This window comes from Lepisma saccharinum, chromosome 3 (genome assembly GCF_977018435.1).
Source record: "Lepisma saccharinum chromosome 3, izLepSacc3.1, whole genome shotgun sequence".
Taxonomy (NCBI): Eukaryota; Metazoa; Arthropoda; class Insecta; order Zygentoma; family Lepismatidae; genus Lepisma; species Lepisma saccharinum.
Window position 1 is genome coordinate 68,205,767 of NC_139231.1, and position 129,663 is coordinate 68,335,429.

Genomic DNA, 129,663 nt, shown 5'->3' on the forward strand with positions numbered 1-129,663 from the left:
TGTATCTTTTTGGAGAGCTTATGAAACGAGGAAGTTTTTTCCGTAATTTTTACGCCAAGTGTGTTACCAATTTTTGAGTAATCCTCTTCGATTTAAACGATAATTTCCAAATTTCTTCATGACGTGTGCACCAATGACTGTTTCTTTCTGTGGATATAGGAATTTTGGGTATGAATTTTTTCCCCAGTAGTCACTCATTCGTCAGCTGTTAGCAACGTGTCGATTAAGTGTCCAGGGTGTGGTAGTGTTTTCACAATTAGTAGTTTTTTGGTCGCAAGTCGGAATATTTCACGAAAATCTACAAACTGCAATAACTCGAAACCCATTGATTTCCGACCCCCAGTGCATAGGGTCAAATTTGTTGCAAATGTGCTCTAGTATTACCCCTTTCCAGGAATAGGTCGAATTACCAATCACCCTGTATATTTCCTGTGAACTTGGAAGGCAAGGATTATTATATTGGAATCATGCTGCTTTGGATAATATGCATAAAATATTAATCAGAAACTTTACTTTTCGTCAATTGGATCTAACATCCTCTTTTATTATTCAATAAGTATTCAATTATTTATCTATTTGAGTCGGGCCTCGTGGCGAAGTGTTTAGCACATGACTCCAAGGGCCGCGGGTTCGAATCCCGGCCTGGGCATGGATGTTTGTGAGTGTCCATTCATCAATTTCATCATATCATCACTCATCCACATCTTTGCAAATTAGCCAAAAGTGGCACAAAAGCGAAGTAAAATAAAGCAAATCAATCAATCTTTATCTATTTGACATTCATTTCCTTGTTTTTATACACATTTTGGCGATATTAAGTACACGCAAGCTTAAATGTAAATATGTGCTGTTATATCTATATTTTTATACCATCTTTTAACGTATTTATGTAATAATAATATGCAATATGAATAGATTTAATTAACATATAATTAGCTTTAATTAAACATTTATATTATTATTATTATTAATAATAATAATAATATTTCTGACACTCCGACCCTTTTCGAAATATATTTCTAGATACGTGCCTTATGTGAGTGGTAAAACAGTTTGAAGGTGGTGTAAACAAGATTTTTGCAGACCAACGAGGCTCTGGCGTTTGGACCTACGGCCTGTATAAGAGTTGGGTGTTGTCCTATGTTTTGTCCATGCTGAGCGGCCCTTTACAGCCTCAGATTTTAACATGGGCAAGGAGATTTTAGTCCTCAGAAACAAGTTGTTGATTTTATGTATGATAAGGGGCTTGGCCCGTATAATGTGACGGGAACAAATAGCCTAAGTGTTGAAGAACCCACAATTTTAAATTCAATCAATCAATCACAATCACTCGGTACTTTGCACATCACATCATTATAAACAAATCATGGGGGGAATGGAATGAAGAGCTTGAGAAAGCCAAGTGTATTCAGCTCTAACAATAAGAATTATTTCTGTTTGAAAGCAATAAGTATGAACGTCATGTGGCTTTTACAGAAAGATTTGTATTGAGAGCGAAACGAGGAAGAATATTTTTACAACTACTACTGTATATCTTTGCAAACTGACAATAATATCAATTAAATATGACACCAATACTTTCAAAGTGCACTGCGACATTTACTCTTTACAAACTTTTCTTGTCCTGTCTGACTTGGCACCCGGGTCGATCTTTCCATAGACACAGTTCTGAATTGAAAAATTATGTTCTTCATTCAAAGAATGTGTGGCGAGAATACAAGAGGATCAAAATACAAAATTGTTGCCTACGACACAAGTTAATTGTAAATTGTTTTTCCAGTCCCAAGTAAAATTTCGAGAGGGAACCGGACCTAGTGCAGGCGCTAATCCACGTGGAGGGCGATAAAGGGGATCGCCCCTCCCAACTCTCAGGCTTTACAATGTGCTTAATATTTTTGAAGACCCAAGTGTTCTGTCTTTTATCACCGACAGTCTCTAGATTTTTTTTAGTTTGCTTAAAGGACGCTTTATGCTCATGATAGGCTGGTCGGAATTGGACATACAGTTTAAATTTGGATCCGATCCACTGTGAAATATGCCTCAAAAGAGGATCGAACCTGAGACCTCTTGAGAGAATAGGTTTTCGTCTCTTTATTTATTCATATTACTCCTCATCTTATCGTTAAGTTTACCAGCAATGGGAAGAATTATGATTACAACATAAAATAATAACCATCTTTTCCAGCCTTAGCCCCCTATTTTGTAAAACAATACGCTAATCTCTAGAACATGGAAGTCCGCTTGGTTCGTTTATATAAAACAGCGCAGGCCCGTAGCGAGGATTTTATTTCGAGGGGGGTGCTCATCCCTAATCAGCAAAGGCGTCGCCAGAAATATTTGTAGAGGGGGCAGGCCACTGATAAAACTTGATTAGTAGAAATAATAATGACAATAATAATTATTACCACGGTCATAATTGTCATTTTACAATAATAACTATTACAAGTTATTAAAAATAAATTATTAATCCAAATTTACTGTTGTTGTTATTATTATTATTATTTATAAATGGAGAGACTGCTACTCGATCTACCGTATGAGTCTATTATTTTTCTTACATTATGTACAGTTAGTGTACTGAAATTCATAGTTATTGTATTTTGTTATTAACTTTTACACATTCCGTTCAAAAAAGGCTTTAAAAGTTAGGGGCAAATTTTACTCATAAAGTTTATATTGTGCGATCTCTCACAAATAAAACTATACATTTTGAGAGCTGTGGATCCATTTATTATTTGGATACCTGGTAGAATATAAAATATAATCTGGTTCCTCTATTATTCACTAAACTTCCTTCGATCTAATGTTTAATCCTGCTAAGGAAGTAAAACTAATTACCACTATACACTACTTAAATTAGATTTTTGTAGGATTTGGGGGGGGGGGCTTCAGCCCCCTTTTAGCCTTTCCCCTTCTCGGTGAGGTGAGGTACCCCACTGTTTTTTTTTAATATACCAAACCAAACTTTGAAGATACACTGACCACGGTTGGCACGTGGATTTATTTCTCTTTTTCTTCCTACCTGATACTTTAGTTGTAGACATAAGCAGGTCACAGAAATTGCCTAGGGATTGAGTGATAACATGTTTCTATCAGTTGATTTTCTCTTAAGCTCCCCCATCCTATTGTTACTGCATAATTTATGAAGCTGTTTCGTTTTTTATTTTATTTTCCTCGTGTTTATGGTCCCTGGAATTCCATTCCAGCACTTCTCGAACGTGTGCATAAACGTTTTACGAATGCTCATATTTTCTTTCACTTCGAGCGTTTTTCTGCCCGTCCAGTTGAGCTGAGAAGTTTTGAGGAGCTCTGTGGGTGTTCCGATGCTCCGGGGGACATTCCATGACCGGTTCCTCGCCCCTCCCTGCTTTTTTCTTTCCTCCCACCTCCAGCACTGTCAGTTTCCCTCGTTAGGCCTGTCAGCCTCAACTCCACCTCACACCACCGCGCCTGCGTTCTAACAAGAAAACGCTTATCGTTGTTTCCTTGTCTTCAGTGTTGCAAGCTCTTATACTTTATTACTACGTGAGCAGTGTATCTTGCAAGTGTTTCCGACTGTGCAAATTTCATACTATATTCTAGTGTTTCCGCCGGCCATAGTGGCGGAGTGGTTATCGTATCGCGATATGAAGCCAGACAGTGGCGTTGTAGGACATTTAGACACATGAACCATTTATATAGACCCCATAATCAATCCAAATTGGCAGGCACTTCATTCAATAAGAAATTATTTTCCTTTATATGTGTAGCGGCTTCTTTCTTGTGACTTCAGTTCAGAATTCGCTCCTCAATTCTGATTGATAGTTGAATTGACTTGAAGATGGACGGTCTCTATTTTTTCTTACCTTAGGAAAGCTATCGCACGACTCTGAAGTAAGGTAGATGAACATTTAGCCTAAATTCAGGATTCCGCTATACAACGTCAACGTTCTGGGAATCTGTTGAGCGACGCCGAGAGAAGGGGAGAAAGCGAGTAGGGGAGCAAAGCAGTGTGCGCTGCTGCAAACAGCTGGTAGCTGTAGTCGCGTTGCCCCTACATGCAATCCCTTTCCCTCTCACGCATTCATTGGTCGAGCCCTCTCGAGACAGTACTTACGCAGAGGACTTGTTTTCGTTCGCTTACTCCACAGACTCCAGATACTGAGTATACATGTAACATACGAGCGACTGGCTCAAGGCCCGAGAAATCAGCTTTCTTCTATATTGAAATTTTTCAATTTCATGCCAACAGATGTTACATAAACCAGCTGACTGCATTGGGTTGCAACGAAAACTTTCTTAAACTTTAAACCCGGTCATGTACAAGGGTTGGATAAAAAGTAATGGCAACACTGCTGTCCCGTGAAAGGGGTGAGTCGTAGCGCCACAAGCGTTTCGTGGCTGATAAAGGAATGTCAGACGAGGGAGTATAGTGAGTGGGAGCGATTGTATGGTATTCAGTCAAAAACAGCAGTGCTCTGAAGCAGAGGACGAGAGTGCAAGCGCCCTAACAATATGTTTAGGCAAGAAGAACAACGTCTCTCAGGCAGACGGTCAACGCAGCCTACTTCTGCACCTTCTTGCAACACCACCTTCGTCTCGCATTAAGAAGGAAGCGACGGCACGTTCTGGCACGGTGTCCCATCATCCTGCTTGACAATGCAACGTGTCACACTGCGAACACTGTGACGGCTCTCCTGCAGAACTGGTAGTGGGAGGTACTGGAACATCCGCCGTATTCACCGGTATGAGACCGTGTGATTACGACCTTTTTGCCAAAATGAAGGAACCACTGGGCGGGAAGCACTACGACACGCGCGAAGCCATCATACGTGCTATATGGTGGTCACTGCGGGACATCGACAGAGATGGACGCGCTGACGGTGTACGACGCCTTCCATACGTGTGGCAGAAGGTCGTAGAGATGGGGGGGCGATTACATTGAAGGAATGTAACACGTGCTCCTCTGCCAATACAGTCAAGTAGCAATTATACCAGTGTTGCCATTACTTTTTATCCAACCCTTGTAATAAAAAATATAACTCGCAAAAGGTCAACAGTTCTTCGGCAAGTGTCCGAGTAAGTATATTTACACATTTTAACATTTTTCAGATCACAATTGATGTGCGAATCCCGCAGGGAAAGAAATTGCAGCCACAATTCCGATTTAACGCAATCATTTGGGAATTGGCAATTGGGAATTTCTTAGAAATCAGCAATTTACATTGCGAAAAATTCGAAAACAATCACTTCATGGAGAAATATTGTGTTGAATTGGAGATTTTCACACTGACTAACTCTATACACGGATGTGATGCAGTGATTGAACAATTAGTAACACCCATGAGAGTCCGTAGAATTTCTATGGAGAGCCAAGCAAGGTAAGCATCATTTTATTTCTTCGCCATGGCGATGTTCTTTATTATTATTTTTTATCATTACATGTTGATGTTATAAACAATTATTTTTTAAAAATATAATCTTTCTGCATTGAAAATACGTCATCCGTTCCCAGCATTTGAATTGAAGAATATGTGTATTATGATAATATTTTATTTTATAAATAGTTTTGAGTAGTGATGATTGCAATATTACCGTTTGAATATTTGTGAGAAGCCCGAGAATTCTGTTTGTTTGAATTCTTGCTTCAAGTCCACTTAATGCACAGGCAGGTAGGTATATTGGGACTGGACCTACAGTTTAAAGTTGCATCCGATCCACTGTGCAATGTACCGCCACTTGATATCGAACATTGGGACCTTTGATTACAATATGACTATACACTATACTACACGAAAATTATGGGAATGGAAGTTATACTTATGCAATATTTTATTTTTTTAATAAAACCAAATAGAGATGTTAAAAAATAATACTTTATAGCACATTTTATTGCTATTGTAATTGTAATAACGCAATTTGAATTTCATTGCACTGAATCGATTAATTTGACTTTGCTTTTTTGCAACTATTGGCTAATTGCGAATATGAGGTGAAAAGATGAAATGAATGAAAGGACAATCACAAACAAAAGGGCAAGACACAACCCAGTCCTACAGAGGATTAGACTAAGTGTTAGAAAAGTGTCATATTAAAAGTTACTAAATTACTTCACCTAAGACGTAACTAAGTTACTTTATTCCAGATAACATAAATATGTTTCGTCCATGAATTACAAGTGAGTTGTTTATTTTTTAAATGACTGTCGCCGACCTCTGTAGCGGAGTGGTTAGCAGAGCGCGCTACGACGCCAAGGGTCCTCCTGGGTTCAGTCTCTGGGTTCTCGGCCAACCCACCATCTTGAGGAAATTGGGGAGCTACGAGTGAGTAGCGTAACCCGGTCTCGGAAATCTTCTACAACGGCTGAGGATTCGACGTGCTGACCCCACGTCACCCCATTACTGGTTGATGATCTCTAGGTAGAATTATTGTGGGGGGAGGACTGGCAGTCAGGAGACAGGCCAAGGCCCTTCATGGGTTATTATTATAACTAACCTCACATATTTTTAAATATTAAAATACGGGTGGAATAAAATTCCAAGTAATCCCTTACGTTTGAAAATAAAGGTTAACATTCTATTAATTTTTTTTGTTGTTGTTGTTTAGCAAAGAGAAATCTTGTTAATAGCTGTTGAACCAAGAAGCTGTGGCATGTCTAGAATGATTGATTGATTTAGTTTATTTTACTTCACGTTTTGTGCCTCTTAGCTAATTTGTGAAGATGGGGATGAGTGATAAAATGATGAAATTGATGAATGGACATTCACAAACAACCAAGCCCGAGCGGGATTCGAACCAGGGACCCTTGGCGTCGCAGCGCGATGTGCTAACCATTTTTTTAAATTTTTTTATATATATAAAGGAAAGCCCCTATGCGGAAGCTTCTCCCATCACACTTCATTCACTCATATCATTTCATTCATATTTCAATTGCAGCACTTTTCAGGACATACAATCACAAACATCCATGACCGAGCCGGGATTCGAACCCGGGACCCTTGGCGTCGTAGCGCGATGTGCTAACCACTCCGCTACAGGGGCCGACAACCACTCGGCCACAGGGTCCGGCGTCTAGAATGATTTTCGGAGGTTATATGGGCTACTCTTATTGTCTATGTGTTTTAAAATAAATGCGCTTATGTAAACATGTTGTGCTCACAAATTTTATAATCATTCTAATTTTTTCAGGCGGACGTTTGGTTTAAAGATGTTGCAAAAGATTGGCTGAATAAAGTTTATTTCCATGCGGCAACGTAAAAACAACTAAGATTACAGTTAATTTTTTTTAAAAAAATAAGTCAGTTACAGTTGCTCAAGAAAAGTAAATGTTACTTTGTAACTGAGAGCAAAAACTAAAGGGGGGGGGGGGCAAAGACATTTTATTCCCTTTGTAGATAAGGTTTAGCATAGTGCGGGGGCAAAAGTGGTGAAAAGTCGGGGGCAACTTCCCCCCTCGCCCCCCTAATCGCCACCACTGTGTGTAAACATTTAAATGTCCTTATTACTGTATGACAAGTAACCATAACGGTAACGCCACTAACGTGTTACTTTTGGAAGCAAAGTAACGGTAACTGTAACGAGTTTCTCTTTTTGAGAAACTCACCCAAGTCTGCTCGTAACTTCGAAAGACTGATTATAACTGGAATACCCCATCTTATGTACACAAAATTTCCTAGCGTTTAGACCCTTTTCTGAAGTCTGAGTTAGCAACACTTTTCGCTCGATCCTCATCATTCTGCTGTTCAATGTTCAGCCAGTACGCCAGCTCGCTGTTGTGAGACGGTAGTGATGTCAGCTGTTCAACCGTTGCAGCAGACATGCCTACACTTCTCCGTGTATCTGGCCTTTGCGTTCTGGTGTCTATTTATGTAATCCTCTTCATTTTAGCAAGTGTGATTCTGGTAGGTTCGTTTCTCGATATCCGCGGAAAGAGAACATTCCAGCAATATCCAATCGAGCAAGACTCTGGCCCAGAATATGGCCGTTACAGCACAAAATATTATTACGATTTCAGCCAAAAGTTGGAGAAGGAACTGTTGAACACAAGTGAGAAGTTTAGCAAAGTGAAATTGAACCCAAATGTCGTGTTGTATTCGCAGCAATACAGTGCTTCCGTCGTTCGTTGGCCTTACAGCAATGCTGGACTGGTCAATTGTTCTTCACTTCATAACGTGACCGATTTGGAGTTTGTAGCAGGAGGCTGGACGAAGGCTGTTTACAAAGGCAGATTTGGATCGCAGGACGTAGCCATAAAGACAGTTAATCTCAATGGACACGACATACAGGAGTGTCAGAAGAAGGGAGGTTCTTTGCCCTTGTGTTACCGTCGAGCAGCAGCCAAAATTATGAAGGAAATCATCTTGTTGAATGAACTAACCCATGACAACATTGTGAAGGTAAGTTCTCTCGATCAATACTTTCGAAGCAGCACTGTCCTGTTTTGGATGTCTGAGAGCATGTCCAGCACTAAAGCGACAGCTTTGCATGAATTCAAAATTCAATAAACCTAACATTTTATTTAACACCCATGTAAACAAAAAGAGAGTCACGACTCCCATCATCCTAAAATTATATATTTCACACTCGCATATATAATTTCACTTCAGTCACAGTAAAAGGAAACACAACAAAATGACAACTTCAAACTGGAGTGTTTCTTTTTTTTTTTTATGGCCCCACAATTACGTGGAAAAAAAATACCTTGCTTATCACTCCCTATAATTTCACTTCAATTACAGTAATTTGTCTCTCGCCTTGTAATCAAGGGGTCCCAGGTTCGATACCCGGTGGAGGCACGTAGTGGTTCGGATCCCAATTTAAACTATAGGTCCAGTCCCGATTAGCCTTACTGTGCATAAAGTGGACTTAAAACACCAAATCAATTAATCAAGTAATTTGTGTCAATTATTAAAAGTAGGCCCAGGATAGACGTAACTTCAAACTGAAGGAGTGTTTTTTGGGAGGCAACACAATTGACGTGAGAAAATATATATGAATCTTTGGGGCCCCCCTACAAAAAATACCTTGCTTGTTTCAGAAAAATTCTGCGAACGTCCGTAAGTAGATAAAACTTACTTCAACTTGTGATATTAAGTTTGCCAGACATCCCTCGTTTTTTTTACAGGATTGTCCTGCATTCGGCTACTATCAGTTTACAAATAAATTTTCCATTAGGGACCCGAAATTACAAAAGCACGGTAATGAAATTTCGACGATTCGGTTGTTCTTCCTTTAGAGGAATATTGTGAAGAGCACTCGCTTGAATCCATTTGAAATTTGTCATAATTATTAGCTTGCTTCGATTGCTTGAGTACAAAGAAATTGCACACTTTTCGTGGATATATCTTTCTGCTATTCCGACATGGAAACAAGGGCCAAAGATGCATATTTTCCCACGTAATTGTGTTGTCCCCCCCCCCCCAACACTCCTTCAGTTTGAAGTTATCACTTTCCTGGCGTCGCCCTTATAATAATTAACACAAATTGCTATAATTGAAGTGAAATTATATATAGGGAGTGGCAAGCAAGGTATTTTATTCGAGAGGGTCAAAGGATGCATATTTTCCCAGGTAATTGTGTTGTCATTAAAAGAACAAAAAGAAAAAACACTTCTTCAGTTTGAAGTTGTCATTTTCTTACTTACGACGCCCTTTTACGGTGACAAATGAAATTATATATGTGAATGCGAAATCATGGGGTCGTGTCCCCTCTGCCTCCGTTATCCGAACGTACTCGAAAGATAAATTAATGTTCAATCAGTGGATGAAGTAAACAAGAATTCTAGAGGAACTTAAATATGATTAACTTGATTGGAACAAACCATGTCATAAAAATTCAATTAATATCATTGGCATTAGTGTTGCGTGAGAAAGTGGTGTTATCAAATTTATTGTTATTGTATTCTCGGGAATACTTTATTTTCTTGATTCACCAGGTGAGTGAATATTCAACACAACTGTTTTTCATTATCCTTTTAAATTTCATACAGTTATGGGGAACTTGTAGTCATAAAGTACGTGTTGTTTGACCTCTCACATGAAACTATTTCTTTTGGAATTTTGATACCTGTGCAACCATTTATTCTTTGGATGAAATTGATATGAAAGAGTAAACGGTTTCTGCATTTACTCATTTTTTTCGATCTACAACTTTTTTTTACTATTTTTACTCTATCCGAAAACCAACTACCCCCTCCCCTCCTGACGCCCATGAATATGCTTTGTAAAGAAACTAGATTGCAATAAGAATGTAACAGCTTTTCAGATGCTGAAAATAATAATATAACATTAGAAACCAAGTTACAGATAAGAAGTGGCTTTCAAATTTATCATCATAGTGGGAGTATACACTGGCAATATATCTTTTCCCCTTCACTTTCAAACCTTTTCAACCTACAGAAAACAGGAGTGTTGTATGTGAGAAATAATAATATGAATGGGAACATAATTGTCTTTAAAAGTCGATCAGGTTTTTGTTTCTCATATATTTGACCCCATATCGGAATTTATTTATTTCTAATTGGAATTTGCACCCTTGTCTCCCTTACAAGGGGAATTTAGTGAAGGAACACGGATGTATAAATATGCTAAAGGACATAGATCTGCAGGAATTTTTATAGACGAATTGACGATTTCGTGTTTCAGGAATATTGCCTTTTTAGATGTCAAATGAAGAATATATACAATCATTTAGTGTGAAGTTAATTGGTGACTAATGCCCTGGCGGATCGCCCACCCTTCCTACCTCCCGGACTTGCAACATCTGATTTCTATCTGTTCACCCAGATGAATGTGTGGGTTGTTGGGGGCGGGGGACAATTCGAGACTGACGATCAGCTGAAAGCCTATGTACACCCAACGGCAAAAGAAACAGTAGGCGAATTGTCCATCACCATTTTCATTCGGTCTGTATTACACAATGTGATGACAATGAATAGAAATAAAGACGACAATAAGCACGAACCAACACAGTTTCATTCCTCAAAACAACACAGGATCTAGAAAAAAGTAATGAAAATAGCGGTGGACAATTTGCCTACCATTTTCTTTGACGTTGACTGTACAGGGATGGATGCGCACCCAAGCGTCAACATTTTTTGATCAGGGGATACCAAAGTACCTTTCCTGAAAGGAAATGATGTATGTACCTTTTGTGTGTGTCTTCTAGCGTATTATTAATTTTATAGTTCAGTGGATGTTGGGGAAAATGTAGCTTTCGTAGCACCGATCGGCCCGACTTGCAATATTGCCTTATATTTTCCCACAACAAGGAAATGGTTTCTTTTACCGAGTGCGAGGAGGCAGAGGAAGGAGATATAAGAAGACTGGTGTGGAACGGAAGGTGGAATTTGACATGGGCTGTTACGGAAGAACCACTTTTTTTCTATTTGAATTTGAATTTAAAATTGTGGGTGCGTCAGCACTAAGGCTATTTTGCACCCGTCACATTATACGGGGTCCAGCCCCTTATCGTTACAAATAGCAACTCTATCGTTGCAGAACTAAAATCATAAAATATTAAAATGTTCTGACTTTCATTAAAAGCTGAGGCTGTAAAGGAGCACTCAGCACACATAAGGACAAAACAACAGGACAATACAAACAAAATTATACTGGCCATGGGGCCAGTCGCCAGAGCCTCGTTAGTCTTCAGTCCAGGGTGCACTAACGTGGAAGTGAGGTTGACATTAGGGTGTACTACGTGGAAGGTCACCCCTTACACCCCACTTTTTTTCTATTTAATCTAGGAACATGTTACATATTTAATCTAGGAACATGTTACATGTAAGGGCATGCAACACATGGACAGAAAGAAGAAAGGCTGTAGATCCTGACCTGCACGAAAACTGCCAAAACATTTCTCTGATAGTGAAAACTTTAAGTTGAACAGTAAGCGTTTTAATTTTCCATAAGAAATACATGGGAGTCCATAACCTAGACCTCTCTGTTCTCTTTTTGTAATACTCTCTACCATTTTGACATGATAGAAATAAACGTACACCTTGTGCAAACTGTACCTCATCCCCTATAGATGTAATGACATAGCTGAAAGAATTATGCAGATGTTGGTACATTATACAGCACGTCGCTCACTTCAAAGACTCAATATTAGCGACGTTTATGACTATTGAAATTCATGAAATTAGTTTGGACGAGTGATCTCTGCCCAGGATTTTTCTCAATTGCTCAATATGGTCTCGTTTTCTATGTAGGAAAAAAGTAATAATTGAAAGTGACGGGGTGTGAATTCAAGACTTTTTGTAATCCCAAACAGCCGAGAAATTCCAAAGGATCTTATTTAAAACAGGCTAATTCTTGATATTTTCTGCACTGTACGTGTCTGAAATTCATTCAAATTAACAGTTTTTATTCCAGAAGTGCAAAAACAATCACTTGAAGAGGAAATAGTGTGTACAATTTAAGATGTAATGCGCATCGGGAAATTTCAAACATTTCCCGTCCACAAAATTTTCTGACCTGATCGGAAAATTGAGAATTGTTTCAGTCCCGAACGTCAGAATTAATAATATTTCCTTCCCAATCCCATCCCGACGGAAATATTTCCGTCCTGCATATCCCTAGTTACGTCAGTCAACATGATTCTAATGTCTCTTGTGTCAACGTTCTATCGTTATTTTGATGGTCATGGCAGTGAATTGCTGTAACCAGGGCTGGCGGAAGGGAGCGAGCCGTGCCACTGCGCAGAGCTGCAAATTTCTAGGGCGGCAAAATTGGAAGAGAACAAAAAATAAGTCTATTGAAAACTTGGAAGTCTGGTAATAAAATTAAATTGTGTACAGATACAGAAAAGTTATTTATTGCACAAAATTCTACAACTCTTAAACTACTTTTCCACATAACTGCCGAAATTTTGCAGGCATTTGTCATAGCGTGGCACAAGTTTTTGTATACCTTCTTCATAGAAATTTGCCGCCTGTGTCTTCAACCAGTTGGAAACAGTTTCTTTCAGCTCCGTACAGCCCTGACCTCGCTGCTAGCGACTTTCATCTGTTCTTACATCTCAAGTCTTTCCTTGGCGGTCAACACTTCAACAATGACGACGAGCTGAAAGAAACTGTTTCCAACTGGTTGAAGACACAGGCGGCAAATTTCTATGAAGAAGGTATACAAAAACTTGTGCCACGCTATGACAAATGCCTGCAAAATTTCGCCAGTTATGTGGAAAAGTAGTTTAAGAGTTGTAGAATTTTGTGCAATAAATAACTTTTCTGTATCTGTACACAATTTAATTTTATTACCAAACGGAACTTACTTTCTGGACGTGCCTTGTATTACTGATAAAATTTGTTCGAAATAGGCTCAATTTTATTCCACATAAATGTAGTGAGCAAATGTCTACTAAACATTAATGTCGATGTGATAGATGCTGTTAGATTTCTTGCAAATATATCAGTGCAGTTTGAAAAAAGCAGGAGTGATGAAAAGTTTCAAAGTCACTTAGTTGATGCGAATGAATTTGCATCAAATTTAGATATAGACGATCCAAAGATAGGCAATACTGTACAGGTCCGAAATCGAAAGAAGAAGAAACAGTTTGAGTATGTCGAAACTGTTGAAGATCCACAAGCACGGTACAAAGTTAATTTTTATTACAATGTCTTAGGCGTGGTTATTTTAGCTCTAAGAGATTTGAGCAGCTTGAACATCGTAGTGAATTTTTCGATTTCTTGTATGGCATTAGTAAGCTTAAAGATGCCATCTGAACATGGGCGTCGGGAGGGGGTTCAAATCGGTCCGTCGATCACCCCTAGAAATTGTCATGGTTTATTTCAAGTTGGAAAAGAGGTTTGTCAGATCTGTAGCTCGTTATTTTTATTGTTAATTAAAGAAACAACGACCAGTTAATATTCCAACAGAATAACCAAATTAAAAACTGCGTTAGATCGAAAACAATGAGTGTAAAATACATTAACAAGGTTATGTTTTCATATTTTACCATTTAAACCAAAATAATAAATGGTTCTGCAGTTTTCAAAAATTCCAAAAAAATGAGTTCCATCAGTTCTATGGGGGTGAGGCCAAACAACAAAACTATTTTTTCTTTTTTTTTCTTGGACAAGTTATACAAAAGTTAACAACAAAATAATATAGCTATGCATTTCAGTACACTGACTGTATGAAGTGTAAAAATACAATGAAAGAGTTACGCTGGACATTCACTAATCCGGTGGATCGATTAGAAGTCTCTCCCCAAGGATATAATAATACATTTGGAATAAAGTGCGTTTATTTTCATTGGATTATAATAGTTATTATATCATAATAATCAACTCAATAACAATAATAATTATTAATGATTTCTACCATTCAAGTTTTATCAATGGCCTTGCGACGCCCAGGCATCTGATCTTTTGTCTGAAAAGTGTACAAAACTTTCATGTATAATTAACACGTGGCTCTGAATATATTTACCCTACTGATTTAAAATACGAGTTGAAAGTACTTTAGGCTATAATAAAACACAATAGTGCACGTGCACCAAAGGAGACCTTAAAACTGATGCAGGGTCATGATTTTGCGCCTGATGTGAGTGTCGCACTTCGAATGTTGTTATTTTTTGCCGGTAACCGTGGCAAGTGTCGAAGAAAGCTTTTCGGTCAACCATGTCTGAAACGCGATTGAATGGTCTAGCGATGTTATCCATAGAGCTCCAGTTGGCTAACGTTTCCTTCAATTAATTAAGGTATATTTATATTATATACTCAGCGTCGTATAAAGTGGGTACCTGGAGGAAACTCGGGGGGGGGGGGGGGTAAAGGCGGCCAGGGGCGTGGTGCTGATCACATCAACCCCCGCTCGGCCGAGATCAAGGAAGTGTGGGGCCCTTCAAGGCGTGGTGCAAAGCACAGGGGAGCACTTTAGTTCTTTTTTTTTTACTTTTTATTGAACAACTATAATTATTTATCACTATATTTTAGTGTAGGGGTCTAAGTACACATTAGAAGAGGATATTTTGTTACGCTCTGGTTACACTTAAAACCTACGTATTTATAGTTTTATTATTTTAAGGACTGTATTAACAATCAAAATTGTTTCCATTTTATGCAAGATAAGATAGCATTATACGAAAAATAACATCACGTGTATTTTTAAAAAAATCGAATTATATCATAGGCCTTCAACGGTAAAAATATGAGGTCAACTCTTGAAAGCATTTCTTTTCTAATACTTGTTACATTTAAGATACGTTTAATGGCATAAAATGTAATTTAGTGTCGCATTTTGTAAAGTTTTGCTGTGGTCGAGACATATGATTAGCGCCGGTCCTGGCTGTAACTGATAGCCTGAAAATCGCAGAAAGTAATATTCTTTGTAATAAAATACCACTACAATTTTACCATTCGAATTACGTGAACTTTTTCCAGATATCTCACCTGCTGGCGCCGTTGGCCCACTCAGTGGCGTATTTTCGTTTTCATTTTGGGAAGTAGGTTTTTTGGGTGTGCAAATTTGTATATATGTTACCACTCAGTAAACTAAACTATTGCGTTTCGGTCCCAAGTACCTTAGAACATTGGTTATAACCGAGGTCATTAAATCTAACGTAATACATTTATGACGTAATTTAGAAACAGTGTATTTACATTCTAAAAAAAACAAACTCGTACACAAAAGAGCTATCGAACTAGTAACACCGACAAGTTATCCAAATTTCTATTGCCAGGTTCAAATTTAATGTCCATTTAACCTACACAAATTTCTTCTTGACACTTGAATGCATATTAGGTGAGGTTGGTCAATTGCAAAATAGTCCTCCTCTAATCCACAAGGCTGCATACTTTTCGGCATGGACATCTTTGATGACTAGACAATTAATGGACATGAATGATTTTTCAGATGTGTTTGTTACAATTAAGAAATGCTATACTGTATGCTTTGAATTCAAATTTCTTTGAGAGGGATAAAATGTCTTGTGGTGGGGGGGGGATCCCGGCATCCCCCCGTTAATTCGCACACTGCCGTAAACTACAGGATAAATAATCTGATACTTTGTACTGAAATTGTGTTTTCAGTGGTTAAATGTAAATTTATTATTTTAATGCTGTTTCGAATGTCAAGTGCTATAGAATTGAGACAGTCAAGTTTAATGTTACTTCCATGAAAGTAAATATTTTTGATGTGGATATGCACTTCATTTCAAAGTAAACATAAAAATATCATTTAGACATCACGCAAGTCTTTGAACACAACTATATTACAACTCTTCAGTTCATTCCAAACTGTATGTAATCTCGCTTCTTGAGTGTTACTAGTGCCTCTCAATTTTCTTTAGAAATATTTTTCTGCCAGTTTTGGCTAACCGCGACGATGAGGGTGAGTGATGATATGATGAAAGTATCACCCATGAGCATGACCCATATTTTCAAAGTATTAACTGTAAAAGATATATTAAGAAACTAGCTTTTCAGGAAAGTGATCTCTCCAGTTGATAATGCATTTTTACAGTACTTTTGTCGTAGATGTGTAAAATTCGATTTTCTCAGAAAACTGTTCTTTGGGCTTTGAAACCACCGAAAACTTGGCATTCTTTCCTTTGTCTTCTTAAATTTAAACACGTTACTTTGTTCAAATTTTGAGCATTATAATATTATCATTAAAACTAAAATTTCACAACCTTCATATGTGAATTGAAATTAAGGGCAGTGTCGCAAGTGGTGTGTTCGGAAAATTCATGAAGGAGTAACTTCTTTATCTGCGAAATGATGAATTTCAAAGCTATGATATTGTATCATTTTCCCGCGAATAAAGAAAAACAAAACTTTTTGTATGTATTGGGTGACCTTCATTTTAACATAATATGATTGAAAGTGTGATTGCAACCTACTCAAATGTCAATAGTTCTTCCTGGTAGTACACTCTGGAAACAGCATTCTTGTAGAGAACGAGGCTCTTTGATCCCATGGTGTGTGTCATCAACTCGTTGAGCACTTCCCTGACGTCTACGATGAAAACTTATGAAAGGAGCAGATTTTCAGTGTTAACAGTCTGGAAATACTGGAAAAGTTGTGGAAATTTACTCTTTTTTTCTGGAAAAAGTCGTAGGCGATCACTTACAACATTGCGTGATTAAAATTCAGTAGCAAAAATGGATAAATTTGCTATAGGGTGTTAACTCGTTTAATGAGGAATGAGACCATTGCTCCTGGGATGTCCACTTTAAACTAAGATATCTGTCCACAGCAGCTACGTGTCGTACTGGATTTGAATGTTTTGAAACGTTTCTGCTTTATTCCAAATTGTTTGGTAATTTTAACTACACATATTTCATCCTATTTGCGTGCCAGTTTTACTTTCTCTTCGTATTCTGTAAGGTAACAGAATTGTTTTCGTAATTGTTGTTCATGTTCATTTCTATTTTGCATAGTGGTATGCATATTTTACTAGTCATTAGTACACCTCACCTCACTTGGTACTCCGGCAGTTTGTTTCTTTCAGAATATTTGCATAAGATACAATTCAACCCACAAGTATATCAATGTAGGCTGTATAAAACACACCTTATTACTAACTTCGTTGTCCTTACCATATGGATCTCCAGAGTGACCCTTGTGTTAATTAAAGATTTGTCAAGATTGAGACATCTCGGGGTGGGTGATCGTTTAATTAGATGTCAAGGGGATTACTGCGATCGCCATTTATCTCTTCTATTGATAATTGACAACTTGTTAGTTAGATGTTGAGGGGTCATTGCCCCTTTATTTCTCCCCTGTAACTCCTGGTGCAGTAACTACCTCAGGAACAAATTAAAACTTGAGGATACTTTGTGAAGTGAATACAATGCCCTAGTTAGTTTGTGAATTTCCAATGTTTTATTTTTACCGCAGGGTTTCTTGAGTTTTCCCTTCCCTTCAGTATTTTCTTACAACACTCAGCAGTTCATCGTTTTACAAGTCCCTGTTCAGCCCACGCACCTCTGGGAGCTTGTGTGAACTTCACCTTCTAAGGCTACACAAGTTTCTTGAACAGTTTTTCCACCGGGTGTAGCGAGACAGTGATATATAGCCCCGTTTTGTTATTCCACATCTGCAGAGGGAAAGCCTGCAGCATATAGCATGCAGACTCGCTCTTCTTGTGGGCGTGCCGTGAATATTAAGACGGCGAGATATGTTTGTCATACGTATGCAAAAGGAATGAAAACGGATGCTGCCCGTTTGAAGGTGAAAGCAAGCGGCCACTTACTGGAATTACATGAAGGCCAGACTGTTCTTTTGCCTGGGACAATTTGCATTATGTCCACTCACCTTATGGCGACAGTCTTCCCACTAATAAAGCAGACGTCTCTGTAGAGTGGCTGGAACATATTGGATGCGATGTTGTGCCTAACTATTTGGGATTTGTTGCTACCTTTTATGGCATCATCTGACTGTGAGAGTTTTTTTGGGAACTATCCGAATGTTTTGGCACATGGGCAAACTTGGTCGAATGTAGGAGAAGTACATTGAACAAGTATTTGTTGCTAGGAGGCTTAATACAAACAAAATTAGGGATGGTTTTAAGAGGTAGGGTCGTCTCAAGTATAAATGCTTTGCCTATCTCGCCTCGAGTTGCTCAAGGAATCCCGGGTTCGATACCCGGTGGAGGCACATAGTGGTTCGGATCCCACTTTAAACTGTAGGTCCAGTTCGGATTAGCCTATCTATGCATAAAGTGGGCTTAAAACAAAATCTCAACAAAACTCGAAAAAACTCAATTTTATCCTGAATGTATGCAACCACGTAGCACATGCTAATTATTGTCGCTAGTGGGGTGGCTTCACAATTACTATAAACAAAATATGACTTATCTATAAATAATGAAGTTTATATCCGTTTGGTATGTGTGAAGAAGTCGCATTGTAGACGAAGTTGGTTTATTTCAATATTTCAAATATACGTATCAGTCTCGAACGAGACAACATTTAGGTGGCAACAAGAGTTTCCCTTGTATTTATGTTATAATTACCATCAATAACTTCCTCCCCAGGCATTTTGCTATAACCTACCTGGCCACAACATCCGAATTTCAAATTTTCCTAATAATAAGGATAATCCGTATATCCGGATTGCTTATTTATTTTTTCAAGTTCAGTAAGTTTTTCTAGCAAGAATTATCTCTGAAATTACGGAAATAATTACCAAATAAAAGGTTCAAGAATATCTTTACACTAATTGCCCGCGTTAAAAATTAAGCAAACCCACATAAACGTCATTGTTTGCGTGCTTTGATGTAAAATCCTATGCTTGTTCCCTTGGACACACTAAACCATGTCTTCCGGAATGCTGAGAGAGGAAGATGTGTGGGAGGGGCGACAAGACGGTTGTCAGGTGAAGTGATGAAGAACATATGTTCCTTCAGCATTCTTTCCCCCATGTCCATGGGTACCGCAGCACCCAACTGACAATATCTCATTTCCGTTTTTTTGGTACGATGGTAAACTTTGTGGATCTATGCTGAACTGAGCAACGCAGTGATATGTTTGAGACTAACGCACTCTCTGGCCTTCTTAAACCCGAAGGTTTATGGCTGCAGCAACACAAGCCTGTCATCTGTCTCTATGCTGGGCAAGATCAATCCAATCTTTTCCATACTTACCTATTTCCTTCAGGTCCATCTCAACGTTATCCCTCCCATTTTCGTCTTGGCCTTCCTATAGGTCTCTTACTATCAGGTTTCCCAACAAGAATCCTGTGAACTCTTCTTTCCTCTCCCATTCGTGCCACATGGCCTGCCCACCTAAGTATTCTTGATTTAATTTTTCTAATAATATCTGGACAGGAATACAAATTGTGCACTGATCTGTCTCCTAATCCCTTTTAGGCCCAAATATTTTTCTAAAGATTTTATTTTCAGATACTCTTAATTTATGTTCCTCTTTTAATGTAAGGGACCAAGTTTCACATCATATAATACTACAGGCAAACTTACTGTTATGTATAATTTAACTTTTAGTTTCTTAGATATGTTTTAGACAAAAAATATAAACATGTAAAGAATATGCGGAGAATCCGTACGATAGAAATACAGAGATGATGAATATAGAATATGTAAAAAGTTCGTAAAACTGATAAACTACGACTATCCGCATTATGCAGCATATTAGGATATTCAGATACACAGATAATTCTTATATCCGGATAGAAAATTATCCTATATCTGGGGGGGGGGATATCAGGATTTGACCATCCCTATACGGAGGTCGTCAAATTTATAAACATCCTTGGAAGTTGAATCATTTCCCTGGCAACCAGCTAGGCAAGACGGCGTTCATTTTTCCTCAACAATAGACAATCTATTTCACGCGTATCGTCGCTCTAACTTGCTTCCCACACTGTCTCGCTTGCTTTAAATGTCAACGCTGTAAGTTGGAAACGCTTGCACACGCATTCCTGTCGTTTATTTTAGGCCTAACGCCAGTGGAACTCTCTGGCCATGTCGAGAAACTACGCAGGAACTGCTGAGAACCAGCTGATTCGGGTTGTCAGTGTTATGCCTATTTATACATAACTTCATTTTTATATACATTATCATTGGACAGGTGAGTTTATCACACTGAGTTCATTAGCACTCATCCCCCCCTTCAGAAATCAACACGAGTCATACAAAGAACGAAAATTCTTTATTTGTAAAGTCGCTATTTTACGAGATGAAACATGTGAGCATGAACTTAGACGTTTTGCTGTACACATCCAACTTTATTTTTTCTCATGAAATCTACAACTGTAACTTCCATGTGGAATGTGCAAATTCAGCCAACCAGCTCGTTCATGAAAAATTAAAATTCGAGTCAAGAAAGGTGATATTTTGAAGTCGTTTGCATAAATGCCCTTCGCTTCTCCCAGCACATGATGTGAGGAAAAATTAATTCAATCTCTTAATCTCAAGTGTAGAGTTACATTCCCTGCTGACAGCTACACATGATATCCTGTGTTAAATTTGCTGAGTTATATGATTCGCATGGCTTAATTGAGCTCATAAGAGGAAGGTAGGCTCGTCTGTCCTGTTGAAAAGACAAAGTATGTGCGTATTTTAAAAATCCGCAGACAACGCGTATATCAAATGAAGGATTGCATTGAAAATTATATTACAAATAACCAGTGTTAAGTGTCAATATTAAGTGAAACTTTGGTCATTTATTAAAATGTTGATTTTAAAAATGAAGTTCTGTCAGCGCTACAGCCCATAAAAATTGGCTCATTTCGAAAATCTAAGAGGGGACAATTGCCCCCCTTGCCCCACCCTATGGGCGTTCATAAGTGCCGTGATTATTTTAGTTCTTCAAGGCATTTTAATTTGTTCATGATAAGATGGTCGTATTTTATAAGTGACGTAGTGATTTTTCTTCATTTCCAACAATAAAACGTTGTAGTTAAAAAATATTGGTCCTTTTAATTCCCTGACTTAAATTAGGTTTGTTATTCCGAGAGTCTTGTGCCCTCAGCCCTCATGTTAAAAGGATGCGAATAGCCTCAGGGCCGACGAGCCCATTTTAATTGATTTAATGAACCGTCTCTATTTTCCAGACAATACAATACAACTTCAGAGTCAAAATGAAACAAATTTATTTAATTGTATTAAGGTCACATAAAGCCCTATTTACGTATTATGAAATGTTATTGAGTGTAAGTGCTGTGATGTGGGTAGATACGTCATCATTTTTAAAAAGAAAATCTATGTGCATTATGTAGTTCATGCATGTCCACATAAGTTGTATAGCTGAGGAAAATCGACATTGTAATTGTTTTTAGCAATTAGAAATGCTACCTGGTCTTGTTGAATGACTTATGGTTCGCCATGTGCTAGAGTGAACACACACAGCTAGTTGCATAAAATTAAGTTTCATGGTTTTTTTTTGGTGCATAAATTGGCGTAGTTAATCATAAATTTTTTATTTCTTTGAAAAATCGTGGCTGATCTGTTGAATTCATGCATTCTAGTGTATCACACGAAACCGCAGTTAAAAACGTAGCCCAGGGGTTTATCCAGAATTTTTCATCAAGGGGGGAGGGTGTAAGGGTACATTTAAAGCCAAAACGACCATCAATTGGGCCTTTGTAAAACTTTGGGGGGGGGGGTGGTTGAGGGTGTGTGGATAAATTTCTGAAGCACCCTTGGATGCATTTCTCGGCTTAATTTCAACAGGCAGTCGAAACCAGTATACTTATTTGTGCGAATTTTAATGGAACTTTGTTTACTAAAGTTGCAGACAAAAATTCAGAGTTCCTAAGATTGGTTTATTTTACTTCGCATTTGTACTACTTTTGGCAAATCGCGAAGGTAAGGATGAGTGAACACTCACAAAGAACACCGATGCCCAGGCCGGGATTCGAACCCGTGATCCGACGTCGTAGCATGATGTGCGGAGGTCGGCCAGAGTTTCTAGAAAATAAATGTGACTATTAAAATTTCGACGCCTGTCACCTTCACCATTTTTTTGATATTTTTAAATAGAATTGTTGTTAAATCTGGCGTGGGACAGCCAAGTTGTTTAACTTTTAATTTAATATCGTTTCGTACAGTACCTTGGAAAACGGTGTATGTAATAATGCTCTAATCTGACTCATCTTTACTAACTCCCCTTCCTTTCACACACCATCGGACACTTTCACTTCAGTAAAAAGAAAAACACTGAACAATTAGATACACCGAGTCGAACACGGTATTCTCGCCTTGCTTTGTTTATAATTTGCAACCCCAGCACGGCAGACGGTACATCACAATCGATGTTACTAACAACTGAAATATGATTATCTGCTAAATGAACTGTAGATCTACAATTTTTAAAATTCAATACAAGAAATTGAATTATATCTCCAAGTGAAATTCTTATACTGATAGATTTTCCTTGTGATTTTTTACGAATATTAAAGTAAAAAATCGCTTGGTGATGCGAATTCCCTTTGATATTTAAGCAATTCTTTTGTACAGAAAATGTCTTCAATATTGTCAACGTCAGTTGCAACACGAGAGTGTCTGTGTGCAAGAGATATAATAATAATCCGTTGCGCAACAGCCCATGAAGGGCCTAGGCATACCTACCGACTGCCGATCTCCCTCCCACGCTTTCCTTCGTCACCTCTAAGCGTGGAGATCTTCAACCAGTATTGGAATTGTCGGGGGGGTCAGCCCGACGTATCCCCAGCCGTTATAGTAGGTCTTCTCGACCGGATTACGCTCACTCGGAGCTCCCCAATTTCCTCACGATGGTGGGTTGCCACCGGCCCTATACGTAGGCCGAATAAATTCGGACCAGAGCCGGATTCGAACCTACGCCGTCCCGCAGCGAACGATCTCAAGACGAGTGAACGCCTTAACCCGCTCGACTACGGAGGAGGACGCAAGAGATATATCTTTTCTTAAGAAAGAAATCGTTAACAAAAAAGTCTGGATGGCTCTTTAGACGCATCTATCTAAATGGTTATATAAATTTGGGGAAGATATTACGTTCGTTCTTGCCAAGTATGCAGGAAAGTACCTTTCTCGCGAATTACTTCTCCAACGAGTATTACAAATCGGTCAGGATTAGTCACTTCTCTGTGAAGTTTGCAACTATATCAACACAATTCGAAAGCTCTCGCGTCGTGCCAGCCGAAAAGTGGCACGGCTGGTTGTCTTATGGCTACCACCCCACTTCCTCGCTCGTTTACTGCGGAGACTTTTTCATGCCTCCGCGCATGCCTCTGCGCACAGGCCAGACTACGCGGGCCCAGAGCATGTGAGAGAACCTGGGGATGTGGCGCAGGAATTGAGGCGGCCGTAAGCTCGAACGCTTACGAGATTCGAATCTCCTCATTCGTAAATGTATTAATTTAACAATATTTTGAAAAAGCACGTGCTTTTTCTTTTTCTGAGGGTACATGGCACGGTGGCTCTCCCCTTAGAGCCGGCGCTGCCTGGGAATAAGCCTACTCGTTAGTAAAGATGTATTTAAGAATATCTGCGGCGTGGCGTGCAAGCCTTTTTCCCCTTTCAGAAAGAAAATACAGTGCAGAAGGTCATCACGATTTTCTAAATTTTAGGAAATTATTTAGTCATCTAGAAATAATCGTAACCATTCACTTTTGGAGACGATAACATTGTAATTTTTTTCTTTTACCTAACTTTTCTAACCGAAACAGATTCACTTCGTTCTTTGTACTGTATCGTGTCACGAAAATGTCATGTAGGATTTCTTCCGTGCTTTTCCCATGTTATTTGTTCAGTGTTGACAAGTAAATTGCCTGCTTCTGGAAGGTAGCTGAGTATATAGATAAGTCGTTCAAGAGGAAGATTACAGCAGTAAAACAAACCGAGAACAAGGAAACCGTGTGAACAAGCAGCGGCTTGCAGGTGGCTGTTTGATAAGGAGAAATGGATAAGTGATTGTAGATACGGCTGTTTGAAGGTCGTCAGAACTGCAAAAAATTACGAGCTGCGACAACACTACTACATTCATATTCAAGGCCAATTTTCTTGCTTCGGTTGCAATACAACCGTTTCTGTGATTGTTTAAAAGCAATATTGACGATAAAATTTATTCCTACACGAATTTAGGTGAACCTGCCAAATAGAAAAAGTTGTAAAAAGGCACAATATAATGTTAACGCTGGGGTAATCGGTTATGCACTGGATGAAAATGGAAGTTGTTTAGTCTAAGGTGAGCAGCTCATTGTTTTAGGATATGCGTATACAAAACAGTCTGAACTGAAGAGTGTAATAAGTTGGAGGTGTGCTGATATACTAATTCATTCTCTCCGCATTGCAAGTGCCAGAACTTCTATTGTCATAATTCCCCAGCGATTGTTTGTGTCTGACTTTGAAGTATAGCAGTAAGTTTAGACGATGGTATTGCTATAAATGGGCGTTTTCCAGGAAAATACCAAAATTTGGGCGCTCGGGTCTGGACTATGTGCAAGGAGGACAAGTGAGTTCTTTTATTTTGTGGTGAAATCGATTCTCTGACATTTTTGCCACGTCAAACAGAAACAGAAAATTTATACCGATATGCAACGTAGGCTTTGAAATTTGTGCATTGATTTCAGTGGTAGTAAAGACAACGCAGGATTTCATGCGTGCAGTAGCACATAACTTAAAGTTGCAGTGCACGTAAATAAAAATGAGATTCAGTGCTCATTGTAGATGGTGCGTTGCACTCACTGACACAACACCAAGTGAGTAAGTGTCTTGGTTAATGTACTGTTTTATTTTCACCACTGAATTTATAAGCTGAAGCCTTTGATAGTAGGCTAAGCTTATGTGAATAATAATCACTTATTATTTACTCGTGCCTGCTTGTCCGTTTGTCATTTTTTTTTCCTTTTCCTTGTTTACCAGACACACAGGCATTGCGAGTAATAGGGGGAGCCAGCCAGTTAGTATAGCTCCACAGGATTATACACTGTTTGAGAGTCCAGACGCCAGAGCCTCGGTGGTCTGCAAATTGCAGTCCAGGGGCGTGGAAGAAACGACATTTGGGTGTCTACAGAATGTCTCTCCCCAAATTGAAAATACAAATAATAGTTTATTATTAGTTTCTAATGACCTCCTCCGTAGCCGAGCGGGTTAAGGCGTTCACTCGTCTTGAGATCGTTCGCTGCGGTACGGCGTAGGTTCGAATCCGGCTCTGGTCGGAATTTATTCGGCCTACGTATAGGACCGGTGAGGAAATTGGGGAGCCCCGAGTGAGTGAGCGTAATTCGGTCACGGAGACCTACTATAACGGCTGGGGATACGTCGGGCTGACCCCCCGACTACTCCAATACTGGTTGAAGATCTCCACGCTTAGAGGTGACGAAGGAAAGCGTGGGAGGGAGATCGGCAGTCGGTAGGTATGCCTAGGCCCTTCATGGGCTGTTGCGCAACGGATTATTATTATTATTAGTTTCTAATAATATTAAATTTTATGGCAACACCCTCATCCCATAATAAAGCAAACAAAAACAATTTTGTCGATGCCAATGATTATACATTGTGTTCCCAAATAATCGAAAGGTATAGTCCACGCCACGCGTTTACTTCGTTAACGTCTAAGATTAAAGAAACCCGCCGCCACAAACGTGGGTGGGGATAAATAGCGGGCGAGTTGTTTTCGTCCAATCACACTCAACCTTCAGTCAATGGGCGCAGCTGTCATTCTGCTCGTCTACTCGACGTGGAGTCTCAGTCACATGACTGCGGATACGCTGTTGCCGTACTTTCAAACTTGAATGTGGAGACCGTGGGAAGGTGCTTGTGCGCGGAGGGACAAGGTGGCGTAGAGTAGTTGTGGCGAGTAGATGTGTGGCAACACTTTGCGTTGAATGTGATTGTTGGAGCTGGTAGGCGCGCTCCGTGGACTTCAAAGCCAGTCGGTCGTTAACGTAGCTAGCGCGTCGACTATGCCTATGCTTAATATTGACGAAAAGCACGTACAGACACTGATAAAGCAATTTCTTCAGTGAAAATTGTGCTGTCAAGAACAAAAATTGCAGTCCACTACCCCGGCGCAACGATTCCTACGGTACCCATCTTATCGAAAAGAAATTTAGCAATGGAATATTTTTTCATTGTTTTATACCCCAAGTCTTCTAAGCGTCAACAGTTCGGCATCTTTGACATAATCCTAGAGGAAGCCGACCAGAATCGTATCTGGTTTCGAGCCACTACCTGTTTTTCAGCAAAGCGCTGTTGTCACTTTTACCTGCAGTGTTTAGACATCCATTCATTCACTGTGACGTTTTACTCCCAATATCTTTACATTGCATAAAAAAATAGCAAAACACAATAACACAACCTAGCAAAGATAGAGAACCGCAACCTCGCGTTTAGAAATCTCTAAAGAAACTGAATTAGCAACATCTCATTTAGTCCACGTGGACTTGACGAGAGCTGTCATTTCTTGGACGGACGCTTTGGTGGGAAAGGTTTCAGGGGACTATTTATTGCACTCCACGTGGACCTGGCATGTGGTTGTTAGGAGGAAAACTGATCTTTCGGAACTTTCGTTGAAGTGAAGTTGCTTTGGAGACCAGCACTATACTAGCTTCGAACTAGGCACAACTCGAAATCAAACCTAACCGCAGCCATGTGAAGGAAAGGAATACGTAAAATGGCTTTCAACACAGCTGCCAGCCTGCGAAGCTGGGTTCGCCTAGCCTGGGGAGGAATGGTAAACACGTCCAGTCCCATAAATCACTTCTTCCCTTCCCCCGCCCGTCACTGGCTTAAACCGAGAAAATTTATGACACGCGCTCCCCCTTCCCTGCCCCCTTTTGTTCGCAACTCATACGTGATCCTCACCTCAATTCTGCTCCTACCATTTCACCCCCTTCCTGCCCCCCCACCCTCCTCCCAACTTCCAACCAAGCAGTTTATTATCGTAAGCCAGTGATGGTACTTTGAGGGAAATTTTGAAGCAATTTTTAGTGAAAGGGGAAAATGGGAAATTTTCTCAAAAGTTGACAAAATGCAGCAAAGGAAAAGCAGCGGGAACATCATGCAAAAGCTATTTGTTGCAGTTTCCTCTTCTTTACTTCTGTTTTAAAGATAAAGATTTCCCATTGATTTCTTTCTAATACTACAGTGCACACATACGTTTAAACAAATTTACAAAGCTATATTTTTGGTTAGAATTTTGGGACTTTTTTTTGCACATTTCTATTTCTTGTATGTAAACATTTATGTGCTGTAAACTACAGGATGGGCCAAAAGTCCCGCATCAGTGGGAATGTCTGTTATTTGCTGGATGAAAACTCTCCAAAACACTGGATTGGTAGGAGAGGATTAGTGGAATGGGCTCCACTTCGGTGGATTTTGTGGTATCGGGCAAACTGTAATATAGTGCACACTGCGAAGATCAGGAACAGGCATTTTGTGCGGAACATGGATAAACGCCTACAACTATGTTTTTTTGTATTATTGGTGGAGATCACATTGAAAATATATCGTAAATAGTAATATCATAATTTGACCACGATGCCAGATTTTGGGTCACCCTGTATGCGTTTACCGCGTACGCCGATATGTGGTTACACAATAATTTGCATAATCTTCACAGACTATAAATTACACAAAAGTAATCCATATTCCATAATGCTGTTTTAAAGAATGGTGCCATTTTCAACATTGTCGGCCTGTGTAGTGACGACACCAATAATGAAGTAAGGAGATGTACAGTGCATACATAATTTAGTATACATCTAAACATCGGCCCCGCCCTGGGCATGGGTGTTATTTGTGAGTATGCCCTCATCAATTTCATATCACCACCACACACATCATCGTCGTGATTAGCTAAGAGTGGCAGAAGTGCGACGCGAAATAAAAATCAAATCAAATTATAAAACCTAAACACCGGCCGACCTCCGTGGCGCAGTGGTTATCACAGCATGCTACGATGCTAGGGGTTCCGGCTTTGAATCCCGACGTGGGCATGAGTTTTGTTTGTGAGTATCCCTTCATCAATTCATCATATCATCACTCATCCTCATCATCGCAATTAGCCAAAAGTGCTAGAAAAGCGACGTAAAATAACCAAATGTAATCAATCAAAACCTAACATACAAAAATGCATAATTAAGCTCCCCCCCTAGTTTATTGTTTGCAGAGGGTTGGACTGTTCGGCCGAGGGCGTTCCCCAATGCCCCATGACGCTGTCACTGCCCTTATACGCGCATTACAAGAAAAGTTCACGCATTCTGTTTCAGACGCCAACTTTACAAAACTCGTAGCGAAACTTGTGACTACCATGAAGCGACGATAACCTATTAACAAATACCGCGGTTCGAGACGCCAACGAGAATACCGATGTTGAGTATCGTAGTTTACTTGTAAACGAACCATCATTGTGTTGTATAGTGGGATCCATTAGCATTACCGTGCAAATTGTCCATCACCATGTTCCTGCACTTTATTAGGCCCAAGAATGAAAAGAAAACTCAAAACAAGCTGCAGACAACTTCTGCACCAGCATACATAAAAATCCATCGCTTAAAAACTCATAGGATACAAGAGAAAAATTAGAACACATAGGATACAAGAGAAAAAATAATGAAAATAGTCATGGACAATGTTCACGGTGATACACATTGATCCCACTGTACGTACACCCAACGGCAAAAGAAAGAGTAAGCGAATTGTCCATGACCATTTTAATTCTGTCTGTTTTTTCGCAATATAATGATAATGAATTGAAATGAAGACGTCATCATGACGTCATTTAGCAGACGACAATACCTGCTTCTAATCAACATAATTTCATTCCTTAAAACAACATAGGATGCAGAATAATAAAAAAATTAAAAAGGGCCTCCCCGGTGGCGCAGTGGTAGCGTCGTTGACTTGTAATCAAGGGGTCCCGGTGGAGGCACATACATAGTGGTTCGGATCCCACTTTAAACTGTAGGTCCAGTTCCGATTAGCCTTACTGTGCACAAAGTGGACTTATAACACCAAATCAAACCAAAACCAAACCAATAAGAAATTAAAATAACGATGGACAATTTGCCTACTATTATCTTTGCCGTTCAAAGTAACATCATATAATTTCACACAGGTGTCTGCTCAGTGTGTCAATTTCTCTACGTAGGGATTATCATGCGAGTCAAAGTTGGCGACATGACATGTAGCGGATCTGAAAACTATGGAGTTTTTGTGAAGGGGAAATATTTGTTTTGCGGAAGGGAATTTCTTCGAAAATGAGTTACGAACACTGCTCTCAAGTTGAATACAACCCGCGAGTCATGCTGCCAGATACCCGTGTAAAACTCGTTCGCTCTGCCAAATAAACTGGCTGCAGAAAATCGAGTGCTTTTACGCAGTCACGCTTCCACAAGGCAGGAGCACGTACTGGTTTTATGCCTCGGTCCACCACGGTAGCTGAAAACGGTAATTGATCAGGTGTACACGTATGCTTAGCTATTCTGTTTCAAATGTGTGTTTGGACAAGAGTCAAGCATTTCCTGGCTCGTTTACGATCACATCATTTCATGAATAAGAATATTTCTTACATGAAAAGGAAATATTGTTTTCGCTGTATACCAAGTTTAAAGACGCGTATACTCAAAATTCTCCCATCACCGCATTTAACGGATTCGTTTTCCTAAATCTTGAGGTTGAAAAACTGAAACAAATCGATTACGAGTCCGCTAACAGGGACGTAGCCAGGAAACGCTCCCGAGTCCCAAATTATGCAAAGAACTCCGACCATGCTATCTCCCGGCCCCATGCACAACGCAGAACGGTTATTTTGACAAAATCCTGTTTTCCTGTTCCTGCTGGCCGCTTGGAGGAGGAGGGATTCTAAGATTGGTGATTGGTGCCCAAACAGGGCAACCTAAGTAACCATTTTACTGATGTCGATGCCTACGATCTCCGTTCAACACAAACTTACACAGTGGACATTTTTCGATCACATTTCGCACAAAGCAAGTTTTCATCCCCGCCAGAGATAGATAATATAATCTTGTTCCCCTTGGACCGCTTAATATATCTTATTTTATTTTCGTTTTAGATGCTTTCAAAAAACTCCTCTTTCTTATTAACCGTGAGTTTGGTTTGTTCAACTTTTTTTTTTCCAAAAAAAAAAAAATACTATCCCTCTCCCATGATTTCCCTGGCTACTTCACATTTCTTACCTCTCTTCTTGCCGCCCCCTGTGGCGGAGTGGTTAGCATATCGCGCTACGACGCCAGGGGTCCCGGGTTCGAATCCTGGCCTAGGCATGGATGTTTGCGAGTGTCCATTCATCAATTTCATCATATCATCATCTTCGCAAATTAGCCAAAAGTGGCACAAAAAGCGAAGTAAAATAAAGCAAATCAATCAATCAATTACCTCTTTCCTTACTTTTTGTTTCCCGGCCTTCATTAGCCAATGGGGCTAACTTTCTTATCTTAGTTTGTCGGTTTCTCCAATTGTTTGTCTTGTGCTATTGTTTGAATTTCTCTGTAGCATTTTGCTTGAATTGCTCTATCCTGCTTCTGTCAACGTGCTTTTTACCTTCTATTCTTCTTTCATGTACAGTTTTCATTAATCCTTCATGGTTCAGGATATAGTCCGTCTGCTTTATTCGCGACCATCGACACAAGTGTGCATGCGCTGACTGGACAAGTCTAGCATGAAAATAAGAGGCGAAAGGGAAAGCAAGATTCCGTGAAAATCGTTGGTGCCGAAACAACATTGAAGCTTCACACATAGAAATGTGTAAAGAGCCATAAAATGCAAGATAATAAACACAACAACCGAACGCAAATAAACGAAATTCTGATCTGAAGCCTACAACGTTTTTCCGTGCATGTCTCTTCATACTTCCCCTGTCGCGCTTAGATTCGTCCTCTCGAGCCCATCTTGTCTGCCGCGGGCGGAGAGTATGACTTACCATCCTGCATCTTCTCTGGACGATTGTTTTCTAACCTGTTTAAATCACACGAGTAACCATATCCATACCCCCCCCCCCCACACACTTTGGCGGTTTGGCCTCAACGTTGTTAATTGATAAGAATACTTGGTGATTCCCACTCCCCTTGAAATATAAAATTCAGCAACAGTCTCCGCGATATTTCTGAAGACATCTCTTCATTGAATATAGTGAGCTTACAGCTAAATCCTGCTTCATCGAATTGTTAGCGCTCTCCCATTGGGTGCAAGTGGTCCCGAATTCGATCCCCGGTAGAAAAAAACATGTTGGTGTTGGCCAGCACCGTGTGGATAATTGGGGAGCTCCTTGAAAGCAATTGCAGTGGACTTGTTCCAAAATCCTGGAAAATCCTGGGCATGCAACTGGAAGGTTGTATCACCCTCTGTGTCTACAACTGTTTTCATGTTTTTAAAACGATTGTTCAGTTGTGAGCAAATTGTGTCTATCAGTGGGTAAAATATTGATACGTTGAACCAGCTCTCTTTGTTGGCAAGTCTTTGGACAGAGTTCGTCAAAGTGGTTCTTTTATCTTTTTGATTCTTTTGTCAGAGAATTCACTTGAAATCCCCCATCATTTCAACATGTGAGAACGTTCCGTAAGAGAACCTTTAAATTTCATTAAATTGTTGACTGTTCAATGTAAAGTCTTGGTGCAGATGAATATCACTTCTAAGTCATTACAAGGAGACTCTCTTATGAACTGGAAATGACAAGAGCCAAAAAATCAAGTGTAACAATGTAATCAGTGCTATTGTGTACATGATAATTAATTAATCTATAATGCAAGCATTGTAATAAATTATTAATCCTAATTTGTTAGAGTAAATAATGTATTTGACAGTATCTATTTTATTAGTTATTTTCAACTATTTGTCTGTAGCATTTACCAAAATCAAACACATATTTCAACCCATCTTTAATTATAATAAAGAGAACTATATTTGCTAAAATTATGCATGTTTTGTATTCGTAGATCCAGTCACCTAATAGGCAGTAAGTGGAGGGGGGAGGGGCGCTAGAATAGTCTGCCCGGGAGCCCCCAATGAGTCTCCTTATGCCCCTGCTGTCGCAATGAATTTGTAGCATGACTAAACAAAGCATGTTCAGGCAAACAGCAAAGAATACAATAACAGACTGTGAATTGTATTCTTCATCCAATAAACAAATGCACATGCCTTGTGAGAAATTCTGTGGGTTAATTCCAATCAGCACAGGAATTTTGCACCTAGGAAATTGTGAGACTGTATTTTATGAGCTGAGTTATGGATTGATTAACCAATAGGCAATCAACTGCAAGTCACATGCTTCGTTTTTGTTCATTTCATTCTTACGATAGAGCACAAATAGTTACATAATTTAATTATTGGTGTCTCATTGATTGAATCACAACCCCGTTTCCGAACGTTCAGGGTTCGAAGCCTAGTCTGGACATCGGTGCTCTGTTTTGAATCACCCTTTATCAGTTTCATCTAATGACCAATTGTCCTCATCTCGTTTAATGTAACGTGTCATAAAACAACTTAAAATAACAAAAATACAAAGTAGATAAAGTTGTTACTTGTGAATAGAATAGTGTATATATATGTGATTTTTCTGTGAATTAGATAGTGGGGGAAATATACTCCTTCCAAAACCACGAAAAAGAAAAGAAAAAAACAACATGTCGAGCAAAGAAAGCTTCAAATAATTGTATTTTAGAACAATAGTTTACATGCGACCACTTCTGAGAAATCATTGAAATTGTCTTGCAGGTGCTTGGATCTTGTGTACCTGACGCCGTGGGACCAGTGGCTTTGGTGACCGAACTGGGGAATTCATTGGATACTGTTGGATTGTTGCAGCTTTCCTGGGAAGACAGACTGCGAGTAAGTTGGAGATTGTCAAAAGGCACATGTGTAGAAATATATTTTGGAGAGGTACTTGTACGCTCTCACATTTAATAACAATACATTTTATTAAAAATAATAAGCATAACATAATAACAATTTAAGAATAGGCCTATATGTAGTTAATAATAATGTGTGTTATTATTAGAGGAGTCATCAGAACCAACATACTATTTTGTTTTTTTACCCTTAACTCTGAGTAGAGGAGGAATTTTTCCAAAGTGGATTCCAGAATAAAGTTCTTCACAAAAAAATACATTCAGCATCTAGGACATCTTCTCTTCATCTGGTGCAATGGCTTAGGGATCCCAATTCTTGAAGTATGTCGGTTTAGGGAACGATGCCATCAATAACAAAAAACTCAAAAATCTACAAACACCGCATCATCACACAACTAAAAGAAATACATGTTCAGAATCATTTTATCCTACAATAACATGATAAAACTAAAAATTTACCCATTCTTCCAGTGTGAATAATATAGTACTATTTGCAGGCAAACAAAAGTATTGAAATCACCCAAAAACAAATATCTCGCCCTGCACCCCTCACCAAAGTTCGTTTCACTGGTCACACAAAGTATCTTGGGAGCATAAAGAATAGTTACCCTGTTACCCAAAGTGGCAGCACTTCTTGTCTGTGAAATAGGGGTGTGTCGATTATAGAGTGCTATTTCAGTTCTGGTGACTTTCCTCTATAGTTAATTACATGCAAAAGCAACAAGATGGTGTAAAAATATTAGAGATATAACCAGTATTGAGTTGGTGTTGGGTGTTTTAAGTTCACTTTATGCACAGTAAGGCTAACTGTGACTGGACCTCAGCGGCGGCTGGTAGGTCCGAATTAGATGAAGGGCTAGTAGGAAAAAATGAGATAATAGACAAAATTAGATCAATAGTTACACATACTTATTAGGAAATGGTGTTTCTAATAACTATCAGTAACTATTGATCTAATATTCTCTATTGCTCTATTTTCTTCCTACTAGCCCTTCACCAAATTCGGACCCACCAGCCTCCACTGCTGGACCTACAGTTTAAAGTGGGATCCGAACCACTATGTGCCTCCACCGGGTATCGAACCCGGGATCCCTTGATTAAAAGACAACAATGCTACCACTGTGCCATCGGAGAGGCCTTAGATATAACCAATATAAATTCTTGCTCTACGGTATTTCAAGTTAAGATGAAATTTTTATATAAAAAAAATGTTACAAAGAAAAATAATGTCAGAATAAATAGAAAAATGCAGATTTAAAAAATAACAAGAAGATTGTTTCCAGCTATTGGAAGAACTAATACTCCCTGAAGCATATTATTAAAAAAGATATTTATCCATTAATTTTCATAAACATCGTTAATAGTTCTAATTGTATGTAGAGTTTCCCCCTGCCCCTGCCCCATGTTGGCTACAGAATGCTCAGAATACATTAACATGCAGAACAAAGCATCTCATCCAAACAAAAATGCTTTAACACATCTAAAAAAAATGCATGGTGTTTTAAGAACTTTTCTTTTAAAATGCCAATTAGATTTAGGACAGTTTAATTCCTCATGTATTGCTTGAGTCTTAAGATTGTTCTTGTTGATATAAATCAGAGTATACTGAATTATTATTTTTTTTTTCAGTTGGCGCTCGGAATGGCTCAGATTCTTCACCATTTGGCACATTCATCCCTTGGTTCCCTCTCAATGAACGATTTCAGACGACAACAGTTTGTGCTGGTTGATGGGACCTTGAAACTCTCTGATGTTGACGACATCGGAGTGACAGAACCAAAATGTGAAGTCCACAGAGACTGTTCAATACAGCTTACTGGTTCACCGGATGTGAATCTTACAGTTCATGTTCATTGTGTTGATGGTCAGTGTAAAGGACACAATGAGAAGCTGAACATCTGGCATGCCGGAAAACACTTTATAAGACTTTTCCTACCTATCAACGCACCATCGTCTTTGGAACCGCACATACAGGAACTGCTGCATGCATATCGGACCCTTCGCTGGGATACATCGCAGATACTTGCTGGAACCCAAAGACTGTTGGCGAGTTTTGTTTCGGGAGATTATTTACAATCATCTTCACATGAAATTCGTAATTTAGGTAAGGTACTTTTTAACTTATCGACAGGGGTTTATCCAGGATTTTTCCTTTGGGGGGTGTTGGAAACTTTTGGGGGGGGTGTAAGTTTGGGGATATTAAGTGCATATTTTGGACAGTTTTGGATGGTCGCCCTAATTCAATTTGTTCGTAGATGTTCCAGAGATTACCCCCTCCCCTCCCTCCCTTCCCTTCATTTAACATTTCAGAAGAAAGATGATGTCAAATGCTGGCAAAAATGGAAAATATATTTTTGTGATAATGTTAACATTTCAGTCTACAGTTCAGTACTTGATTTAATCAATCATTAGACAAACACAAGAGATGACATTGAAAAACACAAAACATATTATTACCATGGATCATTTCATACAATTCTTAAGCTAGTTATAAAGAAATTAGGAACACTTGTGCAATATTTTTTTTACTGTATTTGTATGGTTGTTATCGTAGGTGTAACTCAGATATTATCTTTGGGGGGGTGCCCAATTCATTGATGAAATATCGGCGAGAATGCATTGCATGAGTGCGTGCCCTCTTGCCTTAAATAAATGAACAAACTGCGAGCGAAGCGAGCAAGAAAGTTTTTTTAACTATTTATTTGCAAACTGATAATGCATATTATTAATTAAACACAGCGACAATACTTTCATTTCACAGTATTCCTCGATGTGTACTCTCTACAATCTTGCTTTGCTCTTTCGGTGTCCTCTTTACTAGGAGTCATGTGCCTCTTTGCCTTAAAAGATAACAAAATAACATGTGCAAATAAACGCATGGCATGTTAACTGCAAAGGGAAGGCAAGGAATTTTTACTTCTAATTTGAGGTAATGCTTTATTTTAAATTATTTAAAAATTGAATAGCATTTATTTCATTTTCCAACACAAAGAGCACAATGAAACAAGCAAATTTTTTCTCTACACTTTTTCCAGCAGGCAGTGAGTGGCAAGCACTGTCGTATCGCCACTGGTACGCCTATGGTCAGATATAAATTTGAGACTTAATGTAAATAACATTTCTTTTTATGTTTAATTCCTTATACTTCCTTTGCTTCCTCTGAAAAGTTGGAAAATAATTAAATATGTCATTATGTCAGGGAAAAGACTACATAAAAAGAGGAAGACAATTTTTACTAAATCAATATCTTTGAAACTGACAATAACTTTAATAGGGTGCCAGTCATTTCACAGTATATAGATCTTGCACAAGATAGGGACAGATGGAAGGCCTGTATTGCTGCAGCCATGAACCTTCGGGTTTAAGAAGGCTAGAGAGTTAGTTAGTTAGTCATTTCACAGGGCACTACAACATTAAGTTAACGCTTTTCTATTTATATCTGTTTTGATTGTACGGCAGCTCATTTGTCCTTTGTGCCCAGACAAACCCTGCATGACCTGCCCCCTTTTACAACTCTCTTTCTAATATATAATTTATTTTACAAAGGTAAGATCTCTTAGAGCCACAAAAATGGTCACACACATCAACTATAGATGTGAATGAATCACTTAGGTTCTTCATGAAATACTTGCCGTTTTATATCGAATACTTGGCCAGTAAATTTTATATTGGTACAGTCAGCCGTAAAGATAATGGTAGACAAATTTTCCACCGCTATTTTAATTACTTTTTTATTCTACATCCTGTGTTGTTTTAAGGAATGAAACTATGTTGGTTCAAAGCAGGCATTGTTCTCTGCTTATTGACGTCACTATTTCAATTCATTGTCATCATTCATCACAATGTGTAATACAGACCAAATTCGCCTATTGTTTCTTTCGCCGTTGGATGTACTTTTGAATATCCATCCGTTGGAAGAAATTGTACCTAATTATGTTGTCACTGCTTTTTACTCACCACTTTTGGATTCTTTCTGTCTGGTTTCATTTTTTCTATCTTCTTCAGCCAATTTTGCAGTAAAGTTTCAGACATTGTTACACTAAGCAGAACGCCAACACACGAACGGAGATGCTACACTGCTGAGACTAACCTAAGGCATTTGACAGTTTTCTTCTCTACCACTCCAAAATCACCCATCTCGCCCAAGGTACAGAAAATAGTGTTGCTAACCATAGTAACACAATTCACTACAAGAGTTAAACCTGTATTGTTGAATTTCTTCCCTTACTTTTATCCTACATTTTTCACATGAAAGAATCGAAAGGAAATGCAACGAAATGTAAATTTCATTGACTCAGGGGTTGAATTTACAAACTGTACATATTTAAGAAATATTTATTTAGGTATTCAAACTCTGAACTGTCAACACTGTGTGCGGTATGTGCTCCCTGGAAAAAGGGCTAGAGGTCAGTTTGACATTTTCCATATGGCAGTGTCGCTTCTCTAGGGAAGCATTGTCAACGAGCTGGTGTTTCCAGGAAATGACCATGCTGAACATTCCACCCTCCTTCTTTGACACTTTGGTTGTAGTTGATCAAAAGGTCCATTGGACTTTGCTTCTTGTAGACCTACAAATGGTTCCTCTATGTTGAAGTATAGCAATTCTATATTGTTGATATAAAAATCCATATTTACACCCCCCTGCAGGGGTGTTCCACTTTTCTACTGGGAGGGGGGGTGTGTTAGGGGTGTGTGGATAAATCACTGCTTATCAAAATGTTGTGAAAATTGTGGCCCAATCTGGGAGAGAATCTGTCCACATGCTCTGCCAACCAAGTTGCCAATTATACCCTCTGAATTGAATACAGTTTCCACTAAGTTCCCTGTCTCTCTTCATATGTTAGGTCCATACTGTTTTGTTGTAAATGTATTGTTCTCTTGACCTTTTAATTTACATGTTTTAAAACACTTTTTACAATTTCATTTCTAAGATTTTCTAAGGCCTATATGTACAGTTTCTGTCTTCACAGAGAGACGAAGAGTTTCATGAAAATAATTTGTCAAATTGCTCTTATTGAGAATATGTCTTAACATGGGTGTCATGAGAAATGTTTAAAAGGGCTTTTGATATAAAAACAACAATAATTATTGTAAACTATTGGTTATAAACTTACTTATAAACTATTTTATTGTGGATCGATTATTATTACCTTTTCGAGGAGGTAATTCTATTTGTTACACACAGATGCCACATTTTGTTTTGGTTGTTTACTTTTCATATTTCACACAGTATACTGAAGTGCATAATTTTTGGTATTAACTTCTACATGCCTTGTTCAAGAAAAATCTTCCAAAGTAAGGGAGAAATCTTGGTTATGAAGTTGACATAAGTCTAATTTTTTGAAGTTTTGAAATGTCATGGAACCATTTATTCCTTGGATTAAGTGGTATTGAAATTTTGACCTGATTTGTGAATTTCACACTCCCTTTGGATATTCTGCTGTTATACTAATCAATTAAACTCTATTTCTGTTATTGACTATCAAAAGTGTTCTCCTAACTTGAAATGAACTATACCAACTTTCAGGGTGGAAAGGGGGGGAGGGGGTCAACTGACAAGTTCCACTATCCATGTCGTCTGGTCTTTTGAGAATGTGTCTAGAGAACTTCCACATAGCTGAATAGTTAGTGTTCTTACTTTTGGTGTAGTCATGTGCATCGGGAGGGTGGTGGGGGTCGAACTCCTCCCATGGAATTTGGGAATTCTTTTCTTGACCATATGAATTCAGTTAACAATAGTCCGTTGCATGTAAGTAGAGATATCATTTTCTGTTATGAAAATAATTCTTTCTGACAGACAGCTATCTATGAATGTCGAAAACTAAAAACAGAAGAAAAGAAAAATAACACCTAGTGGTTCTGTGCAATCAAGACAACAAAGGAAAGTAGAAATGATATTTCCATGTTGATTTTAACTTTTTGAATGAAATTATAGACGAGTCATTCCATGCCAAATCAACATAGATATGTGCAATTTTCAACCTGACCATCTCTGGTAAAAGTCGTAAGGTGTTAGATCTGAGGAACGTACAGGCCTTTCAACAGGTCCTCTGGGTCCTCTGCTTCCAATCCATCTACAGGGAAATTTACTGTGAAGAAGCTATCACAGTGTTCCCATAGTGGTCGCAATCTTTTCTATTAAATAATTCTGGAAAAAGTACCGTATTCCATAAGCAAAGATGAAGAACCTGTTCACTTAACAAATCCAAGTGCCCCTCATTATTTAAGGTTCCATCATTGAAAACAAACCAACCAATCCCGTTCTCCATACACCACACCACACACCATTAGCTTACCAGCACGAACCATTCGGCTGGGATCTGTCTACTGTAGATTTTCAGATCACAGGTATTATTTTCATTAATTTCACCATGAACATAAAATTAACCTTGTCACTGTGAAGGAGTTTTCATTCCAAAGGAAGAGTCACATTGTAATTGTTTGAGACACCATTCACAATATTCAACTCTCTGATGAAAATCATGTGCAATGACATGTAAACGTCTCTCCTGATAGATACATCAGTGTGATCTTGATGCATTCCTAACATGTTAGAGTCATTCTAATGCTTTTTTTTCTAACACATCGAAAATGTTTAAAAGCATGCAATCATAACTTTTTACTGGTTAAAGTAAAATTATGTTGGGAAAACCTTCCCCACTGCATTTCTCGTGAAATTCTAGCATGATCTGATACATCACAAGTGTCTCAGAAGTAATAATAAAAATTCCTGGTTATTATGCTTATGCATATTACTATTAGTAGTAGTAATCAGGCACTGCCAATACAAAGCTGTATAATCCCAATAATGATAAACAAGAATTTTGCTTCTTTAATCCAGGGAAGGAAATCTAAACCCCTGTCAACATGTCTTTGCAAATACTTTCTTAAAATTTGCCTCGTTTTTATTATGTAATTAATTTAAATGGTTTACTAAATTGATGCCTACCTAAATATGGTCATGCTGAAGTCAATCTCTTCATGTACCAAACCTGCATATTCTATGCGACAACCAGTAGTTCTGCCACTTTCACTCATAATATTAAATATGAAAAAAGAACGAAATGCAAAATTTATCATGTTCTGACGTGATAATTCATGTCCCTTTGTTTGCAGGCTTTGAGAAGATTCTGGACAGTGACCTACCTGGCATGTTTGACTACCGGTGCCATCACTCGATCTCCTCTGTCGGGTGCGTGAAGTCAGTATTCAATGAAGTGGAGGCAGCCGAGGAGTGTTACAGAGACCCAGATTGCAAGGCTGTTGTGTTGGGGCAGGATCATTCGTGGACTGGTGAGTGGCTGTTGTGAACTTTTTTGAACCATGAGTAGCTTAAACTCTAAATGTTAGATGGAACACATTTCCCAGTGCATGTAAACTCTTCCTGTCAGCCGAGATATATGTACATATCCCATGACCATGTGACTAATATTCATGCTATTTCTTCTCCAAAACCACATTTGATATTACACTGCTGCTTTGGTTTTTAATTTGTACTTGTGTAGAAGATATGACATACTTGAATTTCAACCAGTGGCGAAGCGTGGTGTCGCTGGAAGGGTAGGCACAGGGGCACAGGATGTGAGTTTGTGTTGTTATGGGTGCGACTTTTTTAAAATAAGAAAAATATAACCTTTAGTGTTATTTTTGAAAGTGTAACAAGATATTCTTGCATCTATCTACGTACCTGAATAGTAACTCTTGATGTGTGCTAACTCGTAAATTGTATTTCTTGATTTTATTGTAAATTGATGCTTTAGATGTCATTCGAGTGGCAGTCCTCAATGTTCCAAAGCCCCTTTGTTCCAATGTTCCTCTCTTCCTATGCCCGGTAATAGGCTTTTATGCTTCTTTTTGTAGTATTCCAGAGTAATACAAGTCATTATTCCCCTTGCTCACCTCGCGCCCACAACAATGAAAGCTGCCCCCCGTGGTGGAGTGGTTAGCACATCGCGCTACGATGCCAGCCAGGGGTCCTGAGTTCGAATCTCGACCTGGGCATGGATGTTTCTGAGTGTCCATTTCAATTTCATCATATCAACACTCTTCCCCATCTTCGTAAATTAGCCAAAGTGGCACAAAAAGTGAAGTAAAAAAATCAATTGAAGAACAATAAAAAAATAAATGAACGAAATTAAAAAAAAACAAGATAAAATATAACAATTAAACTACAACACAATAGGAGTAAATCGAGAAACTAACGAAAACTCAGAACACTGTGATAGAAACATTTTTTCCGCCCTCGGAACAAGTTGTCTTTCTTTTGCCTTTCTACACTCACCTTCCCTTTCCCCTCTTTGGACACCTCGCGCTGGAAACAGATGTGAAGCCCAGTTTGTACAGTGTGTCCAGCGTTGCCAACCTCCCAATCAGGAAAAGTGTGCTGATTAAACTCTTAAATTTTGCTAAATGGAACTAAATTGTGCTTGGATGACTTAGGTCTTAAGTTCATTTTATGCATCTATTTTTTTTTGGGGGGGGGGGAGTTGTGATGTGAACATGCGTTGTTGATTAGTTAAACACTATTGGTAATTTCCTCCATTAAATTAATTACAATGGTTTAACCAATATAATTGGTTCAATATAAAACTTGAAAAAGTTTGAGAAAATTCGACGACTACAAAAGGCGGCAGCTTGTTTTATCTGTGTCTGTGACCCCAACTTTCTAGCAATTTCCTTCAATAAAATGTTCCTCGCGAGATAAGTAAGGAAAGATAAAGAAAAGATGAAAAGAAGACGGTAGACTAGATGTGGCTGGATTGGCATGCTACCTTTTGTTTGAAAGAAATGAGATCCGTGATTTTTTCAAAATGTATTCCTCTGAATTCAATTTATCCGTCTCCTAGGGGCGCATGCTTATAGAGATGCCATATTTTACCATTATGCCAGACACAGGGTACTAAGTCCCGCGACAGGTTAAGTTTGCAGCAACTTTTCACATATACAGACCGATACGTGCATGCAGAATTTAGTTCAGCTGCAATACTGCAGATTTTTCTCACTGTCTTTGATATGAACAGCTCGGCGGTTGAGGCAAGACTCGCACGGAAGATGCTGAGTGCCGTTCTCACGTGGATTAATACATAACCTGCTGTTAACTTAACCTGTCACTGGGCTTAGGTGCCAACAAAGTTCAAATTGTACTACGTTTAGCACAATTGTGCTAGGGTTGGCATCACTGCATGAGGCTGGACTCACTGTGTCCATTTTGGGCGAATGTGCCACTGAAATTATGCTTTCCCGCACGAATCACATAGTGTTATGGGACCAGCTGAGGCCCTCGGAGAAATGGCTCGATATGTGAGGATAGAACCCCTGGCAGGGATGGAAATTTGTGGAATTATCGTAAGGCCTAGAATTTCAGTTTTCTTGTATTAAGGTGTTGTTTGATGAAATTATAAGTAATAAAATAATCCGTAAGAGCCAAGGCCTCCTGGCCTCTTATGAGGCTTCGCCACTGATTGCAACACAATATGAATATTGTATGCTTCTGAAAATGCTTGTTTTTTTTTTTAATTATTTGAAATTTAAAATGTAGGCTTTTCAAGTCTGTAGATATGTAGAAAAAAATGTAGCAGGAGAACTATTTGTTATAGGGAATTAACATTTGTTTTATTTTGGATTGGGGGTGGGGGAGTTGGGCTTTCACAGAAAGTGTAAGTTTTACATTCCACCTAAGAATTGGTGCAGTTGGAAGAAAAGGGGAGAAAATCTTTCACCTACAGAAAAACTCTCTCTGGTAAGCATTATGTAGCATTATTATACATACACAATCATGGGAAATCTAGTTAAATATTATTTCATACACCATGTTAAAAATAATTAGAAATGTATTATGCAGTACCTAAAAAAAAGCAGTGTTGTAACTTATTCTCAAACATTGGTTCTAGCAACAAATTTCTGTAAGATAAGTACTTGAAAGTAAGTACAACAAAGAGCTATAATTGGAAGATATATTAATGCTGTGGAATTTTTTGAAAACGACATGGACATGGACATGGACATACATAATTTCCCAGAAAATTGTATATTTTCTTTGATCTGCCCCTGCAAGCCCCAAAATTAATAAAAGAGGAGGCAAAATGTGTCCGCCTGTAGGAAAAAATATATATACACACTATGTTGCCATTCGTCACCGGACACCCCATATCAGTGAGTTAATCCGGTCGCAGCACCACATCAGTATCGTGTAGGGCCACCTTTCGCGGCAATGACGTCCACAACCCTTCGAGGAAGACTTTCCACCAATTTGCGATACGTATCGACTGGAATCTTGCCCCATTCCTCCTGCAAAGCGGCAAACAGCTCAGTGGTGTTTTTTGGGCAGCATGGCCTGGCTCTCAAGCAGCGCTCCAACTCGTCCCAAAGGTGTTCAATGGAGTTGATATCTGGACTTTGGGCTGGCCAATCAAGTTTTTGCACACCCATGTCCTGGAACTACGTGTTGATAATGCCTGCCCTATGACATGGAGCATTGTCGTGCTGAAACAGGTATGGGCCAATACCGAATTGTTCCCACAATGTCGGTAGAGCAGAATTGTCCAGAACTTTTTGGTATGCATCGGCATTCTTATTTCCCAGAACTAAAACAAAAGGACCAAGACCATACCACGAAAAGCAGGACCACACCATAATTCCACCTCCGCCAAATTTCACTTTGGGTACGATACAGTCCTGTAAATAGCGTTCACCGGGCATACGCCATACCCACACACGTCCATCGGACCGCCACATCTGGTAGCGCGATTCATCACTCCATAGGATGGATTTCCATCGTTCGAGAGTCCAATGGCGGCGTTCCTTGCACCACTAACCGATGGGTCGCATTGCGGGCTGTAATATGCAGCTTGTAAACTGCTGCGCATCCATGAAAACCAAGTGCGACGATCTACTGGTGGACAGTACGATCACTTGCAGCACTATTGGAAGCTGATCAAAACTCCCGTGCCACCATCTGTAACGACGCCTTCCGGTTTGACTCACCATACGTTTCAAGCATCGACGGACACGATCTGTTAATATTTTTAGTTTACTGGGTCTGGGCGGCATGTCATAACCCCCTCTCACTTCCACTTCATGATAACATCACGCACTGTCGACCGGGGTATCAGAAATTTGTTGGAAATCTCACGGGTCAAATGCCCAAACCTGTGGGCTCCAATGATCATCCCTCGTTCTGCCTCACTCAGTTTGCGTTGTCTGTCCATATCGACTACTGTAGCTGGTATGAGTGTATTCTCAACCGGCGATGCCTTTTATAGGTTGTATGACGTGTACAGCCTATCCCGAGAAATTTTTGAGGGGTGTCCGGTGACGAATGGCAAAAAAATTGTATATATATGTGATATATATATATAATAACTGTATTAATTTAACAATACTTTGGCGAGGTATGAGTATCACACTACTGTGCCACTACCTTCAGAAGAAACTCATACCTCGCCAAAGTATTGTTAAATTAATACATTTACAATTTACATACAAGGAGATTTGAATTGCAATTGCTCAAGCTAACTATAACCCCAACCTCCACGCGGCATCGCCAACTGTTTCGTACCCTCTCAAGGCAAGGGTCAGAGCTGTCAAAGAAATGGCATAACAAAGTTGACATGAGTGCAGAGGATTGAAGAAGTCTCAGTGGGGAACAAGATGATGGGAGAGGAAGGGGAGTAGCCGAGGGACATAGCTGCCACCTTTAAAATCACTAGATATGACTGATTTGTAAGACCCTTTGGGAAGTAATTCGTGAGAAAGGTACTATGTACTTTTCTGCCTACTTTTGAAAAAACTAACTTAGTATTTATCCAAAGTTAAATGAACATGTAGATATAAGATAGATGCGTCCGAAGGGTCATCCAGACTTTTATATTTTTTATAAAGTAAAAAATCCTATGGTGATGCAAGTTTCCTCTGACATTTCTTTTACAACAAATGTCTAGGATATTTTCGATGTCCAGTTGGAAAACTTGTGCCTGGGGGGAGAAGGTGAGAGGATTTGTTTTCCCCTTTGTCCTGTAATTGTTGGGTTTTAGGAAAGTGTCCTGTACAGTATAAAAGATAGGTTAGTGAGTGAAGATTAGTCGGATTAGTGCATTGTTACTTATTACACACACTGTTTTCCATGTTACCAAACGAGGATACATCTTGGCTAGTGCTGCATGCGAGGGTTTTTTTCCTTCCATTTCTTCATCACATTGGCACTACCCATCATAGCTGCCAGCCACTACTGTATATATATATATGTGAACAAATCGTGGCATATTTAGGCCTAGGCAGAATAGGTAGCTGTTTTTAGGTCATGGGTGTAACTTGTAAGGGGCAGATAAAACAGAGAAACAAAACTTACCACTTGACAAATACAATGCTCAGTATTTGTTAATACAGTTTTCTAATCCATTCCACAAAAGAAATTGATTATTTTTATTATTATTAAATGTGACTTCTAATTTGCAATAGTTTAATAAGAAATTTAGATAAATACATGTGTGATGCATGCATACACAATGACAATCATTGAATGTAGTAAAAAAAAGTAAAGTGTTCCCCTGTGCTTTGCACCATGCCATGAAGACGTAGTGGGTGTGGAGTTAGGGCCCCACACTTTCTTGATCACAGCCGAAGATGGGGGTGATGTGATCAGCACCATGCCCCTGGCTGCCTTTACCCCCAGAGTTTCATCCAGGTACCCAATTTGTAGGATGCTGGGTGGGCACTGGGGTCGCTTGAACAGATGGAAAAAATCCCAGTTCTCCCCCTTCGGGATTCGAACTTGGGTCTCTCGCATGGTAGTCAGATGCCCTAACAACTGAGCTACCGTGGCACCTTTATTTTAATTTATATAGAAAAATTCAAATGTGTCAGTGTAACCAGTTTTGAACAGTTTTTCTCAACTAGCAGCTTGTAAACTTAATTAGAAAGTTCAGTCACCAAAAATGTAGATCTATTATTATTATTGAATGAGATGTTAAAAATTTGTAAAATGTGATGATCTCACAATGATCAAAGTTTATAGAATTTTACGCATAGTAATTTTAATTTTTCTCAACTTTTGTCATTTTCCTTATAACTGTAGAGAACTGTTGCTTTATAACTACATTTTCGTTGCTTTAATTTTTTATAGGAAGGACACTAGCGATCTTCAAGAATGGTTATGGGCCTCCAACAGTGAAACTTGGTTACAGTTTGCTTTTAAGAAAAACATAATGTAGACTGTTAGTTGTTTTTTATAATATAAATCTAGTCAAGGCAGGTCAACCTGCATGCCATATATTGTACTGTGATACTCCTGTGCGTCTGTGATGTGAATGTGCGAGTCTAAAACATTATTGCATATGATCTTGTATACCTGAGTAGATGTGGATCTGCAATAGTCATTTTTTATTCCTTGTAAACTTTCTCAACTTATTTGAGGCAGAGCTGCACAGTAACTTGCAATGTTTTACTTTCTAAAGTTCCTGACACGTCATATTCCAATTTTATCCTTTTTACCCTTGTATTACCATGTAATTTTACCTATCTGAGGAATTTTCTACTTTCCTGAAGAGGACCAGTGTTAATTGGTTGAAGCGTTGAGTTGAGTTTTTGCGTTAAGTCCACTTCATGCACAAACAGGCTAATCAGGAATGGACCTCCAGTTTAAAGTGGGTTCTGAACCATTATGAGACTCCAAACTGGTATTGAACCCAGTACCTGGTTGAAAGTACAAGACTCGCCACTCTAAAGTACATTGTTTAAATTTAATTTTACAAATTTATACTGCAGATCCACACTTGCTAGGCTTGTTTTTTTTATTATAATTATCATTAAGAAGTGTTGACCTTTTGTTGTTTGTGTTTTAAATGGATTGTAAAATGCATTGTGCCTCATGGAGAATAAATATTTGTAAATTATGAATTCCTAAAAAAAAATATATTTTTTTTTTACCTTTCAGTATAACATATTTTGCTGGCCAAAGATGATAAGTGGTATACTTCTTACCTCACCACCAAAGTTCCCCTGTTTGAGTCCCAATCAGCCATGAGTGTCCATTCTTCCATTTTCATGTAATCGTCATTAGAAGAAATTAGCAGAAAAACAATCAAGCCAAGCAAAAGTACAAAATAAGTTTAATATGAGGTGCTTCAGAAAGATGTAGAAATCCAATTTATTAACATTGGACTGATGGTAGTGAAAGCCAATTTCCATTAACTACATGCATTTCGGTGTTGACCCAACATCATGAAGACAGTTGCGAAGTTACATACTTTAAATGCCCTTAAATATAATTCTAATGAAAATTTGCAAACATGAATTCAATATATAGCAATCTGTTATGCATTTGTAAATTGAAAAAAAAAAATTGATTTAAAACAGATGGAAGTATGTAAATTTCAAATTTAGTTTCCTAATCAAATTGTGTTAAAGAGTATTTAAGCTCTCTAGCCTTGTAATGTGTATACGAGGGTCACTATTTATATTTTGAGCCTTGGCAACACTGATTGAAGTTAGGCGCGATTTGACGTTTGCACGGAATCGTCTGGCATTATTGACCATAACGTACTTCAAACGATTTTCGACGTGGATTATCAAGACAAGACTGCATCGATCAACTTACTTCCACATTTGGCGATGAAGCCCCATCCTTTGCCACTGTGAAACGCTGGTATAACGAATTTAATCGTGGCCGCCATTCGCTCACCGACGAGATTCGCGAAGGTCGTCCAAAATCAGTTGTTGTTCAAGAAAACATTGATGCTGTGCATAACCTAATACTGCAAGATCGTCATGTGACATACTGCGAGATTGAGGCAACCATAGGCATTAGTTCCACCAGCATATATAAAATATTACATGATCATTTAGCTGTGAGAAAGGTATGTTCTCGTTAGATCCCACACAATTTGACAAAAACTCAAAAAGACGCTCGCGTCAATTGGTGCAAACAAATGCTCAATAAATACAATCGTGGTGCTTCAAAAGACGTATATAAGATTGTAACAGGTGACGAATCATGGATATATGCATATGAGCCGGAACGTAAACAGCAGTCGACTGTATGGGTGTTTCAAGATGAACCCAATCCAACAAAAGTTGTTCGCGCTCGAAGCACATCGAAACAAATGGTCGCCTTTTTTTTTTCGGGAAAACTGGTCATGTGGCAACTGTGCCTTTAGAGGAACGTAGAACGGTCAACTCTGAATGGTACACAACAATTTGTTTGCCAGAGGTCTTCGGTCAAATACGGAAAACAAACAAACGCCGTCGGATCATTCTTCATCAAGACAATGCCAGCTGTCACACATCTCGTCTAACAACCGACTTTATGAACAGTCAAAAAATCGAATTGATGGGTCATCCGCCGTACAGTCCTGATTTGGCACCCAATGACTACTTCTTGTTCCCGAATGTCAAGAATAAATTGCGTGGACAACGATTTTCGTCGGCAGAAGATGCCGTTGATGCGTTCAAAAACCATATTATGGAGGTGTCTCAAGAAGATTGGAAAAACTGCTTTGACAAATGGTTCGAACGAATGCAAAAGTGTATTGACCATAAAGGAGAATACTTCGAAAAACAATAAAGCAGTTTTCAATGCCAAATTCCTGTTTTTTCATTGTTAGGCTCAAAATATAGTGACCCTCGTATCTGTATGGCCATATACACACCCATACACTTAAATCTTTAAAAAAGTGATGCATGGTCAGTTCATGAATTCCATCACTGTTATCTGGCTTTCTACACTAAAGTTGTCAACCTCCATGGTGGAGTGGTTAATGTGACATGCTCCTATTGTTTCCACTTTAGGGCCAGCCCTGATACCAAATCAGAGCAAGACAGATTTCATTTGTCAAACTGAGAAAGATAAGTAAAACTAAACTGCTAAAACGTGTCCCAACAGACAAAATGAAATAGTTGCTCAATTATCCTCAAAAACATAAAACTATACATTGCATCTAAAGATATCAGTTTGGCGGTTACGCAGAGATAGGTAATTAACTGATACACTTACTATTCAATTTTCTGCAAAAGTTTTTTTCAGCGATCAATTTTGCCACTCATCTGGGGAAAAAAACTTTTGCGGAAAAATGAATAGTAAGTGTATCAGAGTTAAAACTATACCTTTAACCGTATCCTAACACAGATGATCTCATGAACATTTTCTTTACCTTGAGGCCCATGCAAGTAAAACTTGGAAGAAGGAAGTTACGCAACAAAGACATGAATTAATAATGAAAGAAAATATTAATGTTTGAAATTAATATATTTCATATATTTCAACATATTATTGCAATAGCTTTACCAGGACAACATATAAGAATCCAACAGCTTGGAATTTAACATTTATTGCACTGAATATAAAAAAAATGGAATACGGAGCTTGGATATAACATCTACAATGAATAAAATCATGAGCTTTGGAAATACGCATTGCTGAAGTGCAAGTAACATTTATCTATCTTGCACCTAAGATCTCTAACAATTTCCAACCTTTGGTAATTATTTGGTAAATTACGTTCAACATGGCTCTAAAAAATATAGTGGGAAATACAAAGGTCAGACCTAACAACACTTCTTTTTCATTTCACAAGCACATTGACATTTAGAACTTGCTTTCAACATTGTCGGCCAAAGAACAGCTGAGCCCTGTGCCATCTGGTTCTACATGCAAGCCTTTGATTATGTTATTTTCAACCAGCATTGAGTACCGTTTTGATCGTATTCCTCCTAGTGGGGGCAGATCCATAGCTAAACCAAGAGATTTTGTATACGATGCATCAGGATCAGCCAACAGACGTACCTGAGAAATAAAACAATGGATAAGCAACAACTAACAATCTTACTATTATCTGTATTCTTGCTTATTGAAGGCAAGGAGAAAAAAATAGAAACTTCAATATCCAAAAATACAATTAAATCATAAATAAGGATGAAATAAGGAAAGTTGAATCCTGGTGGAAATTCATATACATATCCACTTTAAAAAAACCAAAGGTCGACCTGGCAATACTGTGAGTTTACAACATGGATTTTGATACAGGAAAGCAGCTATGGTAAGTAATGTAAGAAAGTTTATATTATTTTACAGAACAGGAACTTCTAAGTGAAAAATGCACAGTGCCAATTCGAAGCATGAATTAAGTACTATGATGTGTTTTTTTTACGCCGAAAAGTTAAAACACAAAGGTCGCTTGTGCAGTATAGATGTGTGTACACACACACATTTAAAATTGTCTACCCAACAACATTCCCCTGTGCCAATGTCACTGCAAAGCCCTGTTTTTAGAATCCCTAGGAGGATCCTATTTTCTCTTCCCCTCTTTTTAAATCCTGTTAATAATGTCTTAACTTCTGGCTATCTGTGAAGAAGAAATCAGAAACTGTTTCAAAACATCAAAGATATAATAGAATCCAACAACCTGTATGTATGCTCTATCCAGGTATGAGTTGTATTAGTAGCATCAATCATTTTCCTTTATCCAAGATTCCTTGCACCTGAAGTTGCCATACAGTGACTAATGTGCTAAATTTTGTAACAAACTTTATATTTACATAATCACATACTTAACAGTTCTGAATAATTGCAGTTATGTTTCTAAGGAGTACAATCATCGAATTGAATATTTTTCATGATTTTTCTAAAAATAATGGCAAGCCTTTGAAAGATGTTTTAGTAGAATCTTAGAATCATTGGCATAATGAAAATTTCTTCCCAGCCATCACCTTGCTTCTCACCTTACTGAACAAATACGACACCTCTAGAGTGGCAGTAGACATCTGGTTTTCTCAGCAGGTTGTGAAATGCAAGATCTTGTTCTGTTAGAAAACCACTGACAATGAACATCACTTTGAATGGTATCACCACCAACATGCTTGTTTCACTTGGGAATATTTTTTTCGATTACAGATAACCAGAGAAATGGGAAGAAGAGGCCTTAGCTCATCACTTCCATATCATCAACAGTCAAGATATAACAATAAATCCAACATGGTTTGATTTCATGTAACAGTGCAAGCAATCTCCTCAATTGAATTTTAAGAATAAGATTTTTATTGCCATAAATAGCTTCCATATTTTTTATCGTAAATGCCGTTCACAATCACATATACTCAAATAGGAATAAAATGCAATACTCACCTTACCCTCTGCTTTCTGGGCAATTCCCCATGCCTCCATAACAAATGGATCATTGACAGATATGCAGATGATCTCACCTATCCCTTTCTGTTTAAAGGCATCAGCCTTTGAAACATACCCTGGGAGGTGGCTCTGAAATATATCATTTGTGTTTTTATTATTTTACATTTATTCTGATGTCGCTTTTTACAAGGATGCAATTGATAAAGTGCATGCACAAAGGAACACTCGTGCCTAGACCAGTACTCAAATACAGAACATTTGGTGGGCCTCCTGTGGGATCCACAGTCTCTCTCCCTTCCTCCATGTGCATAATCCAGGTTCGCTTCCAATGCACTGAACAAACTTTCCAACTTTCTCTTCCCAATTATCTTCACTAGGACACTATAAAAATGCAGCAACTGCAAAGTGTGATGTTTTAGTTTTCACTAGGTCTTTCCCAGATGCCCTGTATTTGATCCATTTTAAGTAGCTTTACTACCACTTCTGGCTAACTATAATGATGATAAATGATGGTATGAAACTGATGAGAGGGCCAACACACATGGACAAGCCACAAAATATGAAACCCCACAATCATTGAAAAAAAAAAAAAAAATTATTATTACACCTTAATCTGTGTACATTTTCAATACCTATAATAACAATAAAGAACTCCAGCTGCATAGGGATACAAAGCACACATCAGTTGTACTTACCTTGGAGCAGCCTGGGGTAAATGCACCAGGAACTGCAAAGATAATGCATTTCTTTCCCTCACATAGTTTTCTCAATTCAACTTTATTGGCTGGACTATTTTCATACAAACTGACGTTTGGAAGTTCATCTCCTTCCTGCAACATACATAACTTCATTAAATTTCACAATCACAATGAGGAACAAGAGATAACAAACCAACTGTATTATTATTTTTTATTGAATGTTCTTAGTTTTTGCTCCTGTGTAGGAAACAACAAAAAAAAAATTCATGCTTCCGACCAAGTCATGATTTTTAAAACTTGTACAGAAAGAAGAGGGAATAAGATTAGAATACTGTGAATGATTGTGGAAGTGTGAAGTTCAAAGAAACTAATTTAAGTTTTAAGGATGCAGAAATATTAATTTGCATGGAATTATGTAATGGAATGTAGCTTTTGCAAGTGACCATGAATCATAAGTCGCCTCACTGCCTGGTGAGTTTTTTCACATTGTGGAAATACTAAGGAAACCAAACCTAACCTACCTAATATGCATACATACTAAGTAAGCATGCAGAAGCAAGCCAAGTGCACCAAACCTGAGCCCTAAACCTACTTTTGTAAGCACATATGGAATGGAAAAATTGTTCTGCACAAAAGTAAAAAATAATCAGAAAAACTTCAGTATGTGCTTGTATGTAGGATTTTATTCATATGTAGACAATGCATGTGTACAATGATTAAATCAGAATCACACACTTGTAACTTTGGCCTTTCTACTATCTCTTGGGCTAATGGCAACAATGATGAAAGATTAAATAATGAAATGGATGAAGGAACAAACACATGCTTTACCATTCACAAAGAGGTGTGTGTATATGAAACCAACAAAACATGTGAGGTAAGGGGGAAGGGATAGAAGTGATGAAGGGATAAACAAGCACATCTCAAGTTTATATTTATGAAGACCCTACTGTTGAAAGGTTGAAACCCTAACTTCTCTTATCATTTTGGTAACGGTTCAGAATGTTAATGATTTTTTCAAAGTTTCATTGGACAAAGTATGTCAAAGAATAAGTATTGAATAATTGTACAAATGATTGTTACAGTAAAATTGAACCTTGTTGAAATCAATCACCACAGTTTGGAGTCCCGATAAGTACAATTAATTATTAAAAAAAAAAAAAAAAAAAGTTGTAAAAGGTACACTTCTGTTCACAAAAAGTGTCACACTCGTTTGAGTTGAAGTCCAACTTCGTGGCCGGAAGTACAGCTGAAGTAAGTGTTCGGAAAGCAGCAGTGTTGCTTACTATCAATCAATTTAACCATATGCAGGGAATTTTGTGTCTTTAAGACTCAAAGAAAAGGGCTAACGGAAAGATTGCAGCATAAGTATTAATTAACTGGATTTTCCACGTTTACAATCAAAGTAATGTAAATGTGAAACTAACTAACTCTCTAGCCTTCTTAAACCTGAAGGTTCATGGCTGCAGCAACGCAGGCCTTCCATCTGTCCCTATCCTGAGCAAGATCTATATACTCTTTTCCATCCCTATATACATTTCATGTAAAACACATGCTTTACCATTCATAAAGAGGTGTATATACGAAACCAACAAAACATGTGAGGTAAGGGGGAAGGGATAGGAGTGATGAAGGGATAAACAAGCACATCTCAAGTTTATATTTATGAAGACCCTACTGTTGAAAGGTTGAAGGTGTTTGCATTTCATGTAAATGTGAAAAATTCCTGAAATTTATTTTAAAAATAAACTTTTTTTTTACATTCGTGACGAAGTAGTTATCACAATTAGTTACAATGCGAGGGCCCCGGGTTCGAATTTGGCCTGAGTTTGGGTGTTCTTTTTAAGTCTCTCTTCATCATTGCGAGTAGCCAAAAATGGAAGAAAAGCAACACTAAATAACGAAAAGGAAAAATGCAATAAGAATAAGCGAGACAAAAATAGTGCTGTTGCCATTCCTGAAAATGAATGCAATTTTTTTTTTTTTTCGGAAATAGTGTTATTCTAGTCCAGGAGAAGGCTTGAAGAATAAATAAACCCCTTCCCCATACACTTTGGCAAACAGAATCGCAAAGTTGGCACTGAATATGCGATGGGAAAAATAATGGAAATCCTAAAGGAAGAAGAGTTTATGTCACAGCCAGGGGGGCACATGAGAGGAGGTACCCCCCCCCCCAACATCAGTCATCCAGGCTATAAAAATTACTTGAATAGTTTGTTTTCTTCACCTTGGCTTGTGGCCATGTTGGTTAAAGGCCAGCTTTGTAGGCTGAAATTCTAGGTTCGAGTCACCGTGTCTCCAAAATATTTTTTCTTACCAAATGGGTGCTACATAATGTATTTTAATCTCATGACACCAATTGCAGCCTGAAACTTTGTTACTGTTTGCATGCCAATAAGAAAATATGTATTGAAACTATTACTCGTTCAGAGAATGTCACTGTTACTCGAAACTACTTGAAATTGTGATTTTTTAGTTGCTGCTAAGCCTCGATATTTAAAACAAGTGCTAAAATTGAAAATTGTTGTGTGATAAAACACACCGTTAATATTCTGAAAAAGAAAACCGCTCAAATCAAATGAGTAAGTTGTGAGGAACATCAGCAGATGTATTTTAAGATGTTCCGTCATTCACGTGTCACTCTCCTCGTTTTATACATAGATAGATATTTACAAGTGACCCACTCGATGAATGCTCACACCTTAAGAGTACTTTTCAGAGGGGAAAGAAAGAAAGCCTGGTCCAAATTGTAAAGTCAAGACGTGCGCAGATTGTAGTTGTTATTATCAGAAACAAACAGAATTAATCAGTAACTGCAATTATTTACCTAAACATAACTATATGGCACTTAGAATAAAGCTGTAAAATATGTCTTTTGGATCATTAGCTGTTTGAGTTATTTCATAGTGCAAGAGTAAGTGTTTGGATCAACCCTCTCTTCTAAATCTGTAATTTTGTAAACGTCAAGGAATATCATTTGATCCGGTTGCAAGAGTTATTACTAAGAATTAAAAAAAAACTACTTTTAACTAAAATTATCGACCAAAATTGCTTTCTAGTAGTTTGTTTAAAAAGAAAGCACTATTTTCGGCAACTGGATAATTCATAAACATGGTGGAAAGTTTGCCTGCCTCTTTTTTTATCTAGAAATGTGTTGCACTTGTTTTAAATATCGAGGCTTAGCAGCAACTAAAAAATCACAATTTCAAGTAGTCTCGAGTAACAATCACATTCTCTGAACGAGTAATAGTTTCAATACATATTTTCTTATTGGCACGCAAACAATAACAAAGTTTCAGGCTGCAATTGGTGTGACGAGAATAAAATACATTATGTAGCACCCATTTGGCAAGAAAAAATATTTTGGAGACAAGGGGATTCGAACCTTGGATTTCAGCTTACAAAGCTGGCCTTTAACCGACATGGCCACAAGCCACGGTGAAGAAACCAAGCTATTCGAGTAATTTATCCATAAGATTGCATCTTTTCCTATCCAGCTTGAAATTTTGATGTCACTTCTCGCTAATTACATAAATTTGAAAGCAATACGCTTCATCAGGTAGGGTTCATATGCTGTACACATTGAGACAAAATACAAGTGAAGCTTGTGCATGAAAATTAATGAAGACTTTGGAAATTGTGCTTTTATGGAACGTCAGTGTTTGCAACCCTAAATGATAACAGTTCTCTAGTTTCCGTCAATATAGCGGATTCTGCTATGTGACGACTAATCTCATTAATCAACGGCACATAATGTTTTTTTTATTTTATACTATTTATTTCAAAATGAAGGGTCATTATTCTGGAATCTACGGAGACATTCATTCATTCATTCAGTAAGAATTTTACGAGATTTACGAGAGTCACAATTCTAATTTTGTGCTCCATTACGAAACCAACATGCACGTGTAAAACAAGTAAAGTCCGACAATTTTTATTTTACAAAAATTCTATTTACTGTTCAAGTTAAATGAGAGGACAAACATAGACTTCTTTTTAATAGCCTGGATGACTGATGTGGGTGGGGGGGGATACCTCCTCTCATATGCCCCCCTGGCTGTGACAAAAACTCTTCTTCTAATCGCATACTCAGTGCCAACTTTGCAACTGTTTGCCAAAGTGTGTGGGGAAGGGGTTTATTTATTCTACAAGCCTTCTACTGGACTAGGATAACACTATTTCCGAAATATTTTTTTTGCATTCATTTTCAGGAATGGCAATACCACTATTTCTGTCTCGCTTATTCTTATTGCATTTTTTCCTTTTCGTTATTTAGTATTGCTTTTCTTCCATTTTCGGCTACTCGCAACAATGAAGAACACCCAAGCTCAGGCCAAATTCGAACCCAGGGCCCTCGCATTCTAACGAATTGTGATAACTACTTCGTCACGAACATAAAAAAAGTGTTTCTTTTTAAAATAAATTTCAGGAATATTTCACATTTACATTACTTTGATTGTAAACGTGGAAAATCTAGTTAATTAATACTTATGCTGCAATCTTTCCATTAGTCCTTTTCTTTGAGTCTGAAAGACACAAAATTCCCTGCATATGGTTAAATTGATTGATGGTAAGCAACACTGCTGCTTTCCGAACACGAAGCTGCACTTCAACTCAAACGAGTGTGCCATTTTCTGTGAACAGAAGTGTACCTTATGCAAGCATCCACACTTTCCATTGACATGGCATTCTTCATTCATAGAAGAAAGTATCGCAGAATAGTGGTAATGATTGCGAAAGTAAATTTGAAGCTCTGAAAGTAATTACACAGTTTGCAGTTCCAAAAAGTCCTATTTACTGGCGTAAAGAACATTAAAGGTTAACTTATGCAAATATCCCCACTTCCCATCGACAATGCATTCATCAGACTCCTGTCCACACGAGGTTTGAAGGGTTGTCTTGCTCGAGACCAGCTCCAACATGAGATGTTGAAAGCATTTACGTAAATTATTATGCTAACAGCCCTAAACCTGACCTAACCACAAAACCCCTTTGCATCTCATACATGTGACCTACATGGAAAGAGCAGTCCATAACCAAGACAACGGTAAACTGAATGGCAGGTGGCAAGAGAAGAATCAATTTGTATATTATATGTGGCAATTTTCGTGTGCCACTTACAAAGTGTCAGCATGGCATGGGTTGGCCACCCCTATTCTATGCCATCCTTACAACTTTTCCAGCATTTACATACAGTATCTAACATTCTTATTCACACACATGGATTTAAAACAAAATGCTTTAATATATGAAAGGAAATACACTCTATTGAAATGTTTCTTTACAATTCAATAACTAATATTATTAAGAACATAAAATCTTACCCAAATTCTGTATAACCAATGACAATAATAAATTAAATGAAACTGAAAGAGAAACATGCCATTTCTTGTACAACTTTTCTATTCGTACACTTAATAATATAAAAGAAAAAGTGTATTCAGAACAAATTGACTAACAGCTCTAATACTTTGATGTGTATCCTTTGGCTTTAATTACTGCTTGACACCTGTTCTTCATAGAATTAACCAGTTTCCGAAATGTTTCAGAGCTTATTTTATTCCACTCGGCTTGCACAACAGTTTTCAACTCTTGTTTGGACTTGACGCCTGTTTCTCACACGTTATGCTTACTGTCATTGTCTTGTTAGAATCTGTCGATACGCGGCATGTCCATTTTTTGGGCACTCTGCTTTACATTGTTCTTCAATATGTCCAAATAGACATATGCACAGTGCTCAAAATTTTTCTTCAAAGCTAGGTGCCAGGTCTGAAAATCAGGCGCCAGGAAACTACCTACTAGCAATTGTGCATACTACAGTGTGTTTCAAAATTTGCACAACCCAAACTTTGAAAATGAATATCATGAAAACAGTAAGAGGTATTTACACCAGGTTTTCTGCACTAAACTAATCATGTACGCTATCACTGGGTTAATAAATTTATGTTAGCATGTATTCAAATAAAAGCAATTAGATTATTTTTAAAAAATATTGTTAATTTGCTGAAAACATCTGAGAATTGATTTTCAACAATATATACCAACGTAGAAATTTTCAGCAAAAAATGCAGGTTCGACCAGGACTCGAACACGGATCTCTGCCATTGTTATAACCACTGAGCTACTGAGCCAGCCAGGCCTCACCTAATTTTTCGCTGTCGCTGTTTTACCTGCGTGGAATCTTCTCTGCCAGTGCTACCGCAACGGGATCTGTTGTATTTTAAATACAGTAGACTTCGACGTTGCCTGGTTCCTCCCAGCGGAGATGTTAATTATTGAATATCAGGTACACACAGGAAATGTACAACGTAGAAATTTTCAGCGAAAAATGCATTAATATCTGTACGCTGGGAGGATCCAGGCAATGTCGAAGTCTACTGTGTTTCAAAGGCAACAGATCCCGTTGCGGCAGCACTGGCAGAGACTATTGCACACATGCAAAACAGCAACAGCGAGAAATCAGACGAGGCCAGGCTGGCTCAGTGGTTATAGAAATTGTATGGTATGCCAGAGACCCAGGTTCGAGTCCTGGTCGGGCCTGTATTTTTCACTGAAAATTTCTATGTAGTACATCTGTGTGTGCCTAATCTTCAATAATAATACCAACTCTTAACAATTTGTGGGATCATTTGTTGGTGTTTGACTAGTCGTAAAACAGTTGCTTTGTGAGGTACAGCAGAAGCAGGAATTTTTTCTTGGAAAACCTCTTTCACATGAGTGTAAGAATGAGTAGTAAAATACTCTTCAGCAATGCACACGTGCTGCTCCAAGGAATACGCCATGCTGAATCAATTAAAAGAACAGGCATAATAGCGTCGAAAGTGAGCGAAGAGAATTCAGTGTAACCAGAGGCAGACTAGGATTCTCTCAAGAGTCCAATTTTGGCACAAAATCTTGGTTTGTGATTTTTCACGTAAATGTATAGCCAATACTTAGGCACATGTGGCGTGCGTCTGATGACAATACTTCGACTTGCTAGCATTGCCATTTATGTCCCAAAAATCGCCAATAAAAAATCCATCAAATGTTGCACATGACCAATATTGGTCCCAAATGAATCATCAGACATCTAATTATGACAACTCTATAATTTCTTACGTATTTTTCTCATTCAAAAGTGCATTTCTGGAAAAATTGTAACGCTGCTATCCGCTAGTTATTAATTTATCTAAATTTTCTGTATGGAGAAAACATTGAAAAAGCATTAAGCATTGAAAAATGTCTCAATGGATGAGACTTTATAATGCAGAAAACCCGGTGTAAATATCTCGTACGGTTTTCATGATCTACATTTTCAAAGTTTGGGTTGTGCAACTTTTGAAACACACTGTATAAGAAGCTGAGCATCACGGTATTCAAAACATCGCTAAATCATTTGAGAAAACAGGAAATGGGGTGTTGGGGGACAAAGAGTAAGAAATTATTACTGTCACACTGGAATGTTCACAACGTTGATTAAAAAAAAAAATCATTTGCTAACTTACACTGTACTGCAATTTGAACTTAGAATCATCAAAATTTCGTACATATTACAGCAAAAGATCACAGTCGCCATGCTGAAATTTTTAGTCGCCATGGCGACTGGCATTTTTCGAGCCCTGCATATGCATCCATGATACCATCAATAAACTGGATGGTACCAACACCTTTGAACGACATACAGCCCCAAATCATTAATGACCCACCACCGTGTTTTACTGTTTGAACTGTGTTAATGTGATCATTGTCCTTATTTGATTTTCTCCAGACCCTATTTATCCCATCTGACCCATATATATTAACCTTGGACTCGTCTGACCACATGACACTATCCCAAAATTCCTGGTTCTTGTGGATGTGCTCTTTCGCGAATGGAAGTCTATTCCTGCGATTCACCTTATTTACATATGGCCTCCATGCTTCCACAAGGCATGTCTGACAGTTTGATCGGACATCATCTTGCCAGCAACATTTTCTACTAACGCTCGTAACTGAGGAACACTTAGTCGGGGTTTTCTCGCACTCTTTTTAAAATAAAGCATTCATCATGTTTATTCAACAGTCTCTCTTTTGGTTTTCTCGGCACATTTTGTGTTGAACCTTCCTCTCTAAATTTGTTAACTATGTATTGAACTGTGGAGTGTGATTTATTGACTGTTTGTCCAATTTTTCTTAATGAATAACCTTTAAGGGCCAAATTTATAATAACATCCTTCAGATCGGAACTAAGTTCCTTCACCTTGCCCATTTCGAACACGCTGATAGATAGACGATAGGCCTACAACAATACCAACGACAGCATTCCGCTTGACGGGGAGCGTGCGTACATGTTCAAACTTGTTATGAAGTTGCAAATTGCACGAAATCGCCCGAATAGAGGTGGCGCTGTATGTGAGGAAGATTGAAACTCTTGCCTGTACAAATGACAATGTTGCATTAAACAGAGTGTTTTTCTCTTTTCACACAAATTATATGCTCTGTTTATACACTTTGAACATATATTTTTATTGACATTTGTTGGTGAAACCTTCATTAACATTAATTTCCAGGTACATATGAAAATTAATATATTTACTAGTAGATATGACATTTTTTCCTCTGAAATTCTATGTGTACGAATAACAATGTTACATACTGTACATAAATATTACAGGCAAATTGTCCATAACTGTTTTCATTCATTTTTCTCCTACATCCAAAATTTTGTTTTCAAGGAATTAAAGTGTACTGCTGCTTGTGCAGGTTGCCAACTGCTTTGCTGGTGCATTTTTTCTAATTCTTTAACATCACATTGCATAAAATTAAATGAATGTACAATTTGCCTGGTAATGTTTTTCCGCTTACGGTTCAGATTCTTTTATGATTTTTTTCAAGTTCTCCTAGCAGGAAGACTGATTATCGTACAATTTTTGCAATCATTGTCACATGAAATTTGAAGCTTCCTTAAAGTAATTGAGCACTGTTTGGATTTCGAAAAAAAGATGTTGAAAAAAAAACAACTTAAAAATTACCTTACGCAAGCATGCATGCTTTGGACAATGTATTTTCCATTGACAAGTGACTAAGTGTCGTAGACTAGAGGGAATTGATGTAGACTAGAGGGAATTAATGTAGAAGTAAATCTGAACCTTAGTAGAATGCATTTAGGGACTTTATTTTAATGCCTGCCTAACCTAACTACGAAAACATAAATTGAACAAAATCTTAAGTAATCACTAAAACCCCGCAGTATGTGTTAACATAAGTAAATCGAAATCGAACCATGTTACAATTGCATTCGTAGCATGATGAAATCGCAATAAAACAAAAGAAACTTGGCCCCCTTTTTATATTGTGCTGTCAGGAACTTGTAGGTATTGAAGGTGTGAAGGTGACTGTCAAATGAGTGATGCATAGGATTCTACCCTTGTCTGTGTTTCAAGGATGCAACCAGTGTGTAAGTGGTGTTAAACATTGCATTTTTTTTACATGTCAAATTTCTATTGTGGACAACTATTGTATACTAAGGTATTATACTGTTGCAAAAAAAAGGAGCGAATTTACAATATAGAGAAAGTCTCCAATTTTGTTAATTTTAGGTATACTAACTAATTTTGACCTCCTAATCACGAATCTGTTGAAGAAAACCGGGAGTCACGTCTGAAAATTTGAAAAAAAGCCGATTGAATTTTTTATATATATAGGTGTATATGGGTAGTTTTACTAACAAAAATTTAATCTCCTGTCATTGTGTCCAACCACGCAGTTGTTTTACAAGAAATGATTTATGATGTTCAATTCTAGTACGATCCCTATTTTTTTGATGAATTTAGGGGTGAAATGAGTGCTAATGGAACCTAACCTAACAGGCCTAACCTAACCTCGTGTAAATGGTTCGTGGGGCTACCCGTGGATGGTTTTTGGGGCTAACGTCAATAGTTTGTGGGGCTACCCGTGGATGGTTTTTGGGGCTACCCGTGGATGGATTTTGGATTGTTGCTAACGAACAATTTTTCATCAAAATGTACAATTTCCAGATGTGACCCCCGGTTTTTTACAACAGATTCGTGATTAGGAGGCCAAAATTAGGTAGTATACCGAAAATTAACGAAATTGGAGACTTTCTCTATATTGTAAATTCTTACCAAAAAGAAATCGACTTTGTAATAGGCCATTAGCAGACCAAAGAAAGGTAATTCTAAATTGCAATGTCATCCACAAGTAGTTCCCAAATATACAAACAAATTTAGTGCCTAAAGATAACTTGGCAAGATTAACTTATCACATGACTTATCGTACGATTACAATAGTATCAAAATCCAACGTAATCTATTGATATTAATAAGATTCTCTCTCTCGTGACCTTGAGCTTCAATGTCTACATTTTCAATATCCGTGAAGTTAGCCTGAAGCGCCAGCCTGATCTGCGCATCCCTCAGTGAAGCTAGCCACACATTGTCCTTCCTTAGTCACCAATAGCGGGAAGGTAGCGTAACGTAGCTACCTTCCCGCTGTATCAGGGTGCAGGGTGCATGATATAAGGGTTGCCAGGGATGTAAGTGCAAAATATTAGAAAACGTCAGTGAAGTAGAAAAAAACGATGAATGTAATCCTTTTTTGTGTCGAAACTTTTGTTTTGCCCTTAGATAAATCGTTTCCGCCTTCCCACTATATTTCTGTACATTCCCTGATTTATATTTCGGCAATCAATTAAGGCTTACGTTGAAGTTTAAGGAAAACTATTATTAATAATAATATTGTTATTAAACGAATTTTGATACCGTGCCAAAGAACTGGCTTCGATACTTGGTGAAGCATGTGTTATTCGTATAATCTTCTGAAAAATTGCAAAGTTATTAATTTTAAATTTCGTAATCTGTTATATTAAAACAAGATAACTCTTTGCTCTTAGTGTTTATTTTCCAGGAATATATTGTATCTTCCCCTTCCCCGTATCGGATCTACTCTACAATAACCAGAAAATCTACACACTATTACACTTTTCAAGAAGCAGTGTTTACAGTTTTCACATTACAAAATATAACATGAAGATTTTAAAATAAAAACTTCCACGAGTTTCCTCTCTGGCTATGGTCCTGTATCCTCTGATTAGTCGATATGTTCTCTACGCCCAACACTAGAAGCGCAGAACCGACTTCAAGGCGAACCCATTTTTTCAGGATGCAATGAAACTCCTCTGTATTGACTTAAATTGACTCTAGACATGTTAGACTACAACACATTGCCATTAAAAATTACATATAATCAAAATGCCCCCCCTCAGGGAGCGCCAAAAAAGTGTAGAAATGTATCGAAAAGCCGATTTCAACGACGGACTATTTTCATAATATGGTATTATAATTCCTCAAATGTACCTGGACCTAATCTACGTATGTCGCACAAAAGGACTACGCGAAAGAAACCAATAAAATCACTTATTTACGCCCCTAAATTGAACTCCGAAATTGTCACTTTGGACGTTCCGTCAGCCCGAACGAGGAACACTTCAAGCGAAAATCGGATTTAAAGGACGGCCCTATTTCTAAACGAGGCCATCTATTTCAGTGAAATGTACTTAGGGTCAAAATACTTATATAGGACAACAACTCTCATACTATGAAATTCATTGTTTCACCTATTTACGCTCATAAAGTAACGTCAAAGACCGTCAGGCTGAGCATGTCCTTGGAATGTACGCCCAAAACTAGAAGCGTAGAACAGACGTCAAGGCGAGTCTATATTTTCAGGATGCAATGAAATTCCACTGTATTGACTTAAATTGACTCTAGACATGTTAGACTACAATGCCTTGCCATTGACAATTTCATATAATCAATATGACCCCCCTAAGGGAGCGCCAAAGAAGTGTAGAAATCTATCGAAAAGTCGATTTCAAGGACGGACAATTTTTATAATATGGTATTATAATTCCTCAAATGTACCTGAATTTAATCTACGGATGTCACACAAGAGGACTACGCGAAAGAAACCAATAAAATCATTTATGTACCCCCTCAAATCGAACTCCGAAGTCGTCACTTTGGACGTCGCGTCAGCAATGAACGACGAACGGTTGAGCAAAAAACGGATTTAAAGGATCGGCCTATTTCTAAACGAGGCCATCTATTTCAGTGAAATGTACTTAGGGTCAAAATACGTATATAGGACAACAACTCTCATACAATGAAATTCATTGTTTCACCTATTTACGCTCATAAAGTAACGTCAAAAACTGTCAGGCTGAGCATGTACTTGGAATGTACGCCCAACACTAGAAGCGCAGAACAGACGTCAAGGCGAGTCTATATTTTCAGGATAAAATGAAATTCCACTGTATTGACTTAAATTGACACTAGACATGTTAGACTACAATACCTCTCATTTGACAATTTCATATAATCAATATGACCCCCCTCAGGGAGCGCCAAAGAAGTGTAGAAGTGTAACGAAAAGTCGATTTCAAGGACGGGCTATTTTCATAATATGGTATTATAATTCCTCAAATGTACCTGGACGTAATCTACGTATGTCGCACAACAGGACTACGCGAAAGAAACCAATAAAATCACTTATCTACAACCCTAAATTGAACTCCGAAATTGTCACTTTGGACGTTGCGTCAGCCCGAACGAGGAACACTTCAAGGGAAAAACGGATTTAAAGGACCACCCTATTTTTAAACGAGGACATCTATTTCAGTGAAATGTACTTAGGGTCAAAATAATTATATGGGACAACAACTCTCATACTATGAAATTCATTGTTTCACCTAATCACGCTCGTAAAGTATCCTCAAACAACGTCAGGCTGAGCATGTACTTGGAATGTACGTCCAACACTAGAAGCGCAGAACAGACTTGAAGGCGTGTCTATATTTTCAGGATGCATGAAATTCCACTGTATTGACTTAAATCGACTCTAGACATGTTGGACTACAATGCCTTGCATTTGACAATTTCATATAATCAATATGAACCCCCTCAGGGAGCGCCAAAGAAGTGTAGAAATGTATCGAAATGTCGAATTCAAGGACGGACTATTTTCATAATATGGTATTATAATTCCTCAAATGTACCTGGACGTAATCTACGCAAGTCGCACAACAGGACTATGCGAAAGAAACCAATAAAATCACTTATCTACACCCTCAAATCGAACTCCGAAATTGTCACTTTGGACGTTGCGTCAGCCCGAACGAGGAACACTTCAAGCGAAAAACGGATTTAAAGGACCGCCCTATTTCTAAACGAGGCCATCTATTTCAGTGAAATGTACTTTGGGTCAAAATACTTATATGGGACAACAACTCTCATACTATGAAATTCATTGTTTCACCTATTTACGCTCATAAAGTAACGTCAAAAACTGTCAGGCTGACCATGTACTTGGAATGTACGCCCAACACTAGAAGCGCAGAACAGATGTCAATGGCGAGTCTATATTTTCAGGATGCAATGAAATTCCACTGTATTGACTTAAATTGACTCTAGACATGTTAGACTACAATGCCTTGCCATTGACAATTTCATTAAATCAATATGACCCCCCTCAGGGAGCGCCAAAGAAGTGTAGAAATGTATCGAAAAGTCGATTTCAAGGACGGACTATTTTCATAATATGGTATTATAATTCCTCAAATGTAACTGGACTTAATCTACGGATCTCGCACAACATGACTGCGCGAGGTAATCCACAAAAATCACTTATATACCCCTTCAAATCGAACTCCGAAGTCGTCACTTTGGACGTCACGTCAGCAATGAACGACGAACGGTTGAGCAAAAAACGGATTTAAAGGACCGGCCTATTTCTAAACGAGGCCATCTATTTCAGTGAAATGTACTTAGGGTCAAAATACTTATATAGGACAACAACTCTCATACTATGAAATTCATTGTTTCACCTATTTACGCTCATAAAGTAACGTCAAAGACCGTCAGGCTGAGCATGTACTTGGAATGTACGCCCAACACTAGAAGCGCAGAACAGACGTGAAGGCGACTGTATATTTTCAGGATGCAATGAAATTGCACTGTATTGACTTAAATTGACTGTATACATTTAGACTACAATGCCTTGCCATTGACAATTTCATATAATCAATATGAACCCCCTCAGGGAGCGCCAAAGAAGTGTAGAAATGTATCGAAAAGTCGAATTCAAGGACGGACTATTTTCATAATATGGTATTATAATTTCTCAAATGTACTTGGACTTAATCTACGCATGTCGCACAACATGACTACGCGAAAGAAACCAATAAAATCATTTATGTACCCCCTCAAATCGAACTCCAAAGTCGTCACTTTGGACGTCGCGTCAGCAATGAACGACGAACGGTTGAGCAAAAAACGGATTTAAAGGACCGGCCTATTTCTAAACGAGGCCATCTATTTCAGTGAAATGTACTTAGGGTCAAAATACTTATATAGGACAACAACTCTCATACAATGAAATTCATTGTTTCACCTATTTACGCTCATAAAGTAACGTCAAAAACTGTCAGGCTGAGCATGTACTTGGAATGTACGCCCAACACTAGAAGCGCAGAACAGACGTCAAGGCGAGTCTATATTTTCAGGATAAAATGAAATTCCACTGTATTGACTTAAATTGACACTAGACATGTTAGACTACAATGCCTCTCATTTGACAATTTCATATAATCAATATGACCCCCCTCAGGGAGCGCCAAAGAAGTGTAGAAGTGTAACGAAAAGTCGATTTCAAGGACGGGCTATTTTCATAATATGGTATTATAATTCCTCAAATGTACCTGGACGTAATCTACGTATGTCGCACAACAGGACTGCGCGAGGTAATCCACAAAAATCACTTATCTACCCCTTCAAATCGAACTCCGAAGTCGTCACTTTGGACGTCACGTCAGCAATGAACGACGAACGGTTGAGCAAAAAACGGATTTAAAGGACCGGCCTCTTTCTAAACGAGGCCATCTATTTCAGTGAAATGTACTTAGGGTCAAAATACTTATATAGGACAACAACTCTCATACAATGAAATTCATTGTTTCACCTATTTACGCTCATAAAGTAACGTCAAAAACTGTCAGGCTGACCATGTACTTGGAATGTACGCCCAACACTAGAAGCGCAGAACAGATGTCAATGGCGAGTCTATATTTTCAGGATGCAATGAAATTCCACTGTATTGACTTAAATTGACTCTAGACATGTTAGACTACAATGCCTCTCCATTGACAATTTCATATAATCAATATGACCCCCCTCAGGGAGCGCCAAAGAAGTGTAGAAATGTATCGAAAAGTCGATTTCAAGGACGGACTATTTTCATAATATGGTATTATAATTCCTCAAATGTAACTGGACTTAATCTACGGATCTCGCACAACATGACTGCGCGAGGTAATCCACAAAAATCACTTATCTACCCCTTCAAATCGAACTCCGAAGTCGTCACTTTGGACGTCACGTCAGCAATGAACGACGAACGTTGAGCAAAAAACGGATTTAAAGGACCGGCCTCTTTCTAAACGAGGCCATCTATTTCAGTGAAATGTACTTAGGGTCAAAATACGTATATAGGACAACAACTCTCATACTATGAAATTCATTGTTTCACCTATTTACGCTCATAAAGTAACGTCAAAGACCGTCAGGCTGAGCATGTACTTGGAATGTACGCCCAACACTAGAAGCGCAGAACAGACGTGAAGGCGAGTCTGTATTTTCAGGATGCAATGAAATTGCACTGTATTGACTTAAATTGACTGTATTTATGTTAGACTACAATGCCTTGCCATTGACAATTTCATATAATCAATATGACCCCCCTCAGGGAGCGCCAAAGAAGTGTAGAAATGTATCGAAAAGTCGAATTCAAGGACGGACTATTTTCATAATATGGTATTATAATTTCTCAAATGTACTTGGACTTAATCTACGCATGTCGCACAACATGACTACGCGAAGTAATCAACAAAAATCACTTATCTACCCCTTCAAATGGAACTCCGAAGTCGTCACTTTGGACGTCGCGTCAGCAATGAACGACGAACGGTTGAGCAAAAAACGTATTTAAAGGACCGGCCTATTTCTAAACGAGGCCATCTATTTCAGTGAAATGTACTTAGGGTCAAAATACTTATATAGGACAACAACTCTCATACTATGAAATTCATTGTTTCACCTATTTACGCTCATAAAGTAACGTCAAAGACCGTCAGGCTGAGCATGTACTTGGAATGTACGCCCAACACTAGAAGCGCAGAACAGATGTCAATGGCGAGTCTATATTTTCAGGATGCAATGAAATTCCACTGTATTGACTTAAATTGACTCTAGACATGTTAGACTACAATGCCTTGCCATTGACAATTTCATATAATCAATATGACCCCCCTCAGGGAGCGCCAAAGAAGTGTAGAAATGTATCGAAAAGTCGATTTCAAGGACGGACTATTTTCATAATATGGTATTATAATTCCTCAAATGTAACTGGACTTAATCTACGGATCTCGCACAACATGACTGCGCGAGGTAATCCACAAAAATCACTTATATACCCCTTCAAATCGAACTCCGAAGTCGTCACTTTGGACGTCACGTCAGCAATGAACGACGAACGGTTGAGCAAAAAACGGATTTAAAGGACCGTAATATTTCTAAACGAGGCCATCTATTTCAGTGAAATGTACTTAGGGTCAAAATACTTATATAGGACAACACCTCTCATACTATGAAATTCATTGTTTCACCTATTTACGCTCATAAAGTAACGTCAAAGACCGTCAGGCTGAGCATGTACTTGGAATGTACGCCCAACACTAGAAGCGCAGAAGACACGTTAAGGCGAGTCTATATTTTCAGGATGCAATGAAATTCCACTGTATTGACTTAAATTGACACTAGAAATGTTAGACTACAATGCCTCTCATTTGACAATTTCATATCAATATAACCCCCTTCAGGGAGCACCAAAGAAGTGTATAAGTGTAACGAAAAGTCGATTTCAAGGACGGGCTATTTTTATAATATGGTATTATAATTCCTCAAATGTACCTGGACGTAATCTACGTATGTCGCACAACAGGACTAGGTGTAAGAAACCAATAAAATCACTTATCTACAACCCTAAATTGAACTCCGAAATTGTCACTTTGGACGTTGCGTCAGCCCGAACGAGGAACACCTCAAGGGAAAAACGGATTTAAAGGACCACCCTATTTCTAAACGAGGCCATCTATTTCAGTGAAATGTATTTAGGGTCAAAATAATTATATAGGACAACAACTCTCATACTATGAAATTCATTGTTTCACCTAATCACGCTCATAAAGTATCCTCAAAAACCGTCAGGCTGAGCATGTACTTGGAATGTACGTCCAACACTAGAAGCGCAGAACAGACTTGAAGGCGTGTCTATATTTTCAGGATGCAATGAAATTCCATTGTATTGACTTAAATTGACTCTAAACATGATAGACTACAATGCCTTGCATTTGACAATTTCATATAATCAATATGACCCCCCTCAGGGATCGCCAAAGAAGTGTAGAAATGTATCGAAATGTCGATTTCAAGGACGGACTATTTTCATAATATGGTATTATAATTCCTCAAATGTACCTGGACTTAATCTACGCATGTCGCACAACAGGACTACGCGAAAGAAACCAATAAAATCACTTATCTACACCCTCAAATCGAACTCCGAAATTGTCACTTTGGACGTTGCGTCAGCCCGAACGAGGAACACATCAAGCGAAAAACGGGATTTAAAGGACCGGCCTATTTCTAAACGAGGCCATCTATTTCAGTGAAATGTACTTTAGGTCAAAATACTTATATGGGACAACAACTCTCATACTATGAAATTCATTGTTTCACCTATTTACGCTCATAAAGTAACGTCAAAGACCGTCAGGCTGAGCATGTACTTGGAATGTACGCCCAACACTAGAAGCGCAGAACAGACGTCAATGGCGAGTCTATATTTTCAGGATGCAATGAAATTCCACTGTATTGACTTAAATTGACTCTAGACATGTTAGACTACAATGCCTTGCCATTGACAATTTCATATAATCAATATGACCCCCCTCAGGGAGCGCCAAAGAAGTGTAGAAATGTATCGAAAAGTCGATTTCAAGGACGGACTATTTTCATAATATGGTATTATAATTCCTCAAATGTAACTGGACTTAATCTACGGATCTCGCACAACATGACTGCGCGAGGTAATCCACAAAAATCACTTATCTACCCCTTCAAATCGAACTCCGAAATCGTCACTTTGGACGTCACGTCAGCAATGAACGACGAACGGTTGAGCAAAAAACGGATTTAAAGGACCGGCCTCTTTCTAAACGAGGCCATCTATTTCAGTGAAATGTACTTAGGGTCAAAATACTTATATGGGACAACAACTCTCATATTATGAAATTCATTGTTTCACTTATTTACGCTCATAAAGTAACGTCAAAAACTGTCAGGCTGAGCATGTACTTGGAATGTAAGCCCAACACTAGAAGCGCAGAAGAGACGTCAAGGCGAGTCTATATTTTCAGGATGCAATGAAATTCCACTGTATTGACTTAAATTGACTCTAGACATGTTAGACTACAATGCCTTGCATTTGACAATTTCATATAATCAATATGACCCCCCTCAGGGAGCGCCAAAGAAGTGTAGAAATGTATCGAAAAGTCGATTTCAAGGACGGACTATTTTCATAATATGGTATTATAATTTTTCAAATGTACCTGGACTTAATCTACGCATGTCGCACAACAGGACTACGCGAAAGAAACCAATAAAATCACTTATCTACACCCTCAAATCGAACTCCGAAATTGTCACTTTGGACGTTGCGTCAGCCCGAACGAGGAACACTTCAAGCGAAAAACGGATTTAAAGGACCGGCCTATTTCTAAACGAGGCCATTTATTTCAGTGAACTGTACTTAGGGTCAAAATACTTATATAGGACAACAACTCTCATACTATGAAATTCATTGTTTCACCTATTTACGCTCATAAAGTAACGTCAAAGACCGTCAGGCTGAGCATGTACTTGGAATGTACGCCCAAAATTAGAAGCGCAGAACAGATGTCAATGGCGAGTCTATATTTTCAGGATGCAATGAAATTCCACTGTATTGACTTAAATTGACTCTAGACATGTTAGACTACAATGCCTTGCCATTGACAATTTCATATAATCAATATGACCCCCCTCAGGGAGCGCCAAAGAAGTGTAGAAATGTATCGAAAAGTCGATTTCAAGGACGGACTATTTTCATAATATGGTATTATAATTCCTCAAATGTAACTGGACTTAATCTACGGATCTCGCACAACATGACTGCGCGAGGTAATCCACAAAAATCACTTATATACCCCTTCAAATCGAACTCCGAAGTCGTCACTTTGGACGTCACGTCAGCAATGAACGACGAACGGTTGAGCAAAAAACGGATTTAAAGGACCGTAATATTTCTAAACGAGGCCATCTATTTCAGTGAAATGTACTTAGGGTCAAAATACTTATATAGGACAACACCTCTCATACTATGAAATTCATTGTTTCACCTATTTACGCTCATAAAGTAACGTCAAAGACCGTCAGGCTGAGCATGTACTTGGAATGTACGCCCAACACTAGAAGCGCAGAACAGACGTGAAGGCGAGTCTATATTTTCAGGATGCAATGAAATTGCACTGTATTGACTTAAATTGACTGTATACATGTTAGACTACAATGCCTTGCCATTGACAATTTCATATAATCAATATGAACCCCCTCAGGGAGCGCCAAAGAAGTGTAGAAATGTATCGAAAAGTCGAATTCAAGGACGGACTATTTTCATAATATGGTATTATAATTTCTCAAATGTACTTGGACTTAATCTACGCATGTCGCACAACATGACTACGTGAAGTAATCAACATAAATCACTTATCTACCCCTTCAAATGGAACTCCGAAGTCGTCACTTTGGACGTCGCGTCAGCAATGAACGACGAACGGTTGAGCAAAAAACGGATTTAAAGGACCGGCCTATTTCTAAACGAGGCTATCTATTTCAGTGAAATGTACTTAGGGTCAAAATACTTATATAGGACAACAACTCTCATACTATGAAATTCATTGTTTCACCTATTTACGCTCATAAAGTAACGTCAAAGACCGTCAGGCTGAGCATGTCCTTGGAATGTACGCCCAAAACTAGAAGCGCAGAACAGACGTCAAGGCGAGTCTATATTTTCAGGATGCAATGAACTTCCAGTGTATTGACTTAAATTGACTCTAGATATGTTAGACTACAATGCCCTGCCATTGACAATTTCATATAATCAATATGACCCCCCTAAGGGAGCGCCAAAGAAGTGTAGAAATCTATCGAAAAGTCGATTTCAAGGACGGACAATTTTTATAATATGGTATTATAATTCCTCAAATGTACCTGAATTTAATCTGCGGATGTCACACAAGAGGACTACGCGAAAGAAACCAATAAAATCATTTATGTACCCCCTCAAATCGAACTCCGAAGTCGTCACTTTGGACGTCGCGTCAGCAATGAACGACGAACGGTTGAGCAAAAAACGGATTTAAAGGACCGCCCTATTTCTAAACGAGGCCATCTATTTCAGTGAAATGTACTTAGTGTCAAAATAATTATATAGGACAACAACTCTCATACTATGAAATTCATTGTTTCACCTATTTACGCTCATAAATTAACGTCAAAAACTGTCAGACTGAGCATGTACTTGCAATGTACGCCCAACACTAGAAGCGCAGAAGAGACGTTAAGGCGAGTCTATATTTTCAGGATGCAATGAAATTCCACTGTATTGACTTAAATTGACACTAGAAATGTTAGACTACAATGCCTCTCATTTGACAATTTCATATCAATATAACCCCCCTCAGGGAGCGCCAAAGAAATGTAGAAGTGTAACGAAAAGTCGATTTCAAGGACGGGCTATTTTCATAATATGGTATTATAATTCCTCAAATGTACCTGGACGTAATCTACGTATGTCGCACAACAGGACTAGGTGTAAGAAACCAATAAAATCACTTATCTACACCCTCAAATCGAACTCCGAAGTTGTCACTTTGGACGTTGCGTCAGCCCGAACGAGGAACACATCAAGCGAAAAACGGGATTTAAAGGACCGGCCTATTTCTAAACGAGGCCATCTATTTCAGTGAAATGTACTTTGGGTCAAAATACTTATATGGGACAACAACTCTCATACTATGAAATTCATTGTTTCACCTATTTACGCTCATAAAGTAACGTCAAAGACCGTCAGGCTGAGCATGTACTTGGAATGTACGCCCAACACTAGAAGCGCAGAACAGATGTCAATGGCGAGTCTATATTTTCAGGATGCAATGAAATTCCACTGTATTGACTTAAATTGACTCTAGACATGTTAGACTACAATGCCTTGCCATTGACAATTTCATATAATCAATATGAACCCCCTCAGGGAGCGCCAAAGAAGTGTAGAAATGTATCGAAAAGTCGATTTCAAGGACGGACTATTTTCATAATATGGTATTATAATTCCTCAAATGTAACTGGACTTAATCTACGGATCTCGCACAACATGACTGCGCGAGGTAATCCACAAAAATCACTTATCTACCCCTTCAAATCGAACTCCGAAGTCGTCACTTTGGACGTCACGTCAGCAATGAACGACGAACGGTTGAGCAAAAAACGGATTTAAAGGACCGGCCTCTTTCTAAACGAGGCCATCTATTTCAGTGAAATGTACTTTCGGTCAAAATACTTATATGGGACAACAACTCTCATATTATGAAATTCATTGTTTCACCTATTTACGCTCATAAAGTAACGTCAAAAACTGTCAGGCTGAGCATGTACTTGGAATGTACGCCCAACACTAGAAGCGCAGAAGAGACGTCAAGGCGAGTCTATATTTTCAGGATGCAATGAAATTCCACTGTATTGACTTAAATTGACTCTAGACATGTTAGACTACAATGCCTTGCATTTGACAATTTCATATAATCAATATGACCCCCCTCAGGGAGCGCCAAAGAAGTGTAGAAATGTATCGAAAAGCCGATTTCAAGGACGGCCCATTTTTATATTATGTTTTTTTTATAATTCCTCATACATTTATGAAAAGGAAGAGAGGATAAGAAATTGAAACCACTTGGCATCAGAGGAAGTGTGCAGCAGGTGTATCCGCCCACAAAAAAAGTGTTGTATGTGAGGTGGCAAATATAAATTTTATAAAGAATATGGATGACAGAATCAAGAAAATATGCACGATTGAATGTGAAAAAGAAAGAAAAATAAATAGCCTATGGAACAGTTGGAAAGGAATGGCTACGAGAAGGAGGACATAAACAGAGGAAGGAAGAAAAGGTGCAGGGGACAATTGGAGGAGAAAGAAAAAGAGGAAGATTAAGAGAAAGAGAAAGAGAGGAGGTTTCGAATAAGGAGTATGGGGGAGACAACAGAAAAGATATGCAAAGTGCTTAGGAAAGCGGACATTAAAACTTACAGGAAGGGAGGGAGAAGCATCTTAAGAATAGTGAAGAATGCAAACAAGAAAAAGGAAAACAGAGAAGAGGACGAGGAAGGGATTATCTACGAAATGAAATGTAAAGAATGTCAGAGTGTGTACATAGGAGAAACGAAAAGAGGCTGAAAGACAGGTTGAAACAACATAGGGATGATGTACGACTTAAGAGAGAGAGAGAAATGCAATATTTCAACACACGAGAGAAACAGGACATGACATAGAGTGGGATGAGACTAAGCAGATAGGAAGGGAGAAGAGAATGCTAGTGAGAAAATGGAAGGAAGCCAAGGAAATAGAGAACAAAGGTGAAGAAGATACAATGAACTGGAATGGGGGACTGAAGATATTCAAAGAATGGAAGAAGGTGTTAGAAAGAGTGGAAAGGACAAGAGAGAAAGAGGAGAGAAGAAGGAAGAAGAATGAAGGAAAAAGATCGTGAGATAAAGAGTCCAACCACATTTCAGATGAAAGAAAAGTTTTAGCCTTTCAGGTGAAAGTACAGTTGACAAGGGAAAGCCACCTGCTAGAATGATCCAGAACAACTTTCTAATAGTCTGGAGGGGAGTAATTTTTGTGTATATATATCGTCCTGTTTTGTACCTTGTTACATTTGTACTTGGTGCAGAGTCTGAAGAAGACCTTGCTAGAAGGTTGAAACGTTACGTTTAGTTTGTTTTTAATGAAATAAATTTCTGCCTTGGTCAGCATATTGAGTTTTTCACATCATGGAAAGAAGGTTTCATGGTGTTATAATCTTATTTTATTTCAAATATTATTTGTTTTGGGCATAATTTTCATCCGAGAGGACAAACGCCATTGTTGTTTCAATATTTCTTTACATTCGGGAAAACGCAAACACATTTTACATTTCACAACGTAGGTTATTCAATTAAGTGCAAGGAAAATTTCGTATACTACTTAAAGGAACTAATGGTCCACCTGTAGCACGTTATCGGCCCGATTGTATAAAGCAGTTGATCCTCGATTAGCCAGTAAAATTGATCTGCAGTCACGCTGAACTCTGATTTTGTGTTGTATAAAAGTTGAACTGAGATTAAGTCCATGCGATCTGCGGTCAAAGTTGACCCGCGATTTTTCTCCGATCAGCAGACATTGACCGTAGTTCAGCTGTTGTAACATGGCTGTACTAAAGAATATTTGTTTGTAAAATGTGTTGCAAGTGAACGTATGCGGCAAGACGGGAGAATCAATTCATAAAATCCTGTTTCCATAATAATAAAGAAGAAGCATGCACAACGAGGTGAAAATGATAAATATTTCTTCCATTTTTCTTTCTTTCCATATATCCTGTGTCATTGTTATTTACTGTTTGAAATACCATGGATTTTTTTCCCCTTCAAATTAGCCTTAAATGAGTGCAAAAGCATATTGTAACATTGTTTGATTTCACGATCAGAGAATGGTAACTTGAGAACAATCAAGTGTTCATTGATACAAACAGAAAACATGCCCCGCTTACGTTTTCTTGTTGATGTCATTGTAAAACTTGCGTTGGGATGAAGAGGGGGCCAGGTTCACGGACGTTAAAAATATTACAATTTCGCTTTACTGCATCCAGCAAAGTGTCATTTCTACTACTTTTGGCTAATCGCGAAGATAAGGATAAGTGAACACTCACAAGGAACACCCATGCCCAGGCAGGGATTCGAACCCGTGATCCCAGCACGGAGCCCGGCTAGAGTTTCTAGGAAATGAATACGACGATTAAAATTTCGACTTATAACCCGCGAGCCCCCTCCTCCCGCCTCCCCTGGAGATCAGCTCGAGCTACGGGCCTGGTTCACTCCCGGATCGTAGGTCAAATCTGAAATCTAATCTCCAGTTAGTGATGTTTGTACAACCGGCCCTCGATGTCCTTTCCGCGATGGGAGAGCCGCGGCGACAAGCAGTCTGCCGCGGCGATACAGAGGACCGACCGACCACATGTGTCTGACACTTGGAGGGGTGGGGGGAGGGTCTGAACCGGGAAGGTTTCCTCTGACCGCGAGAAAATATTTGACAGGTGGCGGCTGGCATCAAGTTGTTTCCTTCCTTCTCGAGTTTCGTTGCCGCTTGTACGTCCACTTTGTGGAAAGGAATGGCAAAGGCGTGCTATAATAATAAGAAGTTTTGTGCAGCAGCAGTTATTTGCTTTTAATGAAAGGGCCAAACGTATTTCTAAATAAAATAGTAACAATAAAAACAAGTCTACAAATATTATTATTTTGTTTCAACGGACTGCCTTGTATCTCGCTTGTATTATTTTTTTTGCACATCGCGACGATGAGGATGAGTTACAGTATGCCCAGGACGTCCTCAAAATCTTTGTCGCTCTGCTACCCTACAGACGTGCAGCCGTGTAATCTTGGAAATGCCAGATGGTATCTGAAAATATATCAATTTCCAAACATGTCACACACAGGGCGATTCCAGAGTCAGGATTTCCCAACACACGAACTATGGAAATTCCAATGAAAACAGTGCCATCTCAAAAAATAGTCTTTACCAGTTGGATATTTCAGTGAAATGTCTTCCCAACCAGTAGCGCAGGAACGTTTTTCATTTGGGGGAGTACAAAATTCAGCCTCCCATATATAGACACACACACCACAAGGACCTACCTACCTAGGTATAATGTGAAGGCATGAGAAATATTCCATTTTAGAACAGCTCACACGAATTTCCGTTTCTCAATGCAAAGTTTGCATAAATTATTTTTATTTATTTGCTTTTCTTAGAATTTATGGTTATTTATAAAACAGATATTAAGACCAGATAAAATTCCGAAACATATAAAGCTCTGGACCTTCTTCTGCGCCCATCTTGAATTTAATGGAACGGAAAATCAGAAGTTCGAAATGTGAAAATTGCAAACAAAGATACATCTATTCATTTTAATGCAGTGTGAGATGAAAGGGGGTAAGGAGGATTCCACCCCCCTTCTATCTTGAGCCATCCCAACCAGGAATAATCATCTCTCACTCACTGGATATACGTACCATATTATTGAATATATCATACTTATGTACTTATAGAGTTCCACTTCAGTTCAGTTCATTTTAATTCCAAGTCCCATAGCTACATATAAAAATGTCTTTAAGCAATTTATAGCACATGTGTACCACATCCAATGCCTTTTAGAAGCCATATGTTCGGTATTTTCTCAGATATCTAGAGGGCTTTGTATTGAAAAAATACTGGGTTGAGATGATTCCCGATCTACTCGTTGTAGGTCAAACTTTGGAACATTTGTAAAACACTTGACAAAGAATATGTTTGTAATATATTTAATTTATAATTAGCTGTACCTAATGACGCTCTTCGAGCACTGACAGTACTAGCATTACAAATACAAAACCGAAATCCTTCAGATCTCAGAGCAAGCAAGGAAAACTATACGCTCGAATGTTTTTTTTTCCTTTTCAATCTTTGGTGGACAATATGAAGACTCGGCCAAGGTTTCTTTTTGTATGTAGAGGTATTAAATGCAAATACATGCGTGTGTTTTGAGGTGACATGTCAATTTCTCGTTTATGTGAAAAATTGAACTTTAAAGTAAGCAAAAGCATGTGTGCATCACAGTTATAGATTTTGACATCTATACAAAGAAAATCCAAGACACATTCCCATTTCGCCGGCCTCCGTGGCGGAGTAGTTAGCATATCGCGCTACGACGCCATAGGTTCCGGGTTCGAATCCCGGCCTGGGAATAGGTGTCATTTGTGAGTGTCCTTTATAATATCATCACTCATCATCATCTTCACGATTCGCCAAAGTGGAAGAAATGCGAAGTATAATAAACCAAACCAATCACTCAAACATTACCATCTCACTCATAGTCCTCGTGAATCCAATCTATACCAGTATCTACAGTTGAATGTGAAAGCGGGTTCAATGCCAAAAACCTCGTCTGAAATGATTAGAGAAATCCTTTAGAAGTTTTTTAAACTTACTTTTCCTTTCCTTAGACCCTCAGTGCAATGCTTTCATTCAAAAAAATTTGCAAGAAATTGGATCAAGTCTAAGTAACACAGTGCTCATTACAAGCCAACTGGCAAATCATAGAACCTGCAGCGAGTCTCACTTATCTCGTGCATTTATCTGACTAATGTATCAATATTAGATTTTAAGCAATTAATGTCCAATTCTAAGTATACCTAGTCCAAGGTAAAAATAAGTCCTCCCCCCTCTGATAAAATCACAAATTGCACCCTGTTTTAATGTCTAGAAAACATATCATTTCACTTAGGAATGATATCGCGATACGAGAGTCGAGAATTGTCACAGCCTCATCTCGTCTCCTGTGTGGTTCGTGAGGTCCTTCTCGTTCTTGTTTGTGTTTATTTTTGTTTCGGTTTCCACTCAGACTTTGTTAAATATTTTTCTAAATTCACTTTATGCTCAGATAGCTCGGGACTGAATTTACAGTTTAAATTGGAATCCAAAGCACTATGCATGTGGAACCCCTTGATTACAAGGCGAAATATCTCGTCCTGACCCACGAAATGTTTAGTATAAGGAAAACGTATATTGTGTCACCACCCAACGTTTTACAACTATATACTATATGTCATTGAAGTAAAACTTTTGTTATTAACGTTTGTCTGCTTTACATCTATTTTCGACGCTGCGAACCGTCGAAATACGGAATTTTATCCTGAATAGACGAAACCGGGCATCACAGGCTCGCAATTGACACTAATGGATTAACTTTGAAATTACGATAAACAAAATATAGGATTTACTTGGAAGAAAAATCAATAAGATATACGCTTGGTATGTCTGGATAAGTCATATAGTAATATAAATTTTTTTTAAGCAATTTCTTCAAATATGATACCAGTTTCGAATGAAATCGTCTCGCTTTAATATTGCAGATATTTATTTGTCTCGTCTCGGAATTTGAGAGGAAATAGAGACTTTTTCTTGTCTCAGTACCATCTAAATTTTCAAAAATCTTCTTCGTGTATAGGTTTAAGTATAGGTTTCCGAACACCCTCTTACAAAGTTATGAAAATTATGGGTGAGGTACAGGAGTACATTGTACCCCTCAAATTGGTCTGTCGTTTCTCGTCTCGTTTGTGTAAGTATTCCGTTTCGAAAAATTCCATTTGAAAAATTCATACAGTTTCCTGATGAAGATTTGTATCTTATCTTCGAATTGACGCAACCCCTTCTTTAGAAAAGTGTACCCCTTTACGCAAAAGAGAATTCGTCTGGAGCGTGACTTTCTGAGAGTGAACTTTATCTGATTCTATTGTTCCACACACATTTTAAACAATTTCCATCTCCTTAAAGAGGTTTCCAAGAACACAGGTCAATGAACTAACTCGTAACAAGCACAATGTAGTAGAATACGTTTACAATGGTTTGAATTTCTGTGGTAAGAAAGATAATGCTTTAAGTTATGAACAATATAAATATTTTAATTGAACGACTTGAAAATGTGTTATTTTAACAGTAGCACCTTGCGTCTGTCAAATTATGGAAGGGGGTACAGGGGGTACAATTGGATTTACGGATTTAGGGGGTACAGTACTACCTTAAAAAATTTGGGGGGTACAATGTATCCCTGTACCCCCCCCCCCCCGTTCCTACACCACTGTTCCCAACCCAGGAAAGTTCTCTACAAGTCATAAGCAAAGCGTGGGGCGATTTTGTACAGAGTGGCTTCTGTACGGGCGCATGCGAATGTCGGAATTATGCTGTCATAAACTCTGTAGAGAAATACTTAACATTTGGATTTGGATCCTTTTTTGAGGTCCTGTAAAAAAAAAGAGGGGGTCTCTAGTTAGTATGGTTTCGGAGTAGAAAACCGATAAACGAACAAATTATATACATAAGGGTTTAGTACATATGGTTAAAATATAATTGCATGTGTTGTTTTCTCTGTTGTTCTTCTCAATTCTAACGTATCCCATTCAACTTCCTGTCTTGGAAAGAAATCCTGACCACCTTGCACGGTTATACGGAAAATGTGAAGATACATGAAAGTTAATCATTTATTAAAGTGAGAGTGTGGGATGCAGACACTTTTTTATCCCCTGTGTTAAAATATACCTAGTCAGTGGCATGCTAAGGATATTCAAATGTACTTTTCTTTCGCAGTCAGCACTCATTTTGCCATTCTTCCTACCTTTGACGTTATTTTTCTTTACAACTACTGTGCCAAAGAGATGGGTTATGAACCTCCCAATGAGACCCTGGGCATGCCACTATGCCGAGTATTACTGTTATCTAAAGTCTGCCCATAACAACAATAATTAAAGTTTTTCTGCTTCCTTTATGTATTGGACCAACATATTTACAAAGGACAGAACGTCGTTGAAATTATCATCTCGATCCGTTTTGACACCTCAGTCTTTACAAAATGTTAACGCTGATCTCAATAAAATGCAGTTTCCTTCGAGCGGCGCCCCATATGCTCTTTCTACAAGCAAAAGATCTACAATATACTCAAAATACATAGATAAAATGTAAATGACATGACTTTTTCTGCAAATGGGTATATATGCACTGTAACGCACATACCTCGTAGTATTTCAGGGTTACGTAAAGTACAAATGAGAACCTCTACAAAACCGGTGTCACGGTTTATGTGGTCCCCCCCCCCCCCACAAAGAACATAGTTCTGTCGGACCAAATAAACCACGAAATATGGTTACCTCAGTCCAAATCTCTCAGCAAAGGGGGAGTGAATATTAGGTCCCTCCCCGAGTGTACGGGAAAATCATTGACATTAAACTGAAAATTCCGAATGGTCCTGCCAGCTAAATAAAATTAAACATTCACCTGGGGGAACAAAAAAATAAAGAGGTTAGCAAGGGGAACAAACTTCACCTAGGGAAACATGGTCCCCCAAATGAATTAAAATCGGAACGTAGAATAAATATCACCCCGTGAAATATTGCCCCATACGAAACACCGGTCCTTACCTCTCCCCTTTTCCTTCAGAAGCAATTAGAAGCGCATGATTATCAGCATTGCGTAATTACCCGTCCCACCCCACCCAACACTCCCAGTCATCAAAACACACACAGAATTTTCCGTGAACAATCGATTAAATTTTGGCAGTGTGTAATGACCGCCATGACCGCAATTTATGTTATTCGTATACTTTGAAAGTGGGATCAGAACCACTGTGCCATGTGCCTCCACCCGGTATCGAACCCGGGGCCCCTTGATTACAAGGCGACGACGTTACCTCTACGCTCCTCCTCGATGGTGTAGTGGTAACATCGTCGCCTTGTGATCAAGGGGTCCCGGTTTCCATACCCAGTGGATGCACAGTGGTTCGGATCCCACTTTAAACTGTAGGTCCAGTCCCGATTAGCCTTACTGTGCATAAAGTGGACTTAAAACACCAACTCAATCAATGAATCAATGAATATCACTCAGAAATGTTACGAGACGATTTTTAAACATAAAAGCCTACAATATCTGTCCAAGGAACAAGAAAAGGCATTTTATGGCAAATCGTTAACCTATTATTGCATAAAATTCTAAACAAATCTCCGGGATCAGCCCACAAAATTCCTAAAACCGTGCCAAAAACGAGTGGATGCACGAGGACAACATTTCCAACATCCGCCGTGACAATTAACGTGCTTACTTTGAATGTAATTGTAACTATAATTCTGAGAACTTTAAGTCATTTCGAAGCTAGCTGTTTCCATAGCGAAGATATCGCACGCGATTTGACGGGAGTTGACGTCAGGGCGCCCGTTAAGCGTGCCGCTGTCAAGGCGCCCAAGGCTGAACGGAGGACCCTGTTTATCTTATGTTATTATATTATTAAGGAATTTTTGGAACATTCAAATTTTATAGGCTGTTAATTATCCCAAATAATATATGCTACGTTGTCATTATTTTTCAAATCCAAGATGACTAGGATCATTTCTATCTTTCACGCAGAAGTTGTTGTTTAAGCACAAGCTACATAAAATTTCTTCTTGATGTCGATTTTTGTTCAACAATGTACAAGATTGAAGTAATTTAGTCTTCGTTATAAATTCGTAAACTAAATCTTTATTTAATCATTTTATGTGTAAGGGCAAATATGAATTATTTTATAAAATCAGTTTCGTTATTTCTATCTGGTTCAATATTATAATATTATAGCGCCGCAATTCTCTCTCGCTTTCAATACTATATCGTTCTCCTATTGGCTGTTTACTTTAGGAGTGGGGAATGACGCTACGTGCATATGGCGACGTCAAAAGTTCCACGTTGGCATTCTCAATTGTTGCCAACCACAATTAAGCTTACTTTCGCTATTTAGCATTAATCTGACATATGCATTATCAGCTTTTCTTGTGTTATTTTTATAGTATGAGTTTGTAGCATTGTAAGAAAGAATCTGTTAAGCTGTGACTCGCGCCTGACGTAGCAGTTGAGGTCTTGCTATTAACGATGAAGGCGGACTATGTCGTGTTAAATAAGTTGCTTATCACTGCCTACGAACGAGCAGGACCCAACAAATTATAATGAGTATTTACGCGCGCAATTCGTGATTAAAGTTTTTGGATATTTAATTATAAAGTATTTGATTTTTATTTGACGTGATGTGCTGCTCGGTGATTATCTTCCCGGCAGATTGGAGATTGCCTTAATCCCGATCCCTATGCTTCCAACTGACCGGCCGGAGCAAGGAGCGGTGTGTTGCCAATTCGGATCTCCATACCCTAGAGTTGCGATTGTGGTAGCACGTCAGGGCCACCTTTGCGAAACGCATGGCACTTATATTTTAGAAAAAGAAAATGAAATATAGACACTTTCTACAACTCGTAAAATTCTGTACTGATACCAACATGATTATCAGCATTGCGTAATTACCCGCCCCACCCCCACCCAACACTCCCGGTCGCGTATTTCACGAATGCACATGGGATTCGCAACCGGAGAGTTGTCAGCCTATCCACAGCCAGGAGGGAAAATGATGACATGTCGAACTTGTTACCACCCAGTTTCTCTTCAGTCGCGACTCGAGAGAGACGTCGCAGAGCGCAGAACTTGGATCACTCTTTCTTCCCAACGCCCAATGTGCTGCATTTCTTTTGATTATGTGCGTTATCTAACACATCGATGAAAAAGAACTGATCTTAAATTCCTTCTGTACAAAACACAAAAGAATACTTTGGAGTTTCATCCGAAAAATCGCCTCCCTAAAACAAAAACTTTGTGAGATTTGTTATTTTTCTGAGTTTCTTTTAATTTTTACTGCTCTTGGGGAAAAAACTATTTTTAATTCGTGCAAAAGTTTATATCTACATAGCTAACCAATTCTACAGTGCCCTTTCCTTTAATTCATCATTATGAGAATTCTCTTAACTGGGGGAAAGCATCATGAGAATTCTCTTAACTGGGGGAAAGCATCACTCCACGTTTCTCCTACTTAAGCACTACTACCTCCTGAAAAAAGTCCTGCGGGCGGCCTTGCTTGCATCTACGCGTTAATAGAACAGAAAACTGGAATGAGATTGTGTCCTTCATACACAAAGTGAATAAATTCAGATTGATAATAAAACATATTCCAAATCAAACGAAAACCACGCGCACCCATCCACCCACATCACACATATATTGAAATGCATCGTACATTCAGGAAGATATTGAATTATATGTATAATAAATATATTCATACTACCTAGGTAATACTCCCGGATGTCCGGCTTCCAAATACGTATACACATATATTACTGGACATTTAATGTCAGGATAAGTCGAAAGCTGACTTTCGCTTGTAACAAAACTTCAAGAATATATACATAGAACTAGATAATACTATTTTAAAATTAATTACAAGTTTTCTCAGATTTTGAGCACATTTTGAAAATTCTGAGTTCACGTGTCCCACTTCACCACATTTTATTCTGCGTCGCCTTTTTTGCCACTTGAACTAATCGAAGCCATGAGGATGACTAGTGACAGGATAAAAGAACACTTAGAAAGTCGTCCCCCATGCCCAAACAGAAGTCGAACTTGGAACCTTCGGTGGCAAAATCGAGTGTCCACCTTTCCATAGACTTCGCCCCAGAGACGCCGTACTATGATTGGATGCTGTAGTTATGAAATCATGAAAATACATTGTAAATTTATATTGCTTTTCGGCATGCAATAAACATAATGTTAAGAATCAAAGAGGCAATGTAGGATAGGGTGTAAGTTGTAGGAATTTCAGCATGTTTTTCGGTAAGTTCCTAACAGTGTTGTGTCTCCTTATTGTACGACGCACGTATATTTTTTTTGGTTGTACTAAATACAAATTTTGTGTAAATTCAAAGGGGGGTATATGTAAATTAAATAAGAATTGTGAACATCATTTGAATATTTTCACCTGTATGTTTTCGGAGTTCAAATTTAATTTACTGAAACTTTTTTTTTTTTTTTTGCCAACATCTGGAGGAACTTTTTTACAGTCCTCGCCTAGACAGTATCTATTATAGCAAACTTTGTTGTGCACTGAAGATTTCTCTTCAATTATAGTAATCAACTGAGCTGTTTTTGACTCACTTTGATAACTGTTATATAGCTGTAACACGTGTAAACCTCAACTCTGTTGAAAGAAGGGTGGCTTCTAATGGCCGTGTGCACGAACGAAGATCAAATTTTAAACTCGGATCGGGAAAGGATCACTGGAAAATTCCATTGCACCAAGACGGTTCAACACTTGATCGCAATCTAGGAACATCAAAACGAGTTTATCTTCTGATCGGTCATTCGCCACCGTTTTGGTGTCTGATCCTGGTTCACGATACTGACGCTTCGACTGTAGGCAGTTGTTTTTTAATATAAAAACAGCGGAGAGTGATATCGAGGGCGTGCAAACGCTAGAGATGTTGGATGTACAATGCCGATAATTCGAGAAATGTGTAAAGTAAACTAAAAACTGCCAAAATAATAATAATAATTTCTGGTTCTGTGGCACAAAGTCGAAATTTTCTAAATACTGTACTTTCTATCCCAGAACACAAAACATATGCATGTGCAAGGTAAATTACAACAGAGGAAATATGATTGTATAAATTTACGAAAATACATGTTACCGGCTATTTACACGACACGACAATATAAATATATAAGAATTAAGAAATGAAAAATTCAAATACTTACCACAATACAGTAATAATAATAATAAATTATCTTTATTGAGCGGGCGAGCGTACCATACCATATGAGCGTACGGTGTTCTCTCGCGAATGCATTTCGTAAGCATTGAAGTCCCGTAGAAGAAGGTTCCATGCTTTCTCCTTATCCTTTTGTCTTGCGCCGTCAGTTCTTTTTTAAGATTATTATTTCTTTACACCGTACTACATCCTTGTACTCGTCGACAAGGTTGATCAGTACATTTCTCAAATTCAGATAAGTTTGCGGCCCGAATTACTTTCTTCTCCTACACGTTGACTTCTCCTTGCTACTCTGTGGGGTTCTTGATTGTCATTTGTTTTAGCCAACCAATCAGGTATAGCCTTACAAATTAATCTCGGATCATTTGAACGGAATCTCGTGAACGTCGTTTTTCGTTGGTGCAATGCAAATCTTTAAACCAAGTTCATTTAGAGTGGATTAAAATTGATCTCGTTCATCTGAACTTCGAAATAATCGGCGTTGGTGCACGCGGCCATAAGAGGTGAAAGCGAACGACCTTGAAGAACCTCCCTTCTCGTTGCCCTTGCAGCAAATGACGTCAACAAGTTTCTCCCTTGTGACTGGTTGAAAATTGTCCGGTTGCGAATCCCATGTGCATTTATGAAATACGCCTCCCGGTCATCAAAGCACACATAGGATTTCCCGTGAACAATCCATTAAATTTTAGCAGTATTTACAGGACATCCACAAAAAATTTTCCTAAGAAATTTTTGCCACATAATGTTTCGGTACTACTAGTCATCGTAAATCAATAATTTATCGTCTGCGTATGTATATATATATACACACTGCAGATTCGAAATTTCTTTCATACAGCACTAAAGACCTGAGTACTCTTATGGAAAGGGGATCATACTAGCAGAGAAGCAGACAGGCTGAAACCCTTGAAATTATTGTTTTCGCTAAATTCATGCATTGTAGCTTATCGCATTTAATACCTATGCATAAAAGAAACGTTATATTTTATTTAGAGACATTCATATTCTGATGGTGCTCCCTTGCTGTCTGTCCGTAGCGTACTAAAGATTTTGTCCACCGTCAGAAATACATGCTTGTGACGGCCATGAATGTGATGAATACCGGATAAAAATGTTTTCTCAGAGCTCCTACTGTCGACCACAATGAAGATAACCGTAATGAGAAAAATCGTTCACAGGGATTTACCCTACGCCCTGTAAACTAGTTACTTCCAAACACTGACACACATTAGGCATGCTTATATAATAACTTTCTGTAGACCCTATCCTTGCAATAGTCTATCTTTGATTAATAGTGGACCGAAATAAAAACCAAGACAGAATTCGCCCGTTTTTAGCGACGAGTGAATGAAACTATGATGGAAGGAAACGGTTGTGGTACAGTTAAAGGAAACATTCCAGCACAGGGGTGCACCCCACCTCCCATACACACACACCAAGGCCAATGCGCGTCACCCCAGATCATATGATAATGCCAATAAATTATTTAGTTACAACAGAGTATCTACTACCATCTAATTACTGAAAGTCGCTCTTATTTATGCTTTACTGAGCACTTGTTCTGTCGTTTCTTCATCTAACGGATAATATTTATTTATTTCTCTTTTTTTCGTTGACCCTTTGTAAGAGGGCATGGAAAGCGTCATATTACATCTTGTTACAAAGTATTACCCTGTATCCCAAACAGGTTTATATAATCTCGTACATTTATATAGATAATGCTATAGCTACAGCTATGGACAATAATTAGGGGTTTACAGCAATACAATATGTTATGGGTTCTGCATTTTCCCTTCACACTGTGATATACAACAAATTTTAATAATTTGATAGAAATTCAAATAGATATAATGTATGTATATAAGTCATAAACCGGATACATTTGACTACCGTATTACATTTAAAATTTACGCAATGTAATAGATACCTGCATTTTGACTTGTTTGTTAAGTGACGAAACTAAAATGTATAAGAAAAAATAATTTGGTTATGCATAGTGCCTTACTTGTACAGTTTTCAAAAGTACATCTAGTACAGCAAAAGGAACTTGGAAGCAGCTAAAGTAAATGAATTACTAAAGAATATATCCTGATTCACTCCTCCCTCAGCTTTATCGCATATATTGCAGCATGGTACCAATGTGTAACATTTTACGTGTTGAATTTTATATTACTTCAAATAAAAATTAGCCCCCTATATTTTCATGCAACTATCTGCGCCATTACTCTTCCCCACCCACTTTATGTTCAGCCAGGGTAGCTGAGCCTAAAATGGCAAAACTTTACGAGGAGAGCCGCCACGATTATTTGTTCTGAACAGCGAATCCATATTTTTGCATTGCGGGTTCGAGACTCGTTGAAAGCGCTATGTGGTTCCATTTCTAACTTAAATTGTACACCCAGTTCCGAAACCCAATATGCGCATAAAGCTGATGCTTCCACGTAGTACACCCAATGGGCAACCTCAGTTCTACGTAGTACACCCTGGACTGCATTTTGCAGACGAACGAGGGTCTGGCGATTGGCCCCATGGCCAGTATAATTTTGTGTGTTGTCTTGATTGAGCTGAGTGCCTCTTTAAAGCCTCAGATTTTAACCGGTCAGAATATTTTAATATTTCAGTTGCGACACGACACTACAGTCTTGTTATTTTAGTGCTGGTAAGGGGCTGGACCCCGTACAAAGTGACGGGGTGCAAAATAGCCTTACTGCTGACGCACCCAAAATATGAGTTAAATTCAAATTCAAAGTTCAAACCAGGAAACTTAAACTCCAATATTTTATATATGAAGTCATCCATAACCATCTTACGTCTCCCTGATAAAACTGATGTCTTGAATCAAGAGGTCGGGTTCGATTCCGGGTGGAAGCGCATATTTGTTCATATTCCACTTTAAATTGTAAGGTAAGTCTAGATTAGCCTATATGTGCATAAATATCACATAATTTCATAAGTGAAATTATAAACCCAGTCCCGAAACCCTATCTGCGAATAAAGTTCAGTTATCAGAAAACCGAAACTCCAACATTTTTTCAACATGAATTCGTCCATAACCATCTTACGTGTCCCCGATGTTGTAGTGATAACGCTGTTGCCTTGAATCATGAGGTCGGGTTCGATTCCCGGTTGAAGCTCATATTTGTTCGGATTATCTGTGCATAAAGATTACATAAATTCTGAAACTCTGAACAAGAAATTACATTGAAATTTCCTGAATTCGAGACGCAAGGGTCAATCCTAGCGTTCAAAGATCTTCCGGAACTATGCATTGTCGTAAAAACACAGTGAAGCACAGAACAAGTCACACATCACCAGAAACTCGCGGGGACAAGTTTCAGGTAATTCAAACCCATAGAGTTGAATGGGGAAGACAAAAGCATGGTGGAACCCGGCTCGCGAGAGGTTCCCAAGAACAAACAGGGTTTCATCTTGGGTCCATATTTCCAAGTGGCAGGTTATTTGATTGGCCCACTCAAGGTTACTCCCCCTTCCTCTCCCTCGAAGCAACCCTCTTTTCTGTCCTTTTCACGAGCTAGTGTGACATAAATAAGGACTGAAAATGTTTTAACATGGATGAAGTAAAAGCTCAAATGGTTACGGCAAACACCGGTAGAGATAAACCTATGATATGCAATAAATTACATTAATCTTGTGCCACTTTTGGCTAATTTGCGAAGATGGGGATGAGTGATGATAGAGTAAAATTGATGAATGAACAAACACAAACATCCATGCCCAGACCGGGATTCGAACCTGGTATCCCTGGCGTCATAGAGCCACGGAGGCCGACAAATTGCATTACATGAAATACCATCTTGGTAAAGGTTGCAGGCACGTTGCTCCACAGATCGGCAAAGAACTTGTTTAAATGCATTTTTTCTCGAATATAAAAAGATTAATAGAGACCGATATATCCCCAACAACATTCCTAACTAATAATTTTAACTGTATTTCTATTAAGTTATTCGACGTCCTTTTCCTGCTACTTTGGCTAATGGCGACGAAGAGGGTTATTGATGATTAGATGCAATCAGGGCCGGCGGAAGGGGGCCGCCACCCAAAGCGGCAAATTTCTAGGGCGGCAAAATTGGAAGAGAACAAAAAAATAAGCCTATTGAAAACTTGGAAGTTATAATATTACTGATAAAACTGATAGGCTCAATTTTACTCCACATAAGTGTAGTGAGCGAATATCTCGATGTGATAGATGCTGTTAGATTTCTTGCAAATATATCAGAGCACTTTGAAATAAGAAGAAGTGATGAAACAATCCAGTTACTTAGTCAGTGGTGGCGATTCAAAACTGGTGGGGGAAGACAGTATATTTCCCTCGTAGATAAGATTTAGCATAGTGCGGAGGCACAAGTGGCGGGAAGCGAAGGGGAACTGTCCCCCTCGCCCCCGCCAATCGCATCACTGTTCTTAGTTGATGCGAAGGAATGACATCAAATTTAGATATAGACGATCCAAGATAGGCAATACTGTACAGGTGCGAAATCGAAAGAAGCGGTAGTTCCAGTATGACGAAACTGTTAAAAGATCCGCAAACACGGTACAAAGTTGATTTTTATTAGTATGTCCTAAACGTGATTATTTTAGCTCTAAGATATTTGAGTAGCTTGAACATCGTAGTGAATCTTTCGATTTCTCGCTTGATATTAGTAAGCTTAAAGACATGCAATTTGGAGCTAGCCTACTTTTATTGTTAACTGAAGAAATAACGACCACTTAATATTCGAACAGAATAATCAAAGTAAAAACAGCGTTAGATCGAAACAATTAGTGTAAAATACAGTAACCAGGTTATGTTTTCATATTTTACCATTTAAACTAAAATAATAAATGGTCCTGCAGTTTTCAAAATTGAAAAAAAAAAAGATTTCTATAAGTTCTATGGGGTGAGGCGAAATAACAGAACTTTATTATTAACATTTTCCCAAATATTTATATTTTCTAGGAAAAGTTATGCAGAAGTTAACAACAAAATAAAATAGCTATGCATTTCAGTACACTAACTGTATGAAGTGGATATTCACTAATTCAGTGGATCGATATAATAATAATAAATTTGGAAAAAAGTAGGTTAATTTTCATTGGTTTATAATAGGTATTATATCATAATAATAAAGACAATGATAATAATAATTATTATTGTTGTTATTTCTACTATTCAAGTTTTATCAATGGCCTGACCGCCCCTATAAAAAATTCTGGCGACGCCCATGCATCTGATTTTTTGTCTCAAAAGTGTACAAAACTTGCTTGTATATTATTAACACATGAAGGCTCCAAATATGCGTAATTACCCTACTGCTTTGAAAGATGAACTGAAAGTACTTTAAGCTGTCATAAAATACAATAGTGCACCAAAGGAGACCATACGAGAAATAACATTCCATGTATTTTTTAAAAACATCCAATCATATCATAGGCCTTCAATGGTAAAAATATGAGCCCAAGTCTTCAAGGCATTTCTTTTTTAATACTTGTTACATTTAAGATACGTATAATGAAATTGTAATTTAGGTTCGCATTTTTTAAAGTTTTGCTGTGGTAGAGACATCCGTTTGTTCAATAGTGTTACATTATTTATTTTATTTATTATTTTATACTTTGATGTTTACTTAGAAAATATTGATTTTGATTTTCAATTTCCCGTTGTTGTGTAATGACGGGGGGGGGGGGTCGAAAGGGAGCGGCATTCGCCGCGGTTGCCCAGGGTGGCAAAATAGCCAGCGCCGGCCCTGGATACAATGCAATTGATCAGAGGACAATGACAAAGAATACCCAGGTCCTGACCGGGATTCGAACCCTGGCATCATAGCACGGCTAACCACTCCGCCACGGAAGTCCACGTTACTCTCGTAATCACTATCATAATGGCACCATTAGTACAAGACCCATATGTGCCACAGAAGAATGTGCAACGAATGACATTAAATTAACTTGTAGTAGTCTCAGGTGGAATACTCGTTTTCCTTTTTAACAACAAGCCTTACACCACCTGAAATATTTAAATGAAAAGTAAAAATATTAATAATAAATAAAATTCCAATACTACTCGTATAGCAACACTGTATGTATTTGTAGACCCATTGTTAATTCCATCCTAATAAAAACTATTTACAGTAATTATTTTTTGTTACATTTTTATGTCTTGTTTCAACTTCCGTGACGGAGTGGTTAGCGCAACGCACATAACTCCAGGGATCCCGGCAAGGGCATGCATGTTCTTTGTGAGTGTCCCTTCATCAATTTCGAATCATCAATCGTCCTTATCTTCGCGATTAGCCAAAGATGGCAGAAAAGTGAAGTAAAATAAACCAAATCATTCAACCACTATTATTACTCGATTCGCTCGCACCACATGCAATATATTGTGCTACGTATTTTTACGTGAACATTTTACTATAGTGGAACCACGAGCTAAACAACCTGCGCAGACCCGCGAGTCCTGTGCACCGTACCCCCGCGAGTAGGGGAGGGGGAGAGTTGACCATGCTTCCTTATGGTTATATGTCAAAACATCGACGCAAAAACATCGACAACAAAAACATCGCCTACATTTCATCGACAGTACAAAACATCGACAGCACAAAACATCGACAGTACAAAACATCGACGGCAAAAACATCGACAGCAAAAACATCGACGCCAAAAACATCGACGGCAAAAACATCGACGCCAAAAACATCGACAGCAAAAACATCGACGCCAAAAACATCGACAGCAAAAACATCGACGCCAAAAACATCGACAGCAAAAACATCGACGGCAAAAACATCGACAGCAAAAACATCGACGGCAAAAACATCGACAGCAAAAACATCGACGGCAAAAACATCGACAGCAAAAACATCGACGCCAAAAACATCGACGCCAAAAACATCGACAGCAAAAACATCGACGCCAAAAACATCGACAGCAAAAACATCGACGCCAAAAACATCGACAGCAAAAACATCGACGGCAAAAACATCGACAGCAAAAACATCGACGGCAAAAACATCGACAGCAAAAACATCGACGCCAAAAACATCGACGCCAAAAACATCGACGGCAAAAACATCGACGGCAAAAACATCGACAGCAAAAACATCGACGCCAAAAACATCGACAGCAAAAACATCGACGCCAAAAACATCGACAGCAAAAACATCGACGGCAAAAACATCGACGCCAAAAATATCGCTATTTTTTTGTCATTAAAACAGTTAATTTATAATGCAGTCATGTTTTATTATTATTGAAGGATGGCGGAAAGTAGGAGGAGCAGGGTAGAAAGACTGGGGTGAGTAACAGAGTGGAAAGTAGAGGGGCGCTGGAACTCCAACTCGTCCAGGTGAAATTTATATCTTGATTCGTTCCATGAATTGGATTTAGTGTTGTGATAATAGCATCATGAAGCTACAGCTCTTCTTTCTTTCGACCAAACATGCCTACATTGGTCGATTTGTTTTTAGATTTCTTATCAGCCATGGTTGTTGCGCAAGAGCGGTATTTTCATTGATTCGATAATTTCGCGCTGCACGCGCACTTTCCGACATCAAAACAATATCATTATTATTAGCACTTGATTCTTGCCCCAAAGCTCAAACAAAGGAATCGTAAGCAATGCGAAGTGTCATGTTTCCTTCTGCTTTCTAGCAAGCTGCTTTTAACTTCATAGACGGGATCGTTGTATGCTCGTTATATTGTGGACGTGGAAGAAATGTTCCTTGATGACTATCAAGGAACTATGGTACGAAACCGACTGAGGGGCCCCTTTGCTTTACCTCCCCCGCCCACCTTCAATCAGCGGTATTTGTAGACCCCTTGTGACAGCCACTCGACAGAAGCCTCTCTCCCAAACATCAGGTTTTGTTAATCTGCAACTGATATCAATTCTGCCAGTCACACCAGAAGGGTTGCTACAATTTTTTGTCCCAAATGTAGATTGTGCATGAGGTGTTTTTAACAAACAACGTGTTTTTTTTTTTTCAAAATACACAGCCTTATATGAACATAAGAAAATAAGGAGAATAATTTAAGGAATTCCGTCCATTGGAATTTATTTAGCTGTAATTTTTGGTACCAGTTTGTGTTGGACATAAATACACATAAGCGGAACTAGAATTTGTTTCTGGGAATGGCACAGAATATATATATATATATATATATATATATATATATATATATATATATATATATATATATATATATATATACTGGCCATGTGTGTTCTTTGTGAGTGTCCATCAATTTCATTATATCTCTCATCCTCATTGTCACGATTAGCCAAATGTGGCAAAAAAGTGAAACTAATTAACAAAAACAATATATACCTATTAGGGCTGAGACTATACCGAATGTCGTTGTATCGGTATCGGCTGATAACAATAGTATCGACATCGGAAAGTATCCCCTGGATTCAGTGGCGGCGATTGGGTTCCAAAACCGTTGGGCAAGATGCCAAAACTAGGGGGGGGAGACAGTATATTTCCCTTTGTAGATAGAATTCAGTATAGTGCGGGAGCAAAAGTGGAGAAAAATGGGTTGGCAACTGCCCCCCTCGCCCTCCCCCTTAATCGCCACCACTGGCTGGATTTTACTTTCAGATACTGGCCGATATTTTTCCTGCGTTTTGAGAGTTGGCGGGTCCATAAAAATACCGCGCGACAATTTCACAGAGTCTAAGTTTCTTGGGTGTTCAGGAAAATTTAAGTTTCCATTGATTTTGTGCCAATATTGAGTGAGAAAACTATATTTTGTGATTCCTTAACACATATATTTATATACTGGTACTATTTTTTAATAGTTGGATATATTTGGTGGTTGTGGGGTTGTTCTTTTGTTGAAGGTTCAAACGGTGACGAAGAATATGTGCATACAGCTAAGTGTGTATAATTCCCCTAAAAATCTAATCGCTATTTTTAGAATAGGTCTAACAGATGAGAAAATATTTTTTTTATAAGCAGGAGGACGTTCAACATCTAAAGAACCTTTAAGCTTCATTTCTGTTTGTTAGTTAGTTCCTCATTCGAGTACCGACAATATTAGTGTTAGCAATGTTCTCTCATTCGTGTCATAATTATACAGTGCCTTTCACGGCCGAGGTGGCCGTGGAGCGACGGAAAGCGCGCCGGGAAGTAGGAACGCGTCTTCCGGCAAACTGGATGCAACATCCGCGTAACTGCAACCGCTAGCTATGTAATTAAATATGCTCATACAATTGCATTGACAGTTACAATTTAAAGGAACACGTACCGTGTTACAAAAGGTGTTTGAAATGATGTCCTCCTGCATCCACATATTTATAGGAAATTTTCACTAACACGTATCAGTTCCTCTTCCGAAATTGCTTCAATTTATTTCTTCATATTTTCTTTCAATTCTTCTGATATATGGCGTCCGGTATAAAAGCTTTTTAGCTCGCCACGATGACAGAAATATGTCCGTTTCTTCTGCAAGGCGCCGGAGAGATTTCTGAGGAGTATGTTTCAATCGTGTTCCAACGTCGTCTATTTTATCCTCAGTAAGCACATGCCGTTTTACCTTAACAAGAGCAGACCCTATTTTCCTAAATTTGTTCCCAAGTAACAGAACAATGTCTCTGTGTGAAACAGGAACATCTGGGAATTCTACTTCGAAACGCATTCTAACTTCCCTACAAGAATTCGTAATGACGTAAGAGTCCTATATAAAAATTCGTTGTTTAAAATTTTACGGATAGCGTGGTATTATTAGACCGCAGAAAGAACTGGCAATACGTAAACTAAAACAAAACAATCTAAAACACTTGTTAACAATTTAACACTTCACAAACACGTGCAAACTGGTCAGCAGCTATCTGGATAATGAAGCACATACGTGTCTAATGCCAAGGTCAGCGTACAGTTGTGGGTTTAAATGCCGGTAGATGTGCTCTTACTTTCCGACGCGCTAGCCGCCGTCCAACGGCCACCTCGGCCGTGAAAGGCACCGTATACATAAAATTACGTATATCCTTATCGCTAAAAATTCCGAGAGAGAGAAATACGACGTTATGAAATCAAGGAGTTAACAAACTATGAATTAGAAATATTAAAATTGAGTTCCAGACCCAGGTAGTCTGGCAATAAGACTTCTGCCTTGTAACCAAGTGATCCCGAGTTCGATCCCTGGTGGGGGTACATTTCATTAAGTGACTCGAATTCCACTATAAAATACTGCAATTTGTGCAAAAGTCAGCACGCTTGGGCAAGTTAATGCTCTTCGGAGTCTTAGGAGTATGCCTACATTCCCCAAGCGTGCTGATTTTTGCGCCGTATTGCAGCATTTAGTTGGTTGGATTTATATTAACCTCATTTCTGAGGTTAGAAAATAATTTGTGCACTGTCATAGTAGCCCATTTCGATTCCAGCATGTGAAAGCAGAAGTGAAGAGAATATTAAAATTATGATTTATTAATTTCTAAATTAAAGGAAAGCTTTACTAAGGACAGTGAGTGATGTGTTAATTGGATTTGGCCGTTTAAATTCAGAAAGTTCCGAATTTATGAACTACGGAAAGCTACAATCCTACGCCGCTCACTACTGTTGTGATATGGAAGGGAATTAGAAATAAGAACCCTTTAGCAACTGCCTGCAATGGTTGAAACGTTCGAAATTGCCTTTAACGAACTTTATAAACTTTGTGGTGTTATTCATCAACAGTTAAATGCAGTGGAGGCGATTGGGTTCCAAAACTTGGGGGGGGGGGGGGGGGCAAGAACAATTTACTTTCTACTCGTACATACGGTTTAGCATAATGCGGGGGCAAAAGCGGCAAAAAGTGTGGGGGGCATCTGCACCCCCATGCCAACCTAATCGCCGCCACTGCACTAATCGATAATCAAAAAGTTTTTCCATCCCGTAAAAATATTATCCAGGACTATTTTGTTAAATAACTGTTACATTTGAAGGAATAAATACAGCACTCAACCTCTAGTTACCAATCCCATTACGAAGGTAACCCATGATTTGCTGCAAAGTAGAAAAATGTTCTTTCACATTTAAGTAGTGGCGGAGATTATGGGAGCGTGGGAGGGGGCAGATTATCTTTCGCACTATGCTAAACCTTATGTACCAAGGGAAAGTAAACTGCCCTCGTCCCCCCCCCCCCTCAGTTTTGGACACCAATCGCCGCCACTTTTAGACATCATTTTGCCACGTATTATCTTTTTTTTTTTCTTTCACGAGGAATTTCTCTATCCAAGTTCATGGGCGTAACTTGCAATCTAACTTTAGGGGGTCACAATCGAACTTGCCGCTTAACTTTTTGGGGAGGATTCAAAAGTTTTCTAGGCCATAAAAATAGCTTTAAGGTTATTTTTATTTTGTGAAACAACTGTCACATTTGTGAAACCATAAAAATTGCTCCTCTGGTCCGAAGAGGTCAATAAAAGTACCATTGACTTGTAAATTTTAATAAACCTGAAAATTTTAGACGGGCAATGCTACCCTTGCTTCCGTCATTCTCATTTGCGAAAGCAGTCCTCTTCTATTGCCTTGACTTCAGTTTCTTTTGTATTTGAGACTATTTCCTGATGTCAAATATTTACGGAAAGAATTTATGACTGTCATAGCATTCGCATAGCAAGCCCATCTTGTTACAGATAGGATCTTTAAAGGAATAAGTTTCTATCCTGCATCTCTTAAGATGCTTTCGAAGATACCATGCCTTGTTGGACTACTTGGAATTAAGCAATATATGTATTGCATTATTAAAAAAAATATCACACTGTTTAAATTATATGTGACTTTAAATTAATCTCTCAGGTTCAGATTCAAAACAAGTACACATAATTTATTAATTTCCAAGTATGAGCCATTTATTCGCCAGCCACATTAAGCAACACAGATCACAACTCATAACTAACGAATAAAGCATGAATGAGTGTTCATAACAAGAAATTTCCTACAAAAAGGACTGGAATAGTTCAATTATATACAAAGTAATACAAGCAACCCCCTCTCCAGTAGTTGCTTGGACATGTATTGGCTTAAAAATAGGTAACATTCTTTTAGAGTATAATATTATAACTGCAATAAGATTATATTGCATTTGTAAGTAAAGGATTAGGGGTGGGACAGTCGGCCACCCTTGCCTCCCTGTGCGCACGTCTATGAAAATGAATCTTAAAGGTTCGTTAGGTGTTGAACGTTCTCCTACTTATTAAAAAAATATTTTCGCACCTTATAGACCTATTCCTAAAAATAGTGATTCAATTTTTGTAGCAAGTTTGGTGAATTATGATTGGCCAAATGGAAGTTTTTTAATGGAAAATATTGAGTGAGAAATTTTCTACTTTTTCCAATTTTTGGTCGAAATGCGTCTAACCTACTATAATAATCTTGGGGAGAAGGGAGCCAGAGATGTTTTGTGGGGCTTCAGTCCCCTAGCCCGCCTGGAACGCCGTTCCTGATAAGGTGGACATAAGGGAATAAGAGCAAATATTCTGAGGGAAAGTGACTCACTAGATGGACAGTTTCATTCAGATGGTCATTGATACCCATCAGTGTAACATTTGTAAGAGTGCAGTGAAAAATTTAAAAATACTTTCAATCACCAGTTACTTTATTTGCAAAAGAAACTAATTTTTCCAATTGTCTCTGTAATAAACACAGTGTTACCCTGTAATCAATGGGTCCCGGGTTCGATACCCAGTGAAAGCACTTGGTGGTTCAGATCCTATTTTAAACTGTGGGTCCAGTCCCGATTAACTTCCCTGTGCATAAGGAGGACTTAAACGATTATTATTATTTTATGGGTGCACATGTAACATTGAAATTTTCGGTATTTGGAATAGCCTATTATTTACTTTGTACTGTATAGCCTATTTATTTTTTAAAACTGAAACATGCAATTCGTAGTTTTATACAATCTCAATTGTTTGCAAATATATTTATAACAAAAAACAATATATATTTAACCGTAATAATTGAGGATTTGGCGTTTTAGACCTTTAAATTAACATATATTAAGAGCCCGGTCTCTGGCACCGTGAGCGATCAACAAGGTAATTTTTTCTCGTGTGACCCACGAAGGGTTAATCGGAACTGAACCGATAGCTTAAAGAATCCATACCACTATGCAACTATCCTCCACCGGGAATCGAACTTCGGACCCCTTGATTCAAATACAACAGCGGTATCGATACACAGTGACGGCGGTTCGTGGTGCGGCAACCAGGGAGAATGTCTGGAGGGGAAGGGGGCAAGACAATATTGCAAGGGGGCAGTTATATTACTTGCACACGTTGTATACCTGTGCATGAACCGAAAGAAAGTCACTACGGAAAAGTCAAGTTGTATTTGGTCCTTTCGGTCTCCTGCGTCTAATAAACAAGGAATAACAATAGTCGGTGGTCTTTTCATCTTTCACACGGAGGAGCCTTCCTTTCCCTTTCCCCCGACCACAAACGCTGCCGGCTGGAAGTGATAAATGGTTACCAGAAACTAAACAATCACGTTCATGCGCAATCTCATTGTTTGTAATTTTATCAATAATAATAATAATAATAACAATAACGTCTTTATTGAGAGCGCGTGTTTCGACCTCGCGGGCCGTTCTTACAACAATGACCATTGTACATTGGTAGCACGGTAGCACTGTAAGTTGGCAACTTGAGTTCGCTCATTACTAGAGCTAGGAATTTTAGGTGCAAAAATTTGCCAATAAAGGTGCAAAAAGGTGCCAATTTTTGTACAAAAAAAAGGTGCTAAAATAGGTGCTAATTTTCAGATGTAAAATTTATTGTGAGCAGTGCATACATATATGATTCAACTTGTCTGGATAAACACAGAGTATTATCTGGTTTTAAATCGTTTAATATAACGTATGTGATTCAACTTGTCTGATAAACACATAGAGTATTCTCGTTTTAAATCGTTTAATATAACTAAGCAAAGAAAATTCTCTGATACATTAGAAAGCGACATAAAGGAAAACCTGCTTCTTCTTACTTGCTTAGAATTAGTCATCCAGAAAACTGTTAAAATAGATTACATTCAAAATTTCTATGTTCTTCTGAGTGAGGCTACATCTGCGGTCACTAAGCAGATACTTGTAAGTTGAAAAAGAACGTTCAACGTCAACAGACACAAGTGGTGCGTATTTTGTTTTCAACCGGTAATCCACATCCTTCTTGGTTGCGACTTCTTGAACATCAGGGTTTTTGGCTAAACTTTGTTCTAACTTCTCTTTCCCGACCCCTTGCAGCTCTCGTTGCACATTCATCAAAACAGCCCACTGTGCTTCCTTTTCAGGACACTGCTCCTCCAGTTTTGTGATTGCAGTAGTAAGGAAAGAGAAGCCATGTACAATATAGAGTTCATCTTGCAATTCCTGTTTAAGTGCAAGCTTTTTGGCTTTTTCTACAGCTGAGGAATCACTAGGCAAAGCATCTAAAAATATCGATATTGTATGGAAATGATTGCAAATAAACACTGCAGCTTTTAACCATGTACCCCATCTAGTGAGGATGGGAGAGGGTGGTAGTGGAAGTTTCGTAATTTCTACGTACTTCTGTATTCTAGAAGGAGCCTTTTTCAGTATTTTCTTAATGCTAGAAACAAATTCGTTCACATATGTATATTCATCTTTAAGAGCTTCACAAACTCGATGCAAAGCATGAACAATGCAGGTCACATGTTTTAAGTTAGGATACATATTCTTCAGATTAGAAAATGCAGCTAACATGTAAGATGCTTGATCTGTAAGAACTAACCACACACTATCATATTTTACGCCCTCTGGCCACAATACAAAACATGCATCATTGAAACTTTGCATTACACTTGCATTGTCTGTTTTGCCAAGAAAATAAGTTTTTAAAAGCATGGGTTTCACTTGATGTCCATTGAGAGGTGCTACTAAAATGTTCAAAACGTACCTGTTTTGCCTATCTGTGGTTTCATCTCGTATGAAATAGACTGGATGGTCAGCTACTACTTGCCTGATCTGCGAGATTTTAGCTTCATAAAGAGGTCGACGGTAAGATTTCCTTAAGGTGTTCTCATCTGGAACTGACTTCCCAGTATATTTTTGCAAATATGATTTCATGACAGGATTGTTAAGTTTCGAAAGAGGTATTCCACACGCTATAAATGTCCTTGCTGTCTCACTGAAAAATTCATTTGTATTTCTGGAACTCGAAGATGCAAGCGCCTCACCAATGAATTGCTGTCGCTTCCCACCTTTACCATCTCGTAGTTCCTTATTCCTGACGTGCTTCCCACTTTGTAGATGCTGCACAACCCGAGTGCGTTGGTGTTTGTCATCAACAGCAATAGAAATATCACACACATCACACCTCAGAACAGATCCATCACTCTGAATGCCGTCACCGCTAAACTGTTTAACGATGTCCTGCAGTTTCCCAACATTTACTTTATGTTTTGGCATGGTGAACAAGCAAATACGATGCATCGATCAGTCGATCACAGACTGCAGTTACCTTGCTCGCTGAGACGGGAGAAGGAAACGGAAACAAAACAGCTTTCCTACAGCAATTCGTAAACAATACAGCATAGGACAAAAAGAGCACAACTTCTAGCAATTGTAACGCGTCATTGTTGGCACTGTTTAAAGTCCGTGCGCTTACTACATTAACGTCCAAGAACTGAAGAAAGCCGATTCATTGTTGTACGGTAAACAAGAATCGCATTACAAGAAGCCGTGCGTCGAATGTGGGTGGGCTTAAACAGCGCGCCGAGTTGTATTTAAAAAAATGATAAAGATGCAAAAAGGGCGAAAAGGTGCAAAAGGTTCTGAGATTGTGAAAAAGGTGGAAAAGGTTCTGAGATTGTGAAAAAGGTGCAACAAGGTGCAACCGAAACACCATGAGTAGAGTTCAATACGTGCTTATTTTGGGGATGAGTCACTTTTTTACCTATTTCCACACAAAAAAATTTAAGGTGCAGCACCTAAAATTCCTACCTCTACTCATTACGCATTGTTCGTTTCACTTTATAATTTAGGGCAGCCATCTCAAAATATTCGGGATTAGATTTGAATTCCTTAGTGTGGAAAACTTTGTAAAAAAATTATTTTCCCGTCGATGTTTTTGCTGTCGATGTTTTTGCCGTCGATGTTTTTGGCGTCGATGATTTTGCCGTCGATGTTTTGTACCGTCGATGTTTTTGCCGTCGATGTTTTGTACTGTCGATATTTTGTACTGTCGATGTTCTTGCCGTCGATGTTTCTGGCGTCGATGTTTTTGCCGTCGATGTTTTTGGTGTCGATGTTTTTGCCGTCGATGTTTTTGGTGTCGACGTTTTTGCCGTCGATGTTTTTGGTGTCGATGTTTTTGGTGTCGATGTTTTTGGTGTCGATGTTTTTGGTATCGATATTTTTGGCGTCGATGTTTTGTACTGTCGATATTTTGTACTGTCGATGTTTTTGCCGTCGATGCTTTTGGCGTCGATGTTTTGTACTGTCGATGTTTTTGCCGTCGATGTTTTTGCCGTCGATGTTTTTGGTGTCGATGTTTTTGGTGTCGATGTTTTTGCCGTCGATGTTTTTGGCGTCGATGTTTTGTACTGTCGATATTTTGTACTGTCGATATTTTTGCCGTCGATGTTTTTGCCGTCGATGTTTTTGCCGTCGATGTTCTTGCCGTCGATGTTTTTGGTGTCGATGTTTTTGCCGTCGATGTTTTTGTCGTCGATGTTTTTGGTGTCGATGTTTTTGGTGTCGATGTTTTTGGTGTCGATGTTTTTGGTGTCGATGTTTTTGCCGTCGATGTTTTTGCCGTCGATGTTTTGTACTGTCGATATTTTTGCCGTCGATGTTTTTGGTGTCGATGTTTTTGCCGTCGATGTTTTGTACTGTCGATATTTTGTACTGTCGATGTTTTTGCCGTCGATGTTTTTGGTGTCGATGTTTTTGGTGTTGATGTTTTTGGTGTCGATGTTTTTGCCGTCGGTGTTTTTGGTGTCTATGTTTTTGCCGTCGATGTTTTTGGTGTCGATGTTTTTGGCGTCGATGTTTTGTACTGTCGATATTTTGTACTGTCGATGTTTTTGGGGTCGATGTTTTTGGTGTCGATGTTTTTGGCGTCGATGTTTTGTACTGTCGATGTTTTTGGCGTCGATGTTTTTGCCGTCGATGTTTTTGGTGTCGATGTTTTTGGTGTCGATGTTTTTGCCGTTGGTGTTTTTGGTGTCGATGTTTTTGCCGTCGATGTTTTTGGTGTCGATGTTTTTGGCGTCGATGTTTTGTACTGTCGATATTTTGTACTGTCGATGTTTTTGGGGTCGATGTTTTTGGCGTCGATGTTTTGTACTGTCGATGTTTTTGCCGTCGATGTTTTTGCCGTCGATGTTTTTGGTGTCGATGTTTTTGGTGTCGATGTTTTTGCCGTCGATGTTTTTGGCGTCGATGTTTTGTACTGTCGATATTTTGTACTGTCGATATTTTTGCCGTCGATGTTTTTGCCGTCGATGTTTTTGCCGTCGATGTTCTTGCCGTCGATGTTTTTGGTGTCGATGTTTTTGTCGTCGATGTTTTTGGTGTCGATGTTTTTGCCGTCGATGTTTTTGGCGTCGATGTTTTTGCCGTCGATGTTTTGTACTGTCGATGTTATGTGCTGTCGATGTTATGTGCTGTCGATGTTTTGTGCTGTCGATGTTTTGTACCGTCGATGTTTTGTTGGCGATGTTTTGTCGGCGATGATTTGACGCTACACCGTACCTTATGGCCCGAGGCGAAGGGAAGAAGGGAAAGTTGCGCGGGGACTTCTCGTCCCAAGGTTTTTTTCCTTGTGGTCGATCTATATCTACAATGCGATAGGTGGGTTAATATTATAACAGCACTCTAAAATAAAAGGCTTCTTACGTTTAAGCTGGTGGGGGGTGGGGAGTGGGGCGATCACATTTTACTCTTATGCTAATTGATAATTCACTTAAAGTTTTAGGCATCTTGGGAAGCAGTTTTGAATTAATGCAAATGCAGAGAATGAGTAAGGGTGTTCAAAGACTTTCATTCTGCATATTTTAATTCCTTTTTTAAAGTTTATTCTCACGAAATTACACAAAAATTCGAAAATAATGACTAGCCAATATTCGCTACCAATATCACTGGACATTTAATCTAAAAGAAAATTGCGTAACACTGCAACTATTACGCTCGACTGAAAGAATTGCCGGACAGAGAGGTTTGTGCGGGGGGAGGGAGGTGGCTCGAAGTGTGACCATCTGTTCACCTTATCCCAAATTGTTTTATGGCCTGACATGTCCCCCCCGTGGATGAGCAAGGGTCCAAGGGTTGATGGAAAGGGGTTGCACATTCCAGGAATGTGGGCATGGCCGGTGGGAAAGAGAAGACTGTAAAGTAATTGAGAAGGCCAAGTCAACCTCCCGCCCGAGCCCTAGACAAGTAGAGACTGAGACGTCGATAGATTTGGACTCTGCACGTGTGTGGAAAGTTGCAGTCTATTGTGCGAAAACAAAGTTGTCCGGAGTCTACCAGAACTTATGTATTTGGAGACCCTAGGATAACAACACATCAGGCTTTGAGGTGGAGGGTGTGAAGGTCACTGTACTGTAGCAAGTGTGAACACAGAACTGATAGATCGTGTGCGGGTGCACGTTGACCTAAAAATGCACCAAAATGTAAACCTCTCTTCAACGTTGTTCACCCTGGAATGCATTTTGCAGACTAACCAGGTTATGACATCTGGATTCGCAGACAGTAAAATCACATGTGTAGGTTTTATTTGTGACAGTTGTCACATGTCTACTCGAATTTGTTTTCGGTTTCTCAAGGAGATATGGAGGCTGCTTGTTATTTAGTACTTTATACATTAAAGTTAATATTTGGTAATTAGCTAAATTCTGGGTTGGTTAGTAAATTGATTTGGTCGACTTCATGTGCAATAACGCTAATCGGGACTGGACCTACAGTTGAAAGATGGATCAGAACCATTATGTGCCTGCACTGGGTATCGAACTTGGGACCACATGAGTACAAGGCGACCTCGCTACCACTGCGCCATCGGGGAGACCCGTACATTCTAGGTGATTAGCGAATCCAAACTGAATAACTAATTCGAAATGTGTTCCCTTTTTGCCAGCAAATTATATAGAATCCATAAGTAGTAACTGACATTGATTTGCTTTACCTCACCTTTCTACCACTTTAATTGTGATAATTAGAAGAATGGGGATAAGATAAAGTAGACATCAACACATAACGCGACGGAAAAAACTATAGAGAGTCCCAATATTAAATACAACCACCTATGGAAAATCCTGTACTGTATCTGCATTCAAACAATAAAATATTATTCCAAGCTCTGTAACATCAATCCAGTGTCATAAGCAGTTTCATAAGAAACAAAAAAGTCATATACTAGCAAGGCAACTAAATCGGTATTCCGCTTCTGATCGACGTACCGTTCAAGTACATACTCAGCCTGATGGTTTTTGACGCTACTTTATGAGCGTAAATAGGTGAAACAATGAATTTCACAGTATGAGAGTTGTTGTCCTATATACGTATTTTGACCCTAAGTACATTTCACTGAAATAGATGGCCTCGTTTAGAAATAGTACGGTCCTTTAAATCCGTTTTTCGCTCAACCGTTCCTCGTTCATTGCTGACGCGACGACCAAAGTGACGACTTCGGAATTCTATTTGAGGGGGTACATAAGTGATTTTATTGGTTTCTTTCGCGTAGTCCTGTTGTGCGAAATCCGTAGATTAAGTCCAGGTACATTTGAGGAATTATAATACCATATTATAAAAATAGTCCGTCCTTAAATTCGACTTTTCGATACATTTCTACACTTCTTTGGCGCTCCCTAAGGGGGGTCATATTGATTTAATGAAATTGTCAATGGCAAGGCATTGTAGTCTAACATGTCTAGAGTCAATTTAAGTGAATACAGTGGAATTCCATTGCATCCTGAAAATATAGACTCGCCTTGACGTCTGTTCTGCGCTTCTGGTGTTTGGCGTACAGTCCAAGTACATGCTCAGCCTGACGGTTTTTGAGGATACTTTATGAGCGTGAATAGGTGAAACAATGAATTTCATAGTATGAGAGTTGTTGTCCTATATAAGTATTTTGACCCTAAGTACATTTCACTGAAATAGATGGCCTCGTTTAGAAATAGGGCGGTACTTTAAATCCGTCTTTCGCTTGAAATGTTCCTCGCTTGGGCTTACGCAACGTCCAAAGTGACAATTTCGGAGTTCGATTTGAGAGTGTAGATAAGTGATTTTATGGGTTTCTTTCGCGTAGTCCTGTTGTGCGACATGCGTAGATTAAGTCCAGGTATATTTGAGGAATTATAATACCATATTATAAAAATAGTCCGTCCTTAAATTCGACTTTTCGATACATTTCTACACTTCTTTGGCGCTCCCTAAGGGGGGTCATATTGATTTAATGAAATTGTCAATGGCAAGGCATTGTAGTCTAACATGTCTAGAGTCAATTTAAGTGAATACAGTGGAATTCCATTGCATCCTGAAAATATAGACTCGCCTTGACGTCTGTTCTGCGCTTCTGGTGTTTGGCGTACAGTCCAAGTACATGCTCAGCCTGACGGTTTTTGAGGATACTTTATGAGCGTGAATAGGTGAAACAATGAATTTCATAGTATGAGAGTTGTTGTCCTATATAAGTATTTTGACCCTAAGTACATTTCACTGAAATAGATGGCCTCGTTTAGAAATAGGGCGGTACTTTAAATCCGTCTTTCGCTTGAAATGTTCCTCGCTTGGGCTTACGCAACGTCCAAAGTGACAATTTCGGAGTTCGATTTGAGAGTGTAGATAAGTGATTTTATGGGTTTCTTTCGCGTAGTCCTGTTGTGCGACATGCGTAGATTAAGTCCAGGTATATTTGAGGAATTATAATACCATATTATAAAAATAGTCCGTCCTTAAATTCGACTTTTCGATACATTTCTACACTTCTTTGGCGCTCCCTAAGGGGGGTCATATTGATTTAATGAAATTGTCAATGGCAAGGCATTGTAGTCTAACATGTCTAGAGTCAATTTAAGTGAATACAGTGGAATTCCATTGCATCCTGAAAATATAGACTCGCCTTGACGTCTGTTCTGCGCTTCTGGTGTTTGGCGTACAGTCCAAGTACATGCTCAGCCTGACGGTTTTTGAGGATACTTTATGAGCGTGAATAGGTGAAACAATGAATTTCATAGTATGAGAGTTGTTGTCCTATATAAGTATTTTGACCCTAAGTACATTTCACTGAAATATATGGCCTCGTTTAGAAATAGGCCGGTCCCTTAAATCCGTTTTTCGCTCAACCGTTCCTCGTTTATTGCTGACGCGACGTCCAAAGTGACGACTTCGGAGTTCGATTTGAGAGTGTAGATAAGTGATTTTATTGGTTTCTTTCGCGTAGTCCTGTTGTGCGACATGCGTAGATTAAGTCCAGGTATATTTGAGGAATTATAATACCATATTATAAAAATAGTCCGTCCTTAAAATCGACTTTTCGATACATTTCTACACTCCTTTGGCGCTCCCTGAGGGGGGTCATATTGATTATATGAAATTGTCAATGGCAAGTCATTGTAGTCTAACATGTCTACAGTCAATTTAAGTCAATACAGTGGAATTTCATTGCATCCTGAAAATATAGACACGCCTTCAAGTCTGTTCTGCGCTTCTAGTGTTGGACGTACATTCCAAGTACATGCTCAGCCTGACGGTTTTTGAGGATACTTTATGAGCGTGTATAGGCGAAACAATGAATTTCATAGTATGAGAGTTGTTGTCCTATATAAGTATTTTGACCCTAAGTACATTTCACTGAAATAGATGGCCTCGTTTAGAAATAGGCCGGTCCTTTAAATCCGTTTTTTGCTCAACCGTTCGTCGTTCATTGCTGACGTGACGTCCAAAGTGACGACTTCGGAGTTCGATTTGAAGGGGTAGATAAGTGATTGTTGTGGATTACCTCGCATAGTCATGTTGTGCGACATCCGTAGATTAAGTCCAAGTACATTTGAGGAATTATAATACCATATTATGAAAATAGTCCGTCCTTGAAATCGACTTTTCGATAGATTTCTACACTTCTTTGGCGCTCCCTGAGAGGGGGTCATATTGATTATATGAAATTATCAATGGCAAGGCATTGTAGTCTAACATGTCTAGAGTCAATTTAAGTCAATACAGTGGAATTTCATTACATCCTGAAAATATAGACTCGCCTTCACGTCTGTTCTGCGCTTCTAGTGTTGGGCGTACAGTCCAAGTACATGCTCAGCGTGACGGTTTTTGACGCTACTTTAGGAGCGTAAATAGGTGAAACAATGAATTTCATAGTATGAGAGTTGTTGTCCTATATAAGTATTTTGACCCTAAGTACATTTCACTGAAATAGATGGCCTCGTTTAGAAATAGTGCGGTCCTTTATATCCCTTTTTCGCTTGAAATGTTCCTCGCTTGGGCTCACGCAACGTCCAAAGTGACAATTTCGGAGTTCGATTTGAGAGTGTAGATAAGTGATTTTATTGGTTTCTTTCGCGTAGTCCTGTTGTGCGACATGCGTAGATTAAGTCCAGGTATATTTGAGGAATTATAATACCATATTATAAAAATAGTCCGTCCTTGAAATCGACTTTTCGATAGATTTCTACACTTCTTTGGCGCTCCCTGAGGGGGGTCATATTGATTATATGAAATTGTCAAATGAGAGGTATTGTAGTCTAACATGTCTAGTGTCAATTTAAGTCAATACAGTGGAATTTCATTACATCCTGAAAATATAGACTCGCCTTGACGTCTGTTCTGCGCTTCTAGTGTTGGGCGTACAGTCCAAGTACATGCTCAGCCTGATGGTTTTTGACGCTACTTTATGAGCGTAAATAGGTGAAACAATGAATTTCATAGTATGAGAGTTGTTGTCCTATATAAGTATTTTGACCCTAAGTACATTTCACTGAAATATATGGCCTCGTTTAGAAATAGGCCGGTCCCTTAAATCCGATTTTCGCTCAACCGTTCCTCGTTTATTGCTGACGCGACGTCCAAAGTGACGACTTCGGAGTTCGATTTGAGAGTGTAGATAAGTGATTTTATTGGTTTCTTTCGCGTAGTCCTGTTGTGCGACATGCGTAGATTAAGTCCAGGTATATTTGAGGAATTATAATACCATATTATAAAAATAGTCCGTCCTTAAAATCGACTTTTCGATACATTTCTACACTTCTTTGGCGCTCCCTGAGGGGGGTCATATTGATTATATGAAACTGTCAATGGCAAGTCATTGTAGTCTAACATGTCTACAGTCAATTTAAGTCAATACAGTGGAATTTCATTGCATCCTGAAAATATAGACTCGCCTTGACGTCTGTTCTGCGCTTCTGGTGTTTGGTGTACAGTCCAAGTACATGCTCAGCCTGACGGTTTTGAGGATACTTTATGAGCGTGAATAGGCGAAACAATGAATTTCATAGTATGAGAGTTGTTGTCCTATATAAGTATTTTGACCCTAAGTACATTTCACTGAAATAGATGGCCTCGTTTAGAAATAGGCCGATCCTTTAAATCCGTTTTTCGCACAACCGTTCCTTGTTCACGCTGACGCGACGTCCAAAGTGACGACTTCGGAGTTCGATTTGAGAGTGTAGATAAGTGATTTTATTGGTTTCTTTCGCGTAGTCCTGTTGTGCGACATGCGTAGATTAAGTCCAGGTATATTTGAGGAATTATAATACCATATTATAAAAATAGTCCGTCCTTAAAATCGACTTTTCGATACATTTCTACACTTCTTTGGCGCTCCCTGAGGGGGGTCATATTGATTATATGAAATTGTCAATGGCAAGGCATTGTAGTCTAACATGTCTACAGTCAATTTAAGTCAATACAGTGGAATTTCATTGCATCCTGTAAGTATAGACTCGCCTTGACGTCTGTTCTGCGCTTCTAGTGTTGGGCGTTCAGTCCAAGTACATGCTCAGCCTGATGGTTTTTGACGCTACTTTATGAGCGTAAATAGGTGAAACAATCAATTTCATAGTATGAGAGTTGTTGTCCTATATAAGTATTTTGACCCTAAGTACATTTCACTGAAATATATGGCCTCGTTTAGAAATAGGCCGGTCCCTTAAATCCGTTTTTCGCTCAACCTTTCCTCGTTTATTGCTGACGCGACGTCCAAAGTGACGACTTCGGAGTTCGATTTGAAGGGGTAGATAAGTGATTGTTGTGGATTACCTCGCATAGTCATGTTGTGCGACATCCGTAGATTAAGTCCAAGTACATTTGAGGAATTATAATACCATATTATGAAAATAGTCCGGCCTTGAAATCGACTTTTCGATAGATTTCTACACTTCTTTGGTGCTCCCTGAGGGGGGTCATATTGATTATATGAAATTGTCAATGGCAAGGCATTGTAGTCTAACATGTCTAGAGTCAATTTAAGTCAATACAGTGGAATTTCATTGCATCCTGAAAATATAGACTCGCCTTCACGTCTGTTGTGCGCTTCTGGTGTTGGGCGTACAGTCCAAGTACATGCTCAGCCTGACGGTTTTTGACGCTACTTTAGGAGCGTAAATAGGTGAAACAATGAATTTCATAGTATGAGAGTTGTTGTCCTATATAAGTATTTTGACCCTAAGTACATTTCACTGAAATAGATGGCCTCGTTTAGAAATATTACGGTCCTTTATATCCGTTTTTCGCTCAACCTTTCCTCGTTCATTGCTGACGCGACGTCCAAAGTGACGACTTCGGAATTCTATTTGAGGGGGTACATAAGTGATTTTATTGGTTTATTTCGCGTAGTCCTGTTGTGCGAAATCCGTAGATTAAGTCCAGGTACATTTGAGGAATTATAATACCATATTATAAAAATAGTCCGTCCTTAAAATCGACTTTTCGATACATTTCTACACTTCTTTGGCGCTCCCTAAGGGGGGTCATATTGATTTAATGAAATTGTCAATGGCAAGGCATTGTAGTCTAACATGTCTAGAGTCAATTTAAGTCAATACAGTGGAATTCCATTGCATACTGAAAATATAGACTCGCCTTGACGTCTGTTCTGCGCTTCTGGTGTTTGGCGTACAGTCCAAGTACATGCTCAGCCTGACGGTTTTTGAGGATACTTTATGAGCGTGAATAGGCGAAACAATGAATTTCATAGTATGAGAGTTGTTGTCCTATATAAGTATTTTGACCCTAAGTACATTTCACTGAAATAGATGGCCTCGTTTAGAAATAGGCCGATCCTTTAAATCCGTTTTTTGCTCAACCTTTCGTCGTTCATTGCTGACGCGACGTCCAAAGTGACGACTTCGGAGTTCGATTTGAAGGGGTAGATAAGTGATTTTTGTGGATTACCTCGCATAGTCCTGTTGTGCGACATCCGTAGATTAAGTCCAAGTACATTTGAGGAATTATAATACCATATTATGAAAATAGTCCGTCCTTGAAATCGACTTTTCGATACATTTCTACACTTCTTTGGCGCTCCCTGAGAGGGGGTCATATTGATTATATGAAATTATCAATGGCAAGGCATTGTAGTCTAACATGTCTAGAGTCAATTTAAGTCAATACAGTGGAATTTCATTACATCCTGAAAATATAGACTCGCCTTCACGTCTGTTCTGCGCTTCTAGTGTTGGGCGTACAGTCCAAGTACATGCTCAGCGTGACGGTTTTTGACGCTACTTTAGGAGCGTAAATAGGTGAAACAATGAATTTCATAGTATGAGAGTTGTTGTCCTATATAAGTATTTTGACCCTAAGTACATTTCACTGAAATAGATGGCCTCGTTTAGAAATAGTGCGGTCCTTTATATCCCTTTTTCGCTTGAAATGTTCCTCGCTTGGGCTCACGCAACGTCCAAAGTGACAATTTCGGAGTTCGATTTGAGAGTGTAGATAAGTGATTTTATTGGTTTCTTTCGCGTAGTCCTGTTGTGCGACATGCGTAGATTAAGTCCAGGTATATTTGAGGAATTATAATACCATATTATAAAAATAGTCCGTCCTTGAAATCGACTTTTCGATAGATTTCTACACTTCTTTGGCGCTCCCTGAGGGGGGTCATATTGATTATATGAAATTGTCAAATGAGAGGTATTGTAGTCTAACATGTCTAGTGTCAATTTAAGTCAATACAGTGGAATTTCATTTTATCCTGAAAATATAGACTCGCCTTGACGTCTGTTCTGCGCTTCTAGTGTTGGGCGTACAGTCCAAGTACATGCTCAGCCTGATGGTTTTTGACGCTACTTTATGAGCGTAAATAGGTGAAACAATGAATTTCATAGTATGAGAGTTGTTGTCCTATATAAGTATTTTGACCCTAAGTACATTTCACTGAAATATATGGCCTCGTTTAGAAATAGGCCGGTCCCTTAAATCCGTTTTTCGCTCAACCGTTCCTCGTTTATTGCTGACGCGACGTCCAAAGTGACGACTTCGGAGTTCGATTTGAGAGTGTAGATAAGTGATTTTATTGGTTTCTTTCGCGTAGTCCTGTTGTGCGACATGCGTAGATTAAGTCCAGGTATATTTGAGGAATTATAATACCATATTATAAAAATAGTCCGTCCTTAAAATCGACTTTTCGATACATTTCTACACTTCTTTGGCGCTCCCTGAGGGGGGTCATATTGATTATATGAAACTGTCAATGGCAAGTCATTGTAGTCTAACATGTCTACAGTCAATTTAAGTCAATACAGTGGAATTTCATTGCATCCTGAAAATATAGACTCGCCTTGACGTCTGTTCTGCGCTTCTGGTGTTTGGTGTACAGTCCAAGTACATGCTCAGCCTGACGGTTTTGAGGATACTTTATGAGCGTGAATAGGCGAAACAATGAATTTCATAGTATGAGAGTTGTTGTCCTATATAAGTATTTTGACCCTAAGTACATTTCACTGAAATAGATGGCCTCGTTTAGAAATAGGCCGATCCTTTAAATCCGTTTTTTGCTCAACCTTTCGTCGTTCATTGCTGACGCGACGTCCAAAGTGACGACTTCGGAGTTCGATTTGAAGGGGTAGATAAGTGATTTTTGTGGATTACCTCGCATAGTCCTGTTGTGCGACATCCGTAGATTAAGTCCAAGTACATTTGAGGAATTATAATACCATATTATGAAAATAGTCCGTCCTTGAAATCGACTTTTCGATACATTTCTACACTTCTTTGGCGCTCCCTGAGAGGGGGTCATATTGATTATATGAAATTATCAATGGCAAGGCATTGTAGTCTAACATGTCTAGAGTCAATTTAAGTCAATACAGTGGAATTTCATTACATCCTGAAAATATAGACTCGCCTTCACGTCTGTTCTGCGCTTCTAGTGTTGGGCGTACAGTCCAAGTACATGCTCAGCGTGACGGTTTTTGACGCTACTTTAGGAGCGTAAATAGGTGAAACAATGAATTTCATAGTATGAGAGTTGTTGTCCTATATAAGTATTTGGACCCTAAGTACATTTCACTGAAATAGATGGCCTCGTTTAGAAATAGTACGGTCCTTTATATCCCTTTTTCGCTTGAAATGTTCCTCGCTTGGGCTCACGCAACGTCCAAAGTGACAATTTCGGAGTTCGATTTGAGAGTGTAGATAAGTGATTTTATTGGTTTCTTTCGCGTAGTCCTGTTGTGCGACATGCGTAGATTAAGTCCAGGTATATTTGAGGAATTATAATACCATATTATAAAAATAGTCCGTCCTTGAAATCGACTTTTCGATAGATTTCTACACTTTTTGGCGCTCCCTGAGGGGGGTCATATTGATTATATGAAATTGTCAAATGAGAGGTATTGTAGTCTAACATGTCTAGTGTCAATTTAAGTCAATACAGTGGAATTGCATTTTATCCTGAAAATATAGACTCGCCTTGACGTCTGTTCTGCGCTTCTAGTGTTGGGCGTACAGTCCAAGTACATGCTCAGCCTGATGGTTTTTGAGGATACTTTATGAGCGTGTATAGGCGAAACAATGAATTTCATAGTATGAGAGTTGTTGTCCTATATAAGTATTTTGACCCTAAGTACATTTCACTGAAATAGATGGCCTCATTTAGAAATAGGCCGGTTTTTTAAATCCGTTTTTTGCTCAACCGTTCGTCGTTCATTGCTGACGCGACGTCCAAAGTGACGACTTCGGAGTTCGATTTGAAGGGGTAGATAAGTGATTGTTGTGGATTACATCGCATAGTCATGTTGTGCGACATCCGTAGATTAAGTCCAAGTACATTTGAGGAATTATAATACCATATTATGAAAATAGTCCGTCCTTGAAATCGACTTTTCGATAGATTTCTACACTTCTTTGGTGCTCCCTGAGGGGGGTCATATTGATTATATGAAATTGTCAATGGCAAGGCATTGTAGTCTAACATGTCTAGAGTCAATTTAAGTCAATACAGTGGAATTTCATTGCATCCTGAAAATATAGACTCGCCTTCACGTCTGTTGTGCGCTTCTGGTGTTGGGCGTACAGTCCAAGTACATGCTCAGCCTGACGGTTTTTGACGCTACTTTAGGAGCGTAAATAGGTGAAACAATGAATTTCATAGTATGAGAGTTGTTGTCCTATATAAGTATTTTGACCCTAAGTACATTTCACTGAAATATATGGCCTCGTTTAGAAATAGGCCGGTCCCTTAAATCCGTTTTTCGCTCAACCGTTCCTCGTTTATTGCTGACGCGACGTCCAAAGTGACGACTTCGGAGTTCGATTTGAGAGTGTAGATAAGTGATTTTATTGGTTTCTTTCGCGTAGTCCTGTTGTGCGACATGCGTAGATTAAGTCCAGGTATATTTGAGGAATTATAATACCATATTATAAAAATAGTCCGTCCTTGAAATCGACTTTTCGATAGATTTCTACACTTCTTTGGCGCTCCCTGAGGGGGGTCATATTGATTATATGAAATTGTCAAATGAGAGGTATTGTAGTCTAACATGTCTAGTGTCAATTTAAGTCAATACAGTGGAATTGCATTTTATCCTGAAAATATAGACTCGCCTTGACGTCTGTTCTGCGCTTCTAGTGTTGGGCGTACAGTCCAAGTACATGCTCAGCCTGATGGTTTTTGAGGATACTTTATGAGCGTGTATAGGCGAAACAATGAATTTCATAGTATGAGAGTTGTTGTCCTATATAAGTATTTTGACCCTAAGTACATTTCACTGAAATAGATGGCCTCGTTTAGAAATAGGCCGGTCCTTTAAATCCGTTTTTTGCTCAACCGTTCGTCGTTCATTGCTGACGCGACGTCCAAAGTGACGACTTCGGAGTTCGATTTGAAGGGGTAGATAAGTGATTGTTGTGGATTACCTCGCATAGTCATGTTGTGCGACATCCGTAGATTAAGTCCAAGTACATTTGAGGAATTATAATACCATATTATGAAAATAGTCCGTCCTTGAAATCGACTTTTCGATAGATTTCTACACTTCTTTGGTGCTCCCTGAGGGGGGTCATATTGATTATATGAAATTGTCAATGGCAAGGCATTGTAGTCTAACATGTCTAGAGTCAATTTAAGTCAATACAGTGGAATTTCATTGCATCCTGAAAATATAGACTCGCCTTCACGTCTGTTGTGCGCTTCTGGTGTTGGGCGTACAGTCAAAGTACATGCTCAGCCTGACGGTTTTTGACGCTACTTTAGGAGCGTAAATAGGTGAAACAATGAATTTCATAGTATGAGAGTTGTTGTCCTATATAAGTATTTTGACCCTAAGTACATTTCACTGAAATAGATGGCCTCGTTTAGAAATATTACGGTCCTTTAAATCCGTTTTTCGCTCAACCGTTCCTCGTTCATTGCTGACGCGACGTCCAAAGTGACGACTTCGGAATTCTATTTGAGGGGGTACATAAGTGATTTTATTGGTTTATTTCGCGTAGTCCTGTTGTGCGAAATCCGTAGATTAAGTCCAGGTACATTTGAGGAATTATAATACCATATTATGAAAATAGTCCGTCCTTGAAATCGACTTTTCGATAGATTTCTACACTTGAAATTGTCAATGGCAAGGCATTGTAGTCTAACATGTCTAGAGTCAATTTAAGTCAATACAGTGGAATTTCATTGCATCCTGAAAATATAGACTCGCCTTCACGTCTGTTGTGCGCTTCTAGTGTTGGGCGTACAGTCCAAGTACATGCTCAGCCTGACGGTTTTTGACGCTACTTTAGGAGCGTAAATAGGTGAAACAATGAATTTCATAGTATGAGAGTTGTTGTCCTATATAAGTATTTTGAACCTAAGTACATTTCACTGAAATAGATGGCCTCGTTTAGAAATATTACGGTCCTTTAAATCCGTTTTTCGCTCAACCTTTCCTCGTTCATTGCTGACGCGACGTCCAAAGTGACGACTTCGGAATTCTATTTGAGGGGGTACATAAGTGATTTTATTGGTTTATTTCGCGTAGTCCTGTTGTGCGAAATCCGTAGATTAAGTCCAGGTACATTTGAGGAATTATAATATCATATTATAAAAATAGTCCGTCCTTAAAATCGACTTTTCGATACATTTCTACACTTCTTTGGCGCTCCCTAAGGGGGGTCATATTGATTTAATGAAATTGTCAATGGCAAGGCATTGTAGTCTAACATGTCTAGAGTCAATTTAAGTCAATACAGTGGAATTTCATTGCATCCTGAAAATATAGACTCGCCTTCACGTCTGTTGTGCGCTTCTAGTGTTGGGCGTACAGTCCAAGTACATGCTCAGCCTGACGGTTTTTGACGCTACTTTAGGAGCGTAAATAGGTGAAACAATGAATTTCATAGTATGAGAGTTGTTGTCCTATATAAGTATTTTGAACCTAAGTACATTTCACTGAAATAGATGGCCTCGTTTAGAAATAGGCCGATCCTTTAAATCCGTTTTTTGCTCAACCTTTCGTCGTTCATTGCTGACGCGACGTCCAAAGTGACGACTTCGGAGTTCGATTTGAAGGGGTAGATAAGTGATTTTTGTGGATTACCTCGCATAGTCCTGTTGTGCGACATCCGTAGATTAAGTCCAAGTACATTTGAGGAATTATAATACCATATTATGAAAATAGTCCGTCCTTGAAATCGACTTTTCGATACATTTCTACACTTCTTTGGCGCTCCCTGAGGGGGGTCATATTGATTTAATGAAATTGTCAATGGCAAGGCATTGTAGTCTAACATGTCTAGAGTCAATTTAAGTCAATACAGTGGAATTCCATTGCATCCTGAAAATATAGACTCGCCTTGACGTCTGTTCTGCGCTTCTGGTGTTTGGCGTACAGTCCAAGTACATGCTCAGCCTGACGGTTTTTGAGGATGCTTTATGAGCGTGAATAGGTGAAACAATGAATTTCATAGTATGAGAGTTGTTGTCCTATATAAGTATTTTGACCCTAAGTACATTTCACTGAAATAGATGGCCTCGTTTAGAAATAGGCCGATCCTTTAAATCCGTTTTTCGCACAACCGTTCCTTGTTCACGCTGACGCGACGTCCAAAGTGACGACTTCGGAGTTCGATTTGAGAGTGTAGATAAGTGATTTTATTGGTTTCTTTCGCGTAGTCCTGTTGTGCGACATGCGTAGATTAAGTCCAGGTATATTTGAGGAATTATAATACCATATTATAAAAATAGTCCGTCCTTGAAATCGACTTTTCGATAGATTTCTACACTTCTTTGGCGCTCCCTGAGGGGGGTCATATTGATTATATGAAATTGTCAAATGAGAGGTATTGTAGTCTAACATGTCTAGTGTCAATTTAAGTCAATACAGTGGAATTTCATTTTATCCTGAAAATATAGACTCGCCTTGACGTCTGTTCTGCGCTTCTAGTGTTGGGCGTACATTCCAAGTACATGCTCAGCCTGACGGTTTTTGAGGATACTTTATGAGCGTGAATAGGTGAAACAATGAATTTCATAGTATGAGAGTTGTTGTCCCATATAAGTATTTTGACCCTAAGTACATTTCACTGAAATAGATGACCTCGTTTAGAAATAGTATGGTCCTTTAAATCCGTTTTTCGCTCAACCGTTCCTCGTTCATTGCTGACGCGACGTCCAAAGTGACGACTTCGGAGTTCTATTTGAGGGGGTACATAAATGATTTTATTGGTTTCTTTTTCGTAGTCCTCTTGTGCCACATGCGTAGGTGAAACAATGAATTTCATAGTATGAGAGTTGTTGTCCTATATAAGTATTTTAACCCTAAATACATTTCAATGAGATAGATGTCCTCGTTTAGAAATAGGCGGGTAGTTTATATCTGTGTTTACCTTCAAGTAGAGATCAGGCTGACGCGTCAGGCTAACTTCACGAAGAGAACTACTCATTTTGTCGCATTCTAGGTTGTTTTTGGAGTATTCGATCGATAATAATATACGTAAGTTTGTTATCAGCTTTAGATCTATTCCGTTAAGTTTTATTATGATTCTATAATTTTAAAATAGGCTTCAAATTTCTCTTCTACTCGGTCTTTGTCTAGAAATAATGTTTGGGGAGAGGTGATAAATTTTATTAAGTTTTCTTTGTGTTTTTTTAAAAATAATTTTATATATATAATTCTCAATGAGGTATATTTCTACTCGATTGTGAGGAATATTTGAAATTTAATATTATAAAGGAAAAAAAATATATTGTGTCTTTTAGTTGGATTATGGATTATTTATTTGTACGCAATAAGTTATATTTGTTTGTGTTAATGGGATTATTTATTTGTACGCAGTATTTAAATTAGTAATTATTAATTACCTATGCATGCATGTAACGGTAGGCAACTTCCCATCTGGTGTGTTTTGGATTCTCTTTCGGGTGCTATATTCACGTGCGCGAAACGTTCAGGCTGGCTCGTATCAGGCTAACTTAACATAAGTACATTTTCACATTTCATTTATAAAATACAAATCGTAAAGGTTAACAATTGAATACAACTAAATAAAGAAAAATGGAAAACACAAAAGTGCACAAACATGTCAATGATGTTTAATTACCTGCACTTGACGATCACCCATGCTCATTGTTCTAATTAGACAGCCACGCAAGAGAACGCTTCTTCTTGCACAAATATTTGATGCCGCTTGTAAAGTTGCAAAAAGCATTTTAGTTGCAGCCGCCAGATGCCCGTACAGCTTGAAGGACAATCTAGTATTCACACAAATGCAGCACCTGAAGTGACGTCAAACTAGAATCCCACATTTTTGACGCGAGCCGGTGTAACAGTATGGTAACAGGACATCTTTAGCTCCGGACGTTCTCCCCCCCCCCCGTAAAAATATCATAGGACATAAAACGATAATTTTTATGACCTCCCGTCTTGAATGACTGGTTGAGCAACTGAATCTCACTACACTACGTTTGCGACAAACTGAGTGAGGCATGAGATGAGGGATATTTTCTTTTCAGTGACGTGCACTGAGAAGTAGCTAGTCTAGCAGAGATAGATCAATCAATCTCACGTTTCTAATTATTTTCAAATCACAATATTTATTGGCCGAGTCTGCTGCCACGCACGTGTCAGCAGTAAGAATATGCGTCAAATTTGCTGCTGCCACGTAATTCGTCTGCTAAGAGGATGTTACAAATCTTAAGAACAGATTAAGACGAGAGAAATACAAGTTTATGATTAGTGGGAATGAATGTACAGGTAATTTAGAACCTTTATCTTTAGAAAGCATTTAGCGATATTATTTTAATGCTAACAGAACTTAACCTAACTACGAGAGCATTTAGGTTTATTATTAGAAGATTGCTGAGGGACCTAATCTTAAAACATTTTTGTGAAAGCAATCGCTACAACTTCACAGTATGTGTTACAGACGTAATTGCATACATAGCATGATTAAATCACGATAAAACATAGACCGAGTCTACTGCCACGCGCATCTTTTTTGAGGTTCCAGCAGAAAAAGAACGTGGCAGCAGACACTGCCATATTTTTTTATCATCTTGAAGCCTCAGTTCATATGCAACACTTCTTTACACGCGCTTCTCGTCCTTCGATGTGATGAGCTGGCAAGGCTGAACCCTAGCTGGCTCTTCTTCCGCCTTACCAGATCCAGGTATAGACAACCCCCCGAATGGAAAGGGAAGTTTTCTGGCTGTACCTCCCTTACCTCCTCGCCCCCCGCTCCCATGGTTGAAAGCCCATGGTTTCAGGTCCTCCAATCTATCTCCTATAGGACAGATAGGGGATTGGTTTCCCTTAGATTCCTTTGTAAATCCTCTAAAGAACTCAGGGGAAAATTTTCTGCAGTACTATGTTCTCTGTATTTACACAACTTTTTAAGCTTTGAACAATATGTATGTATAATATGGGATGTAGTTTTATTTGTATATGAATGGGAACGTACTTGTATTATATGCAGACAAAAATGTTATGGTTTCTTTTCTTTTTCAAATATGGAATATATAATGATTAAATAACAAATACAGGGTGTTTGAAAAAGAACTCCCTAGTTTTAAGTATAAATTAAATAGGGAAAATAATGAAAACTTACATCAATGAGTACATATCATGAAAGAGGATTCCTTCAAGTTTTGTTCAATGTTAGTACACCTCAACGTGGGATCCATTTGTTGCCCTGCACACGTTGAGACGATATTCCACTTCTCGCCACGTATTCACCAACATTTCAGGTGTAACTGACCCAACCGCAGCGACGATTCTTTCCCGTAAATGATTGATGTCTCTGATCCTAGCACTGTACACAACATTTTTTATGTGGCCCCAAAAGAAAAAGTCCAGTGGGGTTAAGTCTGGACTTCGTGGTGGCCAAGGTATTGGGCCAGCCCTGCCCATCCACCTTCCTGGAAAGCGAGTGTTAAGAACCGCAAGCACCTGTTTACTGTAATGAGGTGGGGCGCCATCTTGTTGGAAAAACACAAGCCCCTTTTCCGCCTCAATATCGTCCATTTGGGGAAAGACGTATTCTGTCAACATGTCATGGTAAACGTCCCCGTTTATTGTTTTTTCTACAAAAATGAAAGGACCAACCACACGATCTTCCATCAAACCGCACCAGACATTAAGTTTGGGAGAGTCACGTTGATGCTGAATAACTTCATGTGGATGCTCTGCCCCCCAAATTCTACAATTATGACGATTAACTGTTCCACTGACATGAAATGTAGCCTCGTCAGAAAAGAGAATGTTTGGTAAAAAATTGTCATCATCATCAATTCTGTGTAGAAAGTCAACAACAAACTCATACCTTTGGATTTTATCAGTAGGTTTCACTTCATGTAACAGTTGCAATTTGTAGGCGCGCAACTTTAGTCTTTTACGAACAACTTGTTTAAGTACCTTTAGGCACTCCTAATTGTAGACTACGTCTGGCCAATGACTTCTTCGGGCTCCGAACACACGAAACACGGATCTGTTCAACAACATCTTCGGAAGTTCTCGGTCTACCTGGTGATTTACCTTTTAAAACACTACCGGTTTCCTTGAAAGACTTTAGCCAATGACGGATAGTTTTTGCTGTAGTGGTTCACCACCATACTGACGTCTAAAATTACGTTGCACTGTTATAACTAAAGCCCGGATTTTTATGTAATATCAACCCCTAAAATATGCACTAAATATGTAATAAAAATGTCTGAAATGTGTAAAAATATGTAAATTCATAATGAAATATGTACTATAAATATTTATTCCAAACGTTACTTCCTATTTTTGTTACATTTTTTCCTCACAATGGGATATGTTTATTTCAAAAAGACTTACAAAAAATGAAGTTACAATATTACAATGCTTACATTAAGTATTTTTTATGATCTTATAGAGCAAAAATATTAACCACAATTTGAATATATTCAATATTTAATATACAATGTCACCAGGTACCATTCAAAATGTTCAGTAGTAAATTTTCGTTGCCCAAATTTTTCACTCAAAAAGCACTTACAGTTGGGAGCTGAGAAGACTGCAAGGCTGAGGAATGCGAAACTGACCTGCCTGTTGTCGCCGTGTGCAGCCAGCTCGTCTTCCCTTCAGGGTGGCAGCGACATAAATAAAAAAGGCATGGTACGAAAACTCATTGCAAATGAATGGAACATATTACATAGTGACAAGTGAAAGCAATACTAATAATGGAATAAAACTTCACAATTCAAAGCAATCTGCTTCCAACGTGACCAAGAAAGTAAGGGTGTGTGCGTGCTTTTTGTGTATTTCCTAGCGTCTTTGTTAATGCTTCTTTCCTGGACATGGATCAATTAATTTTAACTTATCCTGGGTAGTACATTTTTCCCTCGTTTGTATTTACATTTTGGTATGTAGCATCGCTTTTCTGCAACTTTCGGATTATGGAACATGAAGTTGTAATGTCCCGGTCCCATTGATTTATCCACCAACTACGCCCTAACACCCATGGGCGTCCGCAAGGGGGGGGCAAGAGTAGGACACGGCCCCCCCTGGAAAATGAATGTGTACATAAAAATTATATAATTCACACATAATTTCATTTCAATCACAGTAATTTATGTTAATTATTATAAATTCGTTGAAGAAACATGATAATTTCAGACTGAAACAGTGTTTTTTGAGGGGGCATCACTATTTTAGATGAAAATATCTGTCCTTTGCCCCTCCCTGGAAAAAAAATACCTTGCTTGCCCCTCCCTGGAAAGAATCCTGCGGACGTCCATGCTAACACCCCACACAATTTTTATAAAAGGACAAATTTATGGTCATTTTGGCTCTAAGTATACCTTTTCACACACATAAACACAAACTTACACCCCTCAAATAAAAAAAATCTGAATAAACCTTTGCTCAACCCCCGAGTCGGCTTTCCCTCTTTTCGTTGCATGTTAATTCTATTGATAGTTAACCTTCAGCGACCCAGTTTACTAGATATAGTATGCTCTATACATAGGTATACATTTACTTATACACACACGCCCGTACATTCATCCGATTTTTAAAACAAATTCATTTCGGAAAACACGGAAGAAGTGTGAATTCCTATGCCGTTGCTGGTCTTTGAGATGTCCCGTGGCTGACATCATCCGTGGAGATTCAAGAATGGTTCCGAACTTTTTCGAACGCCAGACTGCACCTCACACGGTAAGTCCCGATTCCATTATCAGATTTTCACCCTTCTCACCTTTTCCTACAGGGACTTCTGCATGTCTGGCAACACTGAAAAATTGAACACCAAGTCGAAGCTTCCCTCCCCACACTACCTCCCCGTTCACCCCCGAACCTCACCCCGCACTGGCAGTCTTCTCAGCTCCCAACTGTACAAAAATTCAGGTTACCTTTGATCTTGGGGCAGGCACTGTATTTAATTATTTAACTTACAATATGTTACCAGATACATTTCCAAATGTTCAGAAGTAAATGTTTGTCGCCGATCAGATAATATGTTCTTGTACGCAGAGAAACTTCTCTCCACGTCACAAGAAGTAACCGGAGCGTACTTCAGGGGGTGAATGTGGTCGGGAGAAATATCATTGGGAGGGTTAACTGTTTCACCATTGAGAATGCGGCTCACTATAAATAAGCTGATGTAACCTGGGTTTCTTTCAGTCACTGCGTCAAATTTTCTTCGAGCTTTCTCTCCCACATCTCCTCCAACAGCAGACAGTTTCTTTCTTGCATCCTCATATATATCCATGGCTTCCAGGAGAGGAAGCCCAACAGTTTCAAGTTTTTTTTATGCTTGTATCAATCCAACCAAAATTGCTGTTTATGTATGCCATATCGCAAGCAAGTTTGGTGTCCTTGAAGAGATTTTGAGCAGTGCGTACCGATACAGCTGAGTCCGCCGAAAATGAGTCAAGCACAGATTTCACTTCTTCAAAATGTTCGTTGTAAAACTTACTTGCCCGGATCCAAGTGCCCCATCTAGTAAGAATAGGTTCCGGAGGAAGTGGTACACCTGGCAATTGTTCCTTGTAAACTTGCACACGTTGTGGTGCCTTCAGAAACACCTTTTTCGTGGAAGAAATAAGTTGGTTGACTTCCGGGAAATTGCCTCTCACCTCCTCAGCAATGCGTTGGAGAGCATGTGCCAAGCAAGTAAAGTGGATCAAGTTAGGATAAAACACTTTAAGTGCTGTAGCAGCTTTTAACATGTATAACGCACTGTCTGTGAACATGAGAAGAACTCTCTCTTCTTGTACGCCATCCGGATACAACAATTTAAGACTGTCATTCACAAATCGTGCTATGGTGGAATGATTAGTACGCTCTAGAACTTTGCATGCAATGAGATGTGGTGTAGATGGAGAATCAGCAATTAGCGTTCCAACAATAAAATTACTTACATACCGTCCCAAAGCATCAGTTGTTTCGTCGATGGAAATCCACACATAGGAACTGCCTACTTCTGCTCTAATTGATTCTAAAGTTTCTTTGTAGGAATGTGGAAGATATCGCTTTCGAAGGGTTGACTCGTCAGGAAGTTTACGGCCACAATATTTTTCCAGAAAATCCCGGAATTTCGGTACTTGAATTTTATACCAAGGGATGTTTGCTGCAATCATTGCTTCGCACATTTCCTTGTAAAACACACTGACTGAAGAATCCTCTTGCATCTGGGTTAGTAAAACTTGCTTCTTTTCACTCCGTAGTTGTTTGTTTTTCACATGAAGTGAAGTGCGAAAATGTTGATCTAATTGAGACTTCATAGTGCACCCAACGACAAAACTTTACCATCCGTAGTAAATGCATCATCGACTGCTATCCAAGATCGCAACTTTTGAGATAACGAGGAGGTAGGCGGAGCCATTCCAGCTTTCTACAGCTAAAACACTGTTTAAATACTGAGGCAAGCTCTTCTTAAAACTCCAATGGTTAAAATGAAAAGGCGACGAAATATATATACGAAATTCTACGGTTGAGTTAACAATACTTCATTCAAGATTTGTCGCAGCCGACTGCAAAAATCAAAACGATCACAACAATGTACGGATGAAAGGTAAGTGCCTCTCAGCGTTGTACTTGCCGCCTTCCATTGTTGGTTCTCTTCGTTCGCTGTGTGTTGCTTGCCGCTCCATGTTACAAACTGGAAACTGAAACACTGTCGAATCTTGATGTAATTGTTACGATGCGGCGAATCAACGAACTGCTATGTACGTACAACGAAGGCAAATCGCACTTTTAAGTTACTATATTTTTTTAGACCTGGAAATGGGGAGGGCAAGTGAGAAGATACTTTTTTAACTAGTAAGCCAAAAGTTCATTGGATTTTCCTCTTAAGGACTGTTTTATGTAAAAAATATTTCATATCTTAGGAATATGTAACATTTAGTAAAATATGTAAAAATATGTAATATAAAACTTCACTGTGACATCTCTACAGACGTAATTCGTCAATATATTTTAATTCCACGCTTGTACATATAAAGGAAAAAATATGTAATTACATAGAAATCCGGGCTTTAGTTATAACTGACTCAGTTTTCACAAACCAAATAACACACTGCGCTTTCTGTTGCGGAGTACACATTGTTGCTGAGTTGCTCTGCACTACACGAACGCCGGAGCTGAACTGAGGGAACAAAGGAAAAAACACAGCACTGGTGCCGTCTCAAGGTCAAGCAGACCTACCAACTGCAAGGGTGCCAAACTTGGAGAGTTGATGAATCAAACACCACAAACTAGAATACTGTATGTCACTTTGTACAGATTCTAGGACACATTAAAACTAGGGAGTTCTTTTTCAAACACGCTGTATTTGCTCACGCTCTCTCTTGCTCTCGTTTTAGTAGTTTTATTTAAATATAACGTTTTCCATCTCCCAGGATGACAAGCGAAATTCGAATGCACTATCATGCAACCATGTGAGAATTTGCGAACGTAGAGAAAGAGGTGCCCACATTTTTCCTCTTACCTTCTCTTTGTACTTCCGTAGGCAAATTTCTCCTAAGAATTCCCTCGTTGTCGAAGTACGAAGTTGGCCAGTGTCTTCACCTTTTCCTATTATTTTACGTTCCTTCCACCTCTTCATTCCATAGCCCTCGCTCCGTCAGGAAGAAATTTGTCTTTTATTTGCTCAGAAACAAGAGGGGCCGTGTCCAGAATCCTACCTGGATACTCAGAATAGTATTCTTAATTTCCCTGAGAGGCGGAGAATGGCAACAATGAAGAATCTTCCATTTCTTTACTTTCAGAGAGACGAACCTGGGCAGTTTTGTACTCCGAAACAAATTTTCCCTCTGTTTCTTCCTCATTTGCTTCGCACTTTCTGCAGTACACAAAGCACTGAGATCTGCAACTGATTTCTACACAATATCAGTCGCGCATTCAACTAGTTTAATCATGTCCTCAGTTTCGAGTTGTGGTTGCCAATTTCCCATCGTCGCGACAGCTTCAGCAACAGTTTCAATTTTTCCATCGTGCCAGTCATCGTCGACGTTTTCCTCTGCTGGAAGATCAGCATCAACTTTAATTGATGACTTTTTATTCGACACTGAGGGGGATAGTCATTAGTGATCGACTCTTTAGACGTAAGAGAAGATCGTAAGCATAGTTCTTACTTAATTTAAAAAAATGCTTTATTTTATTTATTCTTCCCAGAGCTCATAAACGCAAAGATCTTATTTTATTTTTCCGCCTCCTCCTACTACTACTGCTATTGCGCACATGTGTCCTTTTGGCGTAACTATCTTCGAAACACGAGATTTTATTATGAATATACAGGGTGTCCCCAAAATAACTTCAGGAATAGGTTCCTCGTATGTAAATTATGAAAATATGTTGGGCCATTTCATCTCAAATCATACAGGTAGTAAGTATTAAATGTGTCACCTTTGAATTTCAAAATCAGCTGAAAAAAATATGTTAAAGTACCACATGATTCGCCCAAAAATAAAATATTTTCGTTTTCTCTTGATTTGTTACAGTGTTACAAGCTCACAAAGAAAGACACTACTTGATAGACAAAATTACACAAGGAAAATAATGCAATATTCAAACCACTATAAATCAAAAACCAAGAATGGTAGGTTTCCTTTGTTTGAAAGCTTGTTCAAAGTACTTCCAAAACCTTATTAAGGAATATATTTATAAAACCCTCTTCAGCTCTAAAATTAAAAATCGAAATACAAAAATATGAATTTTTTCAAAGTTCTAGATTTTTTTTTGAAACAGTGAAGAACCACAGGACTTGAATTTTTCTGGGATAATAGAATATGGGAACTGGACTAACTATTTGCAATACCATTTTTGTACTAACTTCTAACGTTATGTAGAAAATTCTTTATAAAAAATGAAACCATTTTTAATTTGTCGATGTGTGGCTTTGAGATAGGGGGTGGACATTTTTAACATCTGCTCTAGGGTACTGTGAAGAGCTATGTCAGTCATCGACCTGTTGTAGGTAAAGACATCCCGGTTAGCACATGCTGTGAAAGCCTATAACTAGGAAATAAGCATTTTCGGACTTCTTTACATATGAGGAACGCATCCCTGAAGTTATGCCGCTATTTTTTGGAGAACCCTGTATATGAATCAATTGCACAATTGCCTGCTTGAAGAGTCTCGGTCTTGTCTCGATATTCACACGCCCGTCTCGGTCTCAGCATCACCCCTCCCTAGTGAAATATAGGAGGGGCCTGTTCTTGTTTTCCGCCTGTTAAGAAAAGAAAAGTTGAATTTTGGTAGGCAAACTGTAATGCCAATAAAGGCCGTTGAAAGTGAAAATGAAAGTCATAAATGATACGAGTTTCATATTACACAAAATATGTAATAAATAACTGTTTATTATTTAGGGAATCGACTTTTGGGATGAGAAAGACCACATCAAGATTTTTCAATTTTGACGAGTGTATGTACGATTTTAGGGGGCTAAAATGATAAAACTTGCACCAAAAATGTCAATAGCTTATTCCCTGTGAAAAAGTTTAGTAGCGGAGGGGTATAGATAGATAGATAGATAGATTTATTTCCGGTAAGAACCATACATTAACACTAATTACAAGATTGGTATAGGAAACGTCATATAACATTACAATGTTTTATATACGTATTATACATTACTAATACAAAATGTAGATAACAATTGATAATTAATCAAATTTGATTTGAAAAAAAATCCACAACCGAATAAAAACAATGATATATAAGCATATTTTTAAGTTGATTTTTAAATATGTTCAGTGGACAGTCTTTCAATTTCTTAGGCAAATGGTTGTACAATTTATATCCATGAAAGTAAACACTCTTATTAAAATTAGATGTCCTGTAGCTTTCATAATGAATGTCATCTTTCTTCCTCGTTCCATACGAATGTACGCTACTATTTGTTTTAACATTGAAAATATTTTTCTTCAGAAATATTAATGCTTCATATATATACAAACATGGTAATGGTAAAATCTTAAGGCTTCTAAACACCTGCCTACACGATTCACGATAATTGGCACCGATTATTATTCTAACGACTCTTTTTTGTAAGATAAACAACTGTTTGGCACCAGGTGTGTTTCCCCAAAACATAATTCCATATCTTAATCTTGAGTGAAAGTTTGCATGATAAGCCGTTAGAACGGTTTAGACTGAGCTTAGTTTGGAGAGTAATACATCAGTATGAGTATTCCATTTCATATTTTCATCAACAACAACACCTAAAAATTTTGTATGTTGTACACAATTAATAATATCATTATTTATTTTTAGTATAGGTTTGAGCCAATTTATCTTTTTTAGATTGTGGAATAGTATATAGGCAGTTTTTGATCTATTCAAAATTAGCTTATTTTCAATACACCATTGTGTCAAGTTGGTTAGTACTTTATTAGTTATAATTTCCAATTGGCACATGTCACCATGCTTAGTTATGATATTAGTATCGTCAGCAAAGAGAATTATGTTGGAGTCGTTAATATTAGCTGGAAGATCATTAATAAAGATAGGAAAAAGTAAGGGTCCCAAAATGGAACCTTGGGGGTACACCATGTTTTATAGAGGCAAAACATTTGAATGATAATGACTAGCATTATGAGTAACTTCAACATACTGCATTCTTTTTGATAGATATGATTTAAACCAATCATTGGCTGTGCCTCTAATCCCATACTTATATAATTTCTCAATTAGTATTTTATGGTTAACACAGTCAAAGGCTTTTGAAAGGTCACAGAAAATATTTACAGTATTTTATTTTGAATCCATTGAATGTAAAATGTTAGAAATAAATTCATAAAGTGCAGTTTCTGTAGACTTATTTTCTATGAATCCATGCTGACTAGACGTAATTACATTAAATTTTGTAAGAAAGTCTTTCAATCTTTTATGCATTAGTCCTTCTAGGATTTTATCTAACCATGATAATAGAGATATTGGTCTATAATTATCAATACTTGAGGTGTCACCCTTTTTATAAATAGGTATAACTCTTGATAATTCTAGCTTGTCTGGGAAAACTCCAGCTTTAAAAGATTGATTACATAAAAAGGTAAGCACTTTTAAGATATTGGGGGAACATTTTTTAATTATAGCATCTGGTATCCCATCATAACCTGCACTTTTATTCCTCATGCGGGCATTTATAAGAGAATCAAGTTCGTGTTCAGTTACGGGATATATGAACATAGAGTGATTATTAGTTTTAATTCCTTGATATCTTTTTTTATGTGCAGGGAGTTGTTGGATTAATTTATCAATTTGATTTATAAAGAAGGAATTGAAGTTTTCAGCTATATTTTTGGGTTGAGTTATTTGTTCATTTGCCACTAGTATTTTATTAATTGCAGGTTTATCATATATCGTTCCAGATTCTTGTTTAATAATATTCCACATAGCTCTACTTTTATTATTTGAGGTGGCAATTAATTTATTATATATTCTATTTCTTTGCAGCAGCAATTACCTGTTTGTAAGTTTTCTTATAGGATCTAAAATACTCTTTAAAATAAGGGTCGGCATTTACTTTACTAAGCCTATACAACATTTTTTTCTTTTCACATGATATTCTAGTTCCTTGTGTTATCCATTTTTTAATTGGAGATTGCTTATTTCTATATGGTTTGGC

General features: G+C 38.5%; 2 protein-coding genes across 4 annotated transcripts; one reads left to right on the plus strand and one right to left on the minus strand.

Annotated features, from left to right (window-relative positions):
• The first annotated feature begins 7,725 nt into the window (after positions 1–7,725).
• On the plus strand, positions 7,726–47,129 carry LOC145985101 (extracellular tyrosine-protein kinase PKDCC-like). Its single transcript, XM_083118703.1, has 5 exons — positions 7,726–8,375; positions 33,102–33,215; positions 34,865–35,339; positions 40,352–40,528; positions 46,356–47,129. Exons 1-5 carry the CDS (start codon positions 7,797–7,799, stop codon positions 46,436–46,438), a joined length of 1,428 nt encoding a protein of 475 aa, XP_082974829.1. The 5' UTR covers positions 7,726–7,796; the 3' UTR covers positions 46,439–47,129.
• Positions 47,130–49,456: 2,327 nt separating this feature from the next.
• On the minus strand, positions 49,457–118,876 carry Prx5 (Peroxiredoxin 5). 3 transcript variants are annotated; one of them, XM_083119922.1, is made up of 4 exons: positions 118,672–118,876; positions 52,049–52,183; positions 51,351–51,482; positions 49,457–50,012 (listed from the first exon to the last, which is right to left on the minus strand). In XM_083119922.1, the coding sequence occupies exons 1-4, from the start codon at positions 118,777–118,779 to the stop codon at positions 49,815–49,817; spliced, it is 573 nt and encodes a 190-aa protein (XP_082976048.1). In that variant the 5' UTR covers positions 118,780–118,876; the 3' UTR covers positions 49,457–49,814. The 3 variants fall into 3 exon arrangements, with proteins under 3 accessions (XP_082976048.1, XP_082976049.1, XP_082976050.1); XM_083119923.1 differs by lacking the exon at positions 118,672–118,876 and adding an exon at positions 62,155–62,282; XM_083119924.1 differs by lacking the exon at positions 118,672–118,876 and having other exon boundaries at positions 52,049–52,192.
• Positions 118,877–129,663: the final 10,787 nt, after the last annotated feature.

What these genes read in the sequence shown, in the direction of transcription:
- LOC145985101 (XM_083118703.1), top strand. Translation starts at nt 7,797, where the DNA reads ATGCCTACACTTCTCCGTGTATCTGGCCTTTGCGTTCTGGTGTCTATT. An exon ending in ACATGAAATTCGTAATTTAG is followed by an intron (nt 35,340 to 40,351) that starts GTAAGGTACTTT and finishes CTTTGTTTGCAG; the next exon opens with GCTTTGAGAAGATTCTGGAC. An exon ending in GCAGGATCATTCGTGGACTG is followed by an intron (nt 40,529 to 46,355) that starts GTGAGTGGCTGT and finishes AATTTTTTATAG; the next exon opens with GAAGGACACTAGCGATCTTC.
- Prx5 (XM_083119922.1), bottom strand. Translation starts at nt 118,779, where the DNA reads ATGCTTTTTGCAACTTTACAAGCGGCATCAAATATTTGTGCAAGAAGA. An exon ending in TGGGTGATCGTCAAGTGCAG is followed by an intron (nt 52,184 to 118,671) that starts GTAATTAAACAT and finishes TGTATGTTGCAG; the next exon opens with GAAGGAGATGAACTTCCAAA. An exon ending in TTACCCCAGGCTGCTCCAAG is followed by an intron (nt 51,483 to 52,048) that starts GTAAGTACAACT and finishes GATATATTTCAG; the next exon opens with AGCCACCTCCCAGGGTATGT.